Below are 128,577 nucleotides of genomic sequence, written 5' to 3' on the forward strand. Positions count from 1 at the left end.
GACTGAAGCAGGACTGAAGCAGTCCTGCTTCAGTCCTAGTTTAGTCCCGGTTCAGTCCTAGTTTAGTCCCGGTTCAGTCCTAGTTTAGTCCCGGTTCAGTCCGGTTAGTCCCGGTCAGTCCTAGTCCCGTTTAGTCCGGTTAGTCCCGGTTCAGTCCGGGTGTAGTCCCGGTTCAGTCCGGGTGTAGTCCCGGTTCCAGTCCCGTTCAGTCCGGGTGTAGTCCCGGTTCAGACCGGGTGTAGTCCCGGTTCAGACCGGGTGTAGTCCCGGTTCAGACCGGGTGTAGTCCCGGTTCAGACCGGGTGTAGTCCCAGTTTAGACCGGGTGTAGTCCCAGTTTAGACCGGGTGTAGTCCCGGTTCAGCTCTGGTTTAGTCCCGGTTCAGCTCTGGTTTAGTCCCGGTTCAGCTCTGGTTTAGTCCCGGTTCAGCTCTGGTTTAGTCCTCTGGTTTAGTCCCGGTTCAGCTCTGGTTTAGTCCCGGTTCAGCTCTGGTTTAGTCCCGGTTCAGCTCTGGTTTAGTCCCGGTTCAGCTCTGGTTTAGTCCCGGTTCAGCTCTGGTTTAGTCCCGGTTCAGTCCTGGTTTAGACCTTGTGTAGTCCAGGTTCAATCCTGGTTCCGTCCTGGATTAGACCTGGTTTAGATCTAGTTTAGACCTGGTTCAGTTCTGGTTCCGTCCAAGACTAGTCCTGGTTCCGTCCTGGTTCCGTCCTGGTTCCGTCCTGGTTCCGTCCTGGTTCCGTCCTGGTTCCGTCCTGGTTTAGACCTGGTTTAGACCTGGTTTAGACCTGGTTTAGACCTGGTTTAGACCTGGTTTAGACCTGGTTCATATGCGGCATCCTCTGTTATTTTTTAGTCAGTTTTGAAGTAACTTGCCCAACATTGGTGTTAAACGTATAAGAATGAAACAAAACAAAACTCCAGGTCTGTTTTTTGGATGAAGAAACATTAGAACATAAATCAGAAAAATAATATTGGACCTTTAAATTGGAAAAAAGTTTAAGTTTAAGAAATGCCCCCCAAAAAACGATATACAACTAAAATCTTTGTCAAACCGTCTCGAATAAATTTGAGTTGTTGACATTATTTTGGGGAGTGGTTGCCGTGGCAGCTGCGTCATAGCCGACCGTCTTTCTCTTCTTTAACAAAACCAAAACCTCGTCCCACAATGCCGCACGTTCGGAAGAGAAGAGGGTTCCTGAGAGCTGTGCTGATTGGTTCGTTTCCGGGAAGTAAATAAAAATGTGTAGAAAAAGAGGGGGGAGGGGGCGGGGTTTAGAGAAGAATACGTCGTTTCGTGAGTTTCAGACAAGGGCAAGAAATGTTCAGCTGTTTGTCGGCGTCGGGTTCGGAGGTGGTAGGTTTCGGTGTAGTCGATCGTCGTGATTTGGCGGTCGATTTCAGGAGAGAAACTGCTCGTCACAAAGTTTGGTGGTGAATCGTCTGCGCCGGGGGGGGGGCGGTCCCAAGTGATGTCCCGATAATGTGGCCAAATTTTTATAGTTTTAATACTTTTTTTTCTTATAGTGCGGCAGAGAGAAAGCACGTAGTTTAAATTTGGTTTGGTTTAAAATTTCTGCATCCAAAAGGTTTTCTCAACCTTAAAAGTATGATTTTGATTTTAATTTAAACTCAAGCCCAACTGTGTCCAAGTATGAGATAAATATGTTTAAAATAAAGCTTTTCCTAATAACAGTCGTTGGCAATAAAAGGTCAAATTGTGTGTTTTTATTAAATTTTGGTTCCAGTTTGAAAGCAGAATGAGACGTACACTCGTCGCTCTCGATTTGGGTTGCCAGTTTCAGTGTTGAAATTCAGCTAGTTTAAACCTAAAATGACTCTGATCTGTGCTAGTGCAGCCTCCGCAGCTCAGGCCCCGTTTACATGTACTCGGGTGTTTTATAAAAACATTTCCGACAGACATTTCCCTTTGTTTAATCCGTGTCGTTCGTTCATTCATTTTTCAAAATAAAACCAAAAATAAGAAAACTGAAAAAACAACTATGCATTCTTCATTATTTGTCTCCAAAACCAAAAATGAAAAAACAGATAATGATTAATGTTTTAAGTTTTTGATTTTGTGTTAAATGAATAATGGAAAAAACAGATAATGATCGTTTCCTGTTTACGTGACGTAAACTATGATGTCGGACTGAACCAGGTCTAAACCAGGTCTAAACCAGGTCTAAACCAGGTCTAAACCAGGACTGAACCAGGACTGAACCAGGACTGAGTGTCGTAACGGGCCCAGAAGTGTACCCACGTAGACTGTTGGGTGATCAGGACTGAGACCGGGACCAGACCGGGACCAGACCGGGACCAGACCGGGACCAGACCGGGACCAGACCGGGACCAGACCGAGACCAGACCGAGACTGAGACCAGAACTGAGACCAGAACTGAGACTGGTTTAGTCCTGGTGTAGTCCTGGTGTAGTTCTGGTTCAGTCCTGGTTCAGTCCTGGTTCAGTCCTGGTTCAGTCCTGGTTCAGTTCTGGTTCAGTTCTGGTTCAGTTCTGGTTCAGTCCTGGTTTAAGTCCTGGTTCAGTCCTGGTTTAAGTCCTGGTTCAGTCCTGGTTTAAGTCCTGGTTCAGTCCTGGTTCAGTCCTGGTTCAGTCCTGGTTCAGTCCTGGTTCAGTCCTGGTTCAGTCCGGCATCACAGTTTAAGTCACGTAAACGGGAAACGGCTCTTATCCGTTTTTTCCATTATTAATTTAAACACAAAATCGAAAATTGAAAAAAAAAAAAAATAGTTACGAATCATCTGTTTTTCCATTTTGGTTTTGGAGACGAATAATAAAGAAAACAGTTGTTTTTTTTCGTTTTCTTATTTTTGGTTTTACTTTGAAAAACAAATGATACATGGATTTCATTTGTTTCCATCTTTTACACGCAAACGGTGAATTCCCTCTAAAAATTAATCTTTCTAAAAACTCTAACTCTAAAGTCTAGATTGTGGAAAACTACGGTTTGTGTGTAAAGTGAGATAAACTAACAGAGTTTTAGGAGCTGATGGACCAAAAGTGTGACCAGTGTTTCCCTTTTACTCTGATGATGATGAAACGTCGCCCAGAGGCTCGGTGTAGTTATGATGGCTCTCGATGGTGCGTTTATGTGGGTCGATGTAAACGAAAACTTTTCTGAAAACGATGCTCTGTGCACGTTATTTTGGAAAACTGAGGGAGGGAAATGTTCGCTTCTCAGCATACCCGGCTCCTGTGTAAACGCAGCCTCAGGGAGTGAATCCTGGAGGTTCTGAGCTTTCAAACGAGGCCTGTCCGTGTCTCTATCTGCAGATTAAGGCACTGGCAACCCGGCTTCAGTTGTGATTGTGGAACCTCTTTTGAAATTAAGCGCACGGGCTACATGCAGGTCCTTCCCTGATCCTAACCCAAATCATAACTTATAGGCGAGTTTCATTGTTGACAAAAGTTCGTGCTGCATGCTGGGAATTATTTTGGTCGGCGGCAAAAAACACTAATTCAACATGACGGACGGAGCGAGAAAGCACGTAAAGGGTATTGATCCCGGTTATTTATCCACTCTAACAGCAGAGGACCCAAGACCATTTGACCAGAAATTGGTCAAAAGCATCGATGGAGCCAAATCACCCTTTTCAACCCCGACAAAAGGTGGACCAAACCAAATTTCTGGTCTGAATCACCAACTACCTGGACAAATATTCACTTGGGCGATATCCACAATGACTTGGTGGAAACTCCTGGGCCATTCACAGCAGAAAAGATGAAAACCTCCAAGAGTCTCGATGTGTTGTTGAACTTGTTGGAGTCCACGGTTTGTTAGGATCTTCTACGTTTGCTCTGCAAATGTTTGAAAGCCATTTAATTCACCGTTAGTGGTTCTTTTCACTCAGAATACGAAAAAGACATTTTCCTTCTTCCGTGCTTCTATTTGTGCATCCGATAATGCAGCAGGAATTTACCATTACCGGGGATAAATACGTGAGGTTACGCACTGTGTTTGACCACTACCGTGTTTCTTGCCTCAGACCAAAATATTTCCCAGCATGCAACGCGCGCTTTTAATAACAATGACGTCAGCTGAAACTCGCCTGTATAAATCAGGATTAGTTTAAAAACATCACGTGATCCGTTCCCTCCAGCGCAGACTCGCACCAACCCCAAAGCCTGCCGTTCTTCAGCTCATCGACTGTCCTCCTCCGCAGAGTACGAGACGTCCCCGTGTCTCCAGAGGGTCTCAACATGCAGACGTCTAAGCTACAAGGTTTTACGCAGAATAAAACCCAGCGGAGACACGGGGTTGCACAATATCCACAGGGACCGGGGACTTCTCCTAAAATGTTTAAGGTTGCTACTACATAGAAATAGGCGAGAAATATTATTATAGGCCCATTACAGTAACTCCAGCCGAACATGAAGCTTTCCATGCACTTTTGCCAAATCAAAATTCAGCCCTAAACTTTTTTTTGTACAATTTAACCCAAGAATTTTGACCATTTCTGTCACCAAACGAAAGATAAAAAACAAGGAGCGGAGACACAGGGACGTCTCCTTTCTCTGCAGAGGACGGCGGATTATCTAAACAACTGCGGCTTTGTGACTCGTGATTGTGAACGGAGCGGTTTCCCCGTTCACTTTCCCCGTAGACTTTCCAAAATATTTAAAAGGGATGAGGGAGGCTGACCAGTTTTGCGAGGCCATTAAAGAAATTCTCAGCGGACTAAAGACATGTTTATCCTTATCAGTGAAATTATTCGTCACATTTGTTTGTTTTGAGTGTAAAAACAGATTTAAAACTCTGTGAAATAGCGCTTTATGCAGTTTTTGAAGCTGATTGTGATTTGTGGTCATTAGTTGCGACATATCTTTTTCTTTTTTTCAGAAAGTCTATGGGAAAAATGAATGGTAAATGTAAAATTTATTAATCTGAGCCATGTTATCGTGTTGTTACTTCATCAAAAACAGACCGGGAGTTGCGTTTTGTTTCATTCGCGCTTGATTTGTTTGAGTAACCTTTTATTATTAGTCGTTCTACATCTCCAAAGCTCTAATCTGTCTTGTGATCTCATGAAGTTGGCGTTAGTTTTCAAGTTAACAGCTCAGTTTTCCTTCTGAGATTGGACATTTCCGAGCTGAAATCGTTCAAATGGCGTATGGAGTTTTTTTTTCTGTTTGAGAAAACAGCTCGGTGTAAATCTGCAGGGTTTGTGTGAATGAAACGAAACAACTCCGGGTCCGTTTACGATAAGGAAACAACATTATAACATAGATCAGAAAATAGTGTGATATGTGCCCTTTAACGGTGGCAGTTTTGTGTAGAGCTTTTCCGATGTTAAACCAGCGCAGGGCCTTGGACGGGGTCGTGTTTGACTTTGTGATTTCTGAACAGAAGACATTGCTTGCCCCCTGCACCTCTCAAACCGCTGTAGAAATGTATAAATAAAGTTCGGGTCAGTTTTCCTCGATAAGGTTTAGGTCCAGTTCTGTACAGTCGCGTTCAAACACTGGCGGAGCGTTCGTCTCTCGCTCCTCTCCCTCCTCCTCCTCTTCCTCCTCCTCCTCGTCGGGGTTTTCGGGGCACTCTTCATCGCTCTCGCTCAAAGGACCGATGCTGCTGCGCCCCAAAAGTTCAGCCGGAGAACAGGAACCGCGGAAGTCCCCCAGGAAATGGCTCCATGGAGATGCACACATCTCCGCCGGAGAAGGAGCCAAGCCGGCCGCGCTCCAGGCAGAAGCCGGGGTCCATGCTCCGGGTCTGCAGCACAGACAGAGGGTCAGAGGGACTCAAAACGACAACTATGGAGGTCAAAGAGGGACTAAACTGCAACTACGAAGGCCAAGTGTGGACAAAACTACAACTACAGAGGTCAAGGCAGGACAAAACTACAATTACAGAGGCCAAAGAGGGATAAAACTGCAACTACGAAGGCCAAGTGTGGACAAAACTACAACTATGGAGGCCAAATAGGGACAAAAGTTATAGTAGAACTATAGTTTCCTGGTAACGTCCAAACCCTGTTGTAGTAGTAGCCATTGTTGTAAAAGTAGTACATGCAGTAGTGTTGTATTTAGCAGCAGCAGTAGTAGTAGTAGTAGTAGTAGTAGTAGTAGTAGTAGTAGTAGTAGTAGTAGTAGTAGTAGTAGTAGAAGTTGTAGTAGTACCTGGGTCATCTTGGTAAAGTCCAGCCCTGGTCTCCCGGGGGGTCGGTCGGGATCTCGTCTCCTCTTTAGCCCAGGCTTGAGCAGCAGGAGGTCGCAGGGCTGGGAGTGGCAGCGGGGGGCGGGGGGCAGACTGCGGCGCAGAGAGGACGGCGTGCTGCAGGCTGAGGCGGGGGGCGGAGCCTGAGGTGCGGGGGGCGGGACTGGGGGAGGAAGGAACAGGCCGGAGTCTCTGATGAGCACAGGAGAAAGAGAGAAGCGACGCTGCGGAGGGGGCGGGTGCAGCGGTGAAGGAGACGACGAGCACGACGAGGGCGACGGGAAGAAGCAGCAGCAAGCCCCACCCCCCGCCTCCTCCCACGGGAAGCTCCATGGCAACGGAGAGTCCGGCGACAGCGCCAGGCTGAAGAAGGTGGGGCTGGAGGAGGAGTGCAGCGACGAGTTCAGAGAAGAGCAGGCCCCGCCCACTGCGCCCGCCACAGCTCCGCCCACCGCCGCGGCCCCGCCCACCGCCGCCCCGGGGCAGTGCCGCGCCACCGGAGTCCACACCCTGGACGCGCTCGGACGCCAGGTGTAGCGGCAGCGCGACAGGTCCTCGGGCACAGACAGCGAGCGGCAGTGCCGTTTGGGCGGGGGCGGAGGAGGCGGGGCCAAGGGCCCGGCAGGGGGTGGGGCCGCCGTGGGGGGAGGGGCCAGAGGGTCCTCCACCGACGGCCCATCGGCCGCCAGGGGCAGCGGGCCAGGAGGGAAACTGGAGCTCAACAGCCCCCCCTGGAGGGGCTTTGTGGGGCAGAGCTGCCAGTACCCGCTCTCTACAGACACAAGAACAATTATACTCATTATACTTTTACTGATATTATCATCCTAACACAAATACTGTATACAAATACTATTACAAACACTACAGAGATAAACCAGACTCACCCGGCATCAACCCATCTGGGGCACAGGCTTCGGACAGGGCTTTGGGGTCCAGCAGGGACTGAGGACAAACACAGTTGAGTCAGAAACATCTCATTGAGGAGGTCAGGAGCTCTGTGTTGGTCAGTGGAACCATCACCATCCTGAGGAAACCCTCTGCACATCACCAGCTCAAGGCTTGCCTCCAGTCAGAGTCATCTTCTGATCTTATTTAGGAACTTAACCTGGTCCAGAGCAGGTTAGAGATCATTTGCCCCCAAAGTCTTCCAGCTTCATAGAGCCACTAAACCAGAGTTACCTCAAAGTAACGTGTAACTCATAATCCACCTCAGAGAACGAGGCCGGGGTTTACACCAGGTCAGAACTGATAGACTTGTTTAATTTGCTCCTGGTCATAGTTTGGACTAAACCTGGACAAAAACTAGGCCTGTCAGGATAATTACTAACTCGACTTCTCGTTCAATATGTTAGATGGTCTGGTCTTTATCTTTATCAGAACAAGTATAAGGCTACATACTGTGGACCACTGTGGACCACTGTGGACCACTGTGGACCACTGTGGACCACTGTGACCGGGTAGACTGAGGGTAGACTGAGGGTAGACTGAGGGTAGACTGAGGGTAGACTGAGGGTAGATTGACGGTAGATTGACGGTAGACTGACTGAGGGTAGACTGACGGTAGACTGACGGTAGACTGACGGTAGACTGACGGTAGACTGACGGTAGACTGACACAGATATAAGGCCACATGGGAATATGAAAGAAAGTACTGCATTTTAATGTTGAAAATCACATTTTATTGTATAAATCATTGTTGTATCGGAATCTGAGTTGAGTATCAAATACTTAGTCATTAGTATCAAAATCGAATTTGACATGAATTATTATTGTGACAGGTCTATGAACTGGGCCTGAACTGGGACTACAGAGGGACTCACCGGGTAGCAGTCCCGCGGCGGGGGTGGGTCGCCTTCCAGAGTCTTGGCTCAGGATTTCCAGGCGGAGCAGCAGGACCACAGCATCGTGGCTGTGAGCAGGAACCAGGAGAAGGGGAAACGAAGCGGGGACAGTTTAGGCTGCGACACCTCTGTCCGACGATCAGTGGAAACGCGTGGTGACGTGCGGCCTCGTCACATCAGCCTCCCCGACTGCCACGTCATCACAGGAGCACTATCCCAAACACGACCAGGAGGGGGCAACGTTTGCTCCTTTAGCATGTCTCTTTGAAACGGGCACAGAACGCTCCTTTCATTTGTCATTAAACTTCAACTACACACCTGCCCAGCTGTGATCCCCTGTCACCTGTCACCTGTCCTCTAACAGGCCACAAATAAACAGCAGCCCTAAAACATGGTGGGAAGGACGGCTCCGCCCACAAAGGCTCCGCCCACGGACCTGAAAAACAAATAAAAAAGTCTTAAAGAGGTGTATTTTACTTCTATGGGCTATAACTACTGTAACATAACACATTTAGATCACCATGTTACCTTTTGTTGTTCTGAAAATGCTACTCACACTAAGTCACTCACCCTTCAGACACGTCAAACTCAGGCCTGGGGACCAAATTTGGCCCACGAAACCATATCAAATGTGTTAGAGCTGCCCGTCGGCTACAGATAAACTATAGAGACATTATTTACCGTATTTTCTGGACTATTAGGCGCTCTGGATTATAGAGCACACTGTCAAACTTTTTTCACAAATAAACCGCGTGGGACTTTAAAGGAAACCCAACAGTGTGATGGGTGAGTGGTTTTGTTTGTTTGTGGCGTTCACGGTGACTCTGGGCTTTGTTCAGTTGTGGCGTGTAGGGAGGGTGCTGCCTGGGACCACTGGATTGTCGGCGTGTTCGCAGTGACTCAGTTGTTCAGTTGTGTCTAGAAGTGGCACATTGCACTCGCTTTTTCGGTTCGTTCCTCCGTTCCGTTCCTCGCCGGCGTGGAGTGATGAGTGTGTCTGTGGGTGTGTTTCGCTGTGCGGTTGCTGTCTGCTCCATGTGTGTTTGCATGCGCTGCGGGTGGTGCGGCTTTGTAGTTTACTGAAGTCGTGCTGGGACACCCAAGTGGATTCGTGTATGGGGCGCTCTGGATTGTGGGGCGCAGTCGCGCAGTCGTTGCATTCGGGACAAGTGTGAGTCCATGTGCACAGTGTATAAAGCAGCACATATGTTTCGGTGTCCAGTAGGAAAAAGTTTTGTCAGGTGAGAGTCGTGCAATGTGGATGACGAGTCCCCACCTCCCTCCCCCCGTACGGTGTCCTGGTTTTGACAAACTCAAATCTGGTCACACTAACCTGTATTCCACTGAGTCGTGTCTTTTAATCCGACAGAAATTGACCGCATCAGCGACACAAGAGCTGTAGTTTTATCTTCGCTTAGTTTATGTAAATTAGCGATGCGGTTTTAAGTTTTGTTTCTGTGAGAGTTGCACAAAACTGAATTAAACACATTATAATGCCAAACGGGCTGATGTGGCTCTAGAGTGGTTACGGTTTATATGTCGTAAAGTTTAATTTATTTATGCAGATTAGTAGTGCAGATAGAAATAATAATGATAATTTTAATATAAAAATGTTAATGATTAATCGATGATCGTTAATTCTTCCGACGTTCGATTAAGAAAATTTCATCGAATGCCCATCCCTACTTAAGAGCGCGTCTAATAGCCCGGAAAATATGGTATTTAAAATGTTGTTGTTATTATTTTATATTATGCTTCTTCTGGATTCAGTGTTTAAGCAAAACTATTACTAAACATTTATTTTAAAAAGAAAACGTTTAACATTGCATATCTCGAAAGAAGAGAAAATATGCAGAATTTTTCAATAAATATTTATTTTGGCCCACAACTTAGTCCCAGTGTTTTTATGTCACTCTAAAGCAGAGGAGTCAAACTCAAATTCACAATCAGTGTGCATCATACTAATGAAACACATCATATCAGCTGTGTGAAGTTGTAGTGTATGGCTTTGTATCACACTTTTATGGAGAATTATCATGTGGGTGATTGTCATTATGGGTGATGAAGCTTGTGGGCGGAGCCTTGTACAGGCTCATACACAGAGAAAAGGAGTGTTAAAATGGACTCTCACAGAATCAATTTTAACATTTTCTCAGAGTTTAGTTTTAGCTGTCTCAGACAGCTTATATATCCAATCTGTTCTAGAGTTAATTTAACATTTTTGGAAATGTTCATTAAGTACACCATTGGACCAAAGTTCCTGTTTAACCCGAAATCCAGAGTTATATTTCACGTTTTGAGAGTAAACGGATAACACTTTGTAGAGTTATTCTGATTTAGCTAAACAACACACAGAGGCATTTTAGTTTGTTTTTACTTTATTTTAGTTAATTTAAGATGAAATTATGTACAAAATTGGTTCAAACTGGTGTTCTTTCACAAGAGTTTGAAGTGGTGAAAGGGAGGAGCCAAATTAACACTAAGGGAAGTTGAATTAACACTAAGGGAAGTTGAATTGACACTAAGGGAAGTTGAATTGACACTAAGGGAAGTTGAATTGACACTAAGGGAAGTTGAATTGACACTAAGGGAAGTTGAATTGACACTAAGGGAAGTTGAATTGACACTAAGGGACGGACATTGAATTGACACTAGAGGAAGTTGAATTAACCTCAACCACATCAAATCCGGCAAATAACCCCAACTCGAACCTCCATTTAACTTTCAAATAGTTAAAATAACACTTTTGGTGTTAAAAACAACTCTGAAATGTTTTAACCCTCCAGTTTTTGCGGTGTACTGTGAAACATAAGGAAAGTTTGAATAGGGCCCGAGAGAGATGGTTAAACTACTCAAACATGCATGTATCTGTATCTAAAGTCTCGTCACGCATGTTTTTGATGAGGAAATGTTATATTTAGTTCAATCTTTATTTAACTTTTTTATTCTTACTATTTTTACGTTTTTAATACTATGAACCAGATATTACGTGTTCTTAATACAGTGCATGTTATAATGTATATAGAAAAGAGCGCCAGTGCCTCCACAGCTCAGAGGTGAATCTGACAGAGCTCCTCACAGGACACACTAGAGCACAGGTGTCAAACATACGGCCCAGGGGCCAGATCCGGCCCTCCAAGACCTTTAATCTGGCCCTCGGCTGGTTTTCTACTAAAATATTTTAATTATATTTTCTATTAAAATATTGGTAATTTTCTGTGCCGCTTATCATAGCAGCATCTCCTGTGCCTCTGTGCGTGGCCCCTCCCACCAGAGCAGCACAAATAAAGATTTGCCTCTTTCCAAACGCTCTTAAAGGATGATCGTTTTGACTGTTGACCGTGACACCCTCATCAGAAAAATTTTAAAAATGAGAAAAGTGGACACTGAGTGCAGGATTTTCCAAGAAAAATTTACTTATTCCTATTTGCATAGAAGTTCATGTTAAAACATTGTGTTGAAATTGCATTTTTCTTAAAGTTTCAGGTTGTTCATAATATTATAATATTTTGTAAAAGAAAGAGTTCATCAATTAAAAAAAGATTTCTGTAATAAATTTGCATTTCTCTGCACAAATATTTGAACTTATTACTGTTTTTGGAGTATATATGCCATGAGTTTTCTGATCTGGCCCTTTGGGATGAAAGTAGGTTGAATACGGCCCCCGGACCAAAATAAGTTTGACACCCCTGCACTAGAGCTTCAGTGATTTGATTGCTCAGATTCACGGCTCTACACATAAATAAATAAATACAACATGTGATTGTGACAGCACCGGGTCTCACATCACAATTTACAAACATTTCACTGGCGCTACAGAACCTCTGCACTTTCAATAATATAGTAAAAGTTCAGTTATAGTAAAACGCGTCAAAAAATATTTATTGCAGATAGAGGATACATCATTTCTTTTCTCATTCTTAGTATATGGACTGGTCAGAGCTCATGTGAAAGCTCAGAACCTCCAGAAGTCCCTCACAGAGCTGCAATAGCACTGATTAATAACTGTTTGAAGGTGCTGGAGTTTAGGTAGGGACCATTCAGATCAAAAAGAGCCTTTTAAGATTTAAACCAACTGGATTTCAGAGGCTCAGAGGCTCATTTTGCTTTCTGACTGGATAATCGTTTTCAGAACCAAAACACCAAATTAAATAATCAACAACTTGGCCATCGTGTCAATTGTTTTAGTAACATGCCCCCCTTGTGTCTGTAGACTCAGATATAACCACTGTTGGGCAGTAACAGATTACATGTACCAGGATTACGTAATCAGAGTACAAATTATGAGTAACTGTATTCAGTTACAGTTATTGTTTCAGTGAGTGGTAATTAGATTACAGTTACTTTGTTGAAATAAATGGATTACAGGGCGGTATTTTCCTGTTTTCACATTTTGGGCTAAACCAGGACTAAAACCAGGACTAAAACCAGGACTAAAACCAGGACTAAAAGCAGGACTAAAAGCAGGACTAAAAGCAGGACTAAAACTAGGACTAAACAATATGACACCTAACAGCAGAGTGGACATAATTTAAGGCAGCAGTGATCTCATATAGAAATAATTTCTCTATCAATAATACAGTAAGTAAGTAAAGACTGGGCTTTTTATTTTCTTTTAGCAGACAAAACAAAACATTTTATGTTAAGATTTCCTGGTTTTTGCTTCTCTACAACAGTCATCTGTTCATGGAGATTTGGGCCCAACAGATAATTTGAAGAGAACAAACAAGAATTTTCAGGATATGGTTGGTACATTCATGTCGTTTTAAAAAACATGACAATATCAAGTAATCCAAAGTATTCAGATTCATGTTACTCACTTTAAGTAACTTTATGGATTACGTTACAAACTACATTTTGGGGTATGTGGTATGTAATCTGTAATCTGTAGGGGAATACATTTTAAAAGTAACCTTCCCAACACTGGATATAACATACACACATTTATAAAATCTGAAATTAGAATTACACATAACGTCCCTTTAAATATATATATATATATTTTTTTTAAAAACATTACTCCAGGTTGTGGATTCAATCACTGCATGTCTGAGTGGCAATGCCCACGTCTTCAAAACTCTTCTCGCAATTCTCAATAATTTTTTTGATACACTGAGCTCAATTTAAGATGTAATTTACAGAACTTAAAAGCTTGTGAATGCCCCTGGTGCATGAAAAACCCTCACTTCTCTGTCAATCCAAGGATGCAAAATTATAATTTAAATTAAACTATTCATTATTTCATTTATCTGCCTATTTTATTTAGATGGGATTTTTTTTCATGTTTATTGTAGTGTAATTATTATTTATTAGTCATCAGTGGGGTAAAGGTGACCAGAGGAGCCTTATATTGGGGTAAAGTGCCCTGTGTCATGAAGAAGCAGAGGTTGAATCCCGGTGTTAAATAAGGTCACTGCCCCAGACCTCCCACTTATGGATCCGAACGAGTTTAGGATTTGGTATTTAAAGCGAACAGGTGCTGGTGGTGAAACGTGCGGAGATGTGGAGGATGTAGGCGGTGTTCGGGAGCTGGGAGCGGGCTGTCTGCAGCTCGGAGTCCGGCAGCAGAAGCCTCTCCTCCGGATCAGGCCCCGAGCATCTCCGCCGCTCCTCCGGCCGGGCGTTAGCATGCGGCGAACAGCCTCAGAGTCCGAAACGCGACAATAAAATCACGGCTAAATGTGTGAATGACTCAGCCTGACAAACGCCGGCCGCGGTCGGTAGCCTTGGTCAGGGAGCGCTGTGGTCGGCTCCGGGTCCGTGTGAGGCCGCGGCTCAGGCGGACACAGGCTCCGGCTAAAGCTAACGCAGCTAACGGAGCTAATATTATGAAGCTAATGGAGCTAACGGACCAGCCCAGGCTCCGCGCGTCTGTTAGCCGCGGCAGCTAGCGGCGGCAGCTAGCGGCGGTGATTTAACAAACACACCGCTCAAATTCACTGAAATATAAATGGCCTGGTGTGGTACTGTCACACATGTGCTCACCGTATTTTCATTGACTGGTAAAACAAGTACGGTAAAAAATAATCGTGCACAACACGGGCCGGTAATAAAAATAACAGGGCGGTGCGTGCGGACGCGAGCCCGGCCTGAGCGCGCGGTGAGCGGCGTGCAGCGGGGAGAAGACACGGCTGGATGCAGGGGCTGGTTTAAACACAGACACAAGCCTGAGCTGTTCAGTGGAAGCCGGGGACCGCGCTTACCTCTCCAGACGGCAGCTCCGGGGCTCCTTGCCGAATTATTGACCCAGTATTAGCGACGAGCGCCGCGCCGCCTGCCGCTCCGCTCTGCCGCTCCGTTTGCAACACCAACACAATGAATGAAACACTGGATTTTACCGCACTACCGCTGCATCACTGCGTCCGGGACATCCTAAGCACCGTGCATTATTTGTGCTTAGACTCTCTTTCTAATAAACCATAATAATACGGCGTGTACGTGCACACGCCCGTGAACGACAGCGATCATAAATAAGAGCGTGCAGGAGCAGAGGCGGGGCTACATCCGCGCACGGCACCTGCTCTTTTATTCTAAAAACACCACTCTCTTCTATGTGCGCCTCAACAATGCACCAAAACCAAATGCTTGTCTAGATTCAAACGACAAAAATCAAAAAATTCAAGAGAATTATCTGCGGGAGCTCAAGGCAAAGCATGCTGGGAGTTGTAGTTGACGGAATGCTTGTTTACATCAGCTGTGGATCGCTCCAGAGCTATGACGGAACTATTTGGAGAATAATAGAATAAAATCAAAACATGATATACGTGGAGAGAACAAGGCGAGGACAGACCATTTCATTTAAATCACACAATTCTGCTGCACCGTAGACTGTCTATAGCCTACAGTCTCTGTACAGAGGCTAAACATAGAACTGGATGTAGATCTAAGTAGTACTCTCACAATTTCATGCATCTGTTTCTGCCAACGTCACTCAGGGCAGTCAGCCACACTGGGTCTGTCAGTGTACAAACTTATAACTTGCAGAGGTGGTGATCAGAAGCACTGAAACCTCAAAATCACCTCAAAACTTAATTACCTTTTTATCAGGCCTACAGGCGCACTGTCATACTCACTTTAGCCACGTTTAAGTCTATTAACTTTCACCTGTGATCACAAATGCTTTATTTGACATTTATTTATTTTAAAATCTTTTTTTCAAGGAGACTTGGGCGAAAGGCACATCTGCAGTCAGGAGACACAGTAAAAAGAGATTTTATACAAAACTCAACAACTGAGCCAAATGTGTAATTGAAAAACAGCAGAGACGTGATACTGCACTGCACAGTTTATATGATTCTGCTCAAAAATACATTTGCATCAGTTTTCAAATATGGAAGTATCTATATTGATGATTGAACACACGTCTACTCAGGCAGACATGAGGCCCCTGCAGATCCATGGGCCCCTGACAGACGCTACAGTTACTCTACATAAACACAATGATTCCCATACATCCATCCCTCCATTTTCTTTCTCTTATCCGGGGTCAGGTCGTGGGGACAGCAGTCTAAGACTTCCTTCAACCCAGACACGTCCTCCAGCTTCTCCAGGAGGACCCCAAGGCGTCCCAGGCCAGCCCAGAGCCGGTTGCCGAGACCCCCGCCTCCAACTGTTGCCCAGATCTCTCTGCACCGGCCCCATATGGATTCTCCCGCGGGTGGTGGGTCCACGGGAGGACAGCCCCACATCGCTCCTTCGGGCCCGGCTACCAGGCACTCTCTGGCAAGCACCCACCCCAGGCGTGGCTCCAGGGTGGGGCCCCGGTAACGCCAATCCGGGCAATGTCACTGGCCTTTGAGTAATATTCATCATATGGAGCTTCTGAACCACTGTTGGTCTGACCCATCCCCCGGGACCTGTTTGCCTTGGGTGACCAGGGGCATGAAGCCCCCGACAACATAACTCCTGGGATCATCTGGGCACTGAAACCCCTCAACCACGTTAAGGTGACGGTTTGGGGGGGATTCCTTTACACTGTATTTCAAATACAAATACATTTTCCTCTCCTATCGGCCCGTTTGCAGTTTGGAAATCTGAGCTGTGTCCTTAAAACTTGGTTTAGTCCTCAAAGCTTACCTTATTCACACAGTGTGATACAGACATAAATCACTACTCCTCTTTAAATGTGCCAAAACCTCTAACAATACTCACTCAGACAAATCTGACATTTGTGGGCATGTTTTTCCCCTTTCATGGTTTTCTTAACACTTTCCTAATTTCTACTTTGAGGTTGTTTAATCTATTTTTGGCGATAAACCGTAAGTTGATGCATTTTTTCTCATAGCATTTAAAAATTGTCAATGCCATATGCAGTACTGGGGGAAGCTACTTTTAAAAACGCATTTATTTACACATTAAAAATCTAATGTATTAGACTTAGACATAGACATAATTATAATAACAAAGAGAAATTGTATAATAAAGTCTAAATAAGTAGTGGAAATAGCAACAGACTGATGTCAAATAAGACATAATTATATAAATGTAAATGTACAAGTCAAAATAAATTACAGCAATATATTAATGAAAATATATCTCAGCTATATTTAAGAGGCTGTAAGGAAAATGTGTAAAAATTATATGATGATTGACAGAACATAGGGTTATCTGTTACATAAGGATGAGTTATTGTACAGTTGTAGGGAGTATTATCTGTCCCTCTATAGTCTGGTCCAGTGGGTGAGCAGGAGTGTCCATGATGGAGAGCAGTTTGTCCAGTGCCCTCGTGCCCTTCACTGTGACAAATGTCTCCAGCTCACAGTCAATCACGTGAGCAGTTTTACGGATCAGTTTGTTGATCCGCCCAATGTCTTTTTTACTGGAGCTGCTCCCCCAGCAGACCACAGTCAAGTCCAGGGTGCTGGCCCCACAGACTGGGAAAATAATAATAGATTTGTTTCAGGTGTTTTGTGGAGTGGGTAAGACTGTTTTTATTGGCAGGATAAACTCTGACCATTGACATGCACTAGTCTAACACCAGTGACCTCTGCAAATACAAGGACTGGATGAAATATAAAAAAAAAATGTCTCCACACGTCTCCAACACTCTGGCTCACGAGGAAATGAGGCCCTGTGTCCAAAATTCTGAACTGTCCCTTTAAACACCTGAAACTTCACTCCATCCATAAGCAAAATCCTCCTCAGTGGGTGGTGCCCGGCGGGTTGGGGCGAGCAGGTGTGGGGCTGTGTTGGGGGGGAGCGAGTGTGTGGTCAGACTTTGGAGAGATGATTGACAGCCGACCGATAGCCACAATAATCCAACACGCTGCGGACCAGTGCGCTCCAGACTTTGAAACAGAGCGGACATTTGTGTTCGGATCACGCCGTTTCCCTTTTTTCCAGACACGGCGGGACATGATGGTGCCCGGCGGTGCCAGGTCGGGGCTCCTCATGTACCGCCTGTAGACGCCAGTGGCTGCACTCGTCACATAATAACCTGCATCTGACTCATTGGCGACCGTTAGTCCAACCCAGAAATTCTAATGTTCTGACCGTCGTTGATCGTAAAGAGGTCGACACAGACACGACTTTGACCCAAAAGTCAGATTTTTACAAATATGCACTAAAATGTCAAAATATGGCCAGGGATAGGTACACACTTCTATTGTAGACCCATTTACACAGTAGAAAAAAGTGATTTTTGTGTCTAGTGGTCCTTTAACACACTTCACTTATGCAGTGTTCTTATCCAAATAATAATTCAAGATGGCGCTGTGTTTGTTTTTGTAACCATAGATGTGTACAAAGGGCGTTACTGTTTAGAACAATTCAGAGGTTTCCAGAAACTTACACTAGTTTCAATTGTCCAGGGCCCGACCAAGCCCCCAGGTTCCAAAATGGCCACCCATTCAAGTCAATGGGCCGAGCTCAATGGCGCATGATCCCAGATTAGCCTAGCCTGGCTAGGTACTTCCGGTGGCTGTGGGCCGACCGAGCATGCGCAGTAGTGCTCTTTTCTACCGCGGGGACACGCGAATGCACGCGAACGCACGCACGGTGCGCGGGTTCGTGTATCACGTGATCGCTTTGACCAATCAGAGCGAGAGGAGCTAGAGCGGAGCAGAGCGTATCCGAAGCTAATGATTTTAAAGCGTTTGTTAAGACAACTGAAGGATTTTGAGCTGAGAAAAAGTGCATGATCTAAAAATAGGTAAAAATCGCCACAAAATCCGACATTTTTGAAAGTTGTAGGTGCCCTGTCAGCCGAACACGAGCAGTTTGTGATTACATTGCGCTCAGTGAGAAAAATCTTCTCTCGGCCCATGGGATTTTTTCGACTGTAGTACCACTGAGTGGCCACTACGTCAACTCGAGGCAGCTACAAGCAGCAACACTGTATCCAGTTATTTTAATAGAGCCATGGGCCCGACTCAACTCAACTCAAATGTGCCGCCTTAAAACCTCGAGTCCTCCTTTCCGCCGTATGTCCCGCCCCCGGAAGCAAAAGCAGCCAATCAGGAGCGAGGCTGGGCGCTCCGGTCACTTCCTATTGGCTCTCTTCTTGAGGAATCAGATGAGGAGTTGAGGAATCTAAGGATTTACGGAGGTTTTTTTAAAACTCGGACGCGCCCTTAATGGTTGACTTTCGTTTCACAGTAAATTCGCTCTCAGAAGACGTCGCGCGCTGCTCAGGTGAGGTGCTGGACTTTTCTGTTATTCTGTTGCTCGGAGCGGAAAAACAATGACCAGTACATTAGAGTACATGTACAATGATGGCATGAAAATAGAAATAAAAACTAGGGGAAGAGTCATAGACTGAACGGGAAAAGAACACGTGACCGACAAGCGCTTTTATAACCACAGAAGTCATTGGGGTTGGGGGTTGGGGGTTGGGTTTGACGCGCGGGAAACACGGGAGGAGGCGCGGACCGCGCGACATGGTTTAGTTCAGTTTAGTTAAATCCTGTTTTAGTCCTTGTTTTAGACCTGATTTAGACCTGTTTTAGAAATAATTTTAGTTCTGGTTTAGTTCTGTTTTTGTCCTGGGTTTAGTTCTGGTTTAGAGACGTGGGAACCGCGCGAGGAGCAAAGAATAATGACGTAATGAGGAACACAACAACATAACATTACAGAGGTTTGTGCATTTCTGTTTACAGTTATTAGATCATGTAAAAATATATATATCATATTATATTGTATTGTATTACATTGTATTGTAATCACACTAGATAATCTAGATGTATTATTCTGAGTGTTTGTGTGGTTGAATGTTCAGCATACATCTGAACATTAACAGTAGGACAGAATATTAAAAATGACATTCTTAAGGACAAATCCTCTCAAATTTAAACAAACTGATTGTGACACATCAGCATGAAATTACAGTTTCATATGTACATAGAAAAAATTTGTCATCAATTAGTCATCTTCAAATTAATCCCAAAATGATCTCCGTGTCTCCACTGGCTCATCTGCTATAACACAAATAATGTTCCACACCCCATTTTGCCATAGAACATGTATGAGTTCATTCCATGGGAAACTTGCAGATTTAGGATAAAAACTGAGATGTGAAAAAGTCATGAATAATCTCGGTCCATAACAATAATCTTAATCCTCAAAATCTCCTCGGGGTCACTTTGACCCAAAGAATTTTTTTTTCCTTCCCGCTCTCGTGGGGCAGGTCATTCAGAGTCACAATTTAAGTTTACACAGTTTATGACCAACCATCCCAAAATCTGGTCACTACACTCAGGCTTCTGTGGTCAGAGATGATTTTCTCATAGAACAATGTAAAATGAAACTCCTTTTGTTTTAAACCAAATCTTTAACATGAACTATTTACAGAAACACTGGATATTCATGTGAAAAATATATTTCACTTGTCAGTCTTGTTTAAAATGAATGTGAAGTGATACAGCCACAGATATATCTGTGACCTTTGACCTCTGTCTGCTGCTTTTGTGGTGTTTATGTTACAGGTGAGTCACGGTGTCACAGGGTTCACTTCTGTCCTTGTTCTGTCCTGTGCTGCACAGCCTCTGTCAGGTATTGTACTGCCAAATCCTCATTCAATTCAATCAAACTTTATTTACAAACTGCTTTATATACAAAAATGTAACACGATTATTTTAAAGTCGTCAAAACAATCTCAAACGCCTTTGTGCGCGCACACACACACACACACACACACACACACACACAAACACACACAAACACACCTACACCTACACCTTCAGTGATGGATCAAAAACAACTGCTTTACTAAATATTACATTTTTAAAAACTTACAAATGTCCAGGAGGAAACATGGCTGAGGGATACAGCTCATATAAGGTAATATTATATAATATATTACACCTTTTCCAGATAATTGTCATGTCTAATTATTATTAATTATATTACTGTTTTGTACATTTTATTCAATAGGTAAAGACAGAGGATGACTACATGTGTAAGGTTTGTATCTACACTCTGTATAATTTATGTAAGATTAATTTTTAATTAAGTTAGGTTTTCAATAAAAAAGTAAGTTTTGGAGTAGTTTTCTGGCCTCAGGGTCAGTCCATATGAAATCAGCTGCCCTCCTTATGATCCATCTCAGATTTGGCTGAAAAAAATTTTAAAAAATTTCTAAAATGATCAAATGGAAGAATCTAAAACTTCAGCTCAATCCCTTCAGTCGTTCCTGAGTTATGACCCCTTGAAATTTTGGGGCCATTTCCACTTTTTCAGAAGCCTTAATTTATAAGCATTTTTGAGAGACCAGAACTTTATAAAAAATAAAATATTGAGTATCTTTATTAAGGGGGGGCGCTGTGGGCCCCCAAAATCTCAAATTTGGTTGTTGCTCAATTTTTTTTTTCAACTTTTGAGATCCAAGATCTATTTACTCCAAGCAGATATTTACAAACTAACTCTTGAACTGAACTTATATATTATTATTATTATATAATATTTGAGAGATTGACCATTTCTGACACAAATCTCACACTTTTCTGAGCTTTCCTGTGGATGGTGTAGAGTCTCAAATATGTTCACAGACCAAATGTGATCTTTTTGGCCTCTTCTTTGGAGCCTCGGTTCCCCATGTGGCACAGTTAGATGTTGATCAAATTTTTACCAGAGAAACTTTGGCATATGCTTATAAGTTTAAAGTAATAAAAACATCTACTATTAACTTCTTTAAATTTCAAACGGAATGTTTGAAAATGAGCTCTCACAGGTAATTTTTGGTGGAGCTTAGGGACTTTTCCACCCGATAGAAAAATTCAGTTTCCTTTAATAGACTTAAACACTATTTGCTTGTTATAAGCAAAGACACTTGGAGGTTATTTGTGGTACATTGTTTGTGATGGTTTTGGTGGCTCAGTAAAATGCTCGGCTGCAAGGACCAGTCTTCAGGCAACTGACTCCAGATGCTTGAGTGAGCTTCACAAAACAAAGAATGTGGAGTTTTTCTTTGTAAGCTCTAAAGACTTTACAAACCATAAACTTACTTTCTAAACTACAAGAGCACTACAGCAAGGTAAAGACTGTGAATGGTACTAGATCACACCACAGGTTCATTCCGGTGTCAAATGGTAAATTAGAAATGAGAAATGAGAATATCTCAAGATCATTTATGTACTGAAGTGTCAGTTTCTGAAATACAAAATGAGATTGTGCCAGATTTCTCTCTGTACCAGCAGGTCAATACAGAGCATGTAGAGTCGCGGACAAAATTGTTGGTATCCCTCTGCCAATCAAAGAAAAATCAACAATAAATCACTGAAATAACTTGAAATTGAGAAAAGCAATAATACATTTTTAAAAAATACTGAAAATTGTCCAATAAAAATCAAACATTGCTTTTCATCTGTGGTTCAACAGAATCATTAGAAAAAACAAAATAATGAAACTGGCCTGGACAAAATGATGGTTCCCTTAACTTAATATTTAGTTGCACAACCTTTTGAGGCAAACTCTGCCAACAAATGATTTCTGTAACTGTCAATGAGACTTCTGCTCTGATCAACAGGTATTTTGACTCATTTCTCATGAGTAAACTGTTCTAGTTGTCTCGGGTTTGAAAGGTTCCTTCTCCAGACGCATGTTTCAGCTCCTTTCACAGATGTTCAGTAGAATTGAGATCTGGGCTCACAGAAGAACACTCCAGAACAGAAGAACGCTCCAGAACAGAAGAACGCTCCAGAACAGAAGAACGCTCCAGAACAGAACACTCTAGAACAGAAGAACGCTCCAGAACAGAAGAACGCTCCAGAACAGAAGAACGCTCCAGAACAGAAGAACGCTCCAGAACAGAAGAACGCTCCAGAACAGAAGAACACTCTAGAACAGAAGAACGCTCAGAACAGAAGAACGCTCTAGAACAGAAGAACGCTCTAGAACAGAAGAACGCTCTAGAACAGAAGAACGCTCCAGAACAGAAGAACGCTCCAGAACAGAAGAACGCTAGAAGAACTCCAGAACAGAAGAAGAACGCTCCAGAACAGAAGAACGCTCCAGAACAGAAGAACAGAAGAACGCTCCAGAACAGAAGAACGCTCCAGAACAGAACAGAAGAACGCTCCAGAACAGAAAGAACGCTCCAGAACAGAAGAACGCTCAGAACAGAACGCTCCAGAACAGAAGAACGCTCCAGAACAGAAGAACGCTCCAGAACAGAAGAACGCTCCAGAACAGAAGAACGCTCCAGAACAGAAGAACGCTCCAGAACAGAGACAGAACAGAGAACAGAAGAACACTCTAGAACAGAAGAACGCTCCAGAACAGAAGAACGCTCCAGAACAGAAGAACGCTCCAGAACAGAAGAACGCTCCAGAACAGAAGAACGCTCCAGAACAGAAGAACGCTCCAGAACAGAAGAACAGAAGAACGCTCCAGAACAGAAGAACGCTCCAGAAGAGTCCAGAGTCCAGTGTTTTGTTTTTTAGTCATTCTTGGTGTTTTTCGCTGTGTGTTTTGGGTCATTATCCTGTTGGAAGTCCCATGACATACGACTGAGACCAAGCTTTCTGACACTAGGCAACACATTTTGTTCCAAAATACCTTGATAGTTTTGAGATTCCGTTGTATTTTGCACAGATTCAGGACACCCTGTGCCAGATGCAGCAAAACTCTGTGAACATAGAGCTGATGTGTCTTGCCAAAGAGCTCTAGTTTTGTCTCATCTGTCCAAAGAACATTCTCCCAGAAGCTTTGTGGCTTGTCAGTTTGCATCGTGACAAATTCCAGTCTCACTTTTTTATGATTTTCTCTCAACAGTGGTGTCTCACTTGAAGTCCACTTTGGCTCAAACAGTGATGGATGGTGTGATCTGACACTTATGTACTTTGCCCTTCAAAGTCACATTTAATTTCTTTGGAGGTTGTTCTGGGCTCTTTGGATTCCATTCGTATGATCCATCGCTTCAATTTGTCATAATTTTTCCTCTTGCGGCCGTGTCCAGGGAGGTTGGCTTCAGTCCTGTGGACCTTAAACTTGTGAAGAACATGTGTAACTGTAATCACAGGAACATCACACTGCTTGGAGATGGTCTTATTGTCTTTATCTTTATCCTGCTTGTTTATCATTTTCTTTCTAGTCTCCTGACACAGTTCTCTTCTTCTCTTTCTCTGGTCCATGTTCAGTGTTGTGTCCATCATGTCTCCAAACAGCACAATGACACATGTCCCTCTTTAAACAGACACACTGACTGAGGACAAGTTTGAAGAACCTGTGATGCAGATTAGAGACACAGCTGAGTTTAACATGTCCCTATTGTTCATTATTGTTATTTACAATCTTTTCTAGAGGTACCATCATTTTTGTCCAGGCCAGTTTCATTCATTTTTTTTTAAATATAATTCTGTTGAACAACAAATCAAAAACAGAGTCTGATTTTCATTGGTTATTTTTCAGGATTTTTAAAATGTTTTTATTGCTTTTCTCAGTTTCAAGTTATTTCAATAATTTTACTTGAGTAATCTTTTGCCCTGGTATTTGTACTTTTACTTATTTTTTTTACTTGAGTACTGTCATCCACCACTGTTGACTTACTGCAATAGTAGTTTCCCCAAATTCACCCAAAATTGGCTTAGCCCTTATGTTTACTTTAGTAGTTTTTGTTCATCTACCGATGTCTACACCTCTACTAGTCTTTTTAAGATTTGTTTTGAAATGGCTTTAACCTGTTGGGTTTGTCTTGCAGGAAAACCATTCCCATACATTTATTTTAAAGTTCTCCAACTCTGAAGAGACATACAGGATCCACTGTGATCGTCCCCAAACGGTGCTGGAGGCCATCAGATACAAGGTGGACGTGCAGCAGAAGCTGAAGTGTGAGGAGCAGAATCTGACTGTGCAGATCGGAGAGGCTCCTCAAGGCACGGCCATCCCCACACACTTCCCCTGCGTTCTGCCTGAAGGAGGGAGAGCTCATCACTTTAGCAGCAAAGAATGAAGAGGTGGAACATGGAAAGACAAAACAAGAAGAGGAGAAACAACAAGGAACATTCAACTACTATCTCCTGTTCATCCAGACAAAAGGAGGGCTCAATGCAAAAACAAAATCACTTTTTAGAAGTTCCTCCATTAAGAAGTTCACACAGCTGTGCATCTATGGAACCAAAGGCATGACCATCAGAGACGCCATCGCACATGATGGCCGCTTCACAGAGCTGGGGCATTTTTACTCTGGAAGATGTTTCAAAAGAAAAATCTTATGTCTTCAGTAATGATAACATTGAAGCACATGAAAATAAAACGTTCAGGATTTGTTTTGGAAAGATGACAAAACCAACAGTGAACACAAAGGCAGAAAAACAGAGCACAGAGCAGAAGTCAGCAGAGCCGGGCCAGGCCCAGGACGCCTCAGGCCAAACCCAGAGGACAGCACAGGTCCCACCGAAAGCAGGGGAAACTGAGAAGATCATTCCACTCACTGAGGTTCTGAAAAGAAAGGAAACAAAAAGTGAAAATGTCGAAGAGATATATCAGCTTCTCCGAGAGCAGTTTCCTGATTTGAAGAAAATCATGCAAGACCGATATCCTGGAGACACTTTTAAGGAGACGCTAAAGAAAGTGGATTTCGGGAAAGCGCAGCAGTCTTTCACAGATGTTTCCCGACTCAAAAAGCTGCTTAAACTGGGCACGTCCGTCGGCAAACTGGTGGTGGGGAATGCATGTGTGGGAACTGCGTTTGTGCTTTGTCAAAACTACATCATCACAAACGCACATACATTTAAAGACGTGGTGCACGACAACATCCTGGACCCCAATGTAGAAGTGGTCATGTTATTTAATTTGATAAATCCTGTTCTGGAGAACACTTCTCGCTTTATTGCTCATAAGATGATTGACTTTGACAGGGAACAGGACTATGCTGTTCTGGAGCTTAAGGTCAATGATCAGGACAAAACCAAAGTCCCTCCTGGACTCATGAAGCTGTTCTGCCCAAAGCCGGAGAGTGGAGAGGCCTGCATCATTGGTCACCCGGCCGGCGACATACAGAGGATCGACCCCACGTGTATCATCGAGAACAAGTCCAGGACTGAGGAGGTCAAAAACCACCTTGACAGGTTCAAGGACAATATGTTTGCCCACCTGTCTGTCAGTCATTTAATCGAAAAACAGGGCATCTCCAGGATCCTGTCTGAGAGTGATCCCCTGTACAAGTCTCTGTCCACCTACCACACCTTCATGTACCACAGCTCCTCTGGCTCCCCGGTGTTTGACGCCTGCTGCAGAGTCTTTGGGCTGCACTCTGGGGGCTTCGTCTACGGCCTGCTTCCTCTACGGGAAAGTGTCATAGAGTTTTCTCATCCCCTGCTCCTGATTTTTGAAAAGTTTGTAACTTCTCTGAAAAACAGAAATCAAGATGAAGTTCTGAGTGTTGTGAAGGAGCACTCAAAACGAAATGCTCACCTGAAAAAAATCCTGAAGAAAATTATGGGATTAGAAAACCCTGAGCCCATGGACACAAGCTAATCTCTAACCACCATGAGTGATTCCAACATTCCAAATTCTTTAGTTTCTCCTGTAACAGAGCAGATTGTTGGACATATTTGATCGGCTATAGTCCGCAGTCCTCAGGAGACACGTGATGTCTCTTTTGACACTGACTGGAATGACAGTGCCCTCTGCAGGTCATATTCAGAACAATATACTAACTGTGGGAAAGCCTTCCATTATAACCCAGTACATTCCTGCCATGTGGAGACTTTTTTTTTTGGCTGTAAGACTTTATAAAATTATTTCCTGAATATTTGTTGTTTCCTCTTTTCCAAGTATGCAAAACAGGTCACAAGGGCTTAAAAAATATATATATGCAGGCCAACTTTTCCTATGTATACAATCAAGTCTAACTTAACCTTATCACTTTGAGTTTTTAATTTTGTGGGTTTTAATAAAATGTATTCATCATGGTTGAAATACATTTATGTCAAGATTTGTCAATATTTAATGCAAATGTAACTACATAAATTGATCAAGTTTTCTTCGCTTTTATTCAAAAATAAATTGCATGTTATTTATTGGTGGGTTTGTTTGTTCTTATTCACACTCACTAGTCCAGTTGTTACATCAAAAACAAACCTGGAGTCGTTTCATTTCATTCACACCTTTGAGTCAAAGCTAAAATGCTCCGTTCCACCTTGTGATGTCACACTGTAGCCAAGTTATCATTGACCTTTAGTTCAGTAGAGATAGTGAAGGTGTATGGAGGGTAAATGAAATGCCAGTTATGTTTTTGATGAACCATAGCAGATCAGAATATGGCACAGTAAGAACCATTTAAACAGTGACAGGCCCCTTTAGTCTAGGTTCAGATCCAACCCAGAGAAAACCCACAACTCACATGAAGCTTTACTCTCACTTTATTTATATCTTTATTAATAATTTCACACATTTGAGCCGGTGCTCTTTCCGAGCGCCACAAAAAACGACAAACAAAAGTCAAGTAAAAGAAAAGACGTTTCCTCTTCCTGGGTGGAGATGTGCGGAGCCTGTATAAAGGCTGTAGTGCAAAACGAACAGGTGACATCACAACAGAACAGCAGCGCCTCCTACCGTGAAGGGAAAAACAACGCAAAAGTGCACCACCACCACCAAAAGTGCCAGTTCATCAGGGGCCCGGTGATTGGCAGGAGGTGGTCGGAGGGGGCGGGCTCTCCGGGGAAATTCATGGTAAAACTGAAGGCCGTCGGCCGCGAGCACAGACCTGGTTAGTTTAAAATATTCAGGGTGAGGTCGGGTGGGGGGCGTTTATCTGTAGTACACAGTCAAACATTCTTTCGCACGCTAAATTTTTATGACATTTCAACCTTTTTTGTGGTTAAAATGCATTGTAAAAATCTAAGCGGGCGACAAAGTTTGACTCGTCGATAGTAAAAATCGTCACAGCCCTGGTCTCGGGGGTTTTTGGGGGGGGGGGACTGGGGTCAGGGAGGTGCACAGGTTTGACAGTCCTAATATGGAACCCACAGGTAATGGTCGGACACCACGGGCACCTGCTGGTCGTCTGAATCCAGATCTGAGGAGAAAAGGAAAAATCAGATTTGCCAGTTTTCACGTAGTTATGTTAAAGGTCAACAGTCAATTTTGTGTAATGACAATAACAAATATCGTAATATTGTATTGTCAAAACTCACGACATATCAATGTGCAAGGTTTTTCACTTAAAAGTATTAAAAAAAGGGAACTGCATAGGCTTTTACTTCATTTACTACATAATTTATAAAAGTGCTTAAAACTTATTAAAATAAAAGTGGCTTGAAGTCGTCGTGGCATGTTTCCAAACGTTCTCCTGGTTTTTGACGTGTGAATAGAGCCTACTGGCATTGAAAACCTGTATCTTTCATTTTTCAAAATAAAACCAAAAATAAGAAAACGAAAAAACTATTTTCTTCATTATTTGTCTCAAACCAAAAAGAAAAAACAGATAATGATTAATTTTTTCAGTTTTCTATTTTGTGTTTAAATGGGGGAAAAAACAAACAAAAAAAAAACACAAAAAGACCTGGACCGCGACCTGGACCGCGACCTGGACCGCGACCTGGACCGCGACCTGGACCGCGACCTGGACCGCGACCTGGACCGCGACCTGGACCGCGACCTGGACCGCGACCTGGTTCAGTCCTGGTTCACAGTTTAAGTTACGTAAATGGGAAACTGCAGTTATCCGTTTTTTCCATTATTCATTTAACCACAAAAACGAAAACTGAAAATACGAATCATTATCTGTTTTTTCATTTTGGTTTTGGAGACAAATAATGAAGCTTTTTTTTTCCCTTTCGTTTTCTTATTTTTGGTTTATATTGAAAAACAAATGAACAAATGATGCTTGAATTATTGACCCTTGCCTTGAAAACCGTGTGTGATGCGTTCACTGACCTCGGGCGCGGTTGGCCTCAAGCAGGAGCTGGAGCCAGTCGGTCATGTGATCGCCGGAGGTCAGCTGACTCAGGAGGGAGGAGCCAAGGCCAGGGGGAGAGCGGGGAGGCGGGTGGCACTCCTAAACCAAAAAAACAAAAAGCTAAATTATAATATTCATTAGCTGATTCGGACATTTCCAGTGAATATACAGTGAAGAGGGACAGTAGTTTCATGAGTGTCTTTTCAAGATGCTGTAGAATTTAAGGCTCATTTATGCTCCACTTCCATAAACGATCTGTGCGTAGCAACTCACTGCATTCATATACTTCCAAATGTTTCTCATGTCAAGGCTGTGTTCTGTTAAACCACCACCAGAGGGCACTAAAAGCCAGGTAAAGAGTTGACCAAAGTCATTAAATAGAGCAAGAAATAAACACTGAGGCGAGAAAAATGAGGTGATAAGTATTCATTTGTTTCATAGCTGGTTCTAATCGCTTTTTAAAAAGTTTTGCTTCCGCTGTCGAGCTGTGTTCTTTGTGTTTCTGTTGCCAATACTACACATGTTCTGAGCTTTACAGAATGACGCAGAAGACGAGTCCGAAGAGTCTATGTATCCATCCAAAGGCTCAGTGTGATGTCGAGTTCCATTTGACCCATTAGGAAAAAACATCACCCCTCTCTGCAACTGCTGCTCTCAGGCTCATCATTTTCAGCTTTAAAAGTTTTGATTAAGCTGCTCTACAGACCAATCTGTGGTGCAGTGCCACAGAATGAAAACAAAGCGCCACAAATTGATTCCTCTTTTTTCCAATGTGACCATCACTCGCTGAGAGATACACAGTAGTGCATACATGTCATTGGGGGTACACTTATAAAACACTTGCACTATTTGCTTTCCAGACCCGACTGCCTGCGGTGCAATGGTGGGACGGGAAACCTTCCCTCCCACGGAGCAGAGCGTCCGCAAAGTGCTCTGTGCCGGTCCTATCTCCACCATAAACCATAACGAAGCCGCACAATAAATGGGCCAGAACCCAAGAAAGTCCCTTATGATCGGGCACAGAATAATTTTTCAGAAAGCCTCGTAAAATTAGCTGTTCTGACAGGGCATGCATATACACCACATTAATGCAGTCTGTGGAAAACTGATATTAACAGACCATAACAGACAATCAGACTCCTTTCCCCAAGGTCTCTCCCGCCAGTGCTGCAACAGGTTTGATTGACAGTTAAAGTGCCCGCTCCCTGTCAAACCAGCGGCGTTTCCTTCAACACCGTCCAGACTGGCTCTTTACTGCCATCTTATTTCCGTATTTGGAATTCAGACCTTAGTATAACTACACTACGGGTGACGTCACACTCTCAGTCTATGATCGGGTAGCATGGCCTGTTGCTGATAGTTGTAGATGTGAAACAGTTTTAAACAAAGGTGTTTTACCAGAGGAGAGCCTGGGACACAGGCAGAGGAGCTGTGCGGTGAAGCGTCAGTCTCGTCCTCTCTCTGCCCGTCTCCGCAGAGGTCAGAGGTCATCCGTGCCAGCTGCTTCTGCCTAAAAAACACAGACAATCACATCATTAGAAGGTCTCAGTTTAAATTCATCTGAAAGCCTTCACTGGAACACACGCGTTACCTTTTGTTTTGAGATCTTATATGCACCGAAAACAATTAAAAACAAAGTGAAAGTTAAAAACATTTTGCACTAAGTCACTCCACCGCCCGCTTCCAATAAGACTCCTCAAATTTGGCCTGAATACAGAGATACTCCCAAATATTAACTCTAACCCCAACTCCTTGCTTTCCCTCCATTGACAAGACTCCAGTCTGAATGGTCAGGTCACATTCATTCCACTTACACATGTCAAAAGATCTGATATGCATCAGTTTCAGGAGCACATATCCAAGTGTCCTGGGTCACATTTGGGGGGAAAAAAACAACAACAAAAAAACAGATCTGTCTCATTCAGATTATCATTAAAAGATCAGATACAGGATCTTAGGGGCAAAAAAAGACAGATTTGGGTCACTTCAGGCTGCAGTCTGAACGTAGCCTTAGATGAGGGTCCAGTGACTTTTTTGGGCCTTCTTATAAACAACTTTGCATAATAGGCTCTATTCACGCTTACGTCACAAACCAAGAAGACGTTGGAAACAACCATTTTCTTCATTATTTGTCTCTAAAACCAAAATGAAAAAACAGAACGATTTGTTTTTCCAGTTTTTGATTTTGTGTTTAAATGAATAATGGAAAAAACGGATAACAGCCGTTTCCCACTTCCGTGACCACGATGCTGGACTTTTGCACCGCATATGGACTAAGCCATCTCCAGCGCCCCCCCTCTGGACTCCGTATGTGGTGCAAAAGTTCAGCATCGCAGTCACGGAAGTCACAGAAATGGGGTGGCCCCGGTTTCAGTTTTTTTTCCTGAAAACAAAAATCTTTATCCATCTATATTTTGGTTTTGGAGACAAAAAATGAATCATTTCCTTCTTATTTTTGGTTTTATATTGAAGAAAGAACAATACACTGATTCTGTTGGAAGTTGTCGTTGCCTTTCCCCAAACGTCTTCCTGGTTTGTGACGCAAGTGTGGATAGAGCCTGTACTCTCTCTTTAAATAAATCAGACCACAAACACGCAAGAGTCCCAAAATGTGGACCAAACTTGTGATTTTAACAGTAGCTTCACCCACAGCTGCTCCACAGGGTCCTGCTCCCTCGAAGGCCCCTCCCTCAGGTGTTGGTCGGTGGGCGGGTCCCACAGATGCAGGGCCCGCCTCCACAGTCGCACCTGCATGTCCCACGACCTGCGGCTGTACTTCCTGTGTTTGTTTGGGGTCGAAGGGTGGAGCTTTGGGTCCCGGAGGTGTCTGAAACAAAAATATACAAGCCCACTAACAGTTTTCTTCATTTAGAGTGAGTATGACTGGCATGATCCCATCAAAGGTTTATTTAAGTCTAGGATTTAGTTTTAGATTGTATATACACGTTATTTTTTGGACTACAAGTCGCACTTTTCATGTGACATATTAAAATGTTTCAGTGAAGCGGTGAGAGGCTCTAGTCTTGTGTGTCAGTATCTGCTGCTCCTGTTCCACGGTCACTTGGCTCTACTGCACATGTCTCCTGCAGAAAGAGCCTCTGTCCTGTCTGTATGTCAGTCGATCGCACCATTACTTCTGCACCACTGAACAATTTATAAGTTTAAAGTTTAAATGTTAAAGACGACTGAGAAGACTGAACACAAATGCAACCAAAAAAGAAAATCAGATTCTGCAGATTACAAAGTGCAAGTCATGAAATCTGCAGCTGAAAATGGAAATCGAGCAGCAGAGAGAAAGTTTGGAGTGAGAGAGAAACTCGTGACATCGGGAGGATGCACCATGAAACTTTCCTGAAGTCACTGGATGGATGGACAAAGCCTGAACTTCAGTGACACTGAAACCATCCTGTCGGGATTCAGAAAGACACGAATAATTCTAACTGGTCCTGATGCTGAGTCTGACGACAGCGACACAGAAGAGGAAGCGACGCTCTGTTTACCTCCAGAGGTTGGAGTTGTTCAGAAGTGACACCGAGGATGATTTGGAGTGAGATGGAGAGTTTGATAAACTTGTTCTGTTGTTTATGTTATAGTTTATCTGAAGAACTGTTCATATGTGACGTTAACAGTCTGTTGTTCTCTCTTCTATTGTTTTTACTACAACTTGACTTCACACAGGAAATGTCTGCTCCTGCTCTCCAATTTTAGTTTTTGGCTGGTGAGACTTATACTCCGAAAAACACAGTATATAAATGAACATAATTCGCCGTCAGTCTCTGTATTTTCCTCTCACCTGGGCACTTGTTGGAGGTAGTTCTGGTATCCCGTGGTGTTTTTGCCGTACTGGATCTGCTTCTGTCTTCGTTTCAGAACCGCGGCATTGGTCTCTGTGTTTGCCGGGTCGGGCAGACGAGTCGGACAGCGCCCCCCGGGAGGCCTACAGGAGTATTACAACACTACAGCTTACTTTGACCTGGAATGTTCCACAGCATGGCATTAATTAAACTAGTTTATGGAGCTAAACATGTAACAGGAAAAGCCAAGACAGCCAAGGTCCAATCTGGAGAAGTGACCCCGTTCACGACAACAAAAACACCAGCAAAATGATTAATGCCATAAATGTGGAACATTCATCTGAAACATGCCCTTATCCAAATGACTCAAAAGTAAATACACATTTTGAAAAGTACAGATAAACGGAGTAATGTTTGTAATGATCAGACAAAACACTAAGATCACGTAAAATAATGATTTTTTTTAAGTTAAAAGTGCAAATTTTATTTTAGAGATGAGTTTTCTTCATGGCTGATAAACTCTGGGAAAAAAAATCAAAATCATCCCAAAAATTGCAAATGATGTAATTTACAGCAGATCTATTCTGTAAAACTGACTTATGCTACAGTGTTTTCCCCTCACCATTCACTCACCCCAAGTTGTGTTTGGAGTGATTCGTTTGAGTAATCTTTCAAAATCAGCAAAACGGCATCCTGAAAATTTGTGATTAATCTCAGTTTTCACTGCTCTATACTTGGTTTTCCAGTTTGATTTTCTTGATCTGCAGCAATCCATAAGAGTGAGGACATTTACGGCGACATCAGCTCCCATTTTAACGTAATGTGGAAGTCCGTGGACTTGCATCTTTTATGAAGTCATCAGTATTGAGATTTAAAATGTCCAAATTATAATAACGGTCCACCAGCATCAGCTTATAACAGGGATCCAACCTTTTGCGTCCGGCGAGCTACCTTTACAAAATGAAAATTCTAAAGCGCTACTCATTTTAGTGGTTGTTAGAAATTAATTCGATCTAAGAGGGTGAGCCTTAGATGTAGTTAGGGGTCTATAAAACAAACCATTGTCCATTTATTAATGCACAAAAGGTCAAAATAACACATTTACAGTGGTAATTAATCAAATTTCAGTTATTTAGTACAATATGTATAATTCGGAAACCCCTTGGTGAGCTGCTTGTACAGGGTTGGAGAGCTCCCCTGACCCCTGATTTCTAACTATAAAACAGACCTGGTGCTCGTGTCTGTTCTGAAGTTAGTATAAACGCACCCACAGCGCTTTACCAAACACCTCCAAAAGCTGTGGAGTAACTTTCTGCAGTCATCTCTTCACACTAAAGTATTCAACTAAAGCTTCATGTGGATTATTTAAGCAGGTCAGCCAAAACTATACATCTGCCCGTGCTGGAGGATTTTTTTGTTTCAAATTGTCAGTGGAAAGTTTAAAATACCATTAGAGATGCAGCAGTCTTGTAATTATGATGACCAAAAAAAAAGAATGAAAATCTATCAACTGTGGACATAGTGAGGCCAGATAAACATCAGCCAATAGAAAACAAGGCTCCCTCATCCCTCACCAAACTCCATATGTTTCTAGTGTAACTGACTCGCCGATGTGCAGGGATTACATGGTTTATGCGGCGGTTTTTAGAGGCTTTTTTAAACTGTACTTTCCTCGCAGTTTGCACAAAGTTTGTTGCGATGGCGGACGAGAATCCACGACCAGTTCACCGCAAAAGAAAGTCAGTTTTTGAGGTCGCTGAAAGAAGAAGAGGAGCGAAGTCAAACCGAGGTGATTCTTGGAGATTCCTTCCAGTGATGGCGCGAACAAAGCACACGAAGGGTCCAAAAACTGGCGCATCTTTCACAAAATTATTTCTAGACAGGTAACTTCAACAGTAATTCTGAATGTGCACTAACGTAATGTAAACAAATGTGATTTCTAGAGTAAAGAGGCAGGAGATGTTTCTACTGAGGGAGCTGGTGTCACACATGCACAACATTTGAAAAAGGACTGTCACTATTTCTTTTCCCTTAAAAAAGCCTCTATATAACCTTTAAGGCTGACGCTCCACAAAGTGTCGATATATCGATCCGTTTCTTCTCATATTCAATCTCTAGCGTTGCGTTCACTGACCTCTTGTCCAAGTCGTCCGTCCCAACACAGACGCTGCTTGTCGTCACTTTGAGGATGCAGCGCTCCAGAATCGAAGGTCTGAGGAAAACACATTTTTAAAAAGTGTTTATGCTCCAATTCAAGTACAATTTTCTCATACAAATAAGTGACCTAGTATAATTATAGATGCAAGTGTCTCTTAAAAAGGTCAATAAGATCGCTGTGTGCGCTCTGTCCAGATGATTCTAGTGAAGGTGTATGGAGTTCAAAACTTCAAAAAAAAAAAAAGCATTTTCTGTATCACCACATGACATCACAGTGTACAGTGGGTCATTTGGAAATAAACCGCAAAGAAATTTCAGTTATTAAATTCACTTTCAGTATTAATTTCAGGTCATTGCGCCAAAGGAGATCAGAAGTGGTTTACCGTCGTGGTTTGTTGGTGCAGTCTGGACGCAGCCCACCAGCCGGAGGAGACGGGATCGGAGACGCGTTACTGCAACAAGAGAAATCAGATCAGCACACAGACTGTCAAGTCATTTTATTTATATAGCCAGTGTTGGGGAGTAACAGATTACATGTACCGGAGTTACATAATCAGAGTACAAATTATGAGTAACTGTATTCAGTTACAGTTACTGTTTCAGTGACTGGTAATTGGATTACAGTTACTTTGTTGAAATAAATGGATTACACAGAGGGATTTTCCCGTTTTCACATGAGGCTATATCCCTTTTTTATTTTTTTATTTTTTTTTCTTGGCAATTCCACTCATTGCCGGAAACTAAACCAGGACCTAAACACCAGGACCTAACAGGACTAAATCATGCTGCGTGGACCATGTCTCCTCTGTCAATAATATTTTTAAAGACTCTGCCTTTTCATTTTCTTTTAGCAAACAATGTAAAGATTTCCTCGTCTTTGCTTCTCTACAACAAATCAAGTAATCTAAAGTATTCAGATTACATTACTCAGTTTAATGGATTCCGTTACAAACTACATTTTGTAATCTAATTTGTAGGCGAATACATTTTAAAAGTCACCTTCTCAACGCTGTATATAGCACATTTAAAAACAACCATAACAAGTTGCACCAAAGTGTTTTACAGCAAAACAACATGGTGATACACGAAGGCAAATATAAATGATATAAAAGATTACATAAACGAGTGACTTGATGCACAAAGATAATAGTTTAAAGTAGAGCTCATGGGCTGTTAAATGCCATCTTGAAAAAAAAATGTTTTTAGGAGGGTTTTAAAGCGAGGCAGGTAGGGGCAAGATCTTAGGTGAAGAGGGAGGGCATTCTAAAACTTGGGGGCAAGAACAGAGAAAGCTCGGCCTCCCCTGGTTTTGAGGCGGGATGGTGGGACGGACAGGAGGTTGTGAGAGTTTGAGGCTGTGTGGGAGGTTAAAAGATCAGTGATGTACTGTGGCGCAAGTCAGTCAAGTGATTTAAAACAAATAACATTTTAAAATCAATATCTGGGTTTCATGTGACGTCACAGGGCTACGTTTGTCAGCACGCAAAATCAGATGGAGGGAAGTGAACTGACTGGAGGAAAATGCCCATGTGTTGTGTAGTTTACGGCTGTGCCAATTGTTCTAATCGAGAGAAGGAAAAGCGATTTTTTAGAGTACTGAAAATAGTCGTCCACAAAGGTCAGAAATGGGAAAAGCCGACAGAACAACGCCATAAAAGGTGGATTACAAAACTGTTTGTGGTCGGGAGGAGCAGATTCCGCAAATGCTCGTGTCTGCAGTGACCACTTCGTCAAAGGTTTGTTACAAAGATAAATAGTTTTTTGTGGTTTACCTAAACATAAACGAATCATTAATGACTAACGGCTAACGACGTTTGTTGACATTAAATAGTTCAAATAGAGGTTACTGCCAATACACTGCAGTTTTCCCATAACGTCTATACACAAACTAAGAGAAACACTCACCCTGGCAAAGACCAAACCATAATCATCATTTAGGCGTTTTGCACCAAGGTTGAGGATCCATCCACTGACAAAAAAAGTTCTATGTCTCCAAACCTTTGTACTTTGCCTTCATCTGTTGTCTGGTGTAGAACGATGTCTGAAGAGATAAATAGTTGGTGATCTCCTCTGCCTCGATTGTCAGCAAATCTTTAACTTCAGTTGAAAATTCTCATTTTCAGTAAGATCAGGGTCAAGCCCAATATATTTGTCGACTAACTGCTTGTACTTTTGCCTTGCTACTGGCTCTAAATCCTTACAATAAGAACTCTTCTCCATATCTGTTTGTTGCGTTTGTCTTCACTTCCTGCCCTCCACCTGAAATTCGCGCATCATCGTGATCAGGTGACTGAAACCCTCCTATTCTGTATTTAACAGGTAACCAGTGGTGTTGGGCTGGATGGGGGTAATATGATCACTCTTTTTGGAACCGGCGAGCATCTGGCTGCAGCATTTTGCATAAACGGATTTAACAAACCAACCCGTAAACCGTCGAGCTGCAAGTAGAAGTGATCATGGGGGGTGCTTCCAGCTCCATGGACTGACTCAAATTCACTTTCTATTGAAAAACTGTCTCTCCAAATGCTGCTGTGAGCCTCGTTATTTTGGGCTTAAATGGTCTTAATAATCCACTCTACATCCTGGCTGTTTCATTTCAGTTTTGTCCCTGAATGAAGATATGAAGTTGAATCACAGACAAATCAGACGCTGTGGTGCTTGGTAAACATTCGCATACATTCATCATTTTTGCCGATTCATGTTGTGACAGACATGACAAGGGTCTGTTTATGTTTAGTTGCATGCCAAAAATGAGCTCAGAGTTGCACTGACACTGCACACACGTGGAGCGCAGCAGCTTTAAAAAATAAAATCGCACACAAATACAAAAAGTTGGGTCACGCCTCTGCAAACTCAGGAAGAAGCAAATCGCAGCCAAAAATAACGCAAATTCTCCTGTAGTGTGTGGCGTCCTTTAGTCCACAACCTGTGGACTAAGTGGCGTCGCGTCTTCACTTTCATTTTTGGGAGGAAATTGTGTACATACTGTGACGCAAAAGTGTGTGGAATTTGATTGGGTATACATGAATCCGTGCATCATTCATTCGTTTTTCAATATGAAACCAAAAAAAGTTTATTTGTCTCCAAAACCAAAATAAAAAGCAGATAATGATTCGTTTTCAGTTTTTGATTTTGTGTTTAAATGAAGAAAGGAAAAAAATGTATAATGGCCGTTTCCCGTTTACGTGACTGTGATGCCGGACTTTTGCACCGCATACGGACTGGACCGAGACCAGAGGCTCTGGACCGAGACCAGAGGCTCTGGTCCCGCTCTGGTCCCGCTCTGGTCCCGCTCTGGTCCCGCTCTGGTCCCGCTCTGGTCCCGCTCTGGTCCCGCTCTGGTCCCGCTCTGGTCCCGCATCACAGTCACGTAAACGGGATCCGTTATCATTTTTTTCCATTCTTCGTTTAAATACAAAATCAAAAACTGAAAAAACGAATCATTGTCCTTTTTTTCATTTTGGTTTTGGAAACAAGAAAACGAAAAGAAAAAAAGTTTTCCTCATTTATTTTTGGATTTATACTGAAAAATGAATGATACACCGGTTTACATGCCATCCAACATGCTTGTTTCTGTGTACTGTATGTATGTGACGTAAACATGTACATGACCTGAGCAGATCTGACCAGAGTTTTGCGTCTTGTTCAGTGTAGACAGAAACTCTATGGTGGAGTGTATTCAACTTTTCCACTCTGGAGGGTGGTTTCAGATTTTTGCATTTTTAAGACCCCAAAACGCCGTCACTGTCTAAATGAAAGGCACTTCTGATAAAATATTTTGTCGTTTTAAACCCACAAGCGTTCTCATGTAAACAAGCCCTGAGGGGAGGAAACAGAATAAGCGCTCACCTGACCAGGCTGTCGTAGACGGAGGAGCAGCCGGGGAGGAGCCAGGGCTCGGGGGCGGGGCCGTGGGCGGTGGGCGCGGGGCCACACGAGAGTCCGTTCCAAACTGCGGACGACCAGCCTTTGGCGCAGACACAAGACCCCGGGCTCAGACAGAAACTACAGGACAGAGAGAAAAGGTCATGTGTGAGTAATGACCAAAGTTGGGACCAAGTCTTTGTTCTGCAAGTCTCAAGTAAGTCTCAAGTCTTTGACCTCAAGTCCGAGTCAAGTCCCAAGTCAAATACAGGGCAAGTCCAAGTTGAGTCTCAAGTCACTGGCCCATAAGTCCAAGTCGTCTATTTTGAGCTTCAAGTCATTTCAAGTCTTTAAACCAAAGTACCAAAAATAGCTTAGATTTGTGCAACTTATACACTATGATTCTTTTTTTTTTTTTTTTAAGTACAAATCATCTTAAGTTGTATATTTGCAAATTTCTACAACTCTTATATACTCTATAAATAAATGTAGTTCATTTTTCCTTTTTAAATGTCTTGAAAAGATCTTCATGTGAATCATCACAATCAGAATAGAAAGAATTCAGATTTAAAAGTGCTTCAAGTCTTCAAGTCACACGCCTCAAGTCACTGACCTTCAAGTCCAAGTCGAGTCCCAAGTCTTAGTCCATTTTACCAAGTCAAGTCAAGTCTCAAATTCTAAAAATAGTGACTCAAGTCTGACTCGAGTCCAAGTCACACAACAGAATCTCCTGCGCAGATCGGACGGAAACCAGAATATGTCGTTTTAAAAGGAGAATTTTATCATTTTAAACTAAAGGGTTAAACAGCTGCAAAAAGTGTTAAAAGGGCGACCAGATTTTCAAAATGAAAAACTGGGACTCCCCCAGTTTGTGTCAGTTGGTAATAATAATCAAATTGTGAAACAAGTGCGTAATTAAGGAAAATTGTTATGGACTCAACCCATTCATGGAGAACCAGTCAAATTTCCTTTGTGTTTTGGTCAGTTTTAACTGCTTGGCTTTAATAGCTTTAATTTAGAGCCCTGCAGTCCTGCGGGTTTCCCGCGGGACCCAACGTGGGACACATTTTGAAAGCTCACTGTGGGCGCGGGCAGGAGTGGGACTAAACAACGCGGGAGCAGGTGGGAGGGATGATAAACTGCAGTCCCGCAAACTAAATATGAGTATAAATAAAATATACAAACCATGAATGTAAGCATATCATGCATAATTTGTGCTGGAGATTTTATTTGGCATTAATAGAAACATTTTAAGCAGCAGACGTCCCCCTTCCCATACGCTGCGCAGACAGTCCACCCGCGGCCCCTACGTCGCGTGAACAGTCCCTCCTTCCATACGTCGTGCGGCCCGCACCACTAAGCCAGGACTAAAGCCAGGACTAAAGCCAGGACTAAAGCCAGGACTAAAGCCAGGACTAAAGCCAGGACTAAAGCCAGGACTAAAGCCAGGACTAAAGCCATGCCGTCGGACCGCCCACCGCGCCTCCTCTCATACGCAGCCCAATTCCTTTCGCTTTTCCGTGTTTGATAGAGTTTAAGAAAGCAAAGGTTCCCATCCTGCGGGGCCTGCAGGCGGGCGCAGGACAAAATATCGCAGATGTGGGTGGGAGCAGGACTGAAAATGACAATTCTTTGCATGAGCGGGACTGAAAATTGTGTCCCGCGCAGACCTCTAGTTTAATTTACTGATGGATAATATACACACAACACATTTTATGTATGACTGGACTCATTTGAGAGTTTGCGACTATTTTCTAACGAACTACAGCCAAGTATGCACAGATTTCCTAAAGACGCACGGATTTTCTTGCCAGACTGGCGCCATCTAGTGCCTCCGCTCAATTTCAATTCTCTCCAGCGACTAGATCAGGAATCAGAATACAGTAGACGGTTTACAAGAACCCCAGAAGTGCGAGTTCGGGCACCAGTCAATCAGCGAAGAGCTATACATCCTGTGTCGGCAACAATTCCCGAGATCAAGGTTTTAAAGCTGAAACAAAGAGAATGTTTGGTGAATTTTATTAAGGGGAAAGACGTTATTGTCCTTCTTACAGGATTTGGGAAAAGCTTAATATACCAGTTAGACCTGTTAGCGGGGCATTACATACGTCACGACCTAATAACAGCGATTGGTTAAATGACAAAAAGTACCCACCTACTGCCGAGCGAACGAATCCGAATGCTGCAAGGTCAGACGGTTTCCAAAGAATGAAACCGGCTGATGAATCAGGCTACGAATTTCTATCCTACGCACATGAGTATTTCTGAAAGCGTTCTTACTCCATATTTAAAACTTTTCTGCGCCACTGTTTTGTAATATAAAACACGATTACAAAGAATTATGAAGCTATTTCGTTATTATCTTTTCGTAAGCAGCGCCGATGTGACAAGGCAGTGCGTAAACCCGAAAACCACGGAGAGGCGCGGATACCTGGAGGAGAGCAGCGGGCTGTGAGCCGCTGTTGGCCCGCTCTGGGACACTCTTGCGCCGCTGTGGGACATCGTGGCGCCGTGCTTTCGCTCTGGATCGCTCTGGTTCGCTCGGAGCCTCGGACAAACGCCATTGTCTCACCTGCGCAGGTTTAAATCAGGCGCAGGTGCAGAGGGGCGGGGCCACGGCGCGTAACGGGATTACGTCAGGAAACGAGGAAACGTCATTTCAGGTCAACACATTTTCACTCTGTGGTTCTTTTTGTGATGTAAACATTGAATCGACAGAACATTTATTTTTAACCTATTTTTTATAAGACAAAAATTATTATTATTATTTTTTTAAATGCAACATCAGTCCCTCAGATTATGACTCACTTTTCTCATGTATGTAATATTTTATTTTCCTGTTATGCCATTGCCACAAATCATTTTGTTAACAATCTGTATCTGTACCTCTTTCCACTGCTTTACGTTATCTCATGTTTAGGGCGACCAGCCAGACTCAGTTTTGAGCCCTGTCCCAGCAGATTTATCCAAAACCTGTGATCTGACCCAGTTTTATATAAGAAATGTGCCAGTTGTCCCTATTTTTGACAACAGTAAAGCGAGACATAAATTGTTATTTGTTTTTTTTTTTTAATACAGAAAAGCTGCTTAAAAATGACAAAAAAATGTGACTATACTGACTCGTGCGCAACACTTTTCCTTAATTATGCACAGTGTTGGGGAGTAACAGATTACATGTACCGGAATTAAGTAATCAGAGTACAAATGATGAGTAACTGTATTCAGTTACAGTTACTGTTTCAGTGAGTGGTAATTGGATTACAGTTACTTTGTTGAAATAAATGGATTACACAGCGGTATTTTCCTGTTTTCACATTCACATTTTCTAAACCTGGTCTAAACCAGGTCTAAACCTGGTCTAAACCAGGACTAAACCAGGTCTAAAACAAGATTTAACAGGACTAAACCATGCTGTGCAGATGTGTCTCCTCCTCTTCTATCAATAATATTTTTAATTTGGTTCAGTAAAGTCTGGACTTTTCATTTTCTTTTATCAGACAAAACATCTTATGTGAAGATTTCCTCATCTTTGTTTCTCTACAGCAAATCAAGTAATCCAAAGTATTCAGATTACATTACTCACTTTAAGTAATTTAATGGATTATGTTACAAACTACATTTTGGTGTAAGTAATCTGTAATCTGTAGGGGCATACATTTTAAAAGTCACCTTCCCAACACTGATTACGCACTAGTTTCACAATTTTATTATTAAAAACGTTTTATTTTGAAAATCTGATCACCCCTAACAAAGCCTCGAAAAAGCAAACCAAGCAAACCGTTTTAATTACCATTTATTGAATTTTTTTGCAAAAATGTGTAAATAAGAAATGTCGCTTTTCTTTTTAAATTTAAAAGTATTTTTATTTGACAAACCCAATTGCATTAAGATCAATATATTTTTTATAGTTTTAACTCAGACCTTGTGATAATAATAATAATAATATGATGTGCGTTTAGGTTGTGATTGTTCGTTTTATTTAATTTATTTAAGTTTTTTATTTCTCAAAGTGTCTAACCGGAAGCTGCTGTGTTTTTGCGACAGTCGTATTCCGGAGCGCAGTAAACACGATGGCGTCCAGCAGCGGGGTAATTCCTCTTTATTTTAGACATTTTGTGACTCTAACTGTGTCATTTTGTGGATGTTTATCACGTTTTAATTGAAAAGGTTCTATATGCGTCTAATCAAGTGGATAGTTTGAGTGAAGAACAAATTAAATAGGGTGAGACTCCGAGTTAGCGCTGTTAGCTGCTACTGTTAGCCCGATGCTAAAACAAAACAAACTGGTTTAATTTCATATTTAGAAAAGAGACTAAAGCATCAACTGTCTTAAATCTTGGATCAAACACCATATTTCCTTATGGTACTGCCTCCCTAACTTTATTTTGAACAAACTGGACGGACTAAACCTTCTACTTGTCTGTGACTTTGATATAATGAAGCTTCCCGTTTCTTTATCAGATTTCATTAAGTAAATTTTATTGTTATTTATGTGTTTTATGTTCATAAATATTCTCCACACTCCACAATAATATGGAATAACTGATATATTCTACAACGTAACAAATCAATGTTTATATTTGGTCTGTAGTTGGCAACACTTGATGGAAGATGGTGGAAATTTTACTAAATTACAGTAAATTTTTTGCAAAACATGATTTTAATTCTTCATATCTGGACTTATGCGTTTATGTAATGCACTCCCTAATGGGGTGTGCAAAAGTATTGAAATATCGATATATTAATGTGATGATACAGTATCGATATCATGGGCTGCTGTATCGATATATCGCCAAGAGTATTTTTGGTTTATTTTCCCTAAATTATTTTGTTACAGCTACAGTTTTGTTGTTTGTTTAGTGGAAGGAAATTCATTTATGCGATACATTTGACATTTTCACTGTTTTGTTGATTAAAATGTTTGTGTTTCTTGTGAACTTTGCACAAGAAGTGATTTAACAAAGACTTTTAGTATCACAGACATGATTCAGCCTTTATTTTTTATTGAACCGTATCGAATCGATTTGACATGTATCGTATTGAATCAAAAGCCCTGCTTGGCGCTAATGTGAGTCAGTGAAGTCACATTTTCTTTGTGTTTTGGTCATTTTTAAGCAGCTTTATGCACCTGAACAAATGTCAGTTTCTGTCTCTCTTTATGGTTGGCAGGTCAAAAATAGAAACACCTGGGACATTTCTTGTATAAAACTGGGACAAATCAGTGGTCAGCTGGGACAGAGGAGACAGGCCCAAAACTGGGACTGTCCCAGTGTGGTATAGGATTTTGACCCGGTGGTGAGGTGCCCCCGGTGTGAACATACCATATAGTATTTTGACCCCGGGGTCAGAATCCTATTATGGTATTTTATTAATAAAGAACTTGAATCCTATAGACAAACTTTGAATATTAATACTATATCTACAAATTAAAACATATTGACATATTTAAAAGTGTTTTTTGAAGAACTCAGATGCATTTTTATGTTGATTATAATTTTTGAATGTTAAAAATGACTTAGTTGTTTAAGCATATTTGACAAAAAATTAGATAAGTTGTTATTAATTAGTTAATTAATCAAAGTGATGTATAATGATTTGGAATCTTGTTAAAATAAACAGAGCTGATCAATTGAGTAGTTAAATAGGGGAAACCTGTGACTACCCCAGTATGTTTATTATAGTTCTGATGATGTAAAGTAAGAAGTAATGTTAATTGAATATTGACAATGATCAATTATGTATAAAAAAGGTCAAAATCCTCAGACTATAATAATCTGACCCCCAATATGTTTATTATAACACGACATGACTAAATTCAAGTCGTTATTCTTACAAACCGTTGCCTAAATTGACATTATGATGAAGGATTATCTGAACAGAGCAAACTAAAAACTATAACAATGTAAAATACAATATAAAAATTGATGAGATTGTTATGTATATGCAATTTTAACAATAGGTTACATTTACACAAAATACCAAATCATTCTCCATCAAAACATTCCTTAAAATACCTTAAAAGAAAGTGAAGATGTAGAAATATATAATAAAAGTAAATGACATGAGAAATAATGATCAGATAAGTAACTACTAAAGAAAAAATAAGGGGAGTCAAAATCCTATAGGGGAATCACTTTACTACAGGCGAGTTTCAGCTGACATCATTGTTATTAAAAGCCCGTGTTGCATGCTGGGAAATATTTTGGTCGGAGGCAAGAAACACGGTAGTGGTCAAACACAGTGCGTAACCTCGAATATTTATCCCCGATAATGGTAAATTCCTGCTGCATTATCGGATGCACAAATAGAAGCACGGAAGAAGGAAAATGTCTTTTTCGTATTCCGAGTGAAAAGAACCACTAACGGAGAATTAAACGGCTTTCAAACATCCGCAGAGCAAATGTAGAAGATCCTAACAAACCGTGGACTCCAACAAGTTCAACAACACATCGAGACTCTTGGAGGTTTTCATCTTTTCTGCTGTGAATGGCCCAGGAGTTTCCACCAAGTTATTGTGGATATCGCCCAAGTGAATATTTGTCCAGGTAGTTGGTGATTCTGACCAGAAATTTGGTTTGGTTCAGGCTCTGTCGGGGTTGAAAAGGGTGATTTGTCGTCCGTCGATGCTTATGACCAATTTCTGGTCAAATGGTCTTGGGTCCTCTGCTGTTAGAGTGGAGAAATAACCAGGATCAATACCCTTTACGTGCTTTCTCGCTCCGTCCGTCATGTTGAATTAGTGTTTCTTGCCGCCGACCAAAATAATTCCCAGCATGCAACGCGCGCTTTTGTCAACAATGAAACTCATCTATCGTGGGATGTTGACCCCGGGGTCAATGTACTATGGGGGGCAAAATACTATCATACACTGGGTAAACTGAGACTGTCCCGGGTAAACAGGGACGTCTGGTCACACCAGTTACCACCCCACGTGTTTGTAGCTTTATGACATGTGATATAAACAGCCACATAAAAAGTTATACATAAGATACTTTTTGAAGTAGAAATAGAAATCAAACTACTTTAATTTGCTTTTAAATTTGTGGCCAGTCATCAGTCAAAGATCCAGTATTACGCAAAATTGTCTCATGTTAGAAGTGTTTGAGTAACTCTTTATTATTAGACACGATTACAAGCTCAAAATGCTCCGTTCTACCGAGTCTTCTACTCATTTACGTTTTCCATGTTGATGGTTTAGAACTCAGCGCTACTTCCTGTGGTTTTGTACTTTTCTTTGCGGTGTTTCTTCACAAACTACCACTTTACTGATGCAAAACTATGATTCATATTTAGGTACGATCACACCAAGTCAAGAAACCAGTGTTCTGTTGTGTTCTGTTGTGTTCTGTTGTGTTCTGTTTTGTTCCGTGTGCTCTTTTAAATGCATTCCTTCTGTTTCAGTCCAAAGGAAACGAGTTCAGGAGAAAATGGGACAAAGACGAGTACGAGAACCTGGCCCAGAAGCGGCTGAACGAAGAGCGGGAGCGAGAGAGGAACCGAGATGGTGAGGCCAACAGTTTACCTTAGATTAACCGGAGTTTAAGAGGATATTAGAGATTCGGGTTTTGATAATGAAACTAGTATCAAAACTAGAAGCGAGAATCGATACTAAAAAAGTCACATTCACAGGACAGAAACCTTGAACCTTTCCTGAATGTCTTTAGAATGATCTTGAGCTGTGTCAGAACAAGTTTAAGAACAACACAGACAAGTATTCACCCATGGATATAAGGCCACATGGTAATATAAAGTGCTACCATTTAATGTTGAAAATGAATTGAATTATTAGGATAATTGGTGTGATCAATATTTAATTAGAGATTTAAAGTGAGTAACATTTACTTACTAACTCAATGATTAGGATTAAACCACAAAGACACAAATATCAGCCACTAGTGATGTGTAGATGCAACACATTTCCAGCACTGTGTTGGTGCATTCTATAGCTCCATCTGGTGGTTTTGAAAAATGAACTGCTTCCTGTGCAGAAGCATTGACACAGCGCAGGACTCGTTCATTCAGACACTTTCACACTCAGTTGTGATAGATTCTCTGATATCCAACAAATGAAAGAAGTGACCAAGAAGGTGATGCAGTCTCATTAAAGCAAATCACAGCTGATTGTACAATAAAGTCGGCATAAACATGATACATGATGAGGTGGATGGTTGTGAAAGTGATAGTAAAATAATAAAGTTATTTCAGTAAATCTGTAGTGAGCTCCACCTGGGACTGATTAAAATGAGCCCAAACAGAACAGGCCTGTGTTCTGTTTCTCTGTGGTTCTGTGATGAACAGAGACACAGCGACAGATTTAAGCCTCGTGCTCCTCGCACTGAGCCACCGACACAAGACGCACCAAATGACACAGTTGACGTATTGGTCATGTGACTTTACCTAAAGTGATACGCAGAGATACAGCTCGACACAAATGCTGATGTGCTGACTCGTTTGACCCTTCAGTATCCGTCTCTCCTCTGTCAGCCTGCCTGAGCGGCTGTGACACCAAATTCCACCAAAGTCCATATGACATGTTAGATTATTCATTTGACCAAAACACCATTAAAGTAATTATATTTAAGGTTTATTCACTTTTTTTTTAAACTCTGTTTTTCCCAGTTTGGACCGTTTTAGGTTTTAAATTTGACTTCCTGTTTGGAAATCAGGACATCACACTCTTCACATAAATCCATAACTCTTACCTACCAGCTGTGCCATACACTGTACCAAAACTCCAGGGCCTGAATATTGTACCTTGTACTTTAATATTGTTGGAATAAGGCTTAAAGTATCTAAAGTGTTTGTTTTGTAAACTGTGTTGACTGTGAACTGTGGAGGACAGAAGTCACCCTAGTGCGATGTCTCCAATATGTTTTAGAACTCTCTACTTCTTGTCATTTTCAACATATTTTTCAACTTTTTCCACACTAAGAAGAAACAAACTGATTAACTGTTCATGTGTGTGTTTCAGCCAAAGCTCTGGCTCCTCCGGTCAAACGAGACCTCCTCAAACACAGAGACTACAAAGTGGATCTGGAGTCCAAACTCGGCAAAACCATCGTCATCACCAAAACCACGCCACAGGCCGAGATGGGCGGGTAACGCTCGACACCACACACACCACGGCTTTAGTTCGTACATGAGGCAAAATGATAAAATATGTTTATTTTGTAAATCCAAATGAGCTTAAATGGGCCAAAAGCATCATTAACAGGCCTGAGCTGCAACAAATAAATAACAGAATGAACCAATAATTAGCCACAGAAGTTATTGAGAGAGAGGTGATTAATTAATTTACAGTTATACGTGATTTTTGTGAATTAATGTAATCTTTAATTGTTTTGAGGTTCACCGACAAAATTGTTTTTATGTTGTTATTGTTTTAAATTCTGAACATCGTTGTTTTTAAGAGGTGTATTCGGTTTGTGTACGTGTGCCTTGAACTAGACGAGTGTGTTTTTACTGCAACTAGGTCCAGGATGAGGGATTTAAATTTTTTTGAGGCTTCATAACAAATATCCCCTGTGGAAAAGACAACCTAAATTGTTTCTGTGCCTAAAGATCTGCAACATTATTTATTCACGCCTCTACAGCTCAAATCTTACGAAAAAAATGGCAAAATGAGCAACATCGTTTTAGTGTAGGTGTATAGAGTTTAAAACCACAGTGGAGCACTTCCTGTATGATGACATCACGAGGTGGAATAGGTGGAACTCAGCCTAAATATGGAGGTCCGATGAGGTTCATTTGGTCTTCCGATAATTTATGTTATTAGGTTCTTTTTTCAGACCAAGAGTTTGTTTTCATGCCTGACAGTTTTGACTGCTCACTAGCGTCTTCCTCAGACTCACATGATGTTGCTGTGACGTATCGTTCAGTTGATTTAAACAGGTTTCGGCGCTGTCTTCCTACCAGTGGAGGCAGGACGACAGCGCCACCTGCAGTCCCACTTCCTCAGGACAGTATCCCAGGTGTGTGAGAGTAAAAAAGCCCCTCGTCCCAGTTTATCGTCCCGTGGGCACGTTTCCGTATTTCGATTGCCTCTTTAATCCAGTGACGATGTTTGTTTTCCTCTGTCCAAGTGACGTTTGCTCCATCCCAGTCCATAATGTTGTTCTCTCTTTAACAGAGGTCAGAAATGGCTGGTTCGGGAACAACTCAAATCGGCCATTTCTGACCTCTGTTAAAGAGAGAACCACATTATGGACTGGGATGGAGCAAACATCACTGGGACAGAGGAAAACAAACATCGTTGCTGGATTAAAGAGGCAATCGAAATATGGAAACGTGCCCACGGGACGATAAACGAGGGGGCTTTTTTACTTTCAGACACCTGGGATACTGTCCTGAGGAAGTCGGACTGCAGGTGGCGCTGTCGTCCTGCCTCCACTGGTAGGAAGACAGCGCCGAAACCTGTTTAAATCAACTGAACGATACGTCACAGCAACATCATGTGAGTCTGAGGAAGACGCTAGTGAGCAGTCAAAACTGTCAGGCATGAAAACAAACTCTTGGTCTGAAAAAAGAACCTGATAACACGAAATATGGAGGGTTTGTGTGAGAAACGTGTGTGAATGAAACGATGCTGCAATGTTTTCTGATCATGGAAATCCTGGAAAAATCATGGAAATTGAAAAGTCGTGGAATTTTTGTAACTCTTTCACGCGACTCCAGCGTTCTGCTCAGTTCTCATTAGACTTTTCTGATTATTTCTGAACATCTGCGCTTTTTGTTTAAAAGAGACGACAATAAATGCACTGACAGGATTTTGAATGTTAAAAAAATATATATAATCTCAAACCATAAGGTGAGTGGAAAGAGTTCACATTTCATACACACATGTAGGTGCTGTAAAGTCATGGAAAATTCACTTTAGGTCATGAAAAAGTGACTGAAAAGTTTTGAAATGTTGTCAACACAAAACAGTACTATGGACCAACAGAATACATTTATGTCATTGTTTATTCTCACCTGTGTCTCGTCTGATTCGGCTGCTCTCTCTTTTTGCAGATATTACTGTAATGTTTGCGACTGTGTGGTGAAGGACTCCATAAACTTTCTGGATCACATCAATGGAAAGAAACGTGAGTGCAGCGCCCTCTGCTGTTCAAGCTCAGCAAATATACCTGGTTGATCCCATTACTGTGTGTTCAATCAATCAATGAAACTTTATTTGTATAGCACTTTTCATACATTTGAAATGTAGCACAAAGTGCTACATTTCAATGTGTGTTGGGCCTGAAAAGACTAAAAAGAGACGTGTTAGTGTTTGAGTGTGTGTTTTACTTCTTTGGGGTATTAACTGTTAACACATAACATATTTAAATCCGTGTCATTCTTTCATTTGTTTTTCAATATGAAACCAAAAATAAGAAAAAGAAAAAACAACTATTTTATTCAGTTTTTGTCTCCAAAACCAAAGTGAAAAAACAGATAATGATTCGTTTTTTCAGTTTTCGATTTTGTGTTTAAATGAAAAATGAAGAAAAAAATGGATAATGGCCATTTCACATTTATGTGACTTCCGTGACTGTGATGTCAGACTTTTGCGCCACATATGGACTGAACCAGGACTGATCCTGGTCTCCAGGACCACACCGGGACCAGAGCGGACTCCGAACTTTGAATCCGAGCCTCCGTGGAGCCCGAGCCTCAGCTTCAAGCTCCGGCCCTGCTGTGGGCTCTGAGCCTCCGGTCTGGCCTCGGTCTGGCCTCGGTCTGGTCTCCGGTCTGGCCTCGGTCTGGCCTCGGTCTGGTCTCAGTTTCAGTCCCGCTCTGGTCCCGTTGTGGTCCCGGACCTGGATCAGTCCTCGTTCCAAATTGCAAAAGTCCGACATCGCAGTCAGGGGAGTCATGTAAACGGGAAACGGTCGTTATCCGTTTTTTCCATTTTTCATTTAAACACAAAATCAGAACAATTAATTCAGAATTAAAAAGCATCGTGTAAACGTGGCCAGTGTTCCCTTTTATTATTTTGAAAATGCTTTATTCTCCAAAAACAACACTTTAGTTTTGCTTTCATTTCTGATGCTCTGTTTCCCTCACAACACTATCAGCGTTTATTAGAGCTGGGACAAGATACATTTTCCACGAAACGAGACACGACATTGGATTCACGAACATGAGACAAGACGAGATTTTGACATTATTTATAATACATCATTTGTATGATCCAGTTCCCAATTTTGGCCTCACCAATTTTCATTTACTTTGTTTAATATTTTTGCTGTCATTGTAGCTCTGCTTTTTAGGATTTCAGTTTCTCAAAAACTCTGACTCAACAGTACTTAACTAAATTTTTTTGTTTCAAATCCAATTGTAAAAACATGGCAAGGAATTCTCACAATTTTTTCTGTCTGTTTGGTCTTACAAGATCTTGTGGCATGAGATCTTGTCCCGTCCGTAGCAGTAATACCCCATAGAAGTAAAAAAAAAAAAACAACAACAAAAAAAACCTCACACATCAAAATCCAGCTTTCAAAAATGATGAAATGTGAAAATGTGTTCTTTGTTTGGTTTGTGCAGACCAGAGGAACCTGGGCATGTCGATGCGCGTGGAGCGATCGTCTCTGGATCAGGTGAAGAAACGATTCGAGGCCAATAAAAAGAAAATGGAGGAAAAGCAGAAAGAGTACGACTTTGAGGAGCGAATGAAGGAGCTGCGAGAAGAGGTGGGGTTTAAAGTGCATATCTTACACTAACTGACTCATGTGAGCTTTAAGCCACGTTATAATGTAGAGATGCACCGAATATTCAGTGACCGAATATAATTGACTGAATATAAAAAAAAAAAAAATCCTCATTTGGCTTTCGGTGGAGTGACGCAGTGACGCAATCAAACAACGTGTAGAGACGCAGTGATCTGGCACCTTCTTTAGGCAAGGCAAGTTTATTTGTAAAGCACAATTTGTACACAAAGTAATTCAAAGTGCTTTACAGAATAAGAAATACATTAAAATCACAATACAAACAAATCAAAACATAAATAATCATAAAGATTAAATAAAAAAAAAGAGAGACATAAATTAGAGAGAAGAGTGTGGAATGAAAACCTTTCAGTTATATGCACAATTAAACAGAAATGTTTTGAGCCTGGATTTAAACAATCAAAGGCTGCGTTCAGACTGCAGCCTGAAGTGACCCAAATCCGATTTTTTGGCCCCTATGTTCCTGTATCTGATCTTTTAATGTCAGTCTGAACGACACAGATCTGATTTTTTCAAATGTGACCCAGGACTAGAGCCCGACCAATATGGATTTTGCTGTGGCCGATATGAAACCAATATAATGGAAGTTGGAGCTGCCGATAGCCGATATAATCACCGATATATTTAGTGATGTAAAAATTCACTGTAAATGTTGAATTGTTTAAAAAACTTAGGTTTGGCTCTGGTGGATTTTAAATTGGGTTTATTTAGGCAACATTTATTGTTATTCTGCCTCTTTACATCATATTTACAGACAGTAGGTTGACTTGGGCATGTTTGCATCACATTCTAGACACTAGTGATGGGTATTCCAGTTCTTTTTAGAGAACCGGCTCTTTTGGCTCGGCTCACTAAAAGCTGCTGGTTCTTTTGGCTCCCAAGTGGCTCTTCAGATTGTTTTGTTGCAAGCAGGACTGAATCAGGACTGAACCAGGTCTAAACCAGGACTGAAAAAGGACTAAACCGGGACTTATTTATTTTATGCTAAACTACAGTCAAATATGCTTGTTTTTTTTTATTTTTAATTTTTTTTAATCCTACGTACACGCAAATTTCTCAAAGTTTCGTTTTTAGCCGCTGCCGCTGTCAAACCACGAATCTGCACGCGGCGTGAAGAGAAAAAAAGTGAGAAAAAGGGAAAACACGGCTCCCAATAAGGATCAGGCTCCCGTTGTTCCCTTTAAAGAGCGGGTTCTAAGAGTCATTTCGTTCGCGACGGACCCATAACTAGTAAAGAAAGTTGCGCTATTAGCCTTTAGCCGTAAATACGTGCGCGCCGCGGTAATTAATTATATGCGCAAATGTCATAATTCACACGTCTATTCACAGCTCATTTACATATCAGTGCAGGTCCAGTAACAAATATACGGCCAATATAGTCACTTTAGAACAGACCAATAGAAAACAGTCTGTTTATGTGCGGGAGCTACAGCAGCTAACCCATAACAAATGACTAAAACTAGCTTCAGAGTCGACATATTTCCAACACTCAGCGTCACACAGGCTCCTCCTCACATCACAAATCTGCACTAATAAATGTCCTTTTAATTCAGACTCAAACCGATTGTCCGTAAAAAGAAAATAATCTCAATGTTTGGATCCGTGTCTGCAGGTGTAAACAAACACACGTGAGTGACGCGACTCTGTGGTGTGTTCAGGGACAGTACGGACACACACACAGACAAATGACTCCGTAGATAAATACTGATGTGGAGCCACATATTAGGACATTTATCTGTCTGTAAATTGGATTAAATGAACAGAATGTAGAGAGTCTAAGCTTTATAACGAGGTATAACATGCCCACGTGAAATATCGGCCCCTATCAGCAAGCATAACGGCCGATAGCCAATATGCCTAAAGTTGCCCATATCAGCCGATAATATCGGCCAACCGATATATCGGTCGGGCTCTACCCAGGACACTTGGATATGTGCTCCTGAAACCGATTCATATCTGATCTTTTGACATGCGACTTCAGTCTGAACGGCCAAATCGCATCCATCTGACCTACACGTTGTCAACAAGACACAAACGTCACTATTCTGAGCTGAAGTAGGCGAAAATTGTTAATGAACTCTGTGTCACTGAAGTGAAGCACATCACCACTCACCACTCTTGGCTCCGTCTCCACATCCACACGTTCCTTTCAACAGACTGAACCACAAAACACCACGACCAAAAACCTCGTCCTTCTCCTTCTCAATCTCCTCCTTAAAACAAGTAAGTTGTTCATGTTCTGGCTCCAGTACGAGAGGAACTTTAAAATCTCCAGGTGCTCGATGCTCACGTCCATGTTTGGACAACTTCCGTAAACACAGAGCACGCTCACTGCGGTTGACGTTGTCGTGTCTCCAGTGCACATGCGGGACACTTTCGGGCTGTTTAATGTTCACACTGAAGATCACATACAAGTCACATTTAATTGGAAATATGAACGACCTCGAAAAAACATCGGATTTCACAAAAAAAATCAAATTGAGCATTAAGCCCTGCAGTCTGAACATAGCCAAAGTCGAGTCTGTTTCACATGTTCAGACTGTTCCAGGTTTTAGCTGCATGAACCTGAAACGCTGACTCCCCGTGTTTAGTCCTGACTCTGGGCACCAACAGGAGGCCGGACCCTGAGCTCCTCAGAGTGAAGTAAAATGTCGGCAGTGTGGAAATATTTTAAGGTGCACTCACTCTAGGACTTGCCGTACGATGTGCAACTGTGGGTTCTATGTTCCGCACTCACACGTGCACATCAGAACCGAGCCACGGCCGATTACGTCATCACCAGTGTTGCCATAGTTACTTTGAAATAGTAATCTGACTACTGACTACTGATTACTTCTTTAAAAAGTAACTTACTGTATTTTCCGTCATTAAATGGTCTATTTTCGAACTTTTTTCACAAATAAACCACGTGGGACTTTAAATGAAACCCAACAGTGTGATGGGTGAGTGGTTTTGTTTGTTTGTTCGTTCACGGTGACTCTGGGCTTTGTTCAGTTGTGGCGTGTAGGGAGGGTGCTGTCTGGGACCAACGGATTGTCGGCGTGTTCACAGTGACTCAGTTGTTCAGTTGTGTCTAGAAGTGGCACATTGCACTCACTTTTTCGGTTCGTTCCTCTGTTCCGTTCCTCGTCGGTGTGGAGTGATGAGTGTGTCTGTGGGTGTGTTTCGCTGTGCGGTCTCTGTCTGCTCCGTGTGTGTTTGTGTGCGCTGCGGGTGGTGTGGCTTTGTAGTTTACTGAAGTCGTGCTGGGACACCTGAGTGGATTCGTGTATTGTGGCGCGCGGTCATTTTTTGATGGAGTTAGAGGCTTAAGAGCACGTCTAATAGCCCGGAAAATACAGTAAATGCTTAAATACGTACATAGAATGGTAAATGAATATAAATCAGCAATTCATGATGACAGAATTATGGCCAAAAAATGTTATAAATCTAAAGAGAGAATTGCTCTGAGTTGTTACTGGTAAAGTAGGTAAGTAGGTTAGTAGGAGTAGTTGAACTCGTAATTATGACGTTGAACTTGTAATTATGACTTTAAAACTCTTAATTATGACTTTTGAACTCATGAAAACTCATAATTTTGATTAAACTTGTATGACAGTTGAACTCATAATTATGACTTTTCAACTCGTAATTATGACTTTAAAACTTGTAATTATGACGTTGAACTCGTAATTATGACTTAAACTTGTAATTATGACCTAAACTTGTAATTATGACTTTTGAAAGCATAATTATGACTTTTAAACTCATAATTATGACTTTTAAACTCATAATTATGACTTTTAAACTCATAATTATGACTTTTAAACTCATAATTATGACTTTCTGTGAGGCTTTTATTTTTTATTTACTGGCAGAAATGGACTTCCATACTAATATCACAATAAAAAGATAAACTAATCATTTAAAAAATATAAAAAAGCAGAAGGCCTGGTGACATTTCCGTGTTCTTCCCGTGTTCCAGGAGGAAAAGGCGAAAGCGTACAAGAAGGAGAAACTGAAGGAACGAAAGCGCCGCGCGGAGGAGGAGCTCGACTTGGAGGAGGATGACGAGATGGCCGCCGTCATGGGCTTCTCCGGGTTCGGCTCCTCCAAGAAGAGCCACTGATGCCCCGGGTGCCCTCCCACAGCAAAGAGCCAGATGCCCACAGCCTGGACGGAAGGGCCACAACTGCAACATGGACTAAAGAGCCAGATGCCCTCCCAGCCCCTCTGTGTGTCAGATGTCTCCCCTCTGCTCATTTCCCTCCTTTGGTTTCTGGTTTCTTGACATCTGGAGTCTGGTCTTGGATTCTAGACTTGGATTTTGGTCCCAAACTTGGACTGTGTCTCAGATGCCCTCCCATCCTCCTCACAGATGGACATGTCTTTTTTGTTCAGCCACTGTGAAAGAAATTATGGGGAATTTTTTTTTGTTTTGTAAATGAAAAGAGGTTAAATCTGTTATCCCTGCAGTTTAGACCTCTACAAACATGTTCTTAGATTAGTTAAACGTTCAGATTTCTGTCTTTAAAGGTGCACTGCGAAACCTTTTTCTGTTTAGACTGTTTGTGATAAATTTTGCAGCATCATGTGACATTTCTTCACAGGAAGTCAAAACTTAAAAATATCTTGGCTCTGAAAAGCACCGAATCATTCACAAACTTCCCCAGTGCTCAAACCACATCGCATTTTACTCTCTCCAAGAGCAGACGGGAGGGCATCTGACACACACGGGGAGGGCATCTGACACACACGGGGAGGGCATCTGACACACACGGGGAGGGCATCTGACACACACGGGAACATTTCAGAACATTTTGTAGACGTTTAAACTACAGGGTCAGCAGCTTTTACACAAAATAAAACCACAATGTTGACACTTAATATATTAGATGGTCTCCGGTCTCTGGTCGGGTCTCTGGTCGGGTCTCTGGTCCGGGTCTCTGGTCCGGGTCTCTGGTCCGGGTCTCTGGTCCTGGTCTTGCTCTACATGTTAGTCCATGAGTTATTTTAAAGACTGTGTTTATATTATTTTAGTTTGAGTTTTATTATTGTAATAAACAGATCGGGTTTGTAAAGAGTTTGTCTCATTTTCTTTGAATCTGTACTTTATATTTTCTTACAAAATACTTAATACCTGGAATGTATTTTGTGACGTATACTATTACACAAGTCGGAGTTCTGCATTCTGAATACTCTGAATACTTTTTAATTATAGCGTAAGAACATGACATCAGGGTCTGGTCAAGTGGTATCGGAGGGGGATTTTTGACATTCAAATGTCTCTTATTCAGAAACTAGAGGAACTATTGAAATAAGTCAAGTATCAGAATGTAGGAAAGAGTTACACTCCAACAGGGTCAAGTTAAACCTGTGAGATTCTTTCAAGTTGTTGACAAAAAATTAAAAACTCATGTCGGTAACAGAGGGAATGAAATATGCAGCACTTTTTTGGTCAATAAATCCAAAACAGTGATAACTCTTGGTTCTCACTTCCATATCCTTAACAAACTGGTTTGAATATTTGCTTCATATAGTTTTCTACCATATGGTACAAGATTAGGTTGAAAAACCTCTTACTTTTTGACTCATGAGATTTTTTATTAAGAAAGGTCATGGTAACGGAGGGAAAAGTAACGGAGGGAAAATTTTTCAAACAAGTAGAAGGTGCAGGATTTTACATCATTTGTCGCTTTTTTCTTCCGAATACTTTAATATTACTTCAAAATGAAAGAAACTATTTCTATAAAAAATATGTCAGTCCTTCCAAGGAAATTTTTATCATTTTAAATACATTTTTGGTAACACTTTATAATAACTACACCTTATTTAGCCTTAATAAAGCATGAACAAAGACTTAATTAATAATGATTCACACTTAGTAACTGCTTAATTACTACCTGAATTAGCACTTCACTTGCACTTAATTCACCTGTGCTGTAAATAGTTACTCATAAGTATTTCTTACTTAATTACTCATTAATTAACCATTGTGTGTGCATTTGTAAATGTATATTTAAGTACAAATTTGAGCATTTATTAATGATTATTAAGCCATGAGAGAATGATTTACTAATAATGAATTATTGTTTCTCTGGAATTTGACCAAACTTAACAAATGCTTAATAAAACATAATTAATCTTCACTTTAGAAAAGCTCTCAGAAAGACTTAACGAACAGATAACAGCCGCCTGAATGATCATTGCATTGCATTATTAGTAAATCATTCTCTCATAGTTTACTAATCATTAATAAATGCTCAAATGTGAACTTAAATATGCATTTGTAAACATGCAAATGGTTAGTTCATGAGTAATTAAGAAGTATTGAGTAACTATTTACAGCACAGGTGAATTAAGTGCAAGTTAAGTGCTAATTCATGTAGTAATTAAGTAGTTACTAAGCATGAATCATTATTAATTAAGTCTTTGTTCATGCTTTATTAAGGCTAAATAAGGTGTAGTTATTATAAAGTGTTACCACATTTTTTTTTGAAAAATCATGTCCCTTCATCAACAGTTCAAAGATGGAATAACACAAGATATGATGAAATACATCCATTTATTGACATGATTTGCAGGTTTTTGAAATTTGGGAAATAATTTTTGTTCCATGTTTCATACATGGTCTGTTTAAAACATATGGAACTTTAGAACCAAAAATGGTACAGAAAAAAGGTCAACAGTTTCATAAACTAGAGTACATATGTATCTGTTCAATACATTTTTATATCAGATGCATTCACTGGAATTTTTGGCCTTGTTGTTTACTTCTTCTTGACTGGGTCCATATAATTACAAACAACGTAATGTTTGTGGCTGAGTTTTTAAAGAGTTCATTCATGTTTCAGTTTGAGAAAAACCTCACCATATTTATTCGTTTTAATTTAGAAAAATTTGTGTATTCTGATTCTTAGCTGAACAGGAACACAGGTACTCACAATTAGTTTTATAAGAATAAGTATTTATAGTACATGCAGTTACTTCCCAGCACTGGTCGCACTCGTGTGACTGCAAAACAAAAAGTTCCTGTTTGCAGAGTTCCTTTTTGAAGTGGTAGCAGCCGTAGCAGCAGTAGCAGTAACAGTAGTACTAGTAGTATAGTAGTAGTAGTAGTGTGTGTTTTATTATTGGTGGAGTTCTTGGTTGCAGTACGGCCTTGGCAGCAGTTGTAGTACTCTGCAGTAGCAGCAGTAGTAGGCGTACTTGCAGATGCAGTACTTGAGTGTTGCTGGTGCAGAGTTCCTGTTTGCGGTCGCTCTCTCCATCTGCCGCTCACTTCCCTTAAAGCCTCAAACTACTTCAGCTCAACGCCATTTTGTCTGCGCCACAGAGGTGAGTTCAGGCTCGCTCTAGACCCACTCTAGACCCGCTCTAGACCCGCTCTAGACCCGCTCTAGACCCGCTCTAGACCCGCTTTAGACCCGCTTTAGACCTGGGTTAGATCTGGGTTAGATCTGGTTTAGATCTGGTTTTGACATGGTTTGGACCTGGTTTAGTCCTGGTTTAAAGTCATTTTAGATCCACTTATAACCTGGTTTAGACTTGGTTTAGATCTGGTTTAGTCCCGCTTTAAACCTGCAGTAGATATGGTTTAGTTCAAGTTTAGACCTGGTTTAGATCTGATTTAGTCCTGGTTTAAACCTGGATTATACATGGTTTAGTCCTGGTTTAGTCCTGGTTTTAGACCTGGTTTAGTCCTGGTTTAGACTTGGTTTAGTCCTGGTTTAGTCCTAGTTTAAACCTGGATTAGATATGGTTTAGTTCAAGTTTAGACCTGGTTTAGATCTGATTTAGTCCTGGTTTAAACCTGGATTATACATGGTTTAGTCCTGGTTTTAGATCTGGATTATACATGGTTTAGATCTGTTTTAGTTCTCGTTTAAACCTGGATTAGATACTTTTTAGTCCTGGTTTAGATCTGGTTTAAATTTGGTTTGGTTCTGGTTTAGTCCTGGTTTAGATTTGGTTTAGATCTGGTTTAGATCTCGTTTAAACCTGGATTAGACATGGTTTATTCCTGGTTTAGACCTGTTTTAGATGTGTTTTAGTCCTGGTTTTAGTCCTGGTTTAGTCCCTGGACTTGTCTCTGTTTCAGGACTCAGGATGAGTCAGAACAGACTTCCCTCCAGCTCTGAGGTCGTCGGCTGGAGCCCCGAGAAACTCGCCGAATTCCTCCGAAAGGTGAGTCTGGTCGGATCCAGGATCAGTCCTGGTTTTGAGACTTTATAGACTGAACGGGCCTTTAGTGAGTCCTGGATCTACTTTTTTCTGCTTCGGTCTTGGATTAAATTTGGTTCAGATCTGGTCTTAGTTTTGCTCAGAGGTTTGGATTATTTTTATCGCAGATTCTCACTGACGGCATCAAATGGGATTAAACTAAAATGTGTCAAAAAACTTTGATATTTTCAATCCTTTAAATGTTCGCTGGTTTATTTATACTCTTGTTTTTGCACTAATGAACCTGGAGACAGAAACCAAACCTCCCAAAACCTCGTCAGACCTCAGACTCTGCTCAGGACTTGTTCAGGGTCTGGTCAGAACTTGGTCAGTTTCTGGTCAGGGTCTCATCAGGACTTGGTCAGGGTCCGGGCAGGGTCTGGTCAGGGTCTGGTCAGGACTTGGTCAGGGTCTGGTCAGGACTTGGTCAGGGTCTGGTGAGGACTTGGTCAGGGTCTGGTCAGGGTCTGGTCAGGGTCTGGTCAGGACTTGGACCGGAGACCAAATCCCGGGGCCAGAGGGTAAAACTTGTCCTGGCTGTGACCTTAACCACGTTGGTCTCGTCTGTGGTGATCCTGCACTGAGTCCAGACCCCGTCCTGGCTCCGGGGCCGTGAGTCGTAGCGTCAGGACCCGTGGCACAGACCGACCGCCTCACGTCTGTCAGTCTGTCCAGGGCAGCTGCAGCTACATTCATATTTACGTGAACAAATAAATCAGGAAAGTTAAAAGTGACACACTTGGATCTTTCCTCAGACCTGGAGACTCTCCCCCTCGGATTTTGTAGGGATTATTATTTGTAGGGGATTTTTACAATATGTTGTTTTTTTTTTTAATGTTTAAATCATCAGAGCTTGTGAAAGATCACACTCTGCACGTTTCTGATGACAGTAGCGTAAAAGAAATCAATATTTTTTAGCAGTTTCGCCCAAGTGAGTGTCATTGTCCGACCTTTTACATTTAACCCGTTTTCTTTTTAAATGTGCTGATCCTGCATTTAGAAAAGATTTTATTTTTGTACAGAAATTTTGTCTTTTATAAGAAAACACAACGACGTGTCCCATCTTAAATATTCATGCCAAAGTTTGACTCTGTTCTGTTTATTAGAAACAGAAACAAAAATGATATTTGAGCAGAAGTAAAACTCTGCTGTTTTCTAACAATTATTAACTGTTTAAATAAAGACATTTTTAGTCCTGGTTTAGTTCTGGTTTAGTCCTAATTCAGTCCTGGTTTAGACTTAGTTTAGACCTGGTTTAGTCCTGCTTTGGACTTAGATTAGACCTGGTTTAGACCTGATTTAGTCTTAGATTAGACCTGGTTTAGTCCTGGTTTAGTCCTGGTTTAGACCTGGTTCCTGGTTTAGTCCTGGTTTAGTCCTGGTTTAGACCTGGTTTAGTCCTGGTTTAGGTCCAGTTTAAATAAAGAATTTTCACACTCTTTGATCGAGTATTTATCAGTAAAAATCATTAGTAAATTTGAAAAAACTTGACAAACTGTTGAAGTTTCCAAACTGGGCAGAAAAACAACTGAAAACTGAACCAACAGAAAACAACAGGACGCCTCTTCAGTTCATCTTCAGGTCGGGTTAAACCAGACTCTGTCCTCGTCCTGCTCGTCCTGCTCGTCCTGTTCTTGTTTCTGTCACCGGAGTAAAAACAGAATCATCACAGATCCAGTGTTTCTGCGTTTCTGCGTTTGTGTGTTTCTGCGTTTGTGTTATCACAGGAAGTGCTCTGCTCCGTTTCCTGTTCCTCATGTCTTTTGTTTTGTTTGTTTTGTTTTGTTTTGTTTTGTTTTATTTTATTTTGTTTTGTTTCAGAGGAATCTTCAGGGCTGTGACAGAGTCGTGCTTCTAAACCGCATCACGGGAGAAAGATTCGTGGTCAGAACCTGAACCTTTTTCTGATTATTTTGTCTCTCTGTCCTTCTAAGACAAAACAACAACAACAACTATTTTCTTCATTATTTGTCTCCAAAACCAAAATGAATAAAACAGAAAATGATTTGGTTTTTCAGTTTTTGATTTTGTGTTTAAATGAAAAATGGAAAAAACGGATAACGGACCAAACCAGGACTAAACCAGGACTAAACCAGGACTAAATCGAGGTCTAAACCAGGACTAAACCTGGACTAAACTAGGACTAAACCAGGTCTAAACTAGGACTAAACCAGGACTAAACCAGGACTAAACCAGGTCTAAACCAGGACTAAACCAGGTCTAAACCAGGACTAAACCTGGACTAAACCTGGACTGAACCAGGACTAAACCAGGACTAAAACCAGGACCGAAACCTGGACCGAACCAGGACAAACCCATCAGTCCCAGTCTGGTCTTGATCCCGGCCTTAATCATGGTCTGGTCCTGGTCCTGGTCCTGGTCTGGTTTCGGTCTGGTCGTGGTCTCGGTCCTGGTCTGGTCCCGGTCTCATTCTGGTCTCAGTCCTGGTCTCAGTCACAGTCTGGTCCTGGTCTCTTCCATGCCTGAATCCCACTCTGGTCCCGATCTGGTTCCGATCTCAATCACGGTCTGGTCCTGGTCTCAGTCCCGGTCTGGTCCCAGTCTGGTCATGGTCTGGGTCCCGGTCTTAATCATGGTCTGGTCCTGGTATAGTCCCGGTCTCAGTCCTGCTCTGGTCCCGGTCTGGTCCCGGTCTTAATCCCGGTCGGGTTCCTGTTTTATCCCGGACCTGTTTTAGTCCTGTTTTAGTCCTGTTTTAGTCCTGGTTCAGTCCTGGTTCAGTCCTGGTTCAGTCCTGGTTCAGTCCTGGTTCAGTCCGGCGTCTCAGTTTAAGTCACGTAAATGATCAGTTTTTTCCATTTTTCATTTAAACACAAAATCGAAAACTAAAAAAAACAAATCTTTATCTATTTTTTTTTTCATTTTGGTTTTGAAGACAAATAATGAAGAAAATAGTTGTTTTTTATTGTTTTCTTATTTTTGGTTTTATTTTGAAAAACACATGAAAGAATGACACAGAGATTTGGGCCGTGAGGTGGAGTGGTGGTCAGATGGAGTTTCAGGGTCGTGTGAGGAGAGTCACATCCCTCAGGACAACAGAGTCTCCTCTCTGGACTCTGCTCACAAACAGGAAAAGTCTCGTCTGAGTCTCTGTTGTTTCGGTCGGTGAAGAGGCGGACGTTTTCTCAAAGTGCTTCCTCTTTTGTCGTATGTGCTCAAGAAAGTTTCCAGCTCCACGCACGGTCACCATGGATACAGGAAACACAAACCACTCATGCTGGGGGTGTTCTACACCTACCTCTATGGTGGCATGTTCAGACACAGTGCTTTCCACTCCAAAACTTTTTTTTTTGACTGGAAACATTCCTGTTTACACTTCTGTGTTTGATTTTTAACAGAAATGTGAGAAAAACTGAGATTAAAATCTACAGAGACAGAGCAGTGCCTCCAGTTAGAATCACACACACCAGAGAAGGTTAATGACCTCCTGGTTCAGACCTGGTTTAGTTCTGGTTTTGACCTGGTTTAGTCCTAGTTTAGTCCTGGTTTAGACCTGGTTTATACTTAATTTAGTCCTGATTTGGACTGGGTCTAGACCTTTTTTATTTCTGGTTTAGACCTGGATTAGTTCTGGTTTAGTTCTGGTTTAGTTCTGGTTTAGACCTGGTTTAGACCTGGTTTAGTCCTGGTTTAGTCCTGGTTTAGACCTGGTTTAGACCTGGTTTAGTCCTGGTTTAGACCTGGTTTCATCAGTATCAGTTCAGTATAAAGTATCAACAGTCCTGAACTTCAGTCAAAATCCTCAAATATAAAAAATATATAAAAATGTAAAAGGTAAAACTGTTCCACATCAAGTTCAGTGTGCCGGCCGATCAGCCACAAGAGCAGCCAACCAGCCAAGCTTTTATTTTCCATTTCTGATTGTGTTCATTCATTCTGTTTTTTAACTTTTTAAATTTATTTTCTTCCCTAGAATTTGACCATTAATGACCTGGACAAATTCCCCAAAACCTACAATCCGTAAGTCTGACACTCACTGGAACGAGACCTGGTTTAGTCCTGGTTCAGTCCTGGTTCAGTCCTGGTTTAGTCCTGGTTTAGTCCTGGTTCAGTCCTGGTTTAGTCCTGGTTTAGTCCTTGTTTAGTCCTTGTTCAGTCCTGGTTCAGTCCTGGTTTAGTCCTTGTTCAGTCCTGGTTCAGTCCTGGTTTAGTCCTGGTTTAGTCCTGGTTCAGTCCTGGTTTAGTCCTGGTTCAGTCCTGGTTCAGTCCTGGTTTAGTCCTGGTTTAGTTCTGGTTTAGTCCTGGTTCAGTCCTGGTTTAGTCCTGGTTTAATCCTGGTTTAGTCCTGGTTCAGTTTCTTCCTGTCTTAGACCCATTTTTGTTTTTTGCAGGTTGATTTCCAAACTCATCGCTGACATCCAGAAACAGAAAAGTGGGAAGAGGCGTTTTTTCCCGTGAGTCTGAAGGTTGTGGGTTCGATTCTGTGACGTCAGATTTAACTCGAGTCTTTTTCTTTCAGCTTTGGTCAGTCGAAAAACCCACTGCCAGGTAACAAAGACTCCTACTGTACTGGTCCTGGTCTAGTCCTGGTTTAGTCCTAGTTCAGTCCTGGTGTAGTCCTAGTTTAGTCCTGATCTGGTCTGTGGTTCAGTGCCGGTTTAGACTTTTTTTAGACCTAGTTTAGATCTGGTTTAGACCTGGTTCAGTCCCGGCTTAGATTTTGTTTTGTCCTGGTTTAGACGTAGTTTAGTCCTGGTTCAGTCCTGGTCTAACCCTGATCTAGTCCTGGTTTAGACCTGGTTTAGTCCTTGTTTAATCTTGGTTTAGTCCTGTTTTAGTTTGGGTTTAGTCTTGGTTTAGTCCTGGTTTAGTCCTAGTTTAGTCCTGGTTTAGTTCTGGTGTAGTTTTGGTTTAGACCTGGTTTAGTCCTGACTTAGTCCTTGTTTAGTCCTGGTTTAGTCCTGTTTTAGTCCTGGTTTAGTCCTGACTTAGTCTTGGCTTAGTCCTGTTTTAGTCCTAGTTTAGTCCTGTTTTAGTCCTGTTTTAGTCCTGTTGTCCTGTTTTAGTCCTAGTTTAGTCCTGTTTTAGTCCTAGTTTAGTCCTGGTTTAGTCCTGTTTTAGTCCTGGTTTAGTCCCTGGTTTAGTCCTGATTTAGTCCTGGTTTAGTCCTGTTTTAGTTTAGTACCGGTTTAGTCCTGTTTTAGTCCTGTTTTAGTCCCGGGTTAGTCCTGTTTTAGTCCCGGTTTAGTCCTGTTTTAGTCCTGGTTTAGTCCCTGGTGTAGTCCTGTTTTAGTCCTGGTTTAGTCCACAAACATTATTTTTAAATCACTCAAAATAATTCACAAAATATTGATAAAATGTTTTTAATTTAAATGTTTTAGTCCAAACTGAGGCGGACGACGGCGGCTGGGGCAGAGAAGAGTTTGTGAGTACCCTCCCGAGACTTTAGGCCTGGTTTAGTCCCGGCTCAGTCCACGTTTAGACCTGGTTTAGTCCTGGTTCAGACCTGGTCTTTCTGCCCTTTCAGGACGAGTCAGATGAAGGAGATGATTTAGACGAAGATTACGAGGAGCCGGAGAACGACGAAGACGACGTGGGCGACTACGAAGACCCGAGCGACGACCCAGACCCCAACCAAGTCCAATACCGGTACCAGGGCCCCACCCAGGACCCGGACCAGGACTCGGACTATGAACCCCCGCCCTCGGAACCGGAAGAGTTCACCCACAAACTGCCGTGTGCCCCCCTAGGAGATGGAGACTACATCGGTGAGGAGGGGGAGGGTTTGTGTTTAGACCTGGTTTAGTTCTGATTTAGTCCTGGTTTAGTTCTGGTTTAGTCTTGGTTTTTGACCTTGGTTTGACAATAAACAAACTTTCAGTTAGAGCTGTAAAAGTTGACGGATTTGCCCTGACGAGTCGATTATAAAGAATAAGACTGTAATTATTTGGTTTAGACCTGGTTTAGTAGTCTGGTTAAGACCTAGTTTAGATCCGATTTAGACCTAGTTTAGACCAGGTTTAGACCAGGTTTAATGCTCTGGTTTAGACCTAGTTTAGATCTGGTTTAGACCTGGTTTAGACCTAGTTTAGACCAAGTTTAGACCTAGTTTAGACCTAGTTGAGACCTGGTTTAGACCAGATTTAGACCTAGTTTAGACTTGGTTTGGACCTAGTTTAGACCAGGTTTAATATTCTGGTTTAGACCGAGGTTTAGACCTAGTTTAGATCTGGTTTAGACCTGGTTCAGACCTGGTTTAATACTCTGGTTTAGACCTAGTTTAGACCTGGTTTAGATCTGGTTTAGACCTGGTTCAGACCTGGTTTAATACTCTGGTTTAGACCTTGTTTAGATCTGGTTTAGATCTGGTTTAGACCTGGTTTAGATCTGGTTTAGATCTGGTTTAGACCTGGTTTAGACCTGGTTTAGACCTGGTTTAGACCTGGTTTAGAGTGTGATCAGAACTGCAGAAGCAGCTTGGACGAGCTGAGAAACAGATTCAACCAAAATAAACTTTTGTCCAGTTGACAAATTCACAAATTCGACGTTCTGATTGGTTCACAGACAGTCACATGACCTCCAGAGGCCCGCCCCCTGTGCTGTGTCCCCGCCCCCCAGTGTCCGCCCCCCACAGGACCGTAAGTACCAGATGCCCTCCCCGTGTGTGTCAGGTGCCCTCCCGTGTGTGTCAGATGCCCTCCCCGTGTGTGTCAGGTGCCCTCCCTGTGTGTGTCAGGTGCCCTCCCTTCCCCGTGTGTGTCAGGTGCCCTCCCCGTGTGTGTCAGGTGCCCTCCCTTCCCGTGTGTGTCAGGTGCCCTCCCTTCCCGTGTGTGTCAGGTGCCCTTCCCGTGTGTGTCAGGTGCCCTCCTCGTGTGTGTCAGGTGCCCTCCTCGTGTGTGTCAGGTGCCCTCCCTCCCGTGTGTGTCAGGTGCCCTCCCCGTGTGTGTCAGGTGCCCTCCCGTGTGTGTCAGGTGCCCTCCCCGTGTGTGTCAGTGTGTGTCAGGTGCCCTCCTCCCCGTGTGTGTTCAGGTGCCCTCCTCGTGTGTGTGTCAGGTGCCCTCCCCTCCTCGTGTGTGTCAGGTGCCCTCCCTCCTCGTGTGTGTCAGATGCCCTAACCATGTGTGTCAGGTGCCCTCCTCATGTGTGTCAGGTGCCCTCCCTCCCGTGTGTGTCAGATGCCCTCCCCATGTGTGTCAGGTGCCCTCCCCGTGTGTGTCATGCCCTCCCGTGTGTGTCAGATGCCCTCCCCGTGTGTGTCAGGTGCCCTCCCCGTGTGTGTCAGGTGCCCTCCTCGTGTGTGTCAGGTGCCCTCCCTCCCCGTGTGTGTCAGGTGCCCTCCTCGTGTGTGTCAGGTGCCCTCCCTCCCCGTGTGTGTCAGGTGCCCTCCCCGTGTGTGTCAGGTGCCCTCCTCGTGTGTGTCAGGTGCCCTCCCCGTGTGTGTCAGGTGCCCTCCTCGTGTGTGTCAGGTGCCCTCCCTCCTCGTGTGTGTCAGGTGCCCTCCCCGTGTGTGTCAGGTGCCCTCCTCGTGTGTGTCAGGTGCCCTCCCCGTGTGTGTCAGGTGCCCTCCCGTGTGTGTCAGGTGCCCTCCCGTGTGTGTGTCAGGTGCCCTTCCTCTCCGTGTGTGTCAGATGCCCTCCCCATGTGTGTCAGGTTCCCTCCCCGTGTGTGTCAGGTGCCCTCCCTTCCCGTGTGTGTCAGGTGCCCTCCTCATGTGTGTCAGGTGCCCTCCCTTCGTGTGTGTCAGGTGCCCTCCTCGTGTGTGTCAGGTGCCCTCCTCTCGTGTGTGTCAGGTGCCCCTCTCCTCGTGTGTGTCAGGTGCCCTCCTCGTGTGTGTCAGGTGCCCTCCCCGTGTGTGTCAGGTGCCCTCCTCGTGTGTGTCAGGTGCCCTCCCCGTGTGTGTCAGGTGCCCTCCCCGTGTGTGTCAGGTGCCCTCCCCGTGTGTGTCAGATGCCCTCCTCGTGTGTGTCAGGTGCCCTCCCCGTGTGTGTCAGGTGCCCTCCTCGTGTGTGTCAGGTGCCCTCCCTCCCCGTGTGTGTCAGATGCCCTCCCCATGTGTGTCAGGTTCCCTCCCCGTGTGTGTCAGGTGCCCTCCCTTCCCGTGTGTGTCAGATGCCCTTCCCGTGTGTGTCAGGTGCCCTCCTCGTGTGTGTCAGGTGCCCTCCTCCCGTGTGTGTCAGGTGCCCTTCCCGTGTGTGTCAGGTGCCCTCCCCGTGTGTGTCAGGTGCCCTCCCGTGTGTGTCAGGTGCCCTCCCCGTGTGTGTCAGGTGCCCTCCCCGTGTGTGTCTGAGTTTTGTTTTGTTTTTTCAGCCGATGGAGACGAGAAGAGACGCCTCCCCTCGTCCACCCGGAGCCCCAAAACCTACAGGAAAACGTGAGACTAAACCAGGACTGAACCAGGACTGAACCAGGACTGAACCAGGACTAAACCAGGACTGAACCAGGACTAAACCAGGACTGAACCAGGACTGAACCAGGACTAAACTAGAACTAAACCAGGATTAAACCAGGACTAAACCAGGACTAAACCAGGACTGAACCAGGACTGAACCAGGATTAAACCAGGACTAAACCAGGACTAAACCAGGACTAAACTAGAACTAAACCAGGATTAATCCAGGACTAAACCAGGGACTAAACCAGGGACTAAACCAGGACTGAACCAGGACTGAACCAGGACTAAACCAGGACTGAACCAGGACTAAACTAGAACTAAACCAGGATTAAACCAGGATTAAACCAGGACTAAACCAGGGACTAAACCAGGACTGAACCAGGACTGAACCAGGATTAAACCAGAACCAGACCAGGATCAAACCAGGACTGAAACAGGATGAAAACCAGGACTGAACCAAGACCAAACCAGGACTGAACCAGGACTGAACCAGGACTAAACCAGGACTAAACTAGGTCTGAACCAGGACTGAACCAGGACTAAACCAGGATCAAACCAGAACTAAACCAGGACTAAACCCGGTCTCTTTTCCTCAGTCCCTGCTCAGCCTCCTCCCATCAGCAGAGTGAATAAACCCGGTCGAGATCCTGGTTCGAGTCAGTCCCCAAACCGAGGTGAGTCTGGATCCACTGCTGCCTCCTGCTGGTCCGTTTGAGTATTACACACACATTTACATATTTACCCTCTGACAACACTCTGCCCCACCTTGTGATGTCACTGGGTGTTTTCATACGTTCCATCTTGTTTGTTTTCTTCGCAGGCATGCAAAGGAACACGGTGGAAAAGGTGAGATCCTCGTTCTTCGTACACTTTTATATTTTTATTGATCAAATATTAAATCCCTCACCTGAAGAGTTTTTAGACTCATTCATGCACAATATGTTTTTCGATACAGTGCACTTTCCATTCAATATAATTTGATACGATATATTTCAAATCAATTCGATACGGTTCGATAAATCAAAGTCTGTGAGTCTGTACTAAAAGTCCACTAACTTAACATGAAAAACACCCATTTTCCTCAAAACAGTGAAAATGTTGACACAACTGTAGCTCTTACACAAAATAATTTAGTAAAATACACCTAAAAATACTGTTGTTCATTTATACATGTTTGAGTAATCTAGCAATCTCTAATCAAAATCTGTTTACTTAGTGTAGAGAGTAGGGGACCTGCAAAAATATCGAAATATCGTATCGTTTAATGTGATGATACAGTGCCTGCGTATCCAGGTATGCATCGTATCGTACCCCATGTATTGGGGTATGCATCGTATCGTACCCCATGTATTGGGGTATGCATCGTGGCATGTGTATTGAGGTATGCATCGTGGCATGTGTATTGAGGTATGCGTCGTATTGTGGCCTATGTATCGAGGTGTGCATCGTATCATAGACTATGTATCGAGGTAGGCATCATATCGTGGCATGTGTATCGAGGTATGCGTCGTATCGTGGACTATGTATCGAGGTATGCATCATGGCATGTGTATTGAGGTATGCATCGTGGCATGTGTATCGAGATATGCGTCGTATTGTGGTCTATGTATCGAGGTGTGCATCGTATCATAGACTATGTATCGAGGTAGGCATCGTATCGTGGCATGTGTATCGAGGTATGTATCGTATCGTAGACTACGCATCGAGGTATGTGTCGTATCGTGGACTACGTATCGAGGTATGCATCGTATCGTGGACTACGTATCAAGGTATGCATCGTATCGTGTACTATGTATCGAGGTATGCGTCGTATCGTGGACTATGTATCGAGGTATGCGTCGTATCGTGGACTATGTATCGAGGTATGCATCGTATCGTGGACTATGTATCGAGGTATGCATCACATCGTGGACTACGTTTCGTAGACTATGTATCAAAGTATGCGTCGTATCGTGAACTATGTATCGAGGTATGCGTCGTATCGTGAACTATGTATCGAGGTATGTGTCGTATCGTAGACTACGTATCGAGGTATGCGTCGTATCGTGGACTATGTATCGAGGTATGCGTCGTATAATATATAATATATATAGTTTTCAGAACAATAAAAGGAACATGTTGATCTAAACATGCGACCCACAGAATAAGATACACACTCTTTAATGTCGGTGTTATTTCGGTGAGTGTTTCTCAAAATGCAGTGCAGACTTTTTCGGTGAGTCCTCGTTTAGAACTCGTGTGTTTATAGTTGGAGTCTAGACCGGTATCAGCGCCAGTTTAAATCTGGTCTTGGTTAGATCTGGTGGTTATCAGAAAGAAAGTTCTTTGGGTTTTCTCCTGTCCTCTGTGTGACCTAAACGTCCCCGTGTGTGTCAGATGCCCTCCCCGTGTGTCTGAACTATTTTAAAGTTGATGTTTTTTTTGTTTTTTCAGCCGCTGCCGCAGAGCTGGGGGTATGTTTCTGTCGTTTCAGTCGTTTGTGTTGTTTCTGTTGTTTTTCGTTTCTGTTGTTTGTCGTTTCTGTGGTTTCAGTCATTTCTGTCGTGTCTGGTGTTTCTGTTGTTTCAGTCGTTTGTCTTTTCTGTCGTTTGTCGTTTCTGTCATTTGGCATTTCTGTCGTTTTTGTTGTTTGTCGTTTCTGACGTTTCAGTTGTTTCTGACGTTTTAGTCATTTCTGTCATTTGTCGTTTCTGTCATTTGTCATTTCTGTGGTTTCAGTCGTTTCAGTCGTTTTATTTGTTTCAGTCATTTGTCATTTCAGTCATTTGTCGTTTCTGTCGTTTGGCGTTTCTGTGGTTTCAGACGTTTCTGTGGTTTCAGTCGTTTCAGTGGTTTTTGTCATTCAGTCGTTTCTGTGGTTTCTGTGGTTTGTCGTTTCTGTGCTTTCAGTCATTTCTGTGGTTTCAGTTGTTTCTGTTGTTTGTCGTTTCAGTCCTTTCTGTTGTTTGTTGTTTCAGTTGTTTGTCGTCTCTGTCATTTGTCGTTTCAGTCATTTCTGTCCTTTGTCGTTTCTGTCGTTTCGGTCGCTTCTGACGTTTGTCCTTTCTGTCGTTTCAGTCCTTTCTGTCATTTGTCGTTTCTGTCGTTTGGCGTTTCTGTGGTTTCAGACGTTTCTGTGGTTTCAGTTGTTTCAGTAGTTTTTGTCATTCAGTCGTTTCTGTGGTTTCTGTTGTTTGTCGTTTCTGTTGTTTGTCGTTTCTGTCGTTTGTCATTTCAGTAATCTCTGTCATTTGTCGTTTCTGTCGTTTGTCGTCTCTGTCATTTGTCGTTTCTGTCGTTTGTCGTCTCTGTCATTTGTCGTTTCTGTCGTTTGTCGTCTCTGTCATTTGTCGTTTCTGTCGTTTGTCGTCTCTGTCATTTGTCGTTTCTGTCGTTTGTCGTCTCTGTCATTTGTCGTTTCTGTCGTTTGTCGTCTCTGTCATTTGTCGTTTCTGTCATTTGTCGTTTCTGTCGTTTTTCGCTTCTGTCATTTCTGTCCTTTCTGTCGTTTCAGTCATTTCTTTCATGTCTGTCGTTTCAGTCATTTCTGTCGTTTGTCGTCTCTGTTGTTTCTATTGTTTCGTTCACTGGGTTCCACTTGGTCTCTGGTCTGAACTCTGGTCTCTGGTCTACAGTCGGACCCCGGACCCTCCAGAGTCCCAGACCTGGACTAAACCGCCGATCCTGCCCCCGACACAAACCTCTGTGAGCCGGAGCAACTCAGGAGCCAGAGTCCCTCCCCAGAGGTACTGCCCCGGGACCATGGATAAACCCGGTTTAGACCCGGTTTAGTCCTGGTTCCTGGTTTACTCTAGGCTTAGTTCTCATTTAGCCCTGGTTTAGACCTAATTTAGTCCTGGTTTAGTCCCCTGAATCAGTCCTAGTTGAGACCTGATTTAGACCTAGTTTAGACCTGGTTTAGTCCAGTTTTAGACCTAGTTTGGTCCTGGTTCAGTCTTGTTTTAGACCTGGTTTACTCCTGTTTTAGTCCTGTTTTAGACCTGGTTTAGTCCTGGGTTAGTCCTGGTTTAGTCCTGTTTTAGTCCTGGTTTAATCCTGTTTTAGACCTAGTTTGGTCCTGTTTTAGTCCTGTTTTAGTCCTGGTTTAGTCCTGTTTTAGACCTGGTTTAGTCCTGTTTTAGTCCTGTTTTAGACCTAGTTTGGTCCTGGTTTTAATCCTGTTTTAGTCCTGGTTTAGTCCTGTTTTAGACCTAGTTTGGTCCTGTTTTAGTCCTGGTTTAGTCCAGTTTTAGACCTAGTTTGGTCCTGGTTCAGTCCTGTTTTAGACCTGGTTTAGTCCTGGGTTAGTCCTGGTTTAGTCCTGGTTTAGTCCTGTTTTAGTCCTGGTTTAATCCTGTTTTAGACCTGGTTTAGTCCTGTTTTAGTCCTGTTTTAGTCTTGGTTTAGTTCTGTTTTAGACCTAGTTTGGCCCTGGTTTAGTCCTGTTTTAGACCTAGTTTGGTCCTGTTTTAGTCCTGGTTTAGTCCAGTTTTAGACCTAGTTTGGTCCTGTTTTAGTCCTGGTTTAGTCCTGGTTTAGACCTAGTTTGGCCCTGTTTTAGTCCTGGTTTAGTCCAGTTTTAGACCTAGTTTGGTCCTGTTTTAGTCCTGGTTTAGACCTAGTTTGGCCCTGGTTTTATTCCTGTTTTTTTTACTTATGTAAAATGTAACTAATGTTAGAACAAAATTTATATTGATTCATTCGTTTATAAAAATATTTCTCACTTTTTCAGATTTGAAGTTCGTCGAGAGGTACATAAAACGATTATTCATCACATTTCTATTTGTCCTTATTTTCATTTTAATTTAATTTTTGTATTTTTTGTTTGCAGCCACAGCCCGTCCCAAACGAAGGTGAGAGAATCAGCGACTGAAACTCTGCTCTGTGTTTCACAGCACGAATAAATGTTCTTTTATTTTGTAGATCATAAGAGAAACACTTTTCCCCTTCAAAATAAGAGCGCACGACCTGGGCCTCCTCCAGTCCGACACACGGACAGGTCAGAGACACACCGGGTTTAGACCGGGTTTAGACATGGTTTAGTCCTGGTTTAGCCTTGGTTTAGTCCTGGTTTAGCCTTGGTTTAGACCTGGTTTAGTCCTGGTTTAACCTTGGTTTAGTCCTGGTTTAAACCTGGTTTAGTCCTGGTTTAGAACTGGTTTAGACCTGATTTAGTCCTGGTTTAGTCCTGGTTTCGACCTGGTTTCGACCTGGTTTAGACCTGGTTTAGACCTGGTTTAGTCCTGGTTTAGACTTGGTTTAGTCCTGGTTTAGTCTTAGCACGATTCCAGTTCAGATGAATGCTGTTGTTGTGTCCTTGAGCAAGACACTTCACCTCTTTCGCCCATGACCTTTACAGTCGAGTTTCCCTTTTTCACTTTCTACTTATTGTTTTTTTTTTTTTTTTTTTTTTTTTTTTTTTTTTTTTCAGTCTTCCTCCAGGACTCCCGTCGGCGCCCCTCAAACCTTTCTCAGGTTTTAGTTTGATCATTATTATTTATTTTTATTGATTAAAATTAAATTATTCTAGATTTATTTGTTGAATATTTTAACATTTTTACTTCTTTTTTTTTTTTTAGGAGGACCTCCCGCTCCAGAGAGACCGTCTTTTCGATCCCCACCCTCCTCCTCAAACCAGGTCAGAGCCTCATTTTGGTTTAGTCTTGGTGTAGTCCTGGTTTAGTCCTGGTTTAATCCTACATTTAGCCCTGGTTCAGTCCTAGTTCAGTCCTGGTTTGGTCGTTGTTCAGTTCTAATTCAGTCTTGGTTTATTTCTGGTTTAGTCCTGGTTTAATCCTGTTCTAGTCCTGATTTAGTCCTGTTTCAATCCTGGTTTAGTCCTGGTTTAGTCCTGGTTTAGTCTTGGTTCAATTCTAACTCAGTCCTGGACAGGTCTAGTTCAGTCCTGGTTTAGCCCTGGTTTATTCCCAGTTGGTATTCCTATTTGTAGTCCTGGTTTTGTTCTGGTTCAGTCCTGGTTTAGTCCTGGTTTAATTGTAGTTCAGTCCTGGTTCAGTTCTAGTTTAGTTCTGGCTTAGTCCTGGTTTAATCCCAGTTGGTTTTCTTATATGTAGTCCTGGTTCAGGCCTGCTTCTATTCTGGTTTAGTCCTTAGTCCTGGTGTAGTTCCAGTTGCTTTAGTCCTGGTTCAGTCCTGGTTCAGTTCTGGTTCAATCCTGGTTTAGTCCTGGTTCAGTCCTGGTTTAATCCTGGTTTTCTTCAGGACTTGGATCCTCTGTGGTACGTGGGTAAAGTGACTCGGGCTGAAGCTGAGGCCACGCTCAAACAACTGGGGAAGGTACGAAACTTCAACAAAAATTCACTGAAACTTTACCAAAAATGTTCATATCATAGAACAAACAGAATGTGGTTTCGCAAAACAGATTCTTGTGAGATTTAAGTCATGTGAGAATGTCATTCCCTCCTCAAAAACAAACCTGGAGTCACGTTTTGTTTCATTCACACGAGAACGCTTGTGGGTAAAAACGACAAAATATTTTATCAGGAGTGTTTTTCGTTTAGACGGTGACGGCGTTTTTGGGGCTTAAAAAAAACGCAAAAATCTGAAACCGCCCTCCAGAGTGGAAAAGTTGAATACTCTCTGCCGTAGAGTTTCCATCCACACTGCCCAAGACGCAAAACTCTGGTCAGATCTGCTCAGGGCGCGTACACATTTACGTCACGTACATCACCATATAAACGTACCGTATTTTCCGCACTATTAGGCGCTCTGGATTATAAGACGCACGTCATTAAATGGTCTATTTTCAAACTTTTTTCACAAATAAATTACATGGGACTTTAAATGAAACCCAACAGTGTGATGGGTGAGTGGTTTTGTTTGTTTGTGGTTGTTCACAGTGACTCTGGGCTTTGTTCAGTTGTGGCGTGTAGGGAGGGTGCTGCCTGGGACCAACGGATTGTCGGCGTGTTCGCAGTGACTCAGTTGTTCAGTCGTGTCTAGAAGTGGCACATTGCACTCGCTTTTTTCGGTTCGTTCCTCTGTTCCGTTCCTCGTCGGTGTGGAGTGATGAGTGTGTCTGTGGGTGTTTTTCGCTGCGCAGTTGCCTTCTTACGGAAGCCGAGAGGGCTCACAACAAACGCAAATGCCGCAACGAATGCAAATGCGACAATGCAACAAAAAGCCACAACGGAAATGACCACGGGACTCTATATTAATACAAACACCACAACACAAACGCAAAAGCCACAACATATTAAAAAGCCACAACACATTAAAAAGCCTCAATGGAAGTGACCACGGGACTCTATTTTCCGACGGACCGATCAAGCGGCAAGTGAAGAAGAAGAACTACAACGCGAAACGAATAATGATAAAACAATAAATTACTTTTACTTACGTTTCCAACTTCTCCATTCCTTTACTTTTCACGTTGAAGTTCTTCTTCTTCACTTGCCGCTTGATCGGTCTGTTGGAAAATAGAGTCCCACGGTCACTTCCGTTGTGGCTTTTTAATGTGTTGTCGCATTTGTATTTGTTGCGGCGTTTGCGTTTGTTGTGAACCCGCTCGGCTTCCGTTGTTTTCTTTTCGAGAGACGAACCTAAATCTGCAGGTTTGTGAGTTTAAACATGTGAATGAAACAAAACACAACTCCAGGTTTGTTTGTGACGAGGAAACGACTTTATAGAACAGCAGAAAGTCCTCAGCAGTACAGAACTTACAGAACATCTGGGTCTGGGTCTAATCTGGGTCTGGGTCTTTTTCAGGACGGGGCCTTCGTGATCCGGGACAGCTCTCGTCAGTCCACGGTGCAGCCCTACACCCTCATGGTCCAGTACCAGAACAAGGTCTACAACATCCAGATCCAGAACCAAGACCACAAGTACCTGCTGGGGACCGGCATCAAAGTACAGGAGGTCTGGACCAGGACTAAAGGGGGACCACACCGGGACTGGAGGAGGACTAAAGAGGGACCACACCGGGGCTGGAGTAGGACTAAAGAGGGACCACACCGGGGCTGGAACAGGACTAAAGAGGGACCACACTGGAACAGGACTAAAGAGGAACTACACCAGGACTGGAGAAAGATTAAAGTGGGACTGGAGCAGGACTAAAGAGGGACTACACTGGGACTATAACAGGACTAAAGAGGGACCACACCGGGACTGGAGTAGGACTAGACCAGAACTAGACCAGCATTAAACCAAGACTAGACCAGGACTAAACCAAGAATAAAGCAAGACTTCACCGGGACTAAAGAGGGACTAGACCAGGCACTGGACAAAAACTAAACCAAGACTCAACCAGGACTACAGCGGGACTAAAGAGGGACTATACTGAGACTAAAGAGGTACTAGACCAGGGACTAAACCACGACTGGAACAGATTTAAAGCAGGACAAGACCAGGGACTACATGGGGAAATAGAGAAGAGACCGGGACTACTGTAGACCAGATCTTAAACGGGACTGAATCCGGTCTAAACCCAGTTCAGACCGGGCCTGTTGGTTGATTTCTTGTGTGTTTTGTTTCAGTCTTTCGCGTCGGTTCGGGGGATTGTGGAACATTTCTCTCAGTCTCCGCTGCTCCTCATCGACTCGAAGAATCGCAGCACCAGCCAACACAACCAGTGCCTGCTGTCTGCGCCCGCCGGACCCTACATGGACGGGGTCTAGACCGGGCCTGGGTCTAGACCGGGACCCCTTATACGGGCCGGGTCAAGACCAGGAGCAGGTCTGAGCACCGGGTCTGGACCGAAGACCACACATGGACCGGGCGTGGATTTATAACACGACCAACACGACGCCGTCTTTGGTTCATCTGTCAGATCTGGCTGTACTTCCACGGGACCGGGTCTGAACCAGGACTCTGCCAAGTTGGACTAAGCTGAGTCTGGATCTAGACCCGGACTCTGATGGGTCTAAACTTGCTCAGAAGGACTTATTTAGATGATTTTAGTATGAATTGTCTCCCCGCAGATGTTATTTTTTGGTCCTAATGTCCATATTTTCTTAAAAGTACAAAACTTTACGTCTAATTTACATTAAACTTTTGTCCCGGTTAAATCCGAGCTTTGGGAGCATGAGTTCTGGAGACTAAACTGCAGCTCATGCAAAGTGCTAAAGAAAATGTCTATTATTTATAAGATTGTACTGGAGCTTTTACTGCTTTTACTGTCGCATATTTTCATTAAAGTGCATTTGACAGAGTCATGTTTTTTTTTTTGATTCTGACTTGGTTTGGTGAGGAAGTACCAGCGATAAAAATAAATAAACAGTTTTGGGAGTAACGTGTTATGAAAGTGAAAGTATTTTACAGAAACACAGTATAACGAGCCGTGGAGATTCCATGCACGGAGAAGAAGAGAGGAGAGGGGGGTGCTAAACCAGGACTAAACCAGAACTAAACCAGGACTGTTTGTCGGGACGAGTCCGAAGGTGCCCCCACGTAGACACGGGGCTCAGTGCAGCAGGCGCCCAGTCGCGCTTTACAAACACCCTGCTCTGTGGAGTCAGGGTTCACTCTCTCACTCTCTCTCAAGTCCAAGATTAGTCCTGGTTTAGTCCTGGTTTAGTTCTGGTTTAGACCTGGTTTAGTCCTGGTTTAGTCCTGGTTTAAGCCTGGATTGGTCCTGGTTTAGACCTGGTTTAGACTCTGCCTAGCAACAAGTGACAGCTGAAATGCTTTAAGATGAAAATTAGGGTCGGGCACATTAATGCGTTAATTTTGTGTTAACTAATTAAGTCATTATCATCGACAATTATTGTAACACAGTTTTTATTATTGATTTATTTATTTTATTGTAAATGTCGGTTTCTCACTGGTTTTTATTTTGAAAAAGTTCACCATGAGCGTTTCTTTAAGTCTGACATGTTTTCTTTACACTTTTTTCACTTTTTTCTGACCACGTGAGATGCAACATGTCTGAGCCTCCGCGAGCCGCGGGCCCGGCCACAGGTTCGGCCGCAGGCTCTGGCTCCAGCCGTGGGCTCCAGCTCTGTCCGGACCAGCCGTGCGCTCTGAGCTTAGCTTATTTCTTTAGTTCAGTGCTGCAGGGGGAGTCACTGATTTACCCAGATACCAATGGAAGAAATATTGTGATTGGTCCATTTCCATTCCATTATATTAACCCTTTGTTTCCCAAGAAATATCAGTCCAAGTACAGCTATATTTTATTTCATTCATTGGTTTTGCGTATAACATGTGATTAATCACGATTAATCGCTCGAACTCATGCGATTAATGAGATTTATTTTTTTATTTTTTTTGCCCAGCCCTGATGAAAATAAATGTGTGGAAGCAGCACAAGCATCGGAAAAGACCTGCAGGCTTCATCTTCGAGACAAGCATCAGTCAGGTCGCCCTGTGTGCACACCAGGGCAGCGTGCCCAGGTTAAGGGCCGACCTCCGCTCTGGGGGACAGGGACCAGCCCGCGGTGTCCTTACCCCGCAGAGGAGCTCCATGGAAAGGCCACGGGGCGAGATGGTGTGTCTGGGCCTCGCTGCCGACAGGTCTGACGTGAGGAAGAGCCTCAGTGTCCTCGAGTCACATGCAGTCGAACCCGCAGAGCCCTGGATAAACGTCAGTCAGACCAGTTTTGTTTCTTTTGTCTATGACACACAAGAACTACTTTACTGCCTTTTGAGGAACAAAAAATCAAACGAGTGGAGTGACGGCGCCCAACAAAACCTGCACATGAGTAGTGTTGGGAAGTTTACTTACAAAATGTATTCCCCTACAGATTACAGATTACATACTCCAAAATGTAGTTTGTAACGTAATCCATAAAGTTACTTAAAGTGAGTAACGTAATCTGAATACTTTGGATTACTTGATTTGCTGTAGAGAAGCAAAGACGAGGATGGTTTAGTCCTGATTTTAGACCTGGTTTAGATCTAGTTTAGACCTGTTTTTTGTCGTGGTTTAGACCTGGTTTAGACCTGGTTTAGACCTGGTTTAGTTTCTGGCAATGAGTGGAATTACTGGGGAAAAAAATAAATAAATGAAAAGGGGGATATAGCCCAAAATGTGAAAACAGGAAAATACCACCATGTAATCCATTTATTTCAACAAAGTAACTGTAATCCAATTACCACTCACTGAAACAGTAACTGAATACTGAATACTCATAATTTGTACTCTGATTACGTAACTCCAGTACATGTAATCTGTTACTCCCCAACACTGTACATGAGTAAATGCAGGACACAGTCTACAAGTTTAATGCCGGACTGTGGAACATTGTTAACAAGAAATAACATCTCTTTGACCACGAGGGTCCGGTTGAAGAGTTCCAGAGTGTGTCTTTAAATAATGTATATTTATTATGTTTTTGAAGCTTTGACATTAAAGTGAGTTTTTGTCAGAACTCGGTTTAATCTGATCCTGACGCTCAGATGTAGATCAGCTGTTAGCATATCATTAACATGTGAAAGAAGAACACACTCCAGTGTTTGTCTGTAAACACCAGATCTAAACCAGGACTACAACAGGACTAAACCAGGACTACAACCAGAGGACTAAACCAGGACTACAACAGGACTAAACCAGGACTATAACAGGACTAAACCAGGACTACAACCAGGACTAAACCAGGACTACAACCAGGACTACAACAGGACTAAACCAGGACTACAACCAGGACTAAACAGGACTAAACAGGACTAAACCAGGACTAAACCAGGACTAAACCAGGACTACAACAGGACTAAACCAGGACTACAACCAGGACTACTAAACCAGAACTAAACCAGGACTATAACAGGACTAAACCAGGACTACAACCAGGACTAAAACAGGACTAAACCAGGACTACAACAGGACTAAACCAGGACTAAACCAGGACTAAACCAGAACTAAACCAGGACTACAACAGGACTAAACCAGGACTACAACAGGACTAAACCAGAACTAAACCAGGACTATAACAGGACTAAACCAGGACTACAACAGGACTAAACCAGAACTAAACCAGGACTATAACAGGACTAAACCAGGACTACAACAGGACTAAACCAGAACTAAACCAGGACTATAACAGGACTAAACCAGGACTACAACAGGACCAAACCAGGACTATAACAGGTCTAAACCAGGACTATAACAGGTCTAAACCAGGACTATAACAGGTCTAAACCAGGACTACAAACAGGTCTAAACCAGGACTATAACAGGTCTAAACCAGGACTATAACAGGTCTAAACCAGGACTACAACAGGACTAAACCAGGACTAAACCAGGACTATAACAGGTCTAAACCAGGACTAAAAACAGGACTAAACCACAGACTGTATAAAAAAGTGTTCAGCGCTGCTCAGTTGAGGCTCTCGATGTTCACGGTTACAGAGTGAATCTGGAGTCAGGATCTGTGTTATTAAATGTATTTTCTGGTCTAATCCTGGTCTAGTTCCAGGGGCGAACTGGCAATCTGTGTTCTAGAAAAGTCCAGAATGGCTGTCTGGTCTACCGGCTAATCTGCCCATTTGTCAAGAATAAATCGCCTAAAAGGAGAAAGAAGAGAAGGTCACTCGTTGGTTTCGACTGAGGGATTCTACACAGATCAGAAGTAGTTCATCTTTGTGTGTTTCCTTCAGTTATTTCATTATTGACTTACTTAAATGATTTATTATTATTTATTTAAATTATCAATCCTGATGTAGTCCTGGACTAGTCCTGGACTAGTCCTGATCTGGTCTTGGTCTGGTCCTGGTCTAGTCCTGGTCTAGTCCTGGTCTAGTCCTGGTCTGGTCCTGGTCTAGTCCTGGTCTAGTCCTGGTCTAGTCCTGGTCTAGTCTGGTCTGGTCTGTCTAGTCCTGGTCTAGTCCTGGTCTGGTCCTGGTCTGGTCTGGTCTGGTCCTGGTCTGATCCTGGTCTGGTCTGGTGTAGTCCTGGTCTAGTCCTGGTCTGGTCCTGGTCCTGGTGTAGTCCTGGTCTGGTCCTGGTCTGGTCCTGGTGTAGTCCTGGTCTAGTCCTGGTCTGGTCTGGTCTGTGTAGTCCTGGTCTAGTCTGGTCTGGTCCTGGTCCTGTCTAGTCCTGTCTAGTCCTGTCTAGTCCTGGTCTAGTCTGGTCTGGTCTGGTCCTGGTCTAGTCCTGGTCCTGGTCTAGTCTGGTCTGGTCCTGGTCTAGTCCTGGTCTGGTCTGGTCTGGTCTAGTTCTGGTCTGGTCCTGGTCTAGTCCTGGTCTGGTCCTGGTCTAGTCCTGGTCTAGTCCTGGTCTGGTCCTGGTCTGGTCCTGGTCTGGTCCTGTCTGTCTGGTCTGGTCCTGTAGTCCTGGTCTAGTCTGGTCTGGTCTGGTCCTGGTGTAGTCCTGGTCTGGTCCTGGTCTGGTCCTGGTGTAGTCCTGGTCTAGTCCTGGTCTGGTCCTGGTCCTGGTGTAGTCCTGGTCTAGTCTGGTCTGTCCTGGTCTAGTCCTGTCTAGTCCTGGTCTAGTCCTGGTCTAGTCCTGGTCCTGGTGTAGTCCTGGTCTGGTCCTGGTCTGGTCCTGGTCTAGTCCTGGTCTGGTCCTGGTCTGGTCCTGGTGTAGTCCTGGTCTAGTCCTGGTCCTGGTCCTGGTGTAGTCCTGGTCTGGTCCTGGTCTGGTCCTGGTGTAGTCCTGGTCTAGTCCTGGTCCATGATGAGTCTGTGTGAGTGCAGTTAGAGGCTGTGATGTGTTTAATGACCTCAGGTTTTGTTTGTTGACGACGTGTTTAAGGACCTTCTGCTCCCTTTTGTTTAGTTCAGGCTCAGACCTGTTGTAGTCCTGGTTTAGACCTGTTGTAGTCCTGGTTTAGACCTGTTGTAGTCCTGGTTTAGACCTGGTTGTGATCAGATGTGATTAAAGGGAAGGTGTTTACAGACAAACACTGGAGTGTGTCGTTCTTTCACATGTTAATGATGCAACAGGAGAATGACTAATGTTAGATCTGCCTCAGAGACAGAACCAGACCAGGACTAAACAGGACTAAACCAGGACTAAACCAGGACTAAACCAGGACCAGGATCAACCAGAACTGGACCAGACCAGGACCACTCCAGGACCAGACTAGGACCATACCAGGACAAAACCAGAACCAGGATCAACCAGAACTGGACCCGATCAGGATCACTCCAAGACCAGACAAGGACCACACCAGGACTAAACCAGGACTACACCAGGACCAGACCAGGACCACCTTAGGCATAAACCAAGACCAAACCAGGACTAAACTAGGACTAAACCAGGACCATGCACAACCAGGCCTGGACCAGAGCAAGACCACACCAGGACTAAACCAGAACTACACCAGGACCAGATTAGGACCATTCTAGGCCTAAACCAGGACTAAACCAGGACTAAAATAGGACTAATCCAGGACTAAACCAGGACCATGATCAACCAGAACTGGATCAGACCAGGATCACTCCAGGACTAAACCAAGACCACACCAGGACCAAACCAAGACCACACCAGGACCAAACCAAGACCACACCAGGACCAGATCAGGACAATTCTAGGCCTAAACCAGGACCAGCATCAACCAGACCAGGACCAGACCAGGACCAGACCAAGACCAGATCAGGACCACTCTAGGCCTAAACCAGGACCAGACCAGGACCTAAACCAGGACTAAGCAAAACACAACAAACAACAAAACACAACTCCAGGTCTGTTTTTGAGGAGAAAACAACATTATAAGACGGTTTAAATTTCACGAGAGACAAAAATCTGTAAATAAATCCATTTTAAATTCTAGATCCAGGTTTGGTTTGCGAGGAGGAGGGTCGAGAACAAAGACTCCACTGCTCAAACACACCTGAAGAAAAACTCGCTCAGCGTTTTCCGTCTTTAACTCAACTCTGAATCGGCTGAACTCGGCTGAAAAAATCATGTTTACTTAAAATTAAAGAGCACGGGACTAACTGCACTAAAACTAAAATAAGTAACGCGAAAGTTAATCATTTTAATAGTGTACAACCACTCACCCTTATGTAACAGATAATACTCCCTACAACTGTACAACAACTCACCCTTATGTAACAGATAATACTCCCTACAACTGTACAACCACTCACCCTTATGTAACAGATAATACTCCCTACAACTGTACAAAACTCACCTTATGTAACAGATAATACTCCCTACAACTGTACAACCACCAACCAAACCAGTAACAGATAAACCAAACCACACCAACAACCTTATTTAATTTAACACAACAACTCACCCTTATGTAACAGATAATACTCCCTACAACTGTACAACAACTCACCCTTATGTAACAGATAATACTCCCTACAACTGTACAATAACTCACCCTTATGTAACAGATAATACTCCCTACAAACTGTACAACAACTCACCCTTATGTAACAGATAATACTCCCTACAACTGTACAACAACTCACCCTTATGTAACAGATAATACTCCCTACAACTGTACAACAACTCACCCTTATGTAACAGATAATACTCCCTAACAACTGTACAACAACTCACCCTTATGTAACAGATAATACTCCCTACAACTGTACAATAACTCACCCTTATGTAACAGATAATACTCCCTACAACTGTACAACAACTCACCCTTATGTAACAGATAATACTCCCTACAACTGTACAACAACTCACCCTTTATGTAACAGATAATACTCCCTACAACTGTACAACAACTCACCCTTATGTAACAGATAATACTCCCTACAACTGTACAACAACTCACCCTTATGTAACAGATAATACTCCCTACAACTGTACAACAACTCACCCTTTATGTAACAGATAATACTCCCTACAACTGTACAACAAACTCACCCTTATGTAACAGATAATACTCCCTACAACTGTACAACCACTCACCCTTATGTAACAGATAATACTCCCTACAACTGTACAACCACTCACCCTTATGTAACAGATAATACTCCCTACAACTGTACAACAACTCACCTTATGTAACAGATAATACTCCCTACAACTGTACAAACAACTCACCCTTATGTAACAGATAATACTCCCTACAACTGTACAACAACTCACCCTTATGTAACAGATAATACTCCCTACAACTGTACAATAACTCACCCTTATGTAACAGATAATACTCCCTACAACTGTACAACAACTCACCTTATGTAACAGATAATACTCCCTACAACTGTACAACAACTCACCCTTTATGTAACAGATAATACTCCCTACAACTGTACAACTCACCCTTATGTAAACAGATAATACTCCCTACAACTGTACAACTCACCTTATGGAACAGATAATACTCCCTACAACTGTACAACTCACCTTATGTAACAGATAATACTCCCTACAACTGTACAACAACTCACCTTTATGTAACAGATAATACTCCCTACAACTGTACAACTCACCTTTATGTAACAGATAATACTCCCTACAACTGTACAACAACTCACCTTATGTAACAGATAATACTCCCTACAACTGTACAACCTTTATGTAACAGATAATACTCCCTACAACTGGACTCCGACCCGAGACTGATCCAAGACTGAACAAGGACTAAACCAGGACTAAACCTTCTTTAAATAAAAACACCAATTAAGTGTATTTAATAATAATGACTTTAATGAACTTAATGAACTCAAAAATGGGGACCAGATTCCAGATCTCAGAGCATGAGTTTGTTCATGATTCCAGCTTGACCACCAAAGTCGGTTCTTTAGCCAAGTAATAAAAGATAATAAAAGAGAGTGGAGTTGATGATTTTTGATCCAGACAATCAGACCGAGACCAGAGTTGACAAAACGTGAGCTTTTGTAAACGTGACGTCAGCTTTTCCCAAAACCGGCTCTGAAATCCCGACGCTGCGTTCACTTTGAAATCGGAAACTTACCTCACTCTCCTGCTGCTCCCTGCTCCCCCCGAACCCCCGCGGAGCAGCTCTTATGCAAACGCCTCTCTGTCTGCTCCTGTCTGCTCCTGTCTGCTCCTGTCTGCGCCCATCAGCCAATCCCCCGCTCCGTCTGCCTCCCCGGACCAATCAGGAGCCTCGGGGGGCGGGCTCTGAGCTATAAAAGCCCAGGTGAGGCGCAGGTGAGGCAGACACACGCAGCCTGCAGGAGATCCACCATGGCCCTTGTAGGTTCCTCTGGTTCCTCTGGATCCTTTGGTTCTTCTCCCCAGGCGCTCGCTCACACTCTGCCCCAGGACGAGCTGCCCTCCCTGGACCTGGACGCCTCCGACTTCAGCCTGTACAGTCCTCCTCCAACCCCTCAGCTCACCTGGCTTCCTCCAGACTGCACAGGTAAAAAAAAAAACACTTTCTTTAGACAATAGAATGTGATTTTTAACATTAAGTCTTGTACTTTCTTTTATATTCTCATGTGGTGTCATGTGGTGTTATATTTGTGTAATCAAGAGGTGTCCAAACTTTTTTCATCGAGGGCCACAGATCTAAACACAGATGGAGCAGAGGGCTGATCGAGGGCTGCAGACTGGTGCTCAGTACAGTGAATAATTTACATATGTGCATGTTTAACACGTTAGAATGAGCCGTCAGTCTTTATTCATGCTAAGATCCTTAAAACCACAAACTAAATATTCAATATTTAGCTTTATTGAGGTAGATTTTCAAAAACTAAACTAAAAAGTTTTTGGTTTTTTTTCATGCAAGGTCATTTGGGCCAATTCACCTGGAAGCCTGAGGGCCAAGAAAAATTCATCTGAGGGCCACATTTGGCTCATGGGCCATAGTTTTGTTCAGTCCTTGTTCAGTTTTGATTTAGTCCTGGTTTAGTCTTAGTTTAGTTCTGGTTTAGTCTTAGTTTAGTCCTGGTTTAGTCTTAGTTTAGTTCTGGTTTAGTTCTAGTTTAGTTCTGGTTTAGACCTGGTTTAGTCTTAGTTTAGACCTGGTTTAGTCTTAGTTTAGTTCTGGTTTAGTCTTAGTTTAGTCCTGGTTTAGTCTTAGTTTAGTTCTGGTTTAGTTCTAGTTTAGTCCTGGTTTAGTCCTGGTGTAATCCCTCAGTGGTCCAGGTCTAAACCAGGTCAAGATCATTCTAAAACTATTCAGTAAATGGGACTTTTTTAGTATAAAATAAAATAAAATTTTATTAAATTAAACCCTTAAATTGTGTTTTTTATAGTTTTTTTTTTTACACATTCAAAGTAACACTACATTTTGATATGCTGTCCTGATCTGTTCTTCTTCTTCTTCTTCTTCTTCTTCTCCAGGAGCCTCGTCGTTCGTCTGCCCAGACTCGAGCTTCGTCGCCGGGGTTCACCTGTCGTCGCTCCTGCCTCTGTACCGGCGGGCGTGGGGCGGCGGGGCGTGGCTAAACATGGCGGCCGCGCACGACGTCCTGGCCCACGTGCGCCCGCCCTACTCGTACTCCGCCCTCATCGCCATGGCGATCCAGTCGGCGCCGGGCCAGAGGCTGACGCTGAGTCAGATCTACGCGTATGTGAGCGAGCGCTTCCCGTTCTACAGCCAGGGGAAGGCGGGCTGGCAGAACTCCATCCGCCACAACCTGTCCCTCAACGACTGCTTCCAGAAAGTTCCCCGAGACCCCAGCAACCCCGGTCAGTTTAACCCAGATGCCCTCCCGTCCCCCTGTGTCTCTGTGTGTCAGGTGTAGGGCTGTGCAAAAATATCCAAATATCGACATATCGTATCGTTTAATGTGATGATACAGTATCGATATCGTGGGCTGCTGTATCGATTTATCGCCAAGAGAATTTTTGGATTATTTTTCTAAATTAAGTCATATTCTCACTGAATTAGTTTTACCTCTGGACCTTTGGTGATTTGTAATAATTAATCTCATTAATCCCGTTCGAATTTATCCTGTTTGTAATTTGTAAAGTAAAAATTCCGCCACAAATTACCAACAATATTTCGCCAAACACAGACGTCCGGTGATAATACGAGCCCCGTGTGAATCTGCGTCTCACTGTTTGTTGTTGTAATTGTGCCTTTTCTATCTCTTTATTTTCTTTCCTTGTTCTTTTCTCTTTCAATCTCAGACAAAATAATTAATTACAGATTAATTTATGGACTTTGTTTATCCCGTGTGAATGTGCCGTAAGTAACACAGAGGTGGGGTGGTAATTTTCAGATGACCAAACTTCCCCAGGTTGTATTTATCCCATCAGAACAGAGCTTTATTTTGTGACAGCTACAGTTTTGTTGTTTGTTCAGAGGAAGGAAACTCATTTATGCGACACATTTGACATTTTCACTGTTTTGTTGATTAAAATATTTGTGTTTCATATGAACTTTGCACAAGACGTGATTTAACAAAATTAACAGCCATGATTTTTTACTGAACCATATTCAATCGATTTGAAATACACTCCTGGTTAAAAGTTTTAGAACACTGGACTAAACCAGGACTAAGCCAGGACTGAGACCGGGACCAAACCCGGACCAGAACTAGGAATGAGACCAGAACTGAGACCAGGAACAGGATCAGAATTAAGACGTGGACTGAGACCAGGACCAGACCGAGACTGAGACCAGAACTGAGACCAGAACTGAGACTGGGACTGAAACTGGGACCAGACCAAGACTGAGACCAGAACTGAGACCAGAACTGAGACTGGGACTGAGACTGGGACCAGACCAAGACTGAGACCAGAACTGAGACTGGGACTGGGACCAGACCAAGACTGAGACCAGAACTGAGACTGGGACTGGGACCAGACCAAGACTGAGACCAGTCTAGTCCTGGTTCAGTCCATTTTTTCAATTTTTCACTTAAACACAACATCGAAAGCTGAAAAAACAAATCGTTATCTATTTTTTCATTTTGGTTTTGGAGACAAATAATGAAGAAAATATATATATATTTTTGGTTTTCTTATTTTTGGTTTTATTTTGAAAAACAAATGAATAAATGAAACACAGATTCTTTTGGCATTTGTGTTTTCTGGTCTGATTTTTTATCGTTGTCTCCTCAGGTAAAGGAAACTACTGGACACTGGACCCGAACTGCGAGAAAATGTTCGACAACGGAAACTTCCGCCGCAAACGAAAGAGGAAGTCCGACAACGCCACTTCCTGCGACACGAACCCAACTTCCTGCGAGGTCACGCCAACTTCCAAACGGCCCAGACCACAGCGGCCCCCGGTGGCCGATCCAGACGCTCTTCTCGACGACTCCTCCTCCTCCTCGTCCTCGTGTTTTTCCTCCTCAGACTCCTTCTCCTTCGCCGAGAGTTATTACCCCACAGTTCCGGAGGCGGGGGTCGGCGGTGCAATTCCCGACGGTTCCCCCGGTGCCGTTGTGCCGTTTGGCTGGAGCACGGATTCGTCCGTGTTCTTCCCGTCAGACCTCCCGGATCTCCAGGAGGCCGAGCAGCTCCAAGCCCAGTGCGAGGCCATGTTCTCCGGGCACAGCAGCGGAGACGCCCCCCTGGAAGTCTCCTCCGTGCTCTGGATCTGAACCAGGACTAAACCAGGTCTAAACCAGGACTAAACCAGGTCTAAACCAGGTCTAAACCAGGACTAAACCAGGAATAAACCAGGACTAAAACCAGGACTAAACCAGGAATAAACCAGGACTAAACCAGGTCTAAACCAGGTCTAAACCAGGTCTAAACCAGGACTAAACCAGGACTAAACCAGGACTAGTTTAGACCTTGGCCTTGTTTGTTTTCACCGTTACCAATAGCTCTGGTTTGACATTTAAGTTGTGGCTATTTTATATATATTTTTTATAACTCAATATACTACACTCCTGCTTTCTACTGAAAAACCATCGTCGCTCTCTCTGCTGCCGTCACACTTGTCATTTTACTCTGTTGTATTAACCTCCTCTACATGATCCTCGGGTTTATTTTTCTCTTTTTTGCTCCACATTCACCTCTGTAACCGCAGCCTCAATGAGCTTCATTTGACTGGAGCCAAACTGTGGGTGTCTGTGGTTTGGACTTTGGACTTGGCCGAGGACATTTCATTACTGACTTCACAATGTTTACAGTTTATTTAAAAAAACAAAAAAAAAAACGTTTTATTTATTTCTGCTATTTAACGTTTTTACTATTTATTTTTTATTTATGTTTTATATTGTTCCTAAAACGAGAGAATCCAAATTTTCATGTAAATGTATTTAAAATAAAACAGAATATTGAAGTTGTTTGAATTTGTCCAATTATTTTCAAAGAGGTGATATTACACTTTGGGGTTTTAGCTGCTAACACAGAACATTTAGATCACCAGGTTAACTTTTATGTTCAAAATGCAGTTTTACTTTTCCCGTCGACGTCAGCGTGCATCCTCATAATCAAACTTCCTAACTAATCCATCCTGATGGTTTTGTTTTACTTGTCTGGGTGGACATCTGACAGCCTAGACTTGGTTTAGACCTGGTTTAGTCCTGGTTTAGTCCTGGTTTAGACCTGGTTTAGACCTGGTTTAGTCCTGGTTTAGTCCTGGTTTAGACCTGGTTTAGTCCTGGTTTAGTCCTGGTTTAGACCTGGTTTTAGTCCTGGTTTAGTCCTGGTTTAGACCTGGTTTAGTCCTGGTTTACCTGGTTTAGTCCTGGTTTAGTCCTGGTTTAGTCCTGGTTTAGACCTGGTTTAGTCCTGGTTTAGTCCTGGTTTAGTCCTGGTTTAGTCCTGGTTTAGTCCTGGTTTAGACCTGGTTTAGTCCTGGTTTAGACCTGGTTTAGTCCTGGTTTAGACCTGGTTTAGTCCTGGTTTAGTCCTGGTTTAGACCTGGTTTAGTCCTGGTTTAGTCCTGGTTTAGTCCTGGTTTATTCCTGGTTCAGTCCTGGTTTAGTCCTGGTTTAGTTCTTGCACACAGGTGTATATTTACGGGGGGAGGGGGGCGTCTCGCAGGAATAGCTCACATGTTTGTGTTGTGCTGTTTCTGGTTGAACAGGTAAATCCGACACACGTCACATGACTCTGTGTCTGGACACTGTGAGGCTCCTCCAGGCTCGTGTCCAATCAGAGCGCGGCGTTCCTCTGCACAGGTGAGAGCGACGGCAGGTGAGACGATCACACTTCACACTTTACACTTTATTTAAACTTCTACTATTTCTGTTTATTCAGTTTTTGTTTATTATAATTATACAAACATCAGAATGCACTTTCATAACTGTACTGACAGGATTAGTGGTCATAGTAGAAAAGAGACAATCCATGACTCCTGACCTGGTTTAGACCTGGTTTAGACCTGGTTTAGTCCTGGTTTAGTCCTGGTTTAGACCTGGTTTAGTCCTGGTTTAGACCTGGTTTAGACCTGGTTTAAACCTGGTTTAAACCTGGTTTAGACCTGGTTTAGACCTGGTTTAGACCTGGTTTAAACCTGGTTTAGACCTGGTTTAGACCTGGTTTAGACCTGGTCAGTGACTCTCATGTTTAAGTATTAGAAATATGAATGAGACAATCCAAGATTCCTGTCATAGGAGACAGACCTGTTTGGATCCTAGTTTAGACTTGGTTTAGTTCTCGTTTAGTCCTGGTTGTCCCCTCGTCTAAATAAATGACGTGGTTGTGGGTTAGACTCTGTTGGTCTTGTTCTGTGGCGCAGGATGAAGCGCTCGGTCACAGTCCAGCCTCAGTCTGAGGTTTTCATGAGAGACGCGTCGGAGTGGTCCACAGGACTGTGCCACTGCTGCAGGGACTGTAAAGACTGTAAGTCCTGGTTTAGTCCTGTTTTAGTTCTGATTTAGTCCTCTTTTAATCCTGTTTTAGTCCTGTTTTAGTCCTGGTTTAGTCCTGGTTTAATCCTGGTTTAGTCCTGTTGTAGTCTTGATTAAGTCCTGTTTTAATCCTGGTTTAGTCCTGTTTTAGTCCTGTTGTAGTCCTGGTTTAGTCCTGTTTTAGTCCTGTTGTAGTCCTGTTTAGTCCTGTTTTAGTCCTGTTTAGTCCTGTTTAGTCCTGTTTTAGTCCTGGTTTAGTCCTGTTTTTAGTCCTTGTAGTCCTGTTTAGTCCTGTTTAGTCCTGGTTTAGTCCTGTTTTAGTCCTGGTTTAGTCCTGTTTTAGTCCTGTTTTAGTCCTGGTTTAGTCCTGGTTTAGTCCTGGTCTCTGTCTCAGGTTGCAGGTCTTTCTGCTGCTTTCCGTGCCTCTCGTGTCAAACTGCAAATCGTCATGGAGCGTGTCTCTGTCTCCCCCTGCTGGACATGTGCGGCTTCATCCACCCCATCGCCATGACGCTCCGGGCCACCACCAGGGAGCGCTACAGCATCCGGGTGAGTCCAGGTCCAGACAGGGTTCAGATCGGGTCTAAACCAGATCTAGACTAGACAGAATACAGCACCTCGGGGGTCAGACTTAAGATCTCTGCTGTTTCCACATGGATCAATCCTCCAGAAACATAAACAACATTACCACCTACTCTGGTACTCGCTCTGGGACCTGCTCTGCAACCGGCTCTGGGACCTGCTCTGGGACCTGATCTGGGACCTGATCTGGGACCCCTCTGGGACCCTCTTTGCGACCCGCTCTGGGACCTGATCTGGGACCCGCTCTGGGACCCTCTTTGCGACCCGCTCTTTGAGCCGCTCTGGTACTCGCTCTGGGACCCGGTCTAGGACCCCTGGGACCTCTGGAACCTATGGGGCCTGCTCTGGTACTTGCTCTAGGACCTCTGCTCTGGGACCCGCTCTAACACCCACTCTGGGATCCGCTCTAGGACCTCTGACACCCAATCTGGGACCTGCGCTGGGACCTCTGGGACCTGCTCTGGGACCCGCTCTGGGACCCGTGCTAGGACCTCTGACATCTCTAGTACTCACTCTTGGACCTCTGACAGCGCTCTGGGACCCACTCTGGGACCTCTGACACGCTCTGGACCTCTGACTGGGACCCTCTGGGCCCCACTCTGGGACCTCTGACACCCGCTCTGGTACTCGCTCTGGGACCTGCTCTCGGACTCGCTCTGGGATCTCTGCTCTGGGACCTTTGGGACCCGCTCTGGTACTTGCCCTGGGACCTCTGGTACTCACTTTGGGACTTCTGGCACAATATTACTGTATTTAAAATGTAAAACATTACATTACTATTGCAGCACTTTTAATTTACTCTCACCAAAATAACTGCGAAGATGCTGAACTTTTGCGCTGTATATGGACTAAACCAGAACTGAACCAGGACTAAACCAGAACTGAACCAGGACTAGGAATCTAGTTCCGCCCCTGAGTGAACCCCAAGCCTGTGGAGCAGTGTTTCCTCAAAGCTCGATCGGGCGTCGGCTGCTCTTCGCCCCGTGGAACGTGGAGTTCTGCGTCGGTCCTTTCTCCCGTGGTCACCCGACGGTCTACACGGGCACAACCTCTGGCCCGTCCCGACACTCAGAACCGTAACGATGTCGTTTCACTGCTGCTGATATCGCAGTGATTTTAGTGAATTTGTCTGAAGAAAAATGAAAAACCCAACACTTCAATCCAGGTTAAAAAAGCTTTGTGACACGCTTTACTCACATTTGTACCGAGTAAAATATTACAGTTTTTTTTCCCTTTAAGTCCACATTACTGCGTTACAGCAAAAATCTAAGTATTACAGTAATTTGTTACTTTTATAACACGTTACTCCCAAAACTGTTTAAATCAAATCTGAACTAACGTCTTACACTTCAATGTTCTTTACAGACGAAGCCTCTCAAAGCTCTGCGTCGTGTCTTTGTTGGTGTTTTTCAGGGCTCGTTCTGTGTGGACTGCCTCCTGTCCACCTGCTGCTGTCCCTGCGTTTACTGTCAGGTTCACAGGGAGCTCCAGCACCGCCAGTTACCCAGCATGCTCGGCGACATCGTGCAGAGGAAGTGACGTCCTCCTCCTGCCACAACCTCCACTTCTACAAGCTTTTTTTTTTTTACTAACAGTGTTTTAATATTAACATCAGTGTTATCTAATGCTCTACATAACCTGCTCTGACATTTACTTCAGATGCCCTCCCGTGTGTGTCGTTAGTGCCCTGGAACCTCACGCCCGTAGTTATTAGTTAGTCTTGCAGTTACATGATGAATTAGACTATGTTCAGACTGCAGGGCTTAACGCTCAATTCAGATTTTTTGGTGAAATCTGATGTCTTTGCGAGGTCGTGTAGGTGGATGAATGCACTTTGGCCTTTCACACTGAAGTCACATGTCAAAAGATCAGATATGTAAGCAGCCTAATTCATCATGTAACTGCAAGACTAACTAATAACAGAGGCTGCGTTCAGACTGCAGCCTGAAGTGACCCAAATCCGATTTTTTGGCCCCTATGTTCCTGTATCTGATCTTTTAATGTCAGTCTGAACGACACAGATCCAATTTTTTCAAATGTGACCCAGGACACTTGGATATGTGCTCCTGAAACTGATACATATCTGATCTTTTGACATGTGACTTCAGTGTGAAAGGTCAAAGTGCATTCATCCACCTACACGTTATCAACAAGACACAAACGTCACTATTCTGCACTGAAGTAGGTGAAAATTGTTAATGAACTCTGTGTCACTGAAGTGAAGCACATCACCACTCACCACTCTTGGCTCCGTCTCCACATCCACACGTTCCTTTCAACAGACTGAACCACAAAACACCACGACCAAAAACCTCGTCCTTCTCCTTCTCAATCTCCTCCTTAAAACAAGTAAGTTGTTCATGTTCTGGCTCCGGTACGAGAGGAACTTTAAAATCTCCAGGTGCTCGATGCTGCGTCCATGTTTGGACAACTTCTGTAAACACAGAGACGCTCGCTGCGGTTGACGTCGTCGTGTCTCCAGTGTCACATGTGGGACACTTTTGGGCCGTTTAATGTTCACACTGGAGTCACATACAAGTCACATTTAACTGGAAATGTGAACGACCTCGCAAAAACATCGGATTTCACAAAAAAATCGGAATTGAGCGTTAAGCCCTGCAGTCTGAACGTAGTCTTAGTCCTGCTTTTGTTTGCTTAAAGCTGCCGTCGGTAAATAGACCAGCCCCAGTTGTATTCACACTTCACCACTAGAGGCGCTCTCATTACTTCTGTTTGACAGTGCACCAGCTTAGGCCTGACAGAAGAAGACCAGACAGCCCAGGTGAGGGGCACGGATCTGATAAAATAACTGGAGGTGTTGCTTGTAGCTGCCTCCAGTTGACGTACTGACACTCACTGGTTCTAAAGCAGAAAAAATCCCCTGGGCCGAGAGAGAATTTTTCTTACGGAGCGTAATGTAATCCCAAACTGCTCGTGTTCGACAAACAGAGAACTACAGCTTTCAAAAATGTCGGATTTTGGGGCAATTTTTACCTGTTTTTAGATCAAACTCAGCTCAAAATCCTTCAGTTGTCTTAAAAAAACTCTTTAAAATGGTTGTCTCTCCACTAGGGACGGGCATTTGATGAAATTTTCTTAATCGATCGTCGGAAGAATTAACGATCGATTATCGATTAATCATTAACGTTTTTATATTAAAATGATCATCATTATTATTACTATCTGCACTAATCTGCATAAATAAATTCAACTTTACGACATATAAACTGTAACAACTCTAGAGCCACATCAGCCAGTTTGACATTATAATGTGTTTAATTCAGTTTTGTTCAAATCTCACAGAAACAAAACTTAAAACCACATCGCTAATTTGCATAAACTAAGCGAAGATTTTAAAAAACAGCTCTTGTGTCACTGATGCGGTTCAATTTCTGTTGATTAAAAGACATGACTCAGGTGAATACAGGTCAGTGTGACCAGATTTCCGTTTGTCAAAACCAGGACAGCGTACGGGGGGAGGGGGCGGGGCCTCGTCATCCACATTGAGCGACTCTCACCTGGTAAAACTTTTTTGTTTTCTGTTGGTAAAACTTTTTCCCACTGGACACAGAAACATATGTGCTGCTTTGTACACTGTGCACATGGACTCACACTTGTCCCGAACGCAACGGAAAGTGTGGAATTTCTTGTACAAATCATCGTTAAACACACATTTGTGCTTTGGTTCGTTACAGACTGACCCACTGTTTGTGTCTCGCTCCTTCTGATGCAGAGACACATGTACACACCTGTTTGGTCACGATACACACAGCAACCTACATTCGGTTTGTCGATTAAAATTAACATAATCGATTAAATTCTTAATGATCAGTTATCGATTAATCATGCCCATCCCTACTCTCCACTCTAGCTCATCTCACTCTGATTGGTCAAAGTGATCATGTGATACACAAGCCCGTGCTCCGTGCGTGCACTCTTGTATGTTCATGTGCTCTTGGGAGAAAAGAGCGTTACTGCACATGCTCAATCAGCCAAAGGAAGTACCTCGCCGGGTCAAACTAACCTGGAGACATGCTCCACTGAGCTCGGCCCAGTGACTTAACAGGTGGACATGTTTAGGCCCCATGGCTTGGCATGCATTTGTAATAAAACCTGGATGAGCCCCTCCCCCTCAGTCGCAGCTCCAGACAGACTAGTGGCCGCTCTAAGTACTGCAGCTCCAGGATTTTGGGCCCAGAACGAATTCTCCCACAGAGCGCAATGCATTTTGGAAATTCAAACTGCCCATGTTCTGACAGGGCATGGACAACTTTCACAAAAGTCAGATTTTGTAGGATTCTTTTCTATTTTCACAACATAAACTTTTTTAAATTATTTAAATTCTTAAAGCATCTAAAGTGATCTTTGTCAGACTGAGCCTCGCCACTCTAGCAGCTCTCACTCTGATTGGTCCAAACGCTCCACGCCGTGCATGTTACAGTCGTCACACGGGTGGGAGGAGCTCGCCCGAACTGAGGAAGAGAAAATTATTTTTGGGCCCATGAGCACAGACCACTGAAAACAACACGACGCATCTTGGGTTCAGCTTCAGATTTTATAATAGTTCTGTGATGAGGGGAAGGGGGGGCGGGTTTCACATCTGCCATCTACTGGTGAAAAAAAGCTAATTGTAGCTCCATTGTCCTGCATTTGTCAGACTTTAAAAGTTGCACTGTGTAACATTTCTAATGGAGGTTGTGTCATTACTTTCCCTGCAATGTTCCACAATATCCACCTTGCTTTTTATTCAGTTGCTTGTATTACATTTATATGTTCTAACCGTAAGCGGGCTCTCCTCTCCACAGATTTGACCTGTAACTTGGCCTGATGGCGTCGCCTGCTTGTCTCCATGGAGATGAGACACACTGTGGAACATCGCAGACAAAGCAGTAACATCTCCATGGTGATGAGCAGGTGATGGACCCTGAGTGAGACTGTTCCTGATGTGACTGACAAATGTTTTTCCAGTTTTGATGTAATATTTGGGTAACAGTTTATAATAACTACACCTTATTTAGCCTTAATAAAGCATGAGCAAAGACTTAGTTAATAATGATTCACGCTTAGTAACTACTTAATTACTACATGAATTAGCACTTAATTTGCACTTAATTCGCCTGTGCTGTAGTAACTCAATACTTCTTAATTACTCATGAACTAACCATTTGCATGTTTACAAATGCATATTTAAGTTCACATTTGAGCATTTATTAATGATTAGTAAACTATGAGAGAATGATTTACTAATAATGCAATGCAATGATCATTCAGGCGGCTGTTATCTGTTCGTTAAGTCTTTCTGAGAGCTTTTCTAAAGTGAAGATTAATTATGTTTTATTAAGCATTTGTTAAGTTTGGTCAAATTCCAGAGAAACAATAATTCATTATTAGTAAATCATTCTCTCATGGCTTAATAATCATTAATAAATGCTCAAATTTGTACTTAAATATACATTTACAAATGCACACACAATGGTTAGTTCATGAGTAATTAAGTAAGAAATACTTATGAGTAACTATTTACAGAACAGGTGAATTAAAGTGCAAGTTAAGTGCTAATTCAGGTAGTAATTAAGTAGTTACTAAGTGTGACTCATTAAGTCTTTGTTCATGCTTTATTAAGGCTAAATAAGGTGTAATTATAAAATGTTACCAACATTTGTTTTACAAAAGTAGAAAATACTCGACTCGTTTAAACATCCTGTCCTCCTGTTTCATTTAATCAAAATAAAACTGTACTTTATATTCACCTCTGCATCTGTGCACTAGGTTCTTAACGATCCTGCCTCCCTTATGGCATTGTGTTACCATGGCAACTCCCAAACATTCTTTCACAAACACACAGGCACACCAGGCGTGATGTCGACGTATCGGTAAACTTGGAAAAAAAAATATTAAAAGAGTTCAAAGGTGTTGAGAAAGAAAATGAGCTCCGTGCCAATTAATATATTCTGCAAAAGTTTTAATAACTCTGCGATTTATAATGTTTCAGAAAGAGTTTGAATAAATTACAGGTCTTGGGCTTATCAGTCACCACAAAAGCTGATCAGCCCTGAGCTTTCAAGATTTTAATATTAATGTTTTTTGTTTTATTTCCTCCAGAAAGTCCAGAAAGGAAAAAAAGAATGTGAAATTTGTTGAGCTCCTTTGTAAAATACTGTATTTATACAAGCTCCTGGTCCCAACTCACTTCACTTCTGGTTGAGAAAAGTCAAGTAATAATAATTAACTCAAATGTTTTTCACGGTTATATTTATTTACAAAAACATGTTACAGTAATATTTGTTTCTTTTTAATAAAAACTCAAAGCTCATTGGTCAAAAGAAAAACACATTAAAACAAATAAACTACAGCAAAATATACATTTATAAGAATCAAGTTTGGACCTGGTCAAGTCCTGGTCAAGTCCTGGTCAAGTCGTTGGTCAAGTCGTTGGTCACAGGGGCTTGGGCAGGGCTGACACCTCCTCCAGGACCTCGTCGTACTGCTCCTGATAATCCTCGTGAGGTTTGATCAGGATCACACAGGTCGGACGCTTCGATCCCGCCGAAGATCCCAAATCCTGGACAAAAACAGAACAGCGTCAAAGCTCAAGTTTGAAAAAACAAAAAGATCCTGAGGGACAGAGACGTGATGAACGTGGATCAGGAGTCTGAACTCTCCATCTGTGATCTGGAACGGGCCAGTACGGATCATTTGACTCGACACTGATCCACAATATTTTGCTTTTAAAATCCACAGCAAGGCTCACTAATTTATCTGAAGTTAAAGATCACAAATTTCACTTTAGTAAAACAACATAATGTATTTATCTGAGATACAAAATAATTTGTTATTTGACTCCATGGCCACGTTTACATGATGTTTTTTTAATACCGAATTAAATATTTTGAATTAAATTGTTCGGAATTAAAATATCCTCCTTCGAGTTTACATAGAAATAATAATTCTGAATTGAGGTTTACATGGAAAACTCGTTGAATCGTCTTTATTTAATTCCGCTCAGCGTCTGGGGGTGGGGAAGGTTCTGATTGGACAGAGGCACAAACGGATTTACATCGACCGGAAGAAAACACGTTGTCGTTACGCCACGGACACAAACACGATCCAAACTTTTCCCGCAGTGGTTCCGATGATAATGAAGCATCGGCTCGAGAATTCCCTTTTCCTCCTCAGCTGACAGACGTAAAGCAAGATGATAGAAAAGTGTCGGAGAACTGAGTGTGAGGCTGCTCTACCTCAGCCCACTCCCACATCCCGCTCACAAATCCAAAGAGACGTGGAGGAAAGTCCGAAGCCACGACTGGTGGAGCCGGATCGAAGGACGACACAACGAGCATGAACTGAACAACCAGGATTATTTTTACGAAGAATAAACGTTTACATGATCCAGGAATAAATTCTCTCTAATTTAATGTCTCGCTCTCTTTTAAATTTTATGATTATTTGTGTTTTAATTTGTTTGTATTGTGATTTTAATGCACTTTCAATTACTTTGTGTACGAATTGTGCTATACAAATAAACTTGCCTTGTCTAAATCAATTTGGCTTTAAAATCAGAATAAACCACCCACTTACTTTAGGAATTAAGTTTAATACTGAATAATCATTTTCATTAGGAATTAAGTGTTTACGTGGTCTTTTTAAAGCAGAATACATTTTTATTCATAATTACATGATTTTTATTTGGAATTAAAGCTCTCATGTAAATGTCTCAAATGTTACACAAACATCTAAAGCTCTTCTACTGGCATGAACAGCAATATCGGCCGATACCGATTCTGAAACACACATATTGCCACTCCTCATTTGTTTTATGATGTATTTTCACTGAGGGCTGCACCAAAACTCACCACAAAATCACAATTTGAACTGGAGCATTTCATTATCACTTCATTAAGTCTGTAAGTCTCTTGATAAAATAAACTCCTCTGCACAGAACAAAATATCCCATCAGGCATCTGCAAACACGTCTAAGTGAAGGCTGACACACAAATCAAAATTGTGATGACAATTCGATTAATTGCATAAACGATCTTCAATGTCACATAATCGAGTTCAAAGTTTATTTTGGAATATTAGATTGTAGAACAGCTGGATATATAGTTTATTTTAGATACTTGTATGTTTTTTTGTTGTTTTTTTTTCAGAGAAATACTGAATAAATGTAGCCAGGTCAGGTCAGGAATCAGAAAACACTAGACAAACGCAAGAACCCCCCAAGTGTGAGTTCGGGCACCAGCCGATCAGTGAAGTGACAAACATTCTGTGCAACGATTCCCGTTTCGTTTGAATAATCGTGATTTCAATATTGACCAAAATAATCGTGATAATGATTTTTTCGATAATCAAACAGTCATATGAGTCAGATGCCCTCCCCGTCTCCTCACCAGTTTGGAGGGGATGTAGGCGTAGGGCAGGCTGCGGTCCTCACACATCACAGGGAGGTGGCAGTAGACGTCGATGGGCAGAGTGTCTCCAGCCAAAACCACAATCCTGGAGGAAAAAAAAACAAAAAAAACTCTGAACCAGATTGAAACAGGGACTAAACCAGGACTAAAAATTGACTAAAGCAGGACTAAAGCAGATCTAAACCAGGACTAAACCAGATCTAAACCAGGTCTAAACCAGGTCTTACCCTTTTTCTCCTTTGTTGATGAACTTCTGAACTTCTTTGACTCCTCGACGAATCTGTTTCACTTTAGACGCTGCAACAGAAACGGGCAAAGTCACAAAATAAACCAAGACAGGACCAGAACTGTACAATTTATGGACTCAACGAGCACCAAACATGGGCTTATAGATTTGTAAATGTAAATCTTATACAATTTAGTATAAGTTCCACTAAACACCCAAATCACTTTTTCCTTCTGATTATCTGTTTAAATGGGTCTAAAATAGAAGTGTGTACCTATCCCTGGTCTTATTTTTGTCATTTTAGTGCTTATTTGTTAAAAATCTAACTTTTGGGTCAAATCTCCGGGTTGGACTAATGGCCACCAGTGAGTAAGATGTCCCGCCGTGTCTTTCGATTGTTGTGGCTGTAGGTCAGCTGTCAATCATCGCTCCAGAGCCCGCCCAAAAACCCGCTGAGCATTGCCCACTCTGGAGGAGTTTTCAGATTTTGCTGATGGACGGACTAAAGGTTCTGGAGGGTGTTCAGTGATCAAATCCAGAGCCCCGTTCACAAAAGCGTACATTTGGTATTTTATTCTAGATTAGGGAGACCAGACGTAACTATTTATTTTAGAGCTGGTTTAGACCTGATTTAGTCCTAATTAAGACCTAGTTTAGAGCTAATTAAGACCTGGTCTAGTCCTGGCTTAGACCTGTCTTAGACCTGGTTTAGACCCAGTTTAGAAGTGGTTTAGACCTGGTTTAGACCTGGTTGAGATCCGGTTTAGTCCTCTTTTAGACCTGGTCTAGTCCTGGACTAGACCTGTTTTAGACCCGGTTTAGACCTGATTGGTGTAGTCCTGGTGTAGTCCTGGTCCTGGTTTAGTCCTGGTTTAGACCTGGTTTAGACCTGGTTTAGACCTGGTTTAGTCCTGGTTTAGTCCTGGTTTAATCTTGATTCAGTCCTGGTTTAATCCTAGTCTAGACTTGGTTTAGTCCTGGTTTAATCTTGGTCTAGACCTGGTTTAGTCCTGGTTTAGTCCTGGTTCAGTCCTGGTTTAGTCTATAGTGTTTCTCACCCTTCTTGACACATTTGTAGAGTTTCTTGCTCAGTTTCTTGGACGCCAGCGGTTGGGCGATCGGGTTCACGTTTGCGATCAGCTCGTGGTAGCTCCTCTCCTGCGGCGCCGCCTCCTCCTCCGCCTCCGCCGCTCTCTCCGCACTTTTCTCCTTCTTCACCTTCGTCATTCTCAGATTATTTTGTTTGTGCGGAATTAAAGTTCTTGGATCTTTAAAATGCGGACCGGGTTTCGGGAGATCCGCGCACGCTTTGCTGAAGGAGGAAGTCCCACGTGTTTGAGGGGAATGGAACTTCAGAACAGCGCCCCCAGCGACGAGGCGGAGAACTGCAGCGATGAACAACAGGACTAAACCAGGACTAAACCAGGACTAACCCAGGTCTAAACCGGGATTAAACCAGGTCTAAACCAGGACTAAACCCAGATTAAATTTGAGAGACAGAGACCAGAACTAAACCAGGTCTAGATCAGGTCTAAACCAGGATTAAACCAGGTCTAAACCTGGACTAAACCAAAACTAAACCAGAATTAAACCTGAGAGACAGAAACCAGAACTAAACCAGGTCTACAACTGGACTAAACCAGCACAAAACCACGTCTAAACCAGGACTAAATCAGGACTAAACCAGATCTAAACCAGGACTAGGACCAGGCCTAAACCAGGATTAAAACAGGACCAAACCATCTTTAAAAATCCACATAGAATAAGGGGCAGATCTTTGGTGTCCCTGCAGCAAAATCTGTACAAATCCAGCAAAAAAGACAGACTCTTTGAAAATACCAACCCAAACAGTTTAGACCTGCTTTAGTTCGGTAAGTTTAGTTAGTTATTTTTTTTATTTATTTTTATTTTTTGTCAAGGCAAGGCAAGGCAAGTTTATTTGTAAAGCACAATTTGTACACAAATGAATTCAAAGTGCTTTACAGAATTAGAAATACATTAAAATCACAATACAAACAAATCTAAACATAAGTAATCATCATAACTTTCTGGTTTGATGATGCCAGATTTGGTCTGTTTTGCTTGTTTCAGGTTAAAACTGGCCCGTACCTGCACAGACAAAGGTTCAGATCTGGTTTAGCCTCGGTTCAGTCCCTGGTTTAGTTCTCTTATATAACGCTGCAGTGGAGTGTTCTGGGTTAAGCTGATCTCATTAACACCGGTTTATTTTGGTTTGACTTTTGAGCCTAAGAGGGTTTACTCTGCAGCGGCATCGCCCGGCTTTGGTCCTGCAGTCGCTTGCACCTCTTCACCGCTTCACCGCAGAAAAATCAGGGGAGAAAAAATAAAAATCTGCTTCAAATTCAGGAAAAACTCAACCTTCAAATCACAAATATTTCCAGGAACAACGATGGACTGCTCAAACTTCTGAAATCTGACTCAGAACTTTGCAGAAACTTGTTGGATCATGGAGACTTGTGAACGGCGGAGGAGCTGAACTGGAAAACTGGAAAATATTGAGAAAAACCACCAAGATTTTTTGAGGAAATTGGACGCCATTTTGTAAATTAAAATGAAAAACCTACCTGTAATTTTTATATTTTGCAAACTCTGAAATCACAAAGGACTACGAATTTTTTTTTTTAATCAAGGCAATATTTTTTTTTCTTTTTTGAATAATTTGAAGAAACATTGTGGAGAGAACATAGAGGGATTTGTGCAACATTGAGGAAAACTTTTACTAAAATTAAAATCTGCAGAGGGGACAGAAGTAGGATCACAGAGCAAAGCCGTGGAATCCTTTTAAAACTGAACTCAGGAGACCGGGAGGTGCCAAGTCTCCACACGCCGACGGCAAACACACAAAACGGACTTAAAAACGCAAAAGAAACTGGATCAGACCACGGCTAAAACCGAGCATATTTACAGCAGCATAAAGTGAAGCAAAAATGATCAAAATTCGACTTAAACTTGAGCTAAAAAGATGAATTATTCTGGCGTAAGAGGAGCTCCACGCAAAAAAAGACCTCAAAATATTGGATAATCCCAGAAAAAAAGAACAAATCTGCAAAAATAAATATATTTTTAACCTAACCTGCTAACGGTTAAAGTGCTAAGTGCTAATAAAGAAGAATGGACTTTCAGTGGCTAGGCTAACAGGAGCTAGCTGAACCAAAGCTAAACTGGAGGAGCATTTGATTTTTTTTTTTTTTTATATATATATATTTTTATTTCTAAACAAATCATCCACCTTTTGAGAATCTATTTTATTTAAATGTAGTATTACTTTATGTTTTTTTAATTAATAATGACAGAAAAAAATATATAAATATTACTACTGCTACTGTAGTAACTGTTAGCAACTTCTAGTAGTTAGCTCTGAGCTACTACTACAACTACTACTGCAATTTTAATTTGAACTAATAATAAGTACTAACTAACTACTAAAATTCTTACTGTAGAAACTCTACTTTGGCCTACTACTACTATTACTGCTACTACTACTACTATAACTGTCAGGCTACCATTACTTCAACTAAAACTGATACTACTACTACAAATCTACTACCATTACTGCTACTACTACAGCTACTACTGTTACTGCTACTACTGATACTACTGCAACCACTATTGCCACTACTACTATAAGTCTACTACTGCTACTGCTACTACTATTACTGCTTCTACTGCTACTACTGCAGCTACTACTGCTACTCCTACTGCTACTACTACAGCTACTACTACTGATACTACTGCAACCACTATTGCTAATACTACTACTATAAGTCTACTACTGATACTGCTACTACTACTGCTACTAGTACAGCTACTACTGCTACTACTACAGCTACTACTACTGCTACTACTGCTAACTACTAAAGCTCCTACTGCTCCTACTACTGATACCACTGCAACCACTACGGATACTACTACTATAAGTCTGCTACTGCTACTACTACTACTGCTTCTACTGCTACTACTACAGCTACTACTGCTACTCCTACTGCTACTACTACAGTTACTACTACTGATACTACTGATACTACTGATACTACTACTATAAGATTACTTCTACTACTACTGCTTTCTACTGCTGCTACTACAGCTACTACTGCTACTACTACTGATACTACTGCAACCACTACTGCTACTGCTTCTATAAGTCTACTACTAGTACTGCTACTATAACTGTCAGGCTACTACTACCATTACTTTGACTAAAACCGACACTACTCCTATAAGTCTACTACTGATACTGCTAGTACTGCTTAGCGTAGTACGTGGGTGGAGCAGAGTACCCGGGTCCGTGTGGGCGTCGCGATGGGGAACCACGGCTCTAACCTGGACGAGATCCTGTCGGAGGACATGCACCACTGGTACAACAAGTTCATGAGGGAGAGTCCGTCGGGTCTGATCACGCTGTTCGAGCTCAAGGCCATCCTGGGTCTGCAGGGCATGACCCCCCACGCCTCCAGCTACGTCGACCAGGTCTTCTACACCTTCGACATGGACGGGGTCAGTACTGCTACACGAATACTACAAATACTACTACAAATACTACTGCTATTACTGCTTCAACACCTTCGACATGGACGGGGTCAGTACTACTACACGAATACTACAAATACTACTGCTATTACTGCTTCAACACCTTCGACATGGACGGGGTCAGTACTGCTACACGAATACTACAAATACTACTACAAATACTACTGCTATTACTGCTTCTACACCTTCGACATGGACTGGGTCAGTACTAATGCACGAATACTACTACAAATACTACTGCTATTACTGCTACTACACCTTCGACATGGACGGGGTCAGTACTAATACACGAATACTACAAATACTACTACAAATACTACTGCTATTACTGCTTCTACACCTTCGACATGGACGGGGTCAGTACTACTACACAAATACTACAAATACTACTACTATTACTGCTACTACACCTTCGACATGGACGGGGTCAGAACTACTACACAAATACTACAAATACTACTGCTATTACTGCTACTACACCTTCGACATGGACGGGGTCAGTACTACGACACAAATACTACAAATATTACTACACCTTCGACATGGATGGGGTCAGTACTGCTACAAATACTACAAATACTACTACAAATACTACTGCTATTACTGCCTCTACACCTTCGACATGGACAGGGTCAGTACTACTACACAAATACTACAAATACTACTACTATTACTGCTACTACACCTTCGACATGGACGGGGTCAGTACTACGACACAAATACTACAAATACTACTACACCTTCAACATGAACGGGGTCAGTACTACTACACAAATACTACAAATACTACTATAAATACTACTGCTATTACTGCTAATACACCTTCGACATGGACAGGGTCAGTACTGCTACAAATACTACAAATACTACTACTGCTATTATAATCTGCTACTACTGTGACTACTGCTACTACTACACCTTCGACATAGACAGGTACTACTATAAATACTACAAATACTACAAATACTACTTCTACTGCTGTTACTGCTACTACTACTGCTACTACTACACCTTCGACATGGGCGGGGTCAGTACTACTACAAATACTACAAATACTGTTACTGCTGTTACTACTATTACTACTACTACACCTTTGGCATGGATGGGGTCAGTGCTACTACAAATACTGCAAATACATCTACTACTATTACTGCTACTACTGCTACGGGGTCAGCCCTATGTTCCCTCATTTCTACGAATTTTTTTTCATTGAAAATGTTGAAAATTAGGCCCTATGTTCCCTCAGCTCTATATTCTCACAGCTCTATGTTCTTACAGCTCTATATTCCCACAGCTCTACAGTCCCTGACAAAAGTCTTGTGGCTTATCCATTTTGTAGAAACAAAAGCTTATAACCTGACTTTAAATTAATCGATTGGTTTTAGAAATGTCTCATATGAAGCTAAAACCCTCCCAAATTATGCTCAATATTCTAAAATAAATTTGCTTCACTGAAGAAAGATTGATCATTTAATGAACACAGAAAGGTCAGATTTTGGCAAGACAAAAGTTTTGTCGCCTACAGAAAATTGAACAAATAATTTACTTCAAATACAAAAATATGTTGCATGACTTCATTGAATGAAGTAGTGGTGCTGTGAGATCCATATTTAATATCTTGTATGACTCCATGAGCTTGAAGGACGCATCCATGCGGTTCGACAATGATTCATACAATTTGTTGATGAAGTCATCAGGAATAGCAAAGAAAGCGTCTTACATGCCTCCCAGAGTTCATCAAGATTCTTTGGTTTTGCCTTCCATGCTTCCTCTTTCATTCTACCCCAGACCTGCTCAATGATGTTCATGTCTGGTGACTGGGCTGGCCAGTCCTGGAGCACCTTGATCTTCTTCACCTTGAGAAACTTTGATGTAGAGATAGAAGTATGTGATGGAGCACCATCCTGCTGCAAAATTTGACCCTTTTTATGGTTGGGAATGTAAGAGGAGCTAATACTTCTTGATATTTTAGGTTATTGATATTTGCCTTCCACCCTGTAAATGTCTCACACACCCCAGACTGGATGGAACCCCAGACCATGATTTTTTCCGCCACCAAAACTTAACTGTTTTCTGGGTGAATCTTGGATCCATGTGGCTCCAGTAGGTCTCCTGCAATATTTGCGGCGGCTGTGATGTAATTCAACCGAGGATTCATCTGAGAAATCCACCTTCTGCCACTTTTCCAGTGTCCATCCTTTTAGCAGGCTGTGGGCCTTGGCAAATGCCACACGGTTTTTTTAATTGCCTTTTGTTTAGTGCTGGTTTCTGTGCACTGATTCGACCATGGAGGCCATTTCAAGACAGAATTCTACAAACTGTTGTGGTTGACACAGGGACTTGAGGTGACCAGGCCTGGTGGAGTCTGCTGCAGTGGAAAAGGGGCCTTGGATTTTTGAATCAACAAACGGTCCTCCCGAGCAGTTGTCTTGCGGGGTCTGCTGGACCTGGGCTTGTCAAAAACATCTCCAGTCATTTCAGATCTTTTTCTTATTCTTTGTACTTGACGCTGAGACACATTGAAGGTGTCACCACCTCAGCAGTGGATCTGGTCTTCAGCCTCTTGATAATTAAGGCTTTGGTCTCAGGGTGGATCTTAGGCATGTTGTCAGAGGTCAAGTTGCAGTTGATGTGAAGGTCTGGTGCTGCTGGGGTTTTTTTTATACACAAATACTAACTGATTGATCAGTAACTGATCACAGGTGAGGCTGTAATCTAGGATTGGGTGCATCATATGACAAGGCCACAAGACTTTTGTCTTGCCAAAATCTGACCTTTCTGTGTTCATTAAATGATCAATCTTTTCTTCAGTGAAGCAAATTTATTTTAGTATATTGAGCATAATTTGTAAGGGTTTTAGCTTCATATGAGACATTTCTAAAACCAATCGATTAATTTAAAGTCAGGTTATAGGCTTTTGTTTCTACAAAATGGATAAGCGACAGGACTTTTGTCAGGGACTGTATGTTCTTACAGCTCTATGTTCCCACAGCTCTGTTCCCACAGCTCTATGTTCCCACAGCTCTATGTTCCCACAGCTCTATGTTCCCTCAGCTCTATATTCCGTCAGCTCTATTTTCCCACAGCTCTATGTTCTTACAGCTCTATATTACAGCTCTTCCACAGCTCTTACAGCTCTATTCCCTCAGCTCTATTTTCCCACAGCTCTATGTTCTTACAGCTCTATATTCCCTCAGCTCTATGTTCCCTCATTTCAATTTTTTTTTTTTCCACTGAAAATGTTGAAAATTATGCTCTATGTTTCCTCAGTCCTATGTTCCCACAGTGTACTGTACAAATACTACTACTGCTACTACTACTATTACTGGTACTATGCTTCCACTATACCTTCCAAAATACTACTACTAATACTACTACTGTAACTTTGACATGAACATATTTAGTATTACTACAAATAGTACTACTGCTACTACTACTATTACTGCTACTACTGCTACTGCTACTATTACTTCTACTACTGCTACTACTACTACACCTTCAACATGGACAGGCTCTGTACTACAACAAATACTACAAATACTACTATACTAAATACTGCTGCTGCTACTAGTGGTAGTTTGCCATACTACTACTACTACTTCTGCTTTTACTATACCTTTGACATGGACGGGGTCAGTACTACTACAAATACTACAAATATTACTACAAATTCTACTACTATTACTGCTATTACTACTACTACTACACCTTCGACATGGATGAGGTCAGTACTAAAAGTATTGAAAATCTGATATTGAGTGTTTTATTATCACTTTGGTATCAGAATCATTGGTTTATTTGGGACCAAGACTAATTTAAATGTTCTATATTTCAGAAAACTGACTCTTGTGAGCTTTAAGTCGTGTTAGAATGTTACTACCTCCTCAAAAACACACCTGGACTCCTGTTTTGTCTCATTCATGTTTGAGTAAACCTGATTTATTAGTCTGTCTACAGCTCCAAAGCTCAAAATCCTCTGTCCTACACTGTGACCTTGTTAAGTTCTGTTTCAGTCTTGGTTTAGTCCTGGTTCAGTCTTGATTAAATCCTGGTTTAGTCCTGGTTTTGTGTCCTGCGTAAGGTGACCAGACGTCCTTATTTCCCCGGGACAGTCCCAGTTTTGAGTCTTGTGTCTCCTGTCCCAGCAGATTTGTACAAAACCAGTGATTTGTCCCAGTTTTATACAAGAAATGTCCCAGGTGTCCCTATTTTTGACCTGCCAACCGTAAAGAGAGGAATACATTGTTATTGGCAGTGTTGGGGAGTAACAGATTACATGTATCAGTTACGTAATCAGAGTACAAATTATGAGTAACTGTATTCAGTTACAGTTACTGTTTCAGTGAGTGGTAATTAGATTACAGTTTAAAAAATAGAAATAAATGGATTACACGGTGGTATTTTCCTGTTTTCACATTTTGAGCTATATCCCTTCTTTTTTTCTTTTCTTTTTTTTTTTTTTTTTTCAACCAAGTCTAAACCAGGACTAATTCAGGATTGAACCAGGACTGAACCCAGGTCTAAACCAGGACTAAAACCAGGTCTAAACCAGGTCTAAACCATGAGTAAACCAGGACTAAAACCAGGACTAAAACTAGATCTAAACCAGATTTAAAACAGGACTAAAACAGGATTTAACAGGACTAAACCATGTCACGTGGACGTGTCTCTTCCGCTTCTATCAATAATTACCTCTGCCAAGGAGGTTATGTTTTTGCCGGCGTTTGTCTGTTTGTTTGTTTGTTTGTTTGCCTGTTAGCAACATAACTCAAAAAGTTATGGACCGATTTTGAGGAAATTTTCAGGATTTGTTGGAAATGTGAAAAGGAAGAACTGATTTCATTTTGGGGCTGATCCGGAAGAAATCCTGGATTCTGGATCACTTTGAAATTTTAGTTAACATTGTGGTAAATGGGGCCAAACATTTTGTTTCTCAATATCTCGGTTAATTATTGACCAAACCCCATGAAATTTGACTCAGGGATGGACAATGGGATCCTCTTTCATATTCCAAAGGCTGATCCGGATCTGATCCAGAAGACTGATTTTATCGTAATTTATATAAAAAATGGGGGTAGTCCTTGGCGGAGGTCTGCGCTCTCTGACTGCTTTTCTAGTATTTTTAATATGGTTCAGTAAAGTCTGGGCTTTTTATTTTCTTCTATCAGACAAAACTTCTTATGTGAAGATTTGCTCGTCTTTGCTTCTCTACAGCAAATCAAATAATCCAAAGTATTCAGATTACATTACTCATTTTAAGTAATTCAATGGATTACGTTACAAACTACATTTTGAGGTATGTAATCTGTAATCTGTAGGGGAATACATTTTAAAAGTCACCTTCCCAACACTGGTTATTGGTTTAGGTAAAATACAGAAAACCTGCTTAAAAATGACTAAAAGGAAATGTGACTATACTGACTCACGTAACAAATTCCCTTTAATGTTTCACAATTTTATTATTACCAACAAACCCAAACCAGGGATATCCCCATTTTTTATTTTGGAAAACTGGTCACCCTCGTCCTGGCTGAACTTGGGGAAGATCCAGGTCTTAATCTCCTCAGACACAGATCCGAGTCCTGGTCCGGCCTCGAGTCACTTTCAAATCTTTGCACTGAAGTTAATCTACTCAAAATAAGCATGTTTAAATAAAGAGCCGGCCAACTGCTCGTCTCCTCTGCTTTGCCTGAAATGTTCCACAGTGCAACATTAAAGGTTGTATGGAGGATTTTTTTTTGTTTCAAATTGTCAATGAAAGTTTAAAATACCATTACAGAGATGCAGCAGCCTTGTAATTATGATGATCAAAAAAAAAAAGAATGAAAATCTATCAACTGTGGACGTAGTGAGGCCAGATAAACATCAGCCAATAGATAACAACGCTCCCTCATTTTCTATTGGCTGTTAGGTTGTCAATCAAACTCCCTACGTTTCTAGTGTAACTGACTCGTCGGCGCACGGGGATTACGTGGTTTATGCAGCGGTTCTTAGAGGCTTTTTCAAACTGTAGCTTCTTCGCATTTCACACAAAGTTTGTTGCGATGGCGGACGAGAATCCACAACCAGTTCGCCGCAAAAGAAAGTCCGTTTTTGAGGTCGCTGAAAGAAGAAGAGAAGGGAAAACGGAGCGAAGACAAACTGAGGTGATTCTTGGAGATTCCTTCCAGCAATTGCATGACTGAAGCAGACGAAGGATCTAAAAACTGATGCGTCGGTCACTAAATTACCTCTAGACAGGTCACTTCAACGGTAATTCTGAACGCGCACTGGCTGTAAACAAACATGATTTCTAGAGTAAAGATGCGGGAGGAGATGTTTCTACTGAGGGAGCTGTGGAGGAGGAAGGTGGTGTCATGCATACACAACATTTGAAAAAGGAGTCGCTGTATTTCTCTTCCCTTAAAAACATCCTCTATACAACCTTTAAACCAAGTGTGTTTATTGTTTATTGTGTTGAACTGTCAGGAGCAGTGAAACAAATGTGAGCATTACAGAGCTCAGATATTTAAAGGTGCAATCCATACCGGGAACGAACCTCCGAAAAAGTGAGCATCAAGGAGCTGTGTAAGCTCCTGCGTTCTCCAAACCAGGATCTGTCGTGTCGCCAAGGTCAGTTTCACAATCAAAAGTCTCACAGGGCTCACATAACCTGGCTCGTTTTTTTTTTTTTCTCCTTCCGCCTTTGGCTTTCTCACAAACCTCATGCTGCTCTGTGATTGGTTCGCCTCTTCACTTAACCTTATGCGGCTTCACAGATTCACTTTTTACTTCTGTAACTAAAATTACAAAATGTATTTTCCGGTGTTCTGTTGAAATGGGCTGCCCCGTCGAAATAAGCGACCTTACGTTTTTCCATTTACAGTTGTGTAGATCCAATAAAGTCAAACCCAAACCCTGACCTCCCCAATTTGACAACATATTTTTATATTTGGTAGAGAACCAGGACTAAACCAAGACTAAACCAGGTTCAAACAAGAGCCAAACAAGGGCCAAATCAGACCCAAACCAGGACTAAACCAAGACAAAACCAGGTTCCAACAAGAGCCAAACAAGGGCCAAATCAGACCCAAACCAACTGTGTGACACACGTTTGTGTGATATCAACACTTTTTCAACATCAGTTTAAGGACTAAACCAGGACTAAACCAGGATTTAACTTGGACTAAATCAGGATTAAACCAGGATTTACACAGGACTAAACAAAGACCAAACTAAGACTAAATCAGGACCAAAGCAGGGTGGGTTTCCTCCTTCTCAGTAAGGAGGTTGTGGGTTAGATTCCTTAGACTTAGAGAAACTTTATTGATCCACAAGAGAAATTATTTGAACACAGAAGCTCACACATCACAATATAATATTAAAAAAGAGTAAAAAATACAAATGGTAATAATAAATTCTAAATAAGAAGCAAAAAAGAGCAAGAGACAGGAGTGAAATAAGACATAATTATACAAACTTACAGGAAAACAGTACAGTAAAAATAAAAAAGAAAGACTGTAAAAGTAATAAAATATAAAAACACAGCTTCACATTCCTTCTGTTTTTTCAGGACGGGTACATAGACTTCGTGCAGTACATCGCTGCGATCTCTCTGCTGTTGAAGGGCGAGATAAACCAGAAGCTCAAGTGGTACTTTAAACTCTTCGACCAGGACGGGAACGGGAAGATCGACCGCGACGAGCTCGAGACCATCTTTTCTGTAAGTCACTTTTATATGTATTTATTTTTGCTCGTTCGATACAGTACTTTGCAGTCGCATCACGCTGGGGGTGTTCTACATGTATGTCTATGATGGATTGTTCAGACGTCACCATGGTGATACAAAGCACACATCAGGAAACACAGCCAAAAAAGTTTTCATATTGTCTAAAAACTCAAGAAAAAATACAAAATGGATTTAAACATCAAATCTCCAGGAGCCTGTGATCAGTACGAGTTTTCAGGGTCTTGTTTAAGAGTTTGATTTTCAACAAAATGGTGCGAGTGACTAATACTACGTTCAGACTGCAGCCTGAAGTGACCAAAATCTGATTTTTTGGCCTCTATGTTCCTGTATCTGATCTTTTAATGACAGTCTGAACGACACAGATCTGATTTTTTCAAATGTGACCCAGGACACTTGGATCTGTGCTCCTGAAACTGATACATATCTGATCTTTTGACATGTGACTTCAGTGTGAAAGGTCAAAGTGCATTCATCCACCTACACGTTATCAACAAGCCACAAATGTACACAAACATTCTTCTCGTCATAAGAAAATTGTTAATGAACTCCGTGTCACTGAAGTGAAGCACATCACCACTCACCACTCTTGGCTCCGTCTCCACATCCACACGTTCCTTTCAACAGACTGTCCCACAAAACACCACGACCAAAAACCTCGTCCTTCTCCTTCTCAATCTCCTCCTTAAAACAAGTAAGTTGTTCATGTTCTGGCTCCGGTACGAGAGGAACTTTAAAATCTCCAGGTGCTCAATGCTGCGTCCATGTTTGGACAACTTCTGTAAACACAAAGACGCTCGCTGTGGTTGACGTCGTCGTGTCTCCAGTGTCACATGTGGGGACACTTTTGGGCCATTTAATGTTCACTCTGGAGTCACATACAAGTCACATTTAATTGTAAATGTGCACAACCTCGCAAGTCGCAAAAACATCAGATTTCACACAAAAAAATCTGAATTGAGCATGAAGCCCTGCAGTCTGAGCGTAGCCTAACTTTAGATAGTTTGTGACTGTAATTTTATGTGTGAGAGACTTGTTGAACAGCATAAATCAGCTCACGAGTTGTATTTCCTTGGTTAGAAATACAGTCTGATTCTTTCTGGCCAGATTGTTGTTAAACAGAGCAGTGCCTACAGTTAGCATCACACCCCCAGGGAATGTTGGGGAGTGCAAAAATTTCAAAATATGTCGACATATTGTATAGTTTAATGTGATGATACAGTATTGATATCGTGGGCTGCTGTATCACCAAGAGTATCTTTTGGTTTATTTTACAAAATTATTTTGTCACTGAGCTACAGTTTTGTTGTTTGTTTTAGATCAGGAGTGTCCAAACTTTTTTTTTCATCAAGGGCCACATCTCTAAACACAAATGAAGCAGAGGACTGATCGAGGGCCGTAGACTGATGCTCAGTACAGTGAATAATTGAAATATGTGCATGTTTAACACGTTAGAATAAGACATCAGTCTTTATTCACGCTAAAATCCTCAAAACCACACATTATATCTTCAATATTCGCTTTATCAAAGTACATTTTCAAAAAACTTGCAGTGAAAAGTTAATTTTTTATTGATGTAAGGAAATTTGGGCCAAATCACCTGGAAGCCTGAGGGCCAAGAAAAATTTGTCCAAGGGCTGCATTTGGCCCACGGGCCGTAGTTTGGACATGCCTGGTGTAGAGTAGGGGTGTGCAAAAATATTGAAGTATCGATATATCATATCGCTTAATTTGATGATACAGTATCGATATCGTGGACTGCTGTATTGAGATATTGCTGAGAGTATTTTTAGGTATATTTTAGTAAATTATTTTGTGTAAGAGCTACGTTTGTGTTGATATTTTCGCAGTTTTGAGTAAAATGGGTGTTTTTCATATTAACTTTGCACAAATTTAGTTGACTTATTGTACTTTTACTTTCACAGCCATGATTTAGCCTTTGTTTTTCATTGAACCGCATCGAATTGATTTGAAATATATCATATCGAATCGTATTGAATCGAAAGTGCACTGTATCGAAAAGCATATCATATTGTGGCCTATGTATCAAGATATGTATCGTATCGACAAATCCTTAACGATACCCAGCCCTAGTGTAGAGTCTTAAAAGTCTTTAAAAGGTCTTAAGTTTCATGTTCCTAAATGGAGGCCTTAAAAACTCTTAAATTATTATTATTATTGTCCAAGTCTTATTTTTTTCACAAAGGTCTTAACATTCATTATCACGATTATTTTGGTCAATATTGAAATCACGATTATTCAAACAATTATTTTTTTAGTTACACAATACATTTATTCAGCAAAAGAGCCTAATAACATAGCAACATGCCACAGTTTAGATAGTGGTGCCAATGGTGCCAAGGGAAGATCATGGTGTAAATATAACTTTTGTGAGTCAATGTTAAACTGAGATGTACCTGGAAGATAAATTTATTTAAATTCTCTTACAGTTTTTTGATTGGTGTTATTTGAAATAAACTTTAAATTAAATATTGGAAATAGAAGTCGAAATTAGATTTTTTTAGTTTGACACTAAAACTGAATATTAAAATAAACTGTTTTCCCTTTTTATTGTTTTTCATTCTTAATTAAAATTCAAAAGAACAAAATTCACTCTTGTGATGTTCCCTTCTCAAAATCACACCTGGAGTTGTGTTTTGTTTCATTCACATGTGTTTGAGTAACTCTTTATTACTAGTCTGTCTGCATTTCCAAAGCTCAAAAAGCTGTTCCACTTTGTGATGTCATGCTGTGGTAGTTTTCAAGTTAACAACTACCTTTTACTTTTAGTTCAGTAGAGATTTGCAGTTCCAGAGGCTGAAATCACCCAAATGATTCTAGTGAAGGTGTGTGGAGTTTAAAAACACAGTGGAGCACTTCCTGTACCACCATATGACATCACAAGGTGGAACAAGGGTTTGAGAGAAAAAACTCACAGCTTCAGGTGTGTTTGTGATGAGGAAACAACATTATAACAGATCAGAAAACAGCGTCATATGGACCTTTAAGAAAAAGACTGAACAATAAGGTGCAGCTCTAACAAACTTGTGAGCAAAATTAGAGCCTTTGTGATTTGCTCATTCAGTCCATTCAAATTGTGATTTTGATTTGATTTTGATTCATTGTGCAGCTCCACATTGTCACAATCAAACACTGAAGAGAAAAGGTTGAGTTTAAGAGCTGACACAACCTGTCTAAAAACAATTGGGTCTGGTCAAGTGGTAATGGAGGGAAACAGGCAGATTTTTGACATTCAAATGTCTCTTATTCAGAAACTAGAGGAACTATTGAAATAAGTAAAGTATCAGAATGTAGGAAAGAGTTACACTCCAACAGGGTCAAGTTAAACCTGTGATATTCTTTCAAGTTGTTGACAAAAAATTAAAAAAACTCATGTCGGTAACGGAGGGAATGAAATATGCAGCACTTTTTGGGCAATAAATACAAACAGTGATAACTAGTGGTTCTCACTTCCATATCCTTAACAAACTGGTTTGAATATTTGCTTCATATAGTTTTCTACCATATGGTACAAGATTAGGTTGAAAAACCTCTTACTTTTTGACTCATGAGATTTTTTTATTAAGAAAGGTCATGGTAACGGAGGGAAAAGTAACGGAGGGAAAATTGTGCAAACAAGTAGAAGGTGCAGGATTTTACATCATTTGTCGCTTTTTTCTTCCAAATACTTTAATATTACTTCAAAATGAAAGGAAACTATTTCTATAAAATGTCAGTCCTTCCAAGCTAATTTTTATCATTTAAAAAAATAAATAAATAAAAAATCATGTACCTTCATCAACAGTTCAAAGATGGAATAACACAAGATATGATGAAATACATCCATTTATTGACATGATTTGCAGGTCTTTGAAATTTGGGAAATAATTTTTGTTCCATGTTTCATACATGGTCTGTTTAAAACATATGGAACTTTAGAACCAAAAATGGTACAGAAAAAAGGTCAACAGTTTCATAAACTAGAGTACATATGTATCTGTTCAATACATTTTTATATCAGATGCATTAACTTGAATTTTTGACTTCTGCTTGACCGGGCCCAACTCTGGACAAACAAGACCAAACCAGAGTCTAAACTAGGCCTAAACCAGAACTAAACCAGGACTGAAGAGAGACTGAAGCAGAATCTGAACTAGGACTAGACCGGGACTGAAGCAGGTCTTGGTGAGGACTGCAGGTGGACCTGAGCGGGTCTGTACAGGGTGTGAGGAAGTCCAGGATTAGCTGTGAAATGAGCTCTGAGATAATCTGATGACAGGATCATTCTGTGTCCACTCAGGCCAGAAGCCTGGTCCGAACTAGGAATAAACCAGGTCTAAACCAGATCTAAACCAGGACTAAACCAGGTCTAAATTTTGTGTGTCTTTCAGGCAATTCAGGACATCACACGAAACAGAGACATAGACCCAGAGGAGATCGTCGCGCTCATTTTTGAGAGGATTGACGTCAGAGGAGAAGGTACAGTCCGCACCGGGTCAGGAGTACCTCACTGGTGGATCATTGTGCTTGTTTATTCATGGTTTCAGAAACTTTCAGTGAAATGATTCAGATTCAGAAAACTTTATTGATCCCATAGGGCAATTCATTAGCAGCTTCTCCGAGCAGTTCTCACTTCTCACACACAAACACAAACACAGACTCACACAGTGGGTCAGTCCATTACAGTTCACCAGTGGAACTCAATAATAATCTACAAATTACAGTGCACAACATTCAGAAAACTGTACCCTTAGAATTTACGTCATTGTTATTAAAAGCCTGTGTTGCATGCTGGGAAATATTTTGGTCGGAGGCAAGAAACACGATAGTGGTCAAACACAGTGCGTAACCTCACGTATTTCTCCCCGATAATGGTAAACTTCTGCTGCATTATCAGATGCACAAATAGAAGCACGGAAGAAAGAAAATGTCTTTTTCGTATTCTGAGTGAAAAGAACTGCTAACGGCGAATTAAACAGCTTTCAAACATTCACAGAGCAAACGTAGAAGATCCTAACAAACCGTGGACTCCAACAAGTTCAACAACACATCGAGACTCTTGGAGGTTTTCATCTTTTCTGCTGTGAATGACCCAGGAGTTTCCACCAAGTCATTGTGGATATCACCAAAGTGAATATTTGTCCAGGTAGTTGGTGATTCTGACCAGAAATTTGGTTTGGTCCACCTTTTTTCGGGGTTGAAAAGGGTGATTTGGCGACCGTCAATGCTTATGACCAATTTCTGGTCAAATGGTCTTGGGTCCTCTGCTGTTAGAGTGGATAAATAACCGGGATCAATACCCTTTACGTGCTTTCTCGCTCTGTCCATCATGTTGAATTAGTGTTTCTTGCCAGCATGCAACGCACGTTTTTGTCAACAATGAAACTCGCCTATAGCAGAGTCACAAAAGAATTTGAGAAGCGGTTTGTCTTTCGTACAGGAGCATAAAGGAGGAGAGGCTGAGCCACGAGACACTTGACTTTGCTCAGCACCTGCTCCTCCCACAAAGAGCAGCTCCCTCATTCATTTGTGAATTGAAGGATTTTGCAGTTCAAAAAGATAAAGAATAATTACAGATCGAACAATATCGATACCGATTGTTTAGAATCCAGAGAAACTGGTGGCTGATCAGCTCTGCAGTTATTTTTGGTAATTTTACCTGAATTATGTTCATGGAGGCAGCTGGCTGGTCAAACTAAATTTCAGAGGGTGGAGCGTCAGGACGGCCATTTTACATGCCAGGTCTATGTGGAGGCGCGTCAAATGCAAAGGCGTCCAGCTCGTTTTCTGACACCCCGGTCTGAACGCACCATGAAAATACTCAAGTGAATGTACTGTTACTCTTCAGTATTTCATACATTGGTCTTTTTCTAATAATACTCCACTCATGAACTATCATATTTTCCGCACTATTAGGCGCTCTGGATTTTTCACAAATAAACCGCGTGGGACTTTAAATGAAACCCAACAGTGTGATGGGTGAGTGGTTTTGTTTGTTTGTGGCGTTCACGGTGACTCTGGGCTTTGTTCAGTTGTGGCGTGTAGGGAGGGTGTGTCTGGGACCAACGGATTGTCGGCGAGTTCACAGTGACTCAGTTGTTCAGTTGTGTCTAGAAGTGGCACATTGCACTCGCTTTTTCGGTTCGTTCCTCCGTTCCGTTCCTCGTCGGTGTGGAGTGACGAGTGTGTTTGTGGGTGTTTTTTCACTGTGCGGTCGCTGTCTGCTCCGTGTGTGTTTGCGTCCGCTGCTTTATAGTTTACTGAAGTCGTGCTGGGACACCCGAGTGGATTCGTGTATGGGGCGCTCTGGATTGTGGCACACAGTCGTTTTTTGATGCGGTTAGAGGCTTAAGAGCTCATCTGATAAATCCATGTATCATTCATTCACTTGGTTTTCAATGTAAAACCAAAAATAATAAAACAGTTTTCTTCATTATTTGTCTCCAAAACCAAAATGAAAAAACAGATAATGATTTGTTTTTTCAGTTTTCAATTTTGTGTTTAAATGAAAAATGGAAAAAACTGATAACGACTGTTTCCCGTTTACGTGACTTCCGTAACTGCGATGTTGGACTTTTGCGCCGCATACGGACTGAACCAGGACTGATCCAGGTCCGGAACCACACTGGGACCACACCGGGACTGAGACAGGGACCAGAGGGACCAGAGCGGGACCAGAGCGGGACCAGAGCGGGACCAGAGCGGGACCAAAGCAGACTCCAAGCTTTGACTCCGACCCGACGCGGGGTCCAAGCCTCAGCTTTAAGCTCCGGCCCTGTCGTGGGCTCTGTCTGGTCTCCGTCAAATCGAAAACTGAAAAAACGAATCAATATCTGTTTTTTCATTTTGGTTTTGGAGACAAATAATGAAGAAAACAGTTGTTTTTTTGTTTTCTTATTTTTGGTTTTATATTGAAAAACAAATGAACGAATGATACACGGATTCTAATAGCCCGGAAAATACGGTAATCCTCCACCCGGAAACCTGCAAGTTAGCCTTTTTATAAGTCCAAACTTTCTGATTAAAGCACTTTTCTCTGACTTGGATGTAGGTTCAGGTTTGTAGATGTGTTTGTTTCCGCGCTGACTCTCCCTGTGTGTGGTTTTTATTTTCAGGAGAGCTGACACTGGAGGAGTTCATCGAAGGAGCCAAGGGCCATCCTGACATCATGGACATGCTGAAGAACCTCATGGACCTGACCCCAGTGCTCATCATCATCATCAACGGGAGGCAATCCTGATTCAGAACTAAACCGGGACTAGACCGGGGACCGGACTCACGCTCCAGGCAGCACCACACACTCTGAGAAAACTTAACAAAGATGAACGGGTCTGGAGCCGTCTCCAGTCTCCCTGATTCCCGTCGTGGAAAATCACGGAGACCATCAACTGAAGCTCTAAACTCTTATTTATCTCAGGTAAAACAGTGAAGTATTTTGTTCTGAATGATTCAAGAATATTGGAGAGGAGATGTCTTCTGCTTTTGAGAGACGCGTGATACAAAACAGTGGCTGTGGTTGGATTGTCTCAAGTTTGGGCGGAGGTTTTTCTCGATTTATTGTTCCAGGTCTGGCGAAAAATACCTGAAAGTCACCAAAAGTGGACCACAACTGGAGCTGAGACAAAAAAAACCTGGATCAAAACCAGAGCAGAACTTCTCAAACCTGGAGTCTTTTCAAATTCAGAATGGTCCAGATTTGTGATAAACAATCGCCGTGGTCATTTTGGTTAGTCTCAGTGCTCGAACTGTGGACTTTAGATTTTCAATTTTGTTTTTGGAATTTTTGTGAATTTACTTTTGCGCTAAACCATCCCTGGTAAACGCCGTCGGTTTGCTGTAGCTGGAGGACTCCATGCACTTTAGATTTTCAAATGACGCTTCGTTGTGATTGATCAGAGAGAGAGAGAGACACTTAATTCTGGATTTGAATGTGAATTAACTTGACGAATGAATGTGGACACACGCTGAGTGAATGTATTTTATACCATGAATGACCGGAGGTGCTCAGACCGGAGCGTCAGGGCGACCAGTTTGCATGCCAGGTCTATGTGGAGGCGCGTCAAATGCAAAGGCGTCCAGCGTTTTCTGACACCCCGGTCTGAACGCACCATAAAACTACTCATGTGAAAGTACTGTTACTCTTAAGTATTTACCTCAAATAGGTTAAAGAGGGGGTATTTTACAGAATCTACTTTTTGAATCTTTCATGTTCTAAGTGTGGTCCCTCGTCAAAAGCGCCTGAAGAGGTTTTAGATCTCCCCCAGGTCCCACCACAATCTGACAAACCTGATGCGACTTTGTGTTGCCATGTCTGAGCGGAGAGCAAAGCGAGGGGAGAAGAAAACTTACTAATACGATGTTTTTGGCAAATTTAGCATTTTCAAAACAATAAAAGGTAACATAGGCCCAGTTTACACGTACATGGGTATTTTTAAAAACTGAGACATTTCCCTTTGTTTGTTTCCATTTTTTACACACAAACGGCAAATTCTCTTCTGAAAATGAATCTTTCTAAAAACTCCGGCTCGAGTGGAGAATCTGGAAAACTCCGGTTTGCGTGTAAAGTGAAACGTAAATGGAGTTTTAGGAGCTGACGCACCAAAAGTACGACCAGTGCTTAACTTTTGCTCTGATGATGATGATGAAGTATCAGAGCAGCAGTCGCATTTCTTCTGGTGCAAACTCTTTTCATGTGTTTACATTTGCACCGTTTCAGATCCATGACCAGAGACAAACGAGACTCAGAGGTCAGAGATTCTACCGCTTCTCTACCAGGTCTGTGAAGATGCGAGTCCGCTCATTAACGCACATTGATTTTCAAGGTATTTTAGAGTAAAACTTACGACTGTAATGAAATAAACGCTACAGGTTTGAATCTAATCCAGAGGTTGGGTGTAGTTATGACGACGTTTGAAGGCAGATTTATGCAGGTCGATGTAAACGAAAACTATGCTGTGTGCACGATGTTATTTTGGAAAACAGAGGGAGGAAAATATTTGTTTCTCAACAAACCCGGCGATGTGTATATGCAGCCTTAATATGTAATGCTGTGTGGAAGTGTAATACCCCCTCTTTAAAATAGTCGTGTTTAAAAAGTTTCTGAGGCAAACTGTAACTCATCAAGACCACTGAGACTACAACAACTCAAAACATCTCTGACAGTCAAGTCATGTTCATTTATGTCATCAAAAACGAGCCACATACCGTATTTTCCTGCACTATAAGGCGCTCTGGATTATAAGGCGTGCTGTCATTGAATGGTCTATTTTTGAACTTTTTTGCACCGAACCATAAGGCACATTAAACGAAACACAACAGTTGGATAAGTCAGTCAAACTTTATTTAACACATTCACACTAACTCTCAACTTTGTTCAAGTGTAATGCCCTCTCATCATGATCCGAGTCAGTGTGGTTACTGTTCCCTGGCAGTTCAGTGATGATTCCGGTCTTGGTGAAAGCTCGGACCACAGTAGCCAGACTGCAGCTCGCACTTTCACTTTATAACAGCCTTGAGTTTAAAGTGGGCATTGTGAGCGTGTCTCTTGACAGGTGCATTTTGATATTAAAAGGAATCACAGTATGTATTACTCCTGATGCTCCTGACTATGGTAATGCTGCAAGTGGTGCGGCTTTGTAGTTTACTAAAGTCGTACTATGGCTACGTTCAGATTGCAGCCTGAAATGACCCAAATCTGATTTTTTGGCCCCTATGTGACCTGTATCTAATCTTTTAATGACAGTCTGAACGACACAGATCTGATTTTTCAAATGTGACCCAGGACACTTGGATATGTGCTCCTAAAACCGATACATATCTGATCTTTTGACATGTGACTTCAATGTGAACGGCCAAAGTGCATTCATCCACCTACACGTTATCAACAAGCCAGAAACGTCACTATTCTGCACTGAAGTAGGCGAAAATTGTTAATGAACTCTGTGTCACTGAAGTGAAGCACATCACCACTCACCACTCTTGGCTCCGTCTCCACATCCACACGTTCCTTTCAACGGACTGAACCACAAAACACCACGGCCAAAAACCTCGTCCTTCTCCTTCTCAATCTCCTCCTTAAAACAAGTAAGTTGTTCATGTTCTGGCTCTGGTACGAGAGGAACTTTAAAATCTCCAGGTGCTCAATGTTCGCGTCCATGTTTGGACAACTTCCATAAACACAGAGCACGCTCGCTGCGGTTGACTTTGTTGTGTCTCCAGTGCACATACGGGACACTTTCGGGCTGGTTAATGTTCATACTGGAGTCACATACAAGTCACATTTAATTGGAAATGTGAACGACCTCGCAAAAACATTGGATTTCACAAAAAAATCTGAATTGAGCGTTAAACCCTGCAGTCTGAACGTAGCCTCATACATAAGGCGCTCTGGATTATAAGTCGTTTTTTAAGTGCGCCCTATACTGCGGAAAATATGGTACTTTTTACTCTTTCTGCACAAATAATATCTGTAGATTTCTTTACAGGATATGTGATTACCTAAAAAACTCCAGATTTTGTCCCATTGTTAATGAGACACAGGATTTAAAGGTGTAAACTTCTCTTGGACTGTTCACGGGTCAGATCTGTGGAGAGGCGACGCCGCTCACAGTCAGAATCCAGGAGCAGTGCACCCGATCTGAGCCACGGTCCGGGTCCGGAGTACCTAGCTGGAGGATTATAGTTAGTGTGTGCTTTTGGGAGAAACCGGAGCACCCAGGAGACGCAGGCAGAACATGCAACTCCGCAGACTGGAGCAGTGCATCATGGGAGCTCAATCCGCTTTAAGTCCACAGATCTGTAATTGAGCAGATGGACTGGGCACAGCCTCTGTAAGAAGGTTGTGGGTCGCTCTGAGTTGAGCGAGCACGGGTCCTCCCTGTGTAAGGAATGTCCCAAGTGTCTCTAAACCAGGTCTAAACCGGGACTAAAACAGGATTAAACCAGGACTAAACTAAGACTAGACCAAGACTACATCAGGTTCTAAACCAGGACTAAACCAGGACTATGTGAAGTCTAAACCAGGACTAAAACTGGATTAAACTAAAACTAAACTAGGACTACATCAGGTTTAAACCAGGACTAAACCAGGACTAAAACAGGACTAAAGCAGGATTAAACTGAGACTAAACTAGGACTACATCAGGTCTAAACCAGGACTAAACAAGACGAAACTAAGATTTAACCAGGGCTAAAACAGAACTAAACCAGGACTAAACCAGGACCAAAATAGGATTAAACTGAGACTAAACTAGGAATATATCAGGTCTTAACCAGGACTAAAACAGGACTATCACAATTTTTGCCTAATCTGATCTCTGCCAACAGTAAAGAGAAGCACAAATTGTCATTTGTTTTGCCAAAATACAGAAATCTGTGTTTGCAAATGAAAACGTAAAAAACTAAAACGTGAAGAAAAAAAAAAGCAGAAACAGACGCCCCTCAGATCACGACTGATGTGAAAATCCATAATTTCCCACACTCTTTTCACTATTTTATTTATACCAAATATCCCAACCCGAGTGTGTCCCAGTTTAGAATTTTGAAAATCTGGTCAGAGTAGTTCAGTCTGTCTCCTGTTCTGACAGTTCTGTCCTACAAAGACAAAAGACTGAAACCCAGAAAAATGACTTCAAAGTTTCTGTTTTGTCCAGACTAAAGTATAATTAGGCAGGGCTCCCAAAATTTGACAACTATTTGCTATAATGAAGAAATATTTTTATGCGAAAAATATTGAGCTCAAAATTGATTTGTCTTTGGATCATGAGCCAAAAATAAGTTTTCGTGCAAAGACAAAAGGCAGAAACTGACATGATCATTATTATTGTCTTGATTTTCCCCAGACTTTCATCGATTATAAGAAAACTTCTCACGGAGGTCAAGTCGTCATGGAGTTTGTCTGAAATGATCTAAACGAGCTTTGGATTTTGCTTTGGACAGTTTGACACACGAGTTACTTTACAGTCTAGTGTGTACTTCAGTGTTGCAGTAAAGACCGACTAGTCGAGACCAAGACCAGTCCGAGACCACAGGGCCCGAGACCAGGGCAAGATCGAGACCTCTCAGAGTCGAGACCGAGACAAGACCGAGACAAGACCGAGACAAGACCGAGACCTCTGAGGGTCGAGACCGAGACAAGACCGAGACACCTCCGAGTCGAGACCGAGACCTCTCGAGACAAGACCGAGAGACAAGACCGAGACAAGACCGAGACAAGACCGAGACCTCTGAGGGTCGAGACCGAGACAAGACCGAGACCTCCGAGGGTTGAGACCGAGACAAGACCGAGACCTCTGAGGGTCGAGACCGAGACAAGACCGAGAGACCTCGAGGAGAGACCGAGACAAGACCGAGACCTCTGAGAGTCGAGACCGAGACAAGACCGACACAAGACCGAGACCTCCGAGAGTCGAGACCGAGACAAGACCGAGACCTCCGAGGGTCGACCGAGACCGAGACAAGACCGAGACGAGAGACCTCCGAGAGAGACCTCGAGACCGAGACCAAGACCGAGACAAGACCGAGACCTCTGAGGTCGAGACCGAGACAAGACTCTCCGAGGGTTGAGACCGAGACAAGACGAGACTCTGAGAGTCGAGACCGAGACCTGAAGAGACCGAAGACCGAGACCTCCGAGAGTCGAGTCCGAGACAAGAGACCTCGAGAGACCGAGACAAGACCGAGACCTCTCTCGAGAGTCGAGACCGAGACAAGACCGAGACCTCGAGACCCGAGAGAGTCGAGACCGAGACAAGACCGAGACAAGACCGAGACCCTGAGACCGAGACCTCCGAGACCGAGACAAGACCGAGACTCCGAGAGTGTCGAGACCGAGACAAGACCGAGACCTCGAGAGTCGAGAAGACCGAGACAAGACCGAGACCCGAGACAAGACCGAGACCTCCGAGAGTCGAGACCGAGACACAAGACCGAGACCTCTGAGAGTCGAGACCGAGACAAGACCGAGACCTCTGAGAGTCGAGACCGAGACAAGACCGAGATCTCTGAGAGTCGAGACCGAGACAAGACCGAGACCACGGCCCATCAAAACCAAATTAAGACCATCTTTGTCATTTCCTACTTTTATTTCAATTCTTTTGGCAAATTTATAGGACTAAACCAGGACTAAACCAGGTCTAACCCAGACCTAAACCAGGACTGAACCAGGACTAAACCAGGTCTAAACCAGGACTAAACCAGGACTACACTACGACACTCGGTGGCAGAGAACGGGAACTGACAAATTCAGAGTCAAAGGTCGATTTTGAGCTCAGTATTTTTCATGATATTTACTCCCACGATAAAGACGATCTCAAATAAAAAACTAAATGACACGAACACGTTTCTCGTTCTGCTTTTCTAGGACAGTGAAAGCGAAACCTTTGAGCCGCAAAACTCAAGAGCCAAAGTCAGCGGCCATTTTGTCTTTGTCAGCGTTAAGAAATCAGGAAGGAGAAACTTACACGGGCTTAATCCTCGCCAATCCAATCACCGTGTCACCAAACGAGAAACCAGGCCAGACCGGGGCTAAACTCAGGCAGGACTGAACGGGGCCAAACGCAGGCTAATCCAGGCCAGGAATGATTCAGACAAAACTGATCTGAACAAACTGCAGCAGCGCGAGAAGAGAAACACACCGAGGGAGAGGAGCTCTTATTCTGAAAAACTCCTGCGACAAACTGGATTTAATTTGATCAAAGAGAAAATGTGATGTGGGTTTGTAGGACTGGACTAAACCAGGTCTAAACCAGGTCTAAACAAGGACTAAACCAGGACTAAACCAGGACTAAACCAGGTCTAAACCAGGACTAAACCAGGACTAAACCAGGTCTAAACCAGGACTAAACCAGGACTAAAACCAGGACTAAACCAGAACTAAAACAGGATTAAAACCAGGACTAAAACCAGGACTAAACCAGGACTGAACCAGGTCTAAACCACAAATCAAAACATAAATAATTAAATTAAAAAATAAAATGAAAAAAAAAAGAGAGTAATTTGAAAAACGTCTGGATCAAAAATAAAAGTGTTGGTTTGTAGGACTCGACTAAACCAGGTCTGCACCAAAACTTTTTAATTTTTCTTTATATTTGTTGGAATATTCGTGGTCCTGCTCCTGTCCAGAAGAGAGAAAACACTTTTGTCTTGTGTCTCATATTTCACAATCATTTAACTGTGGCGCGTTGGTGGATTATTTATGAAAATCTAATTCTTGTCTGTGTTGCCTTATCAATAAAATTTTTAAAACAAAGAGTCTTTTTTTTTTTTTTTTTTTTACAGGATTATCCAAGAAGAAATGAACCAGGACTAAACCAGGACTAACCAAGGACTAAAACCAGGATCAAACCAGGTCTAAACCAGGACTGACCCAGGACTAAACCAGGAATAAACAGGAACAAACCAGGACTAAACCAGGACTGAACCAGGACTAAACCAGGATTGAACCAAGACTAAAACCAGGATCAAACCAGGACTAAACCAGGACTAAAAACATAAAAAATCATCATAAAATTTTAAAAAGAGTGAGACATTAAATGATACAGAAAAACATAGAATAAAATAAAAATAAATACATGAATAATAATAATAATAATAATAATAAATAATGGAGCTGAGTCATTTTGTTGGATATTCTATCAGCAGATTAAAGCCCTCCACTGGAACTTTCCCAGAGGATGAGGCAGGTGGAAAAGGAAAAAGACTCTCCACAGCGCCACCTTCAGGCCGCACCTGGAGCAGGATTGCCAGGTTTAGTTCTTTAGAGCGACTTTGGGCAACGGTTTTCTGTTCCTCTGTTCTGTTCTGATCTCTGGAGTTTTCTCCTGAGAGGCACTTTCATGTCAAAAAAAAAAAAAAAACTTACAAAAAACAAAAATGTAGAGCTGTAACATTAAAGACAGTAACTCAGTTGGTAAGAGTGTAGGACTGAACCAGGACTGAACCAGGATTGAACCAGGACTAAACCAGGACTAACCAAGGACTAAACCAGGACTGAACCAGGACTGAACCAGGACTGAACCAGGACTAAACCAGGACTGAACCAGGACTGAACCAGGACTAAACCAGGACTAAACCAGGACTGAACCAGGACTGAACCAGGAGAACTTCTACTGAGAGAGACTTTCACGTCAAAAAATAAGGGATTAATAGAAAATGTTTTCAGTTCTGTTACGTCACTTCGTTGTTGTAAAGCGGTTTGAGCCTTGAAGGTGGAAAATTTCTGTATAAAAATGTGACATTTTACCATTTAACTGAAATATCCTGATTCCGAATGAGAAACTTCTTTACTTAAATGCATCGTTTTGTTGCAGCAACATCTAAAACAACTACATAGCCCATGATCCTTTGCTCCATTTCAGTGCAAACAGTATGAAGAAATAATACTTTTCTGTTAATTATTTGGTATATAATAGAGTAATGTCACACCAAAGGCTTTTAAAGTTTGTACAATAATAATAATAATAATAATAATAAAATGAAATATACGGATGTCATGAGTGAGTAGGGTGACCAAATTTTCAGAATAAAAAAACTGGAATATCCCTATTTGTTTTTTTGTTTTTTTAGTGGTTGTTTTTTGGTGGAGTGCGTGATGAAGGAAAACTGTTCTGCACTCGGCTCTACACCAGGCATGTCCAAACTACGGCCTGTGGGCCAAATGCTTGGCCCTCAGGCTTCCAGGAGAACTGGCCCAAATTACCTTACATCAATTAAAAATGAACTTTTTACTGCAAGTTTTTTTTTTAAAAATCTACCTTGATAAAGTGAATATTGAAGATTAAGTGTGTGGTTTTGAGGATTTTAGCGTGAATAAAGACTGATGTCTCCAGTGTTGGGGAGTAACAGATTACATGTACCAGAGTTACGTAATCAGAGTACAAATTATGAGTAACTGTATTCAGTTACAGTTACTGTTTCAGTGAGTGGTAATTGGATTACAGTTACTTTGTTGGAATAAATGGATTACACAGAGGTATTTTCCTGTTTTCACATTTTGGGCTGTATCCTTCTTTTTTTTTTCTTTTTTCCTCGGTAATTCTTCTCATTGCCGGAAACTAACCAGGACTAAACCAGGTCTAAACCAGGACTAAACCAGGACTAAACCAGGACTAAACCAGGACTAAACCAGGTCTAAACCAGGACTAAACAAGGACTAAACCAGGTCTAAACCAGGACTAAACCAGGACTAAACCTAAACCAGGTCTAAACCAGGACTAAACCAGGACTAAACCAGGTCTAAACCAGGACTAAACCAGGACTAAACCAGGTCTAAACCAGACTAAACCAGGTCTAAACCAGGACTAAACCAGGACTAAACCAGGACTAAACCAGGTCTAAACCAGGACTAAACCAGGTCTAAACCAGGTCTAAACCAGGACTAAACCAGGTCTAAACCAGGACTAAACCAGGTCTAAACCAGGACTAAACCAGGTCTAAACCAGGACTAAACCAGGACTAAACCAGGTCTAAACCAGGTCTAAACCAGGAATAAATCAGGACTAAAACAGGATTAAAATGGGATTTAACAGGACTAAATCATGCTGCGTGGACCATGTCTCTTCCTCTTCTATCAATAATATTTTTTATTTGGTTCAGTAAAGTCTGGGCTTTTCATTTTCTTTTATCAGTCAAAACATCTTATGTGAAGATTTCCTCGTCTTTGCTTCTTACATTACTCACTTTAAGTAATTTAATGGATTGAGTTACAAACTACATTTTGGGGTATGTAATCTGTAATCTATAGGGGATTTTAAAAGTCACCTTCCCACACTGGATGACTCATTCTAACGTGTTAAACATGCACATATTTCTATTATTCACTGTACTGAGCTCCCGTCTACAGCCCTCGATCAGCCCTCTGCTTCGTCTGAGTTTAGAAATGTTGCCCTTGATGAAAAAAGTTTGGACACTCCTGCTCTACAGTGATGTGAGTCAGTGTAGTATATTCTATTATTACCACCCTCCCCAAAACAGGGGTGTCCCAGTTTTTGCTTTTGACAATCAGCTCACCCTGGCGTTATGTCACCATGGTAACTGCTGCACATTCCGCCATACACTAGGGGTGTGCAAAAATATTGGAATATCGATATATCGTATCATTTAATGTGAAGATACAGTATCGATATCGTGGGCTA

General features: G+C 42.3%; 8 protein-coding genes across 9 annotated transcripts; 5 read left to right on the forward strand and 3 right to left on the reverse strand.

Moving 5' to 3' along the window:
• Positions 1 to 2,677: 2,677 nt before the first annotated feature.
• fam53c (family with sequence similarity 53 member C) lies at positions 2,678 to 14,464 on the reverse strand. The gene is given in 7 exon segments (XM_055149069.1): positions 2,678 to 5,643; positions 5,645 to 5,731; positions 6,139 to 6,947; positions 7,060 to 7,117; positions 7,996 to 8,227; positions 8,335 to 8,452; positions 14,220 to 14,464. Coding segments are annotated over 4 exon segments (1,119 nt in total). The 5' UTR covers positions 7,067 to 7,117; positions 7,996 to 8,227; positions 8,335 to 8,452; positions 14,220 to 14,464; the 3' UTR covers positions 2,678 to 5,427.
• A 4,127-nt stretch (positions 14,465 to 18,591) lies between these two features.
• LOC110174995 (serine protease FAM111A-like) lies at positions 18,592 to 26,471 on the forward strand. The gene is given in 7 exon segments (XM_020941108.2): positions 18,592 to 18,653; positions 19,938 to 20,004; positions 20,258 to 20,292; positions 20,386 to 20,415; positions 24,149 to 24,352; positions 24,354 to 24,616; positions 24,618 to 26,471. Coding segments are annotated over 5 exon segments (1,833 nt in total). The 5' UTR covers positions 18,592 to 18,653; positions 19,938 to 20,004; positions 20,258 to 20,265; the 3' UTR covers positions 25,927 to 26,471.
• A 324-nt stretch (positions 26,472 to 26,795) lies between these two features.
• On the reverse strand, positions 26,796 to 40,744 carry slbp2 (stem-loop binding protein 2). The gene is made up of 9 exons (XM_055148714.1): positions 40,598 to 40,744; positions 38,152 to 38,307; positions 34,686 to 34,754; positions 34,280 to 34,357; positions 32,145 to 32,288; positions 31,002 to 31,178; positions 29,750 to 29,861; positions 28,330 to 28,450; positions 26,796 to 27,469 (listed from the first exon to the last, which is right to left on the reverse strand). Exons 1-9 carry the CDS (start codon positions 40,666 to 40,668, stop codon positions 27,405 to 27,407), a joined length of 993 nt encoding a protein of 330 aa, XP_055004689.1. The 5' UTR covers positions 40,669 to 40,744; the 3' UTR covers positions 26,796 to 27,404.
• A 1,445-nt stretch (positions 40,745 to 42,189) lies between these two features.
• zmat2 (zinc finger, matrin-type 2) lies at positions 42,190 to 55,935 on the forward strand. The gene is made up of 6 exons (XM_020941128.2): positions 42,190 to 42,254; positions 45,568 to 45,670; positions 47,138 to 47,264; positions 49,177 to 49,250; positions 50,692 to 50,837; positions 54,838 to 55,935. Exons 1-6 carry the CDS (start codon positions 42,237 to 42,239, stop codon positions 54,979 to 54,981), a joined length of 612 nt encoding a protein of 203 aa, XP_020796787.1. The 5' UTR covers positions 42,190 to 42,236; the 3' UTR covers positions 54,982 to 55,935.
• Positions 55,936 to 57,928: 1,993 nt separating this feature from the next.
• Positions 57,929 to 76,577, forward strand: lcp2a (lymphocyte cytosolic protein 2a). 2 transcript variants are annotated; one of them, XM_055148512.1, is made up of 22 exons: positions 57,929 to 58,190; positions 58,954 to 59,039; positions 60,897 to 60,959; positions 63,010 to 63,056; positions 63,428 to 63,490; positions 63,556 to 63,584; positions 64,418 to 64,461; positions 64,564 to 64,804; positions 65,601 to 65,674; positions 67,344 to 67,407; positions 68,025 to 68,102; positions 68,249 to 68,274; positions 69,862 to 69,881; positions 71,043 to 71,153; positions 72,140 to 72,158; positions 72,239 to 72,260; positions 72,331 to 72,406; positions 72,839 to 72,882; positions 72,987 to 73,045; positions 73,630 to 73,704; positions 75,136 to 75,285; positions 75,903 to 76,577. In XM_055148512.1, exons 2-22 carry the CDS (start codon positions 58,962 to 58,964, stop codon positions 76,041 to 76,043), a joined length of 1,524 nt encoding a protein of 507 aa, XP_055004487.1. In that variant the 5' UTR covers positions 57,929 to 58,190; positions 58,954 to 58,961; the 3' UTR covers positions 76,044 to 76,577. The 2 variants fall into 2 exon arrangements, with proteins under 2 accessions (XP_055004487.1, XP_055004486.1); XM_055148511.1 differs by lacking the exon at positions 57,929 to 58,190 and having other exon boundaries at positions 58,553 to 59,039.
• Positions 76,578 to 89,206: 12,629 nt separating this feature from the next.
• On the forward strand, positions 89,207 to 92,073 carry LOC110175000 (cornifelin-like). The gene is made up of 4 exons (XM_020941113.2): positions 89,207 to 89,280; positions 89,841 to 89,944; positions 90,347 to 90,501; positions 91,948 to 92,073. Exons 1-4 carry the CDS (start codon positions 89,207 to 89,209, stop codon positions 92,071 to 92,073), a joined length of 459 nt encoding a protein of 152 aa, XP_020796772.1.
• Positions 92,074 to 96,769: 4,696 nt separating this feature from the next.
• Positions 96,770 to 100,505, reverse strand: nhp2 (NHP2 ribonucleoprotein homolog (yeast)). Its single transcript, XM_020941139.2, has 4 exons — positions 100,230 to 100,505; positions 99,173 to 99,242; positions 98,925 to 99,030; positions 96,770 to 97,096 (listed from the first exon to the last, which is right to left on the reverse strand). The coding sequence occupies exons 1-4, from the start codon at positions 100,396 to 100,398 to the stop codon at positions 96,971 to 96,973; spliced, it is 471 nt and encodes a 156-aa protein (XP_020796798.1). The 5' UTR covers positions 100,399 to 100,505; the 3' UTR covers positions 96,770 to 96,970.
• A 2,986-nt stretch (positions 100,506 to 103,491) lies between these two features.
• On the forward strand, positions 103,492 to 118,685 carry guca1d (guanylate cyclase activator 1d). The gene is made up of 4 exons (XM_020941143.2): positions 103,492 to 103,686; positions 111,272 to 111,421; positions 115,837 to 115,924; positions 118,561 to 118,685. The coding sequence occupies exons 1-4, from the start codon at positions 103,492 to 103,494 to the stop codon at positions 118,683 to 118,685; spliced, it is 558 nt and encodes a 185-aa protein (XP_020796802.1).
• Positions 118,686 to 128,577: the final 9,892 nt, after the last annotated feature.

Source organism: Boleophthalmus pectinirostris, unplaced genomic scaffold (genome assembly GCF_026225935.1).
Source record: "Boleophthalmus pectinirostris isolate CB_2022bp ecotype Guang Dong unplaced genomic scaffold, ASM2622593v1 HiC_scaffold_12, whole genome shotgun sequence".
Classification (NCBI taxonomy): domain Eukaryota; kingdom Metazoa; phylum Chordata; class Actinopteri; order Gobiiformes; family Gobiidae; genus Boleophthalmus; species Boleophthalmus pectinirostris.

What these genes read in the sequence shown, in the direction of transcription:
- slbp2 (XM_055148714.1), bottom strand. Translation starts at nt 40,668, where the DNA reads ATGTCCCACAGCGGCGCAAGAGTGTCCCAGAGCGGGCCAACAGCGGCT. An exon ending in ACGGACGACTTGGACAAGAG is followed by an intron (nt 32,289 to 34,279) that starts GTCAGTGAACGC and finishes ATACTCCTGTAG; the next exon opens with GCCTCCCGGGGGGCGCTGTC. An exon ending in TGAGGCCAACCGCGCCCGAG is followed by an intron (nt 27,470 to 28,329) that starts GTCAGTGAACGC and finishes TTTTCTCCTCAG; the next exon opens with ATCTGGATTCAGACGACCAG.
- zmat2 (XM_020941128.2), top strand. An exon ending in CCACAGGCCGAGATGGGCGG is followed by an intron (nt 47,265 to 49,176) that starts GTAACGCTCGAC and finishes CTCTTTTTGCAG; the next exon opens with ATATTACTGTAATGTTTGCG. An exon ending in TGAAGGAGCTGCGAGAAGAG is followed by an intron (nt 50,838 to 54,837) that starts GTGGGGTTTAAA and finishes CCCGTGTTCCAG; the next exon opens with GAGGAAAAGGCGAAAGCGTA.
- lcp2a (XM_055148511.1), top strand. Translation starts at nt 58,896, where the DNA reads ATGTGTTTTAGTCCTGGTTTTAGTCCTGGTTTAGTCCCTGGACTTGTC. An exon ending in GAGTCAGTCCCCAAACCGAG is followed by an intron (nt 68,103 to 68,248) that starts GTGAGTCTGGAT and finishes TTTTCTTCGCAG; the next exon opens with GCATGCAAAGGAACACGGTG. An exon ending in CCGGCATCAAAGTACAGGAG is followed by an intron (nt 75,286 to 75,902) that starts GTCTGGACCAGG and finishes GTTTTGTTTCAG; the next exon opens with TCTTTCGCGTCGGTTCGGGG.
- LOC110175000 (XM_020941113.2), top strand. Translation starts at nt 89,207, where the DNA reads ATGACTCTGTGTCTGGACACTGTGAGGCTCCTCCAGGCTCGTGTCCAA. An exon ending in CGCGGCGTTCCTCTGCACAG is followed by an intron (nt 89,281 to 89,840) that starts GTGAGAGCGACG and finishes TCTGTGGCGCAG; the next exon opens with GATGAAGCGCTCGGTCACAG. An exon ending in CTGCAGGGACTGTAAAGACT is followed by an intron (nt 89,945 to 90,346) that starts GTAAGTCCTGGT and finishes TCTCTGTCTCAG; the next exon opens with GTTGCAGGTCTTTCTGCTGC.
- nhp2 (XM_020941139.2), bottom strand. Translation starts at nt 100,398, where the DNA reads ATGACGAAGGTGAAGAAGGAGAAAAGTGCGGAGAGAGCGGCGGAGGCG. An exon ending in ATCAACAAAGGAGAAAAAGG is followed by an intron (nt 99,031 to 99,172) that starts GTAAGACCTGGT and finishes TTTTTCCTCCAG; the next exon opens with GATTGTGGTTTTGGCTGGAG. An exon ending in CCTACATCCCCTCCAAACTG is followed by an intron (nt 97,097 to 98,924) that starts GTGAGGAGACGG and finishes GTTTTTGTCCAG; the next exon opens with GATTTGGGATCTTCGGCGGG.
- guca1d (XM_020941143.2), top strand. Translation starts at nt 103,492, where the DNA reads ATGGGGAACCACGGCTCTAACCTGGACGAGATCCTGTCGGAGGACATG. An exon ending in ACACCTTCGACATGGACGGG is followed by an intron (nt 103,687 to 111,271) that starts GTCAGTACTGCT and finishes CTGTTTTTTCAG; the next exon opens with GACGGGTACATAGACTTCGT. An exon ending in GATTGACGTCAGAGGAGAAG is followed by an intron (nt 115,925 to 118,560) that starts GTACAGTCCGCA and finishes TTTTATTTTCAG; the next exon opens with GAGAGCTGACACTGGAGGAG.